The sequence below is a fragment of the Juglans microcarpa x Juglans regia genome, chromosome 4S, assembly GCF_004785595.1.
Source record: "Juglans microcarpa x Juglans regia isolate MS1-56 chromosome 4S, Jm3101_v1.0, whole genome shotgun sequence".
Lineage (NCBI taxonomy): Eukaryota > Viridiplantae > Streptophyta > Magnoliopsida > Fagales > Juglandaceae > Juglans > Juglans microcarpa x Juglans regia.
In genome coordinates this window covers 3,678,469-3,797,816 of record NC_054601.1, presented here as the reverse complement: position 1 = coordinate 3,797,816, position 119,348 = coordinate 3,678,469, and the positions used below count along the sequence as shown (strand labels likewise).

The 119,348-nt window shown below is 36.1% G+C and overlaps 11 protein-coding genes and 1 long non-coding RNA gene across 16 annotated transcripts; 9 read left to right on the top strand and 3 right to left on the bottom strand.

Moving 5' to 3' along the window:
• Positions 1-31,531: 31,531 nt before the first annotated feature.
• On the bottom strand, positions 31,532-37,801 carry LOC121263230. The gene is made up of 2 exons (XR_005940198.1): positions 37,047-37,801; positions 31,532-36,846 (listed from the first exon to the last, which is right to left on the bottom strand). It is a non-coding gene; the product is annotated as an uncharacterized LOC121263230 (long non-coding RNA).
• A 738-nt stretch (positions 37,802-38,539) lies between these two features.
• Positions 38,540-39,504, top strand: LOC121263142 (pathogenesis-related protein PR-1). Its single transcript, XM_041165950.1, has one exon. It carries the CDS (start codon positions 38,742-38,744, stop codon positions 39,327-39,329), a length of 588 nt encoding a protein of 195 aa, XP_041021884.1. The 5' UTR covers positions 38,540-38,741; the 3' UTR covers positions 39,330-39,504.
• A 1,669-nt stretch (positions 39,505-41,173) lies between these two features.
• LOC121263149 (pathogenesis-related protein PR-1-like) lies at positions 41,174-42,165 on the bottom strand. Its single transcript, XM_041165961.1, has one exon. The coding sequence runs from the start codon at positions 42,073-42,075 to the stop codon at positions 41,530-41,532; it is 546 nt and encodes a 181-aa protein (XP_041021895.1). The 5' UTR covers positions 42,076-42,165; the 3' UTR covers positions 41,174-41,529.
• Positions 42,166-45,494: 3,329 nt separating this feature from the next.
• On the top strand, positions 45,495-48,335 carry LOC121262939 (flavonol 3-O-glucosyltransferase F3GT2-like). The gene is made up of 2 exons (XM_041165647.1): positions 45,495-46,238; positions 47,201-48,335. The coding sequence occupies exons 1-2, from the start codon at positions 45,746-45,748 to the stop codon at positions 48,073-48,075; spliced, it is 1,368 nt and encodes a 455-aa protein (XP_041021581.1). The 5' UTR covers positions 45,495-45,745; the 3' UTR covers positions 48,076-48,335.
• A 2,309-nt stretch (positions 48,336-50,644) lies between these two features.
• Positions 50,645-52,293, bottom strand: LOC121262992 (transcription factor MYB36-like). Its single transcript, XM_041165746.1, has 3 exons — positions 52,086-52,293; positions 51,858-51,987; positions 50,645-51,646 (listed from the first exon to the last, which is right to left on the bottom strand). Exons 1-3 carry the CDS (start codon positions 52,219-52,221, stop codon positions 50,791-50,793), a joined length of 1,122 nt encoding a protein of 373 aa, XP_041021680.1. The 5' UTR covers positions 52,222-52,293; the 3' UTR covers positions 50,645-50,790.
• A 13,597-nt stretch (positions 52,294-65,890) lies between these two features.
• LOC121262873 (calmodulin-binding protein 60 B-like) lies at positions 65,891-73,318 on the top strand. 4 transcript variants are annotated; one of them, XM_041165539.1, is made up of 10 exons: positions 65,891-66,044; positions 66,379-66,524; positions 67,631-67,706; positions 68,749-68,807; positions 69,688-70,181; positions 70,268-70,428; positions 70,507-70,710; positions 71,366-71,597; positions 72,363-72,965; positions 73,048-73,318. In XM_041165539.1, exons 2-9 carry the CDS (start codon positions 66,412-66,414, stop codon positions 72,944-72,946), a joined length of 1,923 nt encoding a protein of 640 aa, XP_041021473.1. In that variant the 5' UTR covers positions 65,891-66,044; positions 66,379-66,411; the 3' UTR covers positions 72,947-72,965; positions 73,048-73,318. The 4 variants fall into 4 exon arrangements, with proteins under 4 accessions (XP_041021473.1, XP_041021470.1, XP_041021471.1 ...); XM_041165536.1 differs by having other exon boundaries at positions 72,363-73,318; XM_041165537.1 differs by having other exon boundaries at positions 65,908-66,044; positions 66,359-66,524; positions 72,363-73,318.
• Positions 73,319-77,121: 3,803 nt separating this feature from the next.
• LOC121263145 (CASP-like protein 2C1) lies at positions 77,122-79,072 on the top strand. The gene is made up of 3 exons (XM_041165953.1): positions 77,122-77,392; positions 77,507-77,645; positions 78,658-79,072. Exons 1-3 carry the CDS (start codon positions 77,226-77,228, stop codon positions 78,907-78,909), a joined length of 558 nt encoding a protein of 185 aa, XP_041021887.1. The 5' UTR covers positions 77,122-77,225; the 3' UTR covers positions 78,910-79,072.
• An 11,097-nt stretch (positions 79,073-90,169) lies between these two features.
• On the top strand, positions 90,170-90,952 carry LOC121263187. The gene has a single exon (XM_041166014.1). It carries the CDS (start codon positions 90,267-90,269, stop codon positions 90,654-90,656), a length of 390 nt encoding a protein of 129 aa, XP_041021948.1. The 5' UTR covers positions 90,170-90,266; the 3' UTR covers positions 90,657-90,952.
• Positions 90,953-93,265: 2,313 nt separating this feature from the next.
• LOC121262721 (hydroxyproline O-galactosyltransferase GALT3-like) lies at positions 93,266-94,249 on the top strand. The gene has a single exon (XM_041165310.1). The coding sequence runs from the start codon at positions 93,266-93,268 to the stop codon at positions 94,247-94,249; it is 984 nt and encodes a 327-aa protein (XP_041021244.1).
• A 4,224-nt stretch (positions 94,250-98,473) lies between these two features.
• Positions 98,474-103,877, top strand: LOC121263074 (mitochondrial outer membrane protein porin 4). Of its 2 annotated transcripts, none has more exons than XM_041165861.1 (7): positions 98,474-98,624; positions 99,055-99,133; positions 100,927-100,994; positions 101,472-101,582; positions 101,748-101,834; positions 102,230-102,438; positions 103,363-103,877. In XM_041165861.1, exons 2-7 carry the CDS (start codon positions 99,085-99,087, stop codon positions 103,667-103,669), a joined length of 831 nt encoding a protein of 276 aa, XP_041021795.1. In that variant the 5' UTR covers positions 98,474-98,624; positions 99,055-99,084; the 3' UTR covers positions 103,670-103,877. The 2 variants fall into 2 exon arrangements, with proteins under 2 accessions (XP_041021795.1, XP_041021796.1); XM_041165862.1 differs by having other exon boundaries at positions 98,559-98,926.
• Positions 103,878-104,405: 528 nt separating this feature from the next.
• On the top strand, positions 104,406-108,945 carry LOC121263077 (protein YIP4a-like). The gene is made up of 3 exons (XM_041165866.1): positions 104,406-105,039; positions 108,123-108,197; positions 108,487-108,945. The coding sequence occupies exons 1-3, from the start codon at positions 104,554-104,556 to the stop codon at positions 108,745-108,747; spliced, it is 822 nt and encodes a 273-aa protein (XP_041021800.1). The 5' UTR covers positions 104,406-104,553; the 3' UTR covers positions 108,748-108,945.
• A 5,717-nt stretch (positions 108,946-114,662) lies between these two features.
• LOC121262914 (AAA-ATPase At5g57480-like) lies at positions 114,663-116,356 on the top strand. The gene has a single exon (XM_041165610.1). It carries the CDS (start codon positions 114,758-114,760, stop codon positions 116,315-116,317), a length of 1,560 nt encoding a protein of 519 aa, XP_041021544.1. The 5' UTR covers positions 114,663-114,757; the 3' UTR covers positions 116,318-116,356.
• Positions 116,357-119,348: the final 2,992 nt, after the last annotated feature.

Sequence of the window (119,348 nt, the reverse complement as noted above, 5' to 3'; positions counted from 1 at the left end):
CAACCATAAAACTTCTTTAATTTTTTTATATTGCTTCTTGGCAGGGTAGACTTTAGTGACGTGGATGTTTGTTTTTTCCTAAACACGATGGGGCACTTTGAGATTTTAAAATTCTTAAATGAATTATATATATATATATATATATATTAATACTTTGAATAAGTTACTATTTACTCTCATATCTCATATTTATAATTTTTTATAATTTTTTTATGAAATATATGAGTATTTCTCATAGAATATAGAGTGTGAGATAGTAAATAATAACTGATGAGAAGAATTTTTTATTTTTAAAAAGTTATGTATCCACATTATTAGATCTGCTTATTACTCTACATACTATTTTGAAAATAAATTAATAGTCTTTGATGGCAACATGTGTTGAAGTTAGAAGAAGAAAAGTTTCCAAATGGACGTGTTATGAAGAAAATTGTTCCATTTGATGAGCTGTAAATATATTTTGTTTATTCATTTCTTTGTTTGATTCTTTGTAGCTATAAAAAGCACATGTACATGAAAGATCAATAAGATTTTTCGTTCACAAATTATTCTCACGTTCTCTGCATTTTGTTATTCCCCTTTCTCGTGTGCACCCAAGGAAGTTACGCCTTCTTCTTTCTTGCAATTCTGCTATCGTTAATATGGTACTAGAGCAATGACAGAAACTCCTGAAGCCAACATGCCACCCAAACACGAAAATAACCCTCACTATCCCGCTAGTGCATATTTCATCCCACCTAGAGAAGGTGCTTCCTCTCTCCTGGTTCCTGATCTCTGGACGATAGAGAATTATGTAACTTGGGCAAGGACGATGCGCTGTGTTCTTAACATAAAAAACAAGCTTGGATCCAACGATGAAACCATCACCGAGCCAGCCAACACCTTTGACCCTCTCTTTGCTCCATGGGAGCGCTGTAATGACATGATCATTGCATGGATACAAAATTTAGTTAGCTCAGAACATAGATCGAGCATCACACATGTCGAAACTGCTGACAACGTTTGGAACGACCTTCGGGAATGATTCTCCATCCAAAATGCACCTCGCATTTTCCAACTTGCTAAATCAATGTCATCTTCCACTCAAGACACAGACTCTGTCAATCAATACTACAATAAACTCAAAAGCCTATGGGATGAGCTTGAAATCTACGAACCAATGCCAACCTGCACCTGTGGCGCAGTCCAAACCTTGTTGGTTTACACCCGCCGCAACAACGTGATGCAGTTTCTCACGGGCCTTGATGATTCATACGACTCTGTTCGTGCTCAAATACTGCTTCATGATCCACTTCTGGCTCTCAATCGAGTTTTATCTCTTGTCCAACAAGAGGAAAGGCGTCGACAACTTCACTCCATACCAGCACCCCTTGCAATGGTTGCTAAAGGTTCAGATAATTGAAACCCAACCAACTCTTGCAGAGAACGACTTTTTTGCTTGCATTGCAACATGCCTAGCCATTCTCTGGAATGGTGCTTAATGGCGAATCCCAATCTCCTAATCTGTTCGCATTGTCGCATACTAGGCCACAAGAAGGACAAATGCTACAAGTTGAATGGGTACCCTTTTGGCCACAAAAACAGCTTCAAATTTAAATCCTCAGCTAATCCGTCTTCTCTTGCGCAGGAGGAAATCAATCATGGTCCACTTATTACTCATGAGCAGTACAACTAGCTCCTAGCCTTGCTTCACCCATCTCGCAATAATACATCCACCTCTGCGGCTAATAACGTCAATGCCAATTCCTCCCCTATATCTGGTATTTCATCCCGTTACCCTGCGCAAACACAAACTCATGATTCACATATCCAAACACTTTGGATTATAGACACGGGTACTACAGATCACATGATTTGTAGCCCCAAATTTTTCACACACAACGTTACTCCAGTTTCTCGCATCATCAACCTTCCGAATGGGTTTACCGCCACTACTTCGCACGTTGGTGATGTACATTTATCACCTTATTTAATCCTTCGTCATGTACTATGTGTTCCTACTTTCGCATTCAATTTAATTTCTACCAAAACCTTGTCACAATATTTCAATTGTTGTCTAATTTTCTTCTCAAATTCTTGCTACATCCAGGCCCTTTCATCTTGGATGACGATTGGAGTGGGGATGGTGCATGACAGCCTCTACCACCTGCAATTTTCTAGACCCAAACCATTTGCTCTACACTACCATTTTCATACCTTATTTCCCTCGTCTTTTGTTAATTACACTAATGTTGCCAAATTTGATCAATTTACTTTATGGCATTATAGACTTGGACACAGTTCCATGACTAAACACATTTTACATTAACTTAATGTTGATTTCAAACACATGGATCATCTCCCAAATCCTCGTGAGGTTTGCCCACTTGCAAAGCAATGAAAATTGCCCTTTCCTGAAACAGAATCCAAAGCCAACAAACCATTTGATGTTGTTTCGATCGATATTTGGGGTCCCAACCAAACCAAATCATATGATGGTGCCAAATATTTCCTCACCATTATTGATCAATTCACAAGATGCACTTGGATTTACATTCTTAAAACTAAATCTGAAGCTTGAACATCCCATCTCAATTTTTTTCACTTGTTGAAACCCAATTCAACACACAAATCAAAATTCTTAGATATAATAATGGTGCCGAATTTCAAATGCCACATTTCTATAATTCAAAAGGAACCTTACATCAATTAACTTGTGTTGCCACGCCCCAACAAAACGCCCTAGCTGAGCGCAAGCACCAACACATTCTTAATGTGGCACGTGCTCTCAAATTCCAATCTGGCTTTCCTTTACAATATTGGTCTGATTTTATTACCACCGACGTCTACTTGATCAACAGAACACCCACCCCAACACTCAACCATAAAACTCCTTTTGAAGTTCTCTTCCAAACCAAACCATCTTACTCCCATTTCAAAGTCTTTGAGTGCTTATGTTTCGCCTCTACACTATCCCATACCTGGACCAAATTCAAACGTAGAGCTAGAAAATGTCTCTTTCTTGGATACTTATATGGTGTCAAAGGATATAAACTCATTGACCTCACCACTAAACAAATCTTCCTCTCCCAAGATGTCATATTCCATGAAGAAATTTTTCCACTCAAACATCAAACACCTACAAAGATACCTATTACCTCTCTTTTGACAGCACTCAATGACACTCTTTCAGTCACCTACACTTCACCTCCAAACGACCAACACCCCTTCACTCACATTCCCCTCATCTCTAATAACAACACAGTAGACCAATTTACGTCACCTCCCAACTCTTCTTCTCTCAGACCACAGATTGATAACCTTCCTCCCATCTCTTTGACTGATCACCCTCTTCCCTCTCCTCCACATTCATCACCCCACACCATCGTCTCCTCACCCCTTTGCACATCAACTTGCATCAAAACAGCTTCTGATTATCTCAAAGAATATCATTGCCAACAGGTCACAACACTCGAAGCTCACCACTCGTTATTCAAGTTGATTTCTCCTGGCTCTCTTTCACATTCAAGTAACTATGTTTTATTTCCCTTTTTCCTCGTTTTTATCATATACATCCCTTTCACCTAAATTTCGAGCTTTTACCACTTCTGTTTCAATTATTATGAGCCAATATCATACGCACAAGCTATCAAACACCTAATCTGGTGTGAAGCAATGGAATAAGATCTCACTGCCCTTAAGCGCAATGAGTCCTGGACCATCATGGATCTTCCTCAAGGCAAGAGATTGATCGATTGCAAATGGGTTTACAAGTACAAGTTTAGAGCCGACGGTACAGTGGAATGAGCTAAAGCTTGACTAGTCGCAAAGGGTTTTACCCAACGTAAAGGAATTGATTTTCATGACCCTTTCTCACCTGTTGCTAAATTGGTTTCAATTCGATGTCTTCTAGCTGTTGCTGCCATCAAAGGGTGGGATCTACAAAAACTTGACATCAGCAACGCATTCTTATATGGCGATCTTGATGAAGAACTTTATATGAAGCCACCTCCAGGCCACTCTGCAGCCAAAACAGCTCAAGTTTGTCGCTTGCAAAAAAGTTCATATGGTCTACGTCAAACATCCCACTAGTGGAACACGAAACTAACTTCAACCTTATCTGTATTTGGTTTCATACATTCCAAGGCGGACTATAGCCTCTTCACCAAGCACACGCCTACCTCATTCGTTGCCTTACTTGTTTACGTCGATGATATCATACTCATGAGCTCAGATTCACATTCAGGCACTGCAATAAAGCAATTTTTGGAAACCAAGTTTCGAATAAAAAATCTGGGATCATTGCGATACTTCCTCAGAATGGAAGTAAGACGTTCTAAAGCTGGCATACAACTTTGCCAACGCAAATATGCTTTGGACATATTATTTGAGATTGGTCTCTTGGCAACTAAGCCTTCTCCCTTGCAAATGGAACCTAACCTCAAACTCAGCAAGGATGAAGGTGCACTCTTTCATGACTCTTCTCTTTATCGAAAAATAGTTGGCAAGCTACTTTATTTGACTAATACACGACTAGACTTGAGCTACAACGTCAATCTTCTCAGCTAGTTTTTGGACACTCCTCGTGTTCCACCTTATGATGCAGTAGTCAAGGTCCTTAAATATGTCAAAGGGACACTAGGGCAGGGTATTTTTCTCCCCGCCAGTTCAACTATGGACCTAGTAGCATACTTTGATGCCAACTGGACTAATTGCCCAGACACTCAACGATCAACCACTAGATTTTGTGTGTTCATTGAAAATTTTCATCTGATGAAAGTCAAAGAAACAACACACAATTTCCAGGTCATCTGTAGAATCGGAATACCGAGCAATGGCTGCTGTAGTCTGTGAACTCACTTGGATGCGTTACTTACTTAGCGACTTGCGGATAAATATTGAAGCATCTGCGACTTTATACTGTGATAACCTTGCTGCTCTACATATTTCCGCGAACCCTGTGTTTCATGAGCGCAAGAAACACATCGAACTAGACTGTCATCTAGTTCGAGATAAAATCTCATCCGGACAAGTGAAAACTGCACGCGTTCTCTTCATTTCAGTTAGCTGATTTGCTCACCAATCTTTTGCACTCTCTCATGTTTAATTGTCTACTGCTCAAGATAGGAGTCATCAATATTTACTCTCCATCTTGTGGGGGGATGTTGAAGTTAGAAGAAGAAAAGTTCCTAGATTGACGTGTTTTGAAGAAAATTATTTAATTTGATGAATTCCATTTCATGAGCTGTAAATATATTTCGTTTATTCATTATTTTGTTTGATTCTTTGTAGCTATAAATAGCACATGTACATGAAAGATCAATAAGATTTTTCATTCACAAATTATTCTCATGTTCTCTACATTATGTTATTCCCCTTTTTCGTGCGCACCCAAGGCAGTTATGCCTTCTTATTCCTTGCAATTCTACTATCTTTAACAACATGGGCTTTGGGTCATGTGGGCTCTTTGTGGAATATATATGAATGAGCATATAGAGATTTGATCCACCTAAGCATATTGGGCTGAGAATCAGATAACAGAAACTTGGGTTGAAAGTTCAAGAAAGACAAATTACAAATTTCGAATTTGGAAGTATGAAAAATTGTTAAACATTCTGAAAGAATATATTATATTATAGAAAAATTTTACTCGGCAGTCTTATACTACACATCAAGTGAAAAAAATAAAGACCTGTGCCAATAGATGTCTGATGTAAAATTGCTGAGTAGAATAACTCTATCATATACTTGTCCTATTATTAAATACTATGACACTAAAGTAAATCTGGCCTCATTTTTTTCACATATGAGATGAGATGAAAGTTGAAAGTTGAATAAAATATTGTTAGAATATATATTTTTTAATATTATTTTTATTTTAGGATTTGAAAAAGTTAAATTATTTATTTCATTTTGTGTGGAATTTTGAAAAAGTTGTAATGATTAGATGAGAAAAACGAGATGAGTTGAAATAAGTTGTGAAAACAAACGAGACTGAGTTGGAGACGAGAATATGTCACGTAGAGGAAGCATTTCACTTGTTTCAATTCTGTTTGTTACAGAGTCTCAATCTATGTATGTACATGCATGTGTGCCATGATTTGTATTTTTATAAGGCAATATATATAAATATCTACTCTATTATAATAAATGGCTATCTAACTGTTACAGTAATTTTTGTTATTTTTTCGTTAGTTTTCTTGTTTATATTGTAATTAAGTCCGTTACTTACCCTTCCATTGCACCCATTACTAAGATCAACCATGTAACGGAGACGTACATACTCAACGAGAGTGGAGGAACGACGCAAAGAATTAGGAGGTGGAGAAGATTACATCGGCGAGGTGGTGGCTAAATACCGAGAGAGAGACCAACTAATAAAAAAGAGAGATTATAGGAGGGAAGAGAGCACGGCGTGAGGGAGAGAGGGAACTCATCGTGAGAGGCGTGCAACGGAGATGAGTGATGGTGGTAAGCGGCTGAACAACAGAGAGAAAGAGAGTGATGAGTGAGAGAGAAAAATGCTTTAGGTGCCGAAACTTACCCAATGAAGGAAGAAGAAGCAGTGGCACCGCGCGATGGAGGTTGAGTTTATGGTACTTCCAAGCTCGGCTAAGAACCACGGCCAACAGGTTTGAAATCAACGGAGGCCGATCTCTAAAAAGTTTGAGTTTATGGTTTGCTCTATTTCGGGAGTGGGAAAATAGGGGATAATAGGCTGAGGAAAAGGCTGTGAAGTTACTGGGCTGTCCACCATCGTCTAGCCACCATTGGGCAGCCCAGCTCTGTCGTGTCACTTCCCCCATGGTGCCTTTATTTTTCTTGGGGTAAGCATATGCCGCATGCATCTTCTTCTTCTTTGTAGAGCAACCGCACCAGAATGCTTAGGGCTTCAACCTTCATCTTTTAGAATGACAAGAATGCCCTTAAAGCCCACGGGCTTAACTTGTTTTGGACTTAAATGTTTTATGATAAAGCTTTAACAAAGTGTGTTAAAATAATATTTTCTTGGGTTTTAATTACCACAAGTTAGTTTTTAAAATGAGCTTTGTTTTAAAACGGATTGGTGAATTTTTTTAGTGCAATTGGGTTTGAATTAACTGGTTTATCACTGAAAGTCATATGGTTTGAATTAACTTGGTTTGTTTTAATGGTTGCTTATTCGCTAAACTTACATTAATTTATGGCCTGTTTTAATTTTATACTGTTGTACTTTCTACTTTATGAATAGATTGTAATTACCTTGTATATTTATTTAATTACTTTACGCTTGGATGTTAAAATCTTGGTTATGCGTTCTTTTAGTGTGGTGGTAATATTCATTGTAGTGGCGGTGAATTTTTTTAGTGCAATTGGGTTTAAATTAACTGGTTTATCACTGAAAGTCATATGGTTTGAATTAACTTGGTTTGTTTTAATGGTTGCTTATTCGCTAAACTTACATTAATTTATGGCCTGTTTTAATTTTATACTGTTGTACTTTCTACTTTATGAATAGATTGTAATTACCTTGTATATTTATTTAATTACTTTACGCTTGGATGTTAAAATCTTGGTTATGCGTTCTTTTAGTGTGGTGGTAATATTCATTGTAGTGGCAATGATGCTATTTTTATTTGTCTATAGTATTCTAATGTATCTTAACTTTAATTTTGAACTAATCTTTTTGTTTTCTAATGTATCCAAATATGTAATTATTATACTTACCGACCTATTATTATCCAAAAATATTTGCTAAAGTTTGCTTTTTTGTCTCTATGCATTAAATTATTCATTAATCAAGTTTTTTTAACAAACCATATTATTTTTGTCAAAAACCCGCTCAACCTAACTAGACAAACATGCTTTGCACGTGCTCCTGACCTAGTATATATGATATATAAATATATATATATATCTAAAATATAAGTATTTCAGGAAACTACTTCAAGCCAATCTATTAGACCGACTTATTGAATTGTCATGTGTTTTTTCTTTTCTGATCATTGGTTCTCTTAGTGAGAAACACATGCAAGAAACGTGCTTTAATAATAGAATTAATAACGTTAATCTAACATTATCATATCACAACTCGTGTGCCCAAAAGATAAATATTACAATTAAATAAAAATTGGAAATCATAGTCCTTTGTTCAATAAACAATCCTTTTTCCTCAGCAAATTGGCATTTTATTATAAGAAATGCCATTTATCATCTTTATGTTGGCGTGAGTTGTCCTCCGCGAGATTCTAGGAGGAAGTTTTGGGATACACTATCAATTTAGTTAATTAAGCTATAATACATGTATAGCCAAATTTAGATGTTTTCGTTCTGTTATATACCCACTCTCTATTTTAAAGAAAGTATCTTTGAATATATGAGATTTCTTATACCTTTTGTCATGGTATTAGAGCCACCAATCCTCCTGTCAATTTCCTAACCTATCTCGTCTCCCTCCATGCCTGATACAAAACCCCATACTGATGAATCTCTATTTTCCTCCATCCTAGCAGAGTTGACCACGAAAATGACTAAAGTTTTCAACAAAGCTTTAGCCCTAACCCAGACCCCCGATATTGCTACTCCACCAATTGGCATCAAGTTGGATGGCACCAACTATGCTCTTTGGTCCCAGGTGGTCCAGATGTATATCTCAGGCAAAGACAAATTGGGAGACATAAATGGTGATCTACCTCAACCTCCCCAGACAGACCCTACCTTTCGACGATGGCGCACAAACAACGCTATTGTTAAAGGGTGGTTGATTAATTCCATGGACTCCTCTCTTATCGGTAACTTCATTCGCTTCCCAACAACCAAGTTGGTGTGGGATGCAATTGCTACTACATACTTTGATGGCAGGACACCTCCAAGGTGTATGACCTTCGGCGACGCTTGACCCGCCTTAAATAGGCTGGCGGCTCTCTTAAAAAATTCTACAATGATCTTCAAGGCCTCTAGAGTGAAATCGACTTTCGTCGTCCAAACCCGATGGAATGCCCAACCAATATTCAACATTACAATACCCTAGTTCAAGAAGATCGGGTATATGTATTCTTGGATGGTCTTAGACCATATCAGGAGTGATGTCTTGTAGATAAAGCCATTCCCAACAGTGGAGCAAGCCTATGCCCATGTCTGGAGGGAAACTCTTCGTCAAGTCGTGATGACAACGAGTAGCCCAAATGATATACCAGGAACGGGTTTAGCGTCCAAGAGTCTCAAGCATCCTCCGGGTCTCTTTCTTTGCATGGTGGCAAATCCAGTTCCAACTCCAAATCTCGAGCCACCTCTGATGGCACTAAATGCTCTCACTGTGGGAGTGCAAACCATACTCGTGAGACCTGCTTCAAGCTTCACGGTATCCCGATTGGTGGCACGAACTCCAAGCTCGGAAGCGCCGTGATGGAGGTGGGAATGATGATAGCACTGGCAAGGTTGCGGTGGCTGCAGCAGAACCACATATTTCCCTTATTCCAGTCGATAGTTCAAACTTTAACCCAGGTAATGCTATACTTGGTTCTAATCGAGAGGCTGACTACAATACTTGGATACTTGATTTCGGTGCAACGGACATTATGTCGTTTGATGCAAATGATTTTTCTTAGCACTCCCCTCCTTGGCGAACTAGCATTGCCAATGCTAATGGAGGCCTCAAACAGGGGCTGGGACTGTGATGTTGTCACTAGCCCTACCATTATCTAATACTTTACTTGTGCCTTCTCTTTCTCACGAGTTACTATTCGTGAGTCAAGTTACTAAAGACTTGAATTGTGTTGTGCTCATTTATCCTGCATTTTGTCTTATTCAGGATATTCTCACCAAGGAGATCATTAGGCGTGGTACTAAGAAGGTGGGCTCTATTATATGGAAGATTTCAGTGTTGGCCGAGCACACCACATGCACTGCCCAAGCGACCTCAGAGTGGAACAGATTTTGGTTTGGCACTGTCGGTTAGGCCATCCATCATTTGGCTATTTGCAACATGTGTTTCCTGATTTATTTTTGGGTTTGTCAATTTTGGATTTTAAATGTGAGACTTGCATTTTAGCTAAAAGCCATCAAGTCACTTACCCGTTGAGTATGAATAAGAGCGATGTTCCTTTTGCTTTGATTCACTCTGACGTTTGGGGTCCTTCCCCAAAATCTACTCTGTCTGGTTTCCGCTGGTTTGTGATATTTGTTGATGATTGTATTCAAATGACTTGGATTTATCTGTTGAAACATAAACATGAGGTTTTTCATGTCTTCCAATCATTTCATACACTGATTCAGACTCAGTTCTCTGCTAAGCTTCAAATGCTTTGATCCGATAATGGTTGGGAGTATGTGAATCAACAGTTTCATGATTATTTCCAACGCCATAGTCTAATTCATGAGACCTCATGCCCCAAAACTCTGCAGAAAAATGGTATTGCAGAGTGCAAGAATCGTCACATCCTCGAAACTACTCGAGCTCTGTTACTTGGAGCTCATGTACCTAGCCCCCACTGGGCTGATGCTGTTGCCACGGTTGTCCATCTCATTAACCGCATGCCTTTGAAAGTTCTTGGGTTCAAAACTCAGCTACAAGCCTTGTCAACCTATGTGTCATTACCCACAATCCTAATGCTTCCACCTCGCATCTTTGGTTGTGTTGCGTTTGTTCACCTCCACAAGAACTAATGCACAAAGCTTGATCCTTGTGCCATTCCGTTGTCTCTTTTTGGGATATGCTATACACCAAAAAAGGTATCACTACTACGACCCAACTACTCGGCACACCTATGTGACTATGGATGTCACGTTCCTTGAATCCGACACTTCCTACTCTTCTATCACATCCAATTCTTCTCTTCAGGGGGAGACACGAGTATAAGAGACGAATTGGTTGACATTTGACTAGTTTAAGGACACTGATACGACACCTAATGCTCCTCAGTCGATCATTGAGGAGCCTAATCCAGAGCTGACACCTCTAGAAGCTAAAGTAGTAGTACCCCCCCACTCTTCAGTATCCAATGACCCATCTCCTGAGAATATCATTGAGGTAAGCTCCCCTATCACACCTCACATTTCTAATGATGTGGATACTCTTGTTGGCTATGAGTTACCTTTCAGGCACAATCAGGGCAAACCACCAGACACGAGTAGAAAAGACGAATTGGTTGACATTTGACTAGTTCAAGGACACTAATACGACACCTAATGCTCCTCAGTCGATCATTGAGGAATCTAATCCAGAGCTGACACCTCCAAAAGCTGAAGTAGCAGTAACCCCCCACTCTTTAGTATCCAATGACCCATCTCCTGAGAATATCATTGAGGTAAGCTCCCCTATCACACCTCACATTTCTAATGATGTGGATACTCCTGTTGGCTATGAGTTACCTTTCAGGCACAATCGGGGCAAACCACGAAATAGATATTCTCCAGGATTGGAGGACCAAAGATCGAGATATCTAATTGCCAGTTACGTTTCTACAAAGGAGCTGTCCGAACCCCTCAAGAACTTTGTGAATGAACTCTCCTCACATCATATTTTGCTCTAGAAGACCCTAGATGGATCCAAGCTATGAAGGAAAAAATGGAGGCATTACTGAAGAATGAGATGTGGACTCTTGTTCCCCTACCAGAAGGTCAAAAAACAGTGGGGTGTAAGTGGGTATTCTCCATTAAGTACAAAGCCGACGGATCAGTTGAAATGTACAAAGCAAGACTGGTGGTAAAGGGCTATACGCAAACCTATAGCGTAGACTATCAAGGAACGTTCTCACCCGTGGCCAAGTTAAGTACTGTCAGGGTTCTACTATCTCTTTCAACAAATCTTGATTGGCCATTGCATCAGTTTGACATTAAAAATGCTTTTCTCCATAGAGATCTTGAACAAGAAATCTACATGGATGTTCCTCCAGGATATATGGCAAAATCTAAAGCTAAAATGATGTGCAAACTACAATGAACTTTGTACGGCTTGAAGCAATCTCCTAGAGCGTGGTTTGGGCGCTTGAACTCAACAATGAGGAAATATGGCTTTTAACAAAGCAACTCAGACCATACGCTATTCTTAAAGCATCACCGGGGTAAGATGACAACTTTAATAGTCTATGTAGACGATATGATCATTACAGGAGACGAACCAGAGGAAATAGCAAGACTTCAAGAGCAATTGGCCACAGAATTTGAGATGAAAAATCTAGGAGGACTCAAATATTTTCTTGGAATTGAAGTTGCTAGGTCGAAGCAAGGCATATTTCTTTCCAAACGGAAATATATCCTAGATTTACTATCAGAAGTTGGATTACTAGATTGTAAGCTTGCAGACACACCAATAATCCAAAATCACAAGCATGGAGAATACCCAGACCAAGTGCCAACAGACAAAGGAAGGTACCTGAGATTAGTTGGAAAACTTATTTATCTCTCTCATACACGGCCTGGCATTGCCTATACAGTGAGTGTAATAAGCCAATTCATGCACTGTCCAAGTGAAGATCATATGAATGTGGTGATTCAGATTCTCCGATACCTAAAGTCCTCCCCCAGAAAAGGACTTATGTTTACAAGAACAATCACCTACGGGTGGAAGGTTACACAGATGCTGATTGGGCAGGAAATATCTTTGATAGAAAATCCACCTTAGGTTATTTCACATTTGTTTGAGGGAACCTGGTTACATGGAGAAGTAAGAAGCAAAATGTAGCAGCATTATCAAGTGCTGAAGCAGAGTTTTATGGGATGGCTAAAGGCCTTTGTGAACGTCTCTGGCTTTGAAGACTATTAACTGAAATTGGCTTTGCTCCTGGTTACAAGATGGACCTATTCTGTGATAACAAGGTTGCAATTGACATTTCTCATAATCCAGTCCAGCATGATTGGACCAAACACGTGGAAGTAGACAGGCACTTCATCAAACAAAATCTTGAGGCCAAGATAACTCGATTCCCGTTTGTTAAATCCAAAGACCAGTTGGCAGACATACTTACAAAAGTTATATTTAGCAGAAGCTTCTACAACTCACTTGGCAACTTGGGCATCTGAGATCTATATGCACCAACTTGAGGGAGAGTGTTGGCGTGAGTTGTCCTCCGTGAGATTATAGGAGGAAGTTTTGGGATACACTATCAATTTAGTTAATTAAGCCATAATACATGTATAGCCAAATTTAGATGTTTTCGTTCTGTTATATACCCACTCATTCTTGTAAAGAAAATATCTTTGAATATACGAGATTTCTTATACTTTTTGTCACTTTATACTATGCATCAATATGTGATTTGTTATTTTTATCTTTATCTTTATATTTAAACATACATATTTATACATCAATATGTGTATGTTTAAATAGAATGATAAAAATGACAAACTATATATATTAGTATGTAGTGTAGAAGATGATAAGTATAATTTTTATTTTATTAATGACTCACGGACTTGAGCTAATAATGCCCTAAAATCATACCTTGTATAACCTTAAAATATCCTATAATCTTAAAGAAATGTATATATATTATGGCAAAAAAGGACAAAGACAACCCAGAAAATAGAAACAAGAAAATAAACTAAATATGACTATATAAACAAATATGAAATAACGACTAGAAGAAATCCATTTTAATTAACTATTTTTGTGGCAGGAAATTAATTACTGATTTAATTAATTATTTATATGAATTTCCATGATTTATGCATTTTTATCACCAACTATCAAAAAACTTTGCATGGTTCTTTTCTTTCTGTTTTTGAGCTTTCCTTGCAACATATTAGAAACTTAAGTACTAATTAAGCCAAACCACTTTAGTAAATAATAAATATAGCCAAACCAAAAGCTCAATCATGTATGCGTATGCAGTGGCAGAACCAGAAATTTGTTTCAAGGGGGCCAAGCAAAGTTAAAACTATAATAAAATATTTTTTATTTTATTTCTATACAATTTTTTTTTGCGGTAAGATCTAAAATAAAAATAAAATATGTTTAATAGAACTTATGTATTAAAAAAGTATATGATATGTCAAGAACAATATATCATTGAAATAACATAAAAACACTCATACAAATATATCAAACAAAAGAAATACAGAATGTCTAAAATTGTAACTTGCGTTCTTCTAAAGAAACAAAATCGTTAAGTATTGAATGTAAATCAAAATTCTTAGCTATTCCTCTTTTAATATAGACAACTAAATTATTGGCTAGAAACTCATCTTCAATTTTGTTGTGAAGTCTTGTTTTAACAATCTTCATAGCTAAAAATGCTTATTCACTGGTCGATGTATGAGAGATCCCTAGATTTTCATGTGTTTTTAATTCCTTATATATTATGTGTTATTTTATTTATTTATGTTATTTTAATTTATTTTGGTGTATTTTAGGTTTGGACTTTTGTTTTTGTAGTGTTTTTATTTTTGGTGGGCTCTGTGTGTGTGTATGTGTGTTTTGTTTGGGCCATGTGTGTGTTGTGTTTAGAGCCCAGCCCATGTGATGTGGTGAACCAAGCCCATGTAGCATCTAAAGCCCAACCTTGTGATTAGAGGGCCCAACCCGTGCAGAAGTTAGGAACCCAGCTCTTTTTTGTCAAACGAAGCCGTTTTGGAGGATGACTACTAGGACTTCATCACTTTTCTTCTTGCGCCGTGCAGCTCCCCTCTTCTTCCTACTTCTTCTCTTCTCCTTTCTTCTACCTTCTACTTCTTCCTTCGAATTTCTTTTTCGCAACTGCTACCGACACCATTCGAACCTTAGTCATGATTTTCACCCGCAAGCCACCACCTCCTTCTTGCATGAGCCACTCGGTGTCGTTCGACATAGGACTCTGAAATGCTCACTGTCAAGCTACACAACCACCATTTTTCCACCTCCTTCTTCTGTGAGCAGCTCTGTGTTAACTAGTGGTGGACTCTGTGGTGCGCTGTCAACCGTCACGCCACACATTCGCACCATAGCATCTCTCTCCTACACGGCTTGTGCTGCTGGTTTTGTTTTCTCTACCCGTGAGGCACGCAACCGCTTGCTACCGCCATGCTCAACCTATAAATAGGCCGAGTTTCTCCAGTTAATTGGATCTCAAATTCTGTTGTTTTCTCTCTCTCTGAAACTCGAAACCTTAGTTTTCAATTTTGGTAGTTGTTGTCCCAAAAGCTTTTGCCTTTTTGCCGTGTGCACCATCGCGAACCACCGCACACAGTCTTTTCCCCTAGGTTGTTTGACCACCCCCGAGAGCTACCCGTGTGTATCAACTTGTAAATTAGCCAACCTATGAGATAAAAGCTCTTTTTGGCACTGCTTCGCCTGAGCTCCGCCGTGTGCTGCCACTTAGCCGTCAACTTTTGGCAACACCTCCATTCGCGCGATCTTCTAAAAATTTTTCCATTTTTGTGTGAGTAATTTTTCATCGCGACTGTGAGATTTAAATCGATATTATAATTGGTGTTTTATTATAAACTGTTGTTTATTGGAATTGGGCCTTGGGCCGTTGAAGTGTTAGGTTTTAATTGTAGTTGGTATTGGTGTTGGGCCTTGAGCCGAATTTGGAGGAAGAGATTACGCGTGTAGTTGTGAAACTGTATATTTGTAATTATTGAGATTTTATGTAAATTAGTTATTTATGATGTCATCCAATAATTGTTGTTATCATACACATTTATCGTCTTTAATAAATTGTGCTATGAAGTTGCGTTGTCTGTTTGGACTTGAGAATGATTATGTGGGTGCGTGTGTATCACGATCCCAAGCCGAGATGAGGCATTATCTTGGTGGAGCTTCTCTAGTCACTCGGGAGTGTAACAGACTGACGTGATGTCCCTTGAGTTGTCACAGGGCGACAACGGGAAAGGACGAGACGGTAACGCTCTCGTACCGATTCTGTGACCTTTTGGCTGGTGAGGTTAGAGGATGCTTGACCATGTACGCGCTGGGCGCAGAACTGGGCATCGCTCGTTACGAAGTCTCATGTACGGACGTTACCCGTGGTGTGACAATGAGAGCCAGGGTGTGCGGACGGTCCATAAAGGAGACCGTGGTGGATGCATAATAAAATAATATTTATGATTGGGTCAGATGGGACTTTTGACATGAGTAATTAAAAGTGTAATTTTGGAAAAAATGAAATGTAGGTTTGTTTCCTTCATTTTATCCGTATGGGGACGTGTGATTGTATTAATGTGTTTTAAATCTCTTGGATGTTGTTTTAGTTAATTACTTGCTGAAATGTCATAATCTCATTGTGGTGTATTATCCTACGGGTTCCGTCTTATGGTACCGTAGATTCTGATGCAGAGCCCGAGTATGAACCTGAGGGGCTGACTCTGCCAGAGGTTTGAGTTGTTGAAATGTTGTTCAGCGTTTTGAGATTTGTTTCTCTTATGTTATTTGTTTTCTTTAAATTATCTGTCGGATGACTGTATAATTCTTGTAAAGATATTTTTCTGTTTTTGAACATTCTGGTACTTAATAAAGAAATACATTTTTATTACTCCACTGCAAATTTTATATTGTACATTTATTGCATGTTGTACACACTCTGAGCACTAGTCGTTAGGGTGCGTGATCCATGTAGTCATCATCCCGGTGTCACGAACTTCACAAAAATAACACGTGGGGGTTGAAGGTGCCACAGGTGGTATTAGAGCAGTCTGGCTCTAGGTAAAACCGTAAAAATATCTAGGTGCAGTACCAAAAAACAAATTTATCGTATTTTAACTTGTTTATTTAAATTAAATATCGGTTTTTAAAAGACGTATTTTTAGCAGAAAAATGGACTGACCAAGAATACCACATCATGAACCTGAGGACAACTTGTCTCGTATTGATGGGAATCTCGATATGGCTAGAGCCTTAACTCATATGACAAAATTTCTTCAACAAAGTTTTTCTCCGCAAAGGTAGCAGCAGAACGGATGTCCTTATGAGCTCTTTTTAGCTCATAGAACCCCTACTTTTTCCAGACAAGAGGATCCACTTCGTGCTGGGAGATGGATCAGTGATCTCGAGAAGACATTCGAGATCTGTGGGTGTACTGAAACCCAGAAAGTGTTATACACAAGTTACCTGCTGCAAGGTGATGCAACTGCTTGGTGGGGGACCAAGTGGGAGCTTCTTGAAATGGAGTTAGGATCAATTGCAGCGGTATCTTGGCCACATTTTTAAAAGGAATTCAATGACCGTTTCTTCTTGAACACTATGAGGAAACAAAAGGCCCGAGAATCAACAATCTAGTGCAGGAGGAGATGACGGTAGAGCAGTATGCCCGGAAGTTTATAGAACTCAGGAAATTTGCAACGCATTTATTGTTTGTTTTCAGAAAATATCTCATCTCATCTCACCTCATCATTACAACTTTTTCAAATCTCCATATGAAATAAAATAAACAATTCAATTTTTTCAAATTCTAAAATAAAAATAATATTAAAAAATATATTCTAACAATATTTTATTCAACTTTTTAACTTTAATCTGATCTCATCTTATCTCATCTCTAAAAACAAACCACCTAAACAGAAGAAGTGTGGATCGAGCGATTTCAAGAGGGTCTACTGCGAGAGATCCATAGACAGATCGCTTGTTTGCAAATTTTGACCTTCTAGCAGCTAGTGGAGGTCGCTACGATTGCAGAGCGGGAGTTTATTGACCCTATTGTCGTTCCGATTGGCCAAAAGAGAAAATGTTTCGGGGAATGAAGTAGTTCCGGGTCTGCACCTAAGTTTACTACAAGGACTGGGGCCTGACCGCAGATGGCCACTGGAGTACGTATGGGAGGACGAGTTCCAGTATGAGGCAAATGCAATAGATCTCATGAAAGCGAGTGCCGTCTGTCTGGGATTCAGTGTTTCAGATGCGGACAAATGGGACATCTTGCTCGCAATTGTCCTACTATGATCAAGGCTAATCGAGGCGGTTATCGTGGTGGTAGGACTACCCCAAGACCAACTGTTCAAGCTAGGGTGTACGTAGTGACCCCTAGCGAGGTTGATGATGAAGCTCCGGAAATCTAGAATGCTGGAGTCATCACAGGTATAGATTTTTATCCAATCATTTGAAATTACTATACCATGTGATTTGATTTACAGATTTCATCAGTAGTTTAATCTCTTTAGGGAGAGTTCGACTGTATGAATTTTATGCTTGCACCTTATTTGATTCTGGAGCATCTCAGTCGTTTATATATACCACTTTTGCACGGATGTGCAACCTGGTCTTTAAACATTTATCGCAGTCTTTGGTAGTGAAATTACCAAATGGAGAGACTGTGTGGTGTTCAAAGGTTACCCTAGGATGTCCTTTGAGTATTATTGGAATGACTTTTAAGGCAGATTTAATAGTATTTAAATTACTTGAATTTGACATTATTTTATGAATGGACTGGTTATATCAGCATTTTGCCACTATTAATTGTCATAGTCGGATAGTTAGTTTCCAACTATCTAGAGGAAATTATTTGGGGTTTGTAGGAAGTAAGATAAAGGCGAAACCTGCAGTTATATCTGTCATTCAAGCAAGTAGGGACTTAACAAATGGGGCGGATGCTTTTGGTTCAAGTGGTGTCTGCACTTTCGGAGAAGAAATCTTTAGCATATATTCCGATTGTGAATGAGTTCTCTGATGTGTTTGTGGATGATTTGTCCGGCTTGCCACCTATTTGTGATTTGGAGTTCGCCATCGATTTAGAATCTGGTGTGGCACCGGTTCATAAGGCTCTGTACCAAATGGCGCCAGTGGAGTTAAAAGAGCTGAAACGTCAATTGCAGGAACTGGTAGATCAGGGATTTATTCAGCCTAGTTATTCACCTTGGGGAGCACCAGTGCTATTTGTTAAAAAGAAGGATGATACCCTTAAAATGTGTATCGATTATCAAGAGCTCAATAAGGTAACCATCAAGACTAAGTATCCCCTACCTCGAATTGATGATTTATTCAATCAACTTCAAGGCGCAACTACTTTTTCAAAGATTGACTTGAAGTCGGAATACTATCAGTTAAGGATTAAGGATCAAGATATACCCAAGATTGCCTTTAGGTCTAGGTATGGGCATTATGAGTTTAAAGTGATGCATTTTGGACTAGCAAATGCCCCTGCAGCATTTATGAATATGATGAATAGAGTATTCCGACCTTCTTTAGATTCTTTTGTGATAGTTTTTATTGGTGACATATTGGTCTATTCTCGAGAACTGGAAGAGCACGCCTGTCACCTTCGATTGGTCTTGGGAAAGTTGAGAGAACATCAACTTTATGCAAATCTGAATAAGTGTGAATTTTGGTTGGGGGAAATTAAATTTCTTGGTCATGTTATGTCCCGAGATGGTGTAGCAGTTGATCCAAGTAAAATCAAAGCTGTCTTAGCATAGCCATGTCCTTCAACGGTGTACAAAATTTGGAGTTTCTTGGGACTTGCCAGGTACTATCGCAAGTTTGTGGAAGGTTTTGCTCGATTGTCTGAACCTCTCACTACTCTTACCAGGAAGAATGTTGAGTTTGTTTGGTCCGACAAATGCGAGAAGAGTTTTCAAGAGTTGAAAAAAAGGTTAACTACAGCACCTATTCTGGCGTTTCCTGAACCACACAAGTTGTTTGTGGTCTTTAGTGATGCTTCCAAATTTGGTCTGGGATGTGTTCTTATGTAGGAAGGAAGACTTGTGGCGTATGCATCCCGCTAATTGAAAGATCATGAGAAGGATTACCCCATGCATAATTTGGAGTTAGCAGCTGTGGTTTTCACTCTTAAGATTTGGTGGTACTATTTATATGGGGAGACTTGTGAAATCTACACTGATCACAAGAGTCTAAAGCATCTCTTCTCGCAAAAAAATCTCAATATGAGACAGAGGAGATGGTTAGAATTAATCAGTGATTATCAGTGTGATATTAGGTACCATCCAGGAAAAGCAAATCAGGTTGCGGATGCGCTAAGTCGGAAGTCTTATTCAATTGATGAGGTCGAGTATTAGGGTTAGACTCTCTCCTTTGTGGTATGAGGAGACTTCTTGTTGAGAGCTCGCAGTAGGAAGAGATGTTGACTTCAATACATGATATCCGAGTTTTTGATTTTGAGGAATTAAAGACTTTGTAGGAAAATGACTCAAAGTTGTTAGATATTAGAGAAAGAGTCAAGAAGTCACAAGGACCCACGCATTTCAGTCTAAGCAAAGATAACATTCTTTTATTCCAAAATCGTAGGGTGATTCCAACAGATTCAGAATTTAAAGAAAGAATCTTGGCTGAGGCCCATGCAGCCCCTTATTCAATTCATCCTGGAAGTACAAAGATGTACCGAAACTTGAAGAAAATTTTTTGAGGGAAGGAATGAAGAGAGACATTGCTTTGTTTATTGCAAAATGCACAACTTGTCAGCAAGTTAAAACTGAGCATCAGAGGCCTACTGGCTATCTTCAACCCCTCCCTATTCCCGAGTGGAAATAGGACGACATTACAATGGACTTTGTAATAGGACTACCAAGGAAACCTAGTGGGAAGAATTCAATCTGGGTAATTATTGAACGATTGACCAAGAGTGCCCATTTCTTACCTATTTCTAACACTGATACTTTGAAAATTTTGACTGAATTGTATGTCAAAGAAATTGTGCATCTTTATGGAATACACAAGAGTATAGTGTCAGATAGGGACCCACGATTCGCGTCTCATTTCTGGAAGAGCTTGCAGACAACTTTGGGCACCAAGTTGAAATTTAGCAGTGCTTATCATCTTCAAACCGACGGCCAATCAGAACGCACTTTTCAGACCCTTGAGGATATGTTGCGAGCTTGTGTTTTGGATTTTAAAGGAAGTTGGGAAAATCATTTGCCACTTATAGAGTTTGCTTATAATAACAGTTTTCAAGCGTCTATTCAAATGGCCCCTTATGAAGTTCTTTATGGGAGGAAGTGTAGATCTCCTTTGTTTTGGGACGAAGTTGGTGAAGGGAACCTACTTGTACCAGAAATTGTTTAGGAGATGAGGAATCATGTTCAAATTATAAAAGACAAGAAAGTAGCAATGCAGAGTCGTCATAAAAGCTATTCGGACATGAGGAGAAGAGATCTATTATTTGAGGAAGGTGATTGAGTATACCTCAAAGTCTCACCAATAAAAACGTTTTGGTAAGAAAGGGAAACTTAGCCTGATGTATGTTGACCCTTTTTAGGTTATGGAAAAAGTTAGATCAGTCGCTTACAAAATTGCCTTGCCAGAATATTTTGGAGAAATTCATGATGCTTTCCACGTGTCGTCACTAAAGAAAAGCTTTAGACAGCAAGAGCCACGTTTCATTGACCCAGAAAGCATTCAACTCCGGCCTGACCTCACATATGAAGTTGTGCCAACTCAGATCATGGACAGAAAGGAGCAACAATTGAGATCCAAGACAATACCTTTAGTTTTGGTATCATGGGGAGATCCATTGGCTCAGGATTTTTCGTGGGAAAGAGAAGCAGACATGAGGAAGTTTTAGTCTTACTTGTTCAGGTAGTTTTGAATGTTTGTTTTCTTTCTCAAACTTTTGTTGAGCTTTGTAATGTATCTTGTTTTGGAATCAATGAAGGAATCTACCAATTTCGAAGATGAAATTTCTTTTAAGGGGGAGGATGTGAGATCCCTAGATTTTCATGTGTTTTTAATTCCTTATATTTTATGTGTTATTTTATTTTCGGTTTGGACTTTTGTTTATGTTATTTTAATTTATTTTGGTGTATTTTCGGTTTGGACTTTTGTTTTTATAGTGTTTTTATTTTTGGTGGGCTCTGTGTGTGTGTGTGTTTTGTTTGGACCGCGTGTGTGTTGTGTTTAGAGCCCAAGCCGTGTGATGTGGTGAACCCAGCCCGTATAGCATCTGAAGCCCGTACAGAAGTTAGGAACCCAGCTTCTTTTTGTCAAACGGCGTTGTTTTAGAGGATGACCACTAGGGCTTCATCACTTTTCTTCTTGCGTCGTATAACTCCCATTTTCTTCATGCTTCTTTTCTTCTCCTTTCTTTTACCTTCTTCTTCTTCTTTCGAATTTCTTCTTCTTCACAGCTGCTGCCGACACCATTCGGACCTTAGTCATGCTTTTCACCCGCAAGCCACCACCTCCTTCTTACATGAGCTACTCGGTGTCGTTCGGCATGGGACTCTGAAATACTCGCAGTCAAGCTACTACTCTGCACGACCACCATTCTTCCACCTCCTTCTTCCGTGAGTAGCTCTGTGTTGACTAGTGGTGGACTCCGTGGTGTGCTGTCAATCGCTGTACCACAAGTTCATACCATAGCATCTCTCTCCTCCACGGCTTGCACTGTCAGTTTTGTTTTCTCTACCTATGAGGCACGCAACCACTTGCTACCGCCATGCTCAGCCTATAAAGGCTGAGTTTCTCCAATTAATTGGCATCTCAAATTTTGTTGTTTTCTCTCTCTCAAACTCAAAACCTTAGATTCCAATTTTGGTAGTTGTTGTCCCAAAGCTTTTGCCTTTTTGCCGTGTGTATCAACTTGTAAATTAGCCAACCTGTGAGATAAAAGCTCTTTTTGGCACTACTCTGCCGTGAGCTCCATCGTGTGCTGCCACTGAGCCGTCAACTTTTGGCAACACCTCTATTTGTGCGATATTCCAGAAATTTTCCCATCTTTGTGTGAGTAATTTTTCATCACAACTGTGAGATTTAAATTGACATTATAATTGGTGTTTTATTATAAATTGTTATTTGTTGGAATTGGGCCTTGGGCCGTTGAAGTGTTGGGTTTTAATTGCAGTTGGTGTTGGTGTTGGGCCTTGAGCCAAATTTGGAGGATGAGATTACACATGTAGTTGTGAAACTGTATATTTGTAATTACTGAGATTTTATGTAAATGAGTTATTTATAATGTCATCCAATAATTGTTGTTGTCATGCACATTTATCGTCTATAATAAATTTTACTATGAAGTCGCATTGTTTGTTTGGAATTGAGACTGATTATGCGGGTGCGTGTGTATCACGATCCCAGGCCGAGATGGGGCATTATCTCGGTGGAGCTCCTCTGGTGACTTGGGAGCGTAACAGACTGACATGACGTCCCCTGAATTGTAACAGGACGACGACGGGAAAGGACGAGACGATAACGTTCTCATACAGATTCCGTAACCTTTTGGCTGGCGAGGTTAGAGGATACTTGGTCATGTACGCGTTGGGCGCAGAACTGGGCATTGCTCGTTACGAAGTCTCATGCACAGACGTTGCCCGTGGTGTGATGATGAGAGTCAGGTTATGCGAACGATCCATAGGGGAGACCGTGGTACATTCATAATAAAATAATGTTTAGATTTGGCCAAATGAGATTTTTGGAGTGAGTGATTAAAAGTGTAATTTTGGAAAAAAGGGAAATGTGGGTTTGTTTCCTTCATTTTATTCGTATAGGGATGTGTGATTGTATTAATATGTTCTAAATATCTTGGATGTTGTTTTGGTTAATTACTTGCTGAGATGTCATAATGTCATTGTGGTGTATTACCCTACGGTTCCATCTTATGTTACCGTAAATTCTAATGCAGAGCCCGAGTATGAACCTAAGGAGCCGACTCCACCAAAGGTTTGAGTTGTTGATATGTTGTTCAGCGTTTTGAGATTTGTTTCCCTTATGTTATTTGTTTTCTTCAAATTATCTGTCGGATGACTATATAATTCTTATAAAGATATTTTACTGTTTTTGAACATTCTGATATTTAATAAAGAAATACATTTTTATTACTCCGCTACGAATTTTATATTGTACACTTATTGCATGTTATACACACTCTAAGCACTGGTTGTTGGGGTGCATAATCCGTGTAGTTATCATTTCGGTGTCACAAACTCCACAAAAATAACACGTGGGGGTCGAGGGTGCCACACTGTAGATACTGGAAGAGTCAAAACAAGACGAATCAATCTATCAATAAAATAGTATTTTTTTTATTTATGTCTCTACCAATCTTCGACATAAATTTGCAATGGATGACAAACTTTGAAATTTCAGATTAGTAAGCACATCAACTTCAAAATGCTTCAATTGAAACCTTAAATTAATTTTCTCGTTCACAGAAAAATCAAGAGGATAATACTTTTTCGCAAGACAACAGATATTATCAATATTAAGGGATCTATAAGCATCATTTGGATTCAAAGCTGTGCTAAGGGCTAAAAGCTTTGTTGCTCCTTCATCAAACCTACTGTCAAGCTTTTGCATTTGAAAATTTATAGTAGCATTTAATATTTCAAAATGATAATGATGTTCTATCGTAATGTGATCTCGTTGATAACGACCACAACCTTGTACATAACGAGAGCTCAATTCTAGAATGTCAATATCAAATTTTTTGGAGAAAGAGACAACATTCTCAAGCAGATTTTCCCAACCTTCATTTCTCAACTTTTGAATGAATCTTTTTGTAGTAGAAACCATATTCATAGCATTCAAGATGTCTTGAGATTTTTGCTACAAAACTTGATTAAGAACATCGGTAATACCCATGATTTCCTTCATTAAATGTAAAATAAATATAAATTTGAATGATGTAATCATTTTGTAAGCAGCATTTGCATCCCCGCGTTGAGAGTAAGTGGATCTTTCTTTTATTATGTTTTCAAGCACCGAGCAAGTAGCTCCAAATATTCGTAGTAGACTGCAAATAGAATAAAAATGAGAATCCCAACGAGAATCTCCGGCTCGTTTGACAGTACCAATTTGGTTAGCTCATTTTCCACTTTCAAGTTTATCAATAGCTATCATGTGTGCAATTTGTGTTGCCTGAGCAGCTTGTAGTTCATCATGACGTTTACATGAAGCGCCCACCACATTGATAATGAAATTCAAATTTAAAAAAAAAAAACTCATGAACATAAACTACCTCTCTAGATGAAGCAACAAATGCTAACTGTAATCGGTGAGCAAAACAATGAACATAGTATGCATATTGGCAATCTTTAAGAAATATACTTGCAATCCTTTCCATTCACCACTCATATTACTAGCACCATTATATCATTGCCCATGAATATTTTGAATATCAAGACAATGATAAGAAAGAACAGCAGATATTTCATTCTTTAGAGTCAATATCTATGTATCTTTAACATGTACAAGATCAAAAAATCGTTCTTGTATAAAACCATCATCATCAACAATTCTCAAGATTATAGCCATTTGCTCCCTCTTAGACTCATCTCGTGCCTCATCAACAATAATGCACAATTTAGAATTTCCAACATATTCACGAATTTTATTTCTCACTTTCTTTGCAAGAACTTCCAAAATCTCTTTTTGAATTTTGGGAGAAGTATACTTTGAAGATTTAGGAGCATTTTTCAAAACAAGTTTTTCTATCTTGTCATTATATGAAGCCAAGAGTTTAAGCATCTCAAGAAAATTGTCTCGATTTTTTGAATCAGTGGTCTCATCATGACTTCTAAAGGCACATCCTTGAAATGCAAGCCATCTAACAACATCAATAGATGTTTTTACTTGGAATCAATTGTTGAGAATTTGCTCGGAGCTTTGTGCATTCATTACTTTATCAATATACTGTAATTGTTTTAATAAATCCTCACAAGTTTTCACTACATTATTATGACAAGAGTAAGGATCCTCCCTAATATGATTCAAAAAGGCACAATGTTTTCCATCATTAATCTTCTTCCAATTTTTAAATCTTTTGACAATAAATACATCTCATCCAGAACGTTGAGATGCTTTCATTGTAAAAAGATAACAAGGTAAACAATATTCAACATCTTTTGATGGAAAATACTCTAGCCAAGATGCGAATTGTACAAACCAAGAAGCTTGAAAGCGGTGAGGATGCTTTTCAGAACCAGAAGATTGATATTTTGAGAGACGTATCTGATATGGACCCATTTTCAAGTAAGCTCTTCTTATTTCATCACGTTGATTGACTGGATAGTCCCATATAGGAGGACATAATCTTATATCTCGTTGTAGAGAAAATATATCCATCTCTTTAGAATCAAGAGTTGACGATATAAAATGAATCTCTTCAGACTCCACAATTGGAGAGTTAAGATCAGGATTTTTCTCAGGTTCAATCATTGAAATTTTAGAAGAATTTTCTAGAGTATCAACTTCTTTTCTTTTGAAGAATGAGTCGATAGTTCTCAATTTAGACATAATTCATAAACCTAAATTTAAAATCAAATTGAAACATATAAAATAAAGTTAGATATATACGAATTCAATTACTCATGAAACATGAATTTAAAGTTAATCTTTAAGTACAAAATAAATAATCATTCAATAGACATAATTATATAAGCCAAACCAAGTGGTAATCAATCTATTTTAAAAAGAAAAAAAAATTAAACAAAAATATAACTGCATGATGCAAAAACTTTAAAACACTAAATTAAATTTAATAGATTCAATACAATTATATATATGAATGAACATTAAAATCGAAAAAAGAGAACACAAAAAAAGGAAAAAATCTAACTGTGTATCAGATGACGCACTGGCAAAAAACTTTAAATTGCTTTAACTCATTCAAGGTATAAACACGTAATCGGTAACCCCGTAAGCCTCAAAAGCTAGCCTTCAAACAGTTGGCAGATATAGACAAGACAACTTTAAAGTTTTAGAACAGAAAAGAGAACTACAGTGTTGAGGCGACAGTGAAGGAGACCATCCGAATTCTTTTTTGTTTTTATTGAGAGTAAAAACGTGTGATTAGGTTATTAGATCATTTTATTTTATATGAGATATATTTTATTTATTTTATTTTTAAATTAGATTAATTTTTTTAAAAAAATAGACTTATAAATAATTAATCTATAAAATCAAAATAATTTTATAGAAAGAACTAAGATAATTTTTTAGAAGAGGCCAACACAAAATAGGATTAATATAATCCCATTAAATTATAAAAAACTAATATATATATATATATATTTATTATGCATATGTAAATAATAAATATAGGAAAATGATACCTTTTTTTTATAATTTTTATACAACTATATTATAAACAAAGGATCATATGCTGTAAAAAAATACACTTAGGGAAATCAATTGAAAATAATCGAATAAAATCATGAGAAATGTTTTAATCACAAGAAAATCTTATAAAAATAATATTACAAATTGACGTGAATTTGTGTGATATATTTAATTATAAAATTAATAAAATAGATTTAATTTTATCGTATGAAATTATATTAATTTAAAATTTTAATTTTATAAAACATTTTTATGTCATAATATTTTCTATAATATTAACTTTTACGAAGTTTTGAAAACAAAACAAACAAAAGTCATGTAAGGGGCTAGGTCGTGCTTGGACAAAAAGGCAAGAGCTGACATGAAAATGCCACATCAGCACAACATTAATTGTAAGAACAAAACATGTGTCAAAGACACCATCACGTATACTTGGTATTTTTATTTTATTTCAAATATGGTTCATGTATTTGGCGTTTCTATATATATATATATATATATTTCAAATCTTGTTAGAACAACTAAGTACTGCACTAAATTCGGCTATTAGTCCCTAAAAAGAAGATTATTCATATTTATAATTTTATTTACATAATTATACGTACTGACATCAATTATTCAAACTTGTGAAAGATTTTAAATTCAAATTTTAAAATCTAAATTGAAAAATAAAACACTGATTAAATAGAATTGTCATTTAAGACATATAATATTATACGTATGTATGGTACTATGTATAGTACTATTCATATACATACCACCTTAATTTTAGGATATACTTGTCCTCGTATAATTCTCTCATTGTCTTTATCAATATAACGAACAAAATATGAGTAGTTGGTGCTTTAATATACAGTCAGTATACGCATCCTCATCCAATATCAGATCAGTCTGTCAGCACATGACCTTTCGCATCTCACTAATTAAGCAGAAGCAAGGGGGCCCTGGCGCCGGCCCAATTAAGGGTATATGCTGTATATAGTTTTTAAGTGATCAGGTCTTACGTTATTTTATTTTATTTAGGTAGGAATTTTTATTAAAAATAATAGTTTTTATGTAAATCTCAGTTTCGAATTTATCTTTTAAAAAAAAAAAGAAAAATTTATAAAGACTTCGTATTCAAAGACTGTAAATATTATTTTTTCAAAAATTAATAATAATACGCTTAGGTGCATGTGTATATGAAACCTCATAATTAAAAATAAATACGAAATAAGGTTCCTTTATCATTAGGCGGATTATTAGATGGCGAGAACAAAACATAATTTGCATCTTCAACAGCATTGAATTGGTCCCTTTAAATTCCTCGAAGAACAAGTATAAGTTGGTATGCTTTTTGCACGTGTTTGACTCCAATTGGAGGTAGCATCGAGTCGACTGCATGCCCTCCACGATCAAAGATAACAAAAACAAAAAACAAAACAAATTGGAAAATTTTAATTTTCTGCCTGAGTTTGTCATCTTATTTTGATCGTTTGTGTATTAATTTTTTTCACTTAATAAATAAAAAAATAACTTTTAATATATTGATATATTTTTTTATTTTTTTAAAATATTTAAATATATTAAAACATATTTTTAAAAAAATGACGGCCCGCCTAGTGGTCATTATGACAACCTAAACAAATTGAATAATGCTAGAGCCACCGGATTCTAACGTGTATTTTTTTATATGTTTTATTTATATAGATTTTTGTAATAATTTTAAATATTTTAAAAAAATAAAAAAATTCACAACATCATTTTTATTATTTTATTTCGTGATTAAAGAATTATTTTTTTGATAATTTTTTTAAGTTTTTGATTAAAGAAATATTTTTTAATGATATTCTAAATTTACTTTATTTTTTTTAAATATTTAAAAATATTAAAAAAATTTATGTAATAAATAATTTTAAAAAATACATTAAAAAATACATAGCCAGCAGAGCCCAAGAGGTAGCTCTACATTGTACAAACAAATTATTCGCAACTATTCATGAACTCATCGTCCTATCTATCAAGTCATTCAATTGATGATACTGAATTATTTTCTTTTTATATTTGTTTCAGCTTCTTCATTATTTCTTATTCATTTTTTAATCATTTAAACTGTTCTCCTTTATTATTTTTTGAATTCAATGTATTTATTATAGTGTTTTGATTTCATACCTATAATAGATTAATAGGAATATATTTATATATATATATATATTTATATATTGGCCAAGCGGCCATCTGGCACTAATCAACTTGGAATCAAGTAGATTCTACACGCGGATAATTACTAAGTTGGTGGCATGACATGACATGACTAATTTTCAGGAACGCGTTCATATTTAATTATATCGATTCGTGGACATTAATGAACTGTCCCCTGCACATTTTTTCATCATTATCGGGTTATATAAAAGGACAATACTACTCTCCGTTCAGTATTTATAGTTGGGTGTGCCTTTCAGTCTAATTTTTTTTTAATATTTTTAAAAAATAAAAAAAAAATATACTAATATATTTTAAAATACTTCCTCCATCATTAAATAAAAAAAAAATTTGGTAAGCAGTCAAAAAGAGTGGTCAAGTTAGAGCGACATACTAATATTTTTCTATATAAAATGAAAAATTATATTCATCGTTTAGATATTATATTTTTATTTTTATTTTTTTAATAAATATGTGATATAAAAATAATAAGTAGAAGAACTTAAGATTATACAAAAAATCGACAGAATTGGCCATCGCTAATGCGGATTGATAGTTGGAGTTCGGAACCGGCCAAAATCGACATAGAATCGGTCTATTGGTAATATAAAATTAAGTAAACCGATGCAAGTCGATTCAATTTCAATCTAAACAAAATCTAAACCATCCAATCAGTTGATTATATATATTTTTATATATAATATACGTGTATAAAATATGTCATTTTACTTAAGTAAAACAATACCGTTTTAATTATACATTTTTACAAAAAATTAGGTGCATCGTCAATTTTTATCCCTAAAAGAACTCAGTTATTTGTTTTCTTAACAAGTACGCGGTGTGCCGCGGAAGCAGCTGGGTAGCAAAGTCCATATAAAATTAATAAAAGAATACTATTTTTTACCTGCATACTTTATTTTTACAAAATAATAAATATGATTATTATCGTAACAGCTAAGCGCCATGTGTTTGCTTTTCTGGCCAATATTTGTGTTTTTTTGCCTAAACCATTAAGATGAGGGGAAAAAACAATTTGAAATAATAAAAAATAACAATATTGAAGAATTGGAAAGCAGAGAACTATATAATTCTATAAACATATTTTTCTAAATAAAAAAAGCTTTATCTTATTATATCATTCAAATAAAAAAATTTTCTCATCAGTCACTATTTATTATCCCACATCTGTGAAAAACACTCTTATACTCGATAAAAAAAAATTATAAGTATAGGATGTGAAAGTGAATAGTAATTAATACATAACATTTATTATGGAAGACATGTATTAATACATTACACGATTGTTCTTTGATTTGTGCATTGAACTCATGTTAGAAAAATTAGATATGCGTGTTTCGCTTGTAATTCTTGTTTTGAATTTTCTTGCAACATGATATTATATACATGTATGTATTTCCTAAACTAAGCCAACCAACCCCGACTTTCTATTTTGTTTGAAAAATCTGTTCAAATCAGAAGCCAAAATAATTAGTTCAATCATGCATGGATACATGTATATATTAAATATTCATTGTTACTAATTCTGGGGTGGTTTTCTACAGATTGCAGGACAATAACTCAAGTATTTACCACCAAAATCTGGTCATTTTTTCTACACTTGTGCAAGCTAGCTTTCTGATTCTTTCTGATTGTTCTTCACTTTTTTTGAGAAAGAGATGCATCATAAGGGACTCATGTACAATTTTTTTGGTTGTTCGCGCGCTGGATTGGACATATCACCGAAGTTCGTTCGTTGTGCATAATCAGTTAACATCTCACGATCACTCTTGCGCATGGAGCAACATCGATCTCTGGCATATATATATATATATATATATATGGCCAGATGGGTGTACGTACATACCCCTGCAGCTCCCATGGTAAAGCTTCATTAATTAAAGGCCATAATCTCCATGCAGTTTCCACGGGGCTAATTATTGGGAGCTGCATGCATGTTATATTTTTACAGTCCATTTTTCTCACGTGTATTTAATTTAACGACAAAAAAGATAGTCATGCATGAATGGGCATGAAATCGACAACATTCTTTATAGTGATTGAATGATGAGTAATGTTATTCATTATCCTAACTTCTATCATCTTTTCATTATTCTATGATATGACATTAAGTGATTGAAAATTATTTATTATATTTCACTTGTGAACCTATCATTTAACGACACATTATGGGATGATGTGAGTATGATACGAGTTAGGATGATGAATAGATTTTTTTTTTCTTTATAATTTCTGTCTCTCTCTCTCTCTCTATATATATATATATATATAATTTCATTCAATTATTGATATAATCAACGGCCACCTTCTGCTGGGCCATGATTTGCATTTTGCAGAAAATAATGTCGAGTTAAATAGCTTTAATTGATTCGGAGAGTCATGGACTATTATCCCCCAAAAAAAAAAAGACTTGAATTTACAGGTATGCTAAAGGTACTGTTGATATCAACGGCTATCTTCCATTCAAAACATGCATATTATTCAAACCAACAAACCAACCAGTCATCGTCCTCCCAATACATTGCAATTGCAAAAGCCTCACAATATAAAAGGAACGCTTCCTAGCCTCTTAAAACAATATACATACGCATATTTTCTGATATTGACATAGCAAAATCGTCCATGTAAGGAAATGAGAACCACGACTATGGCGGTTGTAGCAAAGGAGCACAAGCTAACAGCAGCGAAGGAGCACGAGCTCTCCCCCAAAAGAGACAGGACATCATCCAATTTTGACAAGGATATACTTGTCGAGCAGAGCGGATACAAGAAGCATTTGCAAGGGGCGTAGAAGACGGTGGTTGCTGGAGGAGGAGGAGGAGGAGACGATATTGGATCTTTCCCTGCTCTTTTATTTTCATTTCTTTTCTTCGATTTCTAATCAGAAAATGGCATTTCCTGCCAATAGCATAGGGAAGTACAAGATTGGCCGGACAATTGGAGAAGGTAGTTTCGCCAAGGTTAAGCTAGCCGTTGACAGCACCAATGGCCAATATGTTGCAATCAAGACCATCGACAAGCACAAGGTCATGGAAAGCGATCTCAAGTACCAGGCATATTTCCATTTCTTTCTTCCTTTCTTCCACCCACCTTCATTGGAAGAACTCGTAGTTTTTCTTCTTTCCCATATTTTGGTTGATATTCCTTCTGTTTCAGGTAAAAAGAGAAATAAGAACAATGAAGCTTCTTCATCACCCTAACATCGTACGGATACATGAGGTGTGTTTGACAGTTTCTGAATTTTGTAGTTTAATTTTACCAAGTCATTGACGACCAAGGACAGTTCAGCCTTCTCATTCCTGTTTCTGCGCCCAAATCCTGTGCACAGGTTCTTGGCACGAAGACGAAGATTTACATTGTCATGGAATATGTACCGGGAGGACAACTCACAGACAAAATGGTGCAAAAACTTTGAATTATCTATATCATTTATCTGGTATTCAAACGTGATTTTTAGGGTAGCTTTGTTTTAGAGAGAATTCTAATATTCCATAATCTCTTCACCCAGTCTTATTCCAAGAAGCTAGAGGAACGGGAAGCAAGAAGGCTTTTCCAGCAGTTGATTGATGCGGTCGACTATTGCCATAGCAAAGGGGTATATCACCGAGATCTGAAGGTCAGTCAATACAATCTACCAATGCCCTGTTAATCAATTTTCTACTATCAAACGGAGTTCTCTCAAAACTCTCACTGGGATTTTGGCATACTATACAGCCAGAGAACTTGCTTCTGGATCAGAAGGGAAATCTCAAAGTATCTGATTTTGGACTAAGTGCACTGCAGAAGGTAGCAACCTTAAGCCTCCTATGTACATCATCTTTTCTTTTTATTTTACACACGGTTGAGTTCCTGGGACTTGACAAGTCCAATGGATGAGTGACTGAAGTTCTGATAAATTAACAGCCCGGTGGCACCCTAACCACCGCTTGTGGCTCCCCAAGCTATGTGGCACCTGAGGTGAGTACTGGTTGCAAGTTTCCTCACAAATACTGATGACAATTGCACAATTAAGCTTATGCCTGCTTTTCTCCTACGGCTAATGCTTCAATTATTCATGCACACAGCTGCTTGCGAATAAGGGTTATGATGGAGCAGCTGCCGATGTTTGGTCTTGTGGGGTAATCCTATTTGAGTTACTTGCCGGTCATCTACCTTTCGATGACAGCAACCTGATAAACTTGTACAAGAAGGTAGCTTCAAATGTAAATGTATAAATTCAGCATCCAATACAAACAGTTGCACTTACCTGATGTGAATGTTTGTGCAAAGATATGCAGGGCAGAATACACATGTCCAGAATGGTTTACTGAAGACCAAAAGAAACTACTCTCCAGAATACTTGATACAAATCCTGAAAGTGTAAATAACCTTCGAACTTTCTAATATAATAACCATTTTCTGATTATATTGAACAAAATTATGTATATTTCTTCTTTTATTTCACCAACACAGCGAATGACCATACCAGATATTGTTGAAGATAAATGGTTTCGAAAAGATTATGTGCCAGCTTGTGGATATGAATGCAATGAGAAAATTCACTTGGAGGATGTCAATGCTGCTTTTGATTCGATTGAGGTAAAAGCTAGCTCCATTAGTAAGATAAGAGAGTTTCATAAATGGACCTAACTACCTGAAATCTTCAGCAGGAGATTGTCTCAGAGACAAACAATCCCAACTCCTCAAGTTTCATAAATGCCTTCAAGTTAATTGCCATGTCACATGATCTTGATTTATCGGGTCTGTTTGAAGAGAAGGCAAGTCTATAATTCAAAACATGAGTCAGTATAATAAAAGCTTCTTTAGTTCATTTTTTTACCTAACGTCTTTCTTTCCAATTTAGAGTGAATATATGCAGACAACAATGTTTGGATCCAAGAATACAATAAATGAAACCATGAAGAAAATTGAAGCTGCAGCGACAGACGTGAGTTTGTCAGTAGAAAGAACAAAACATCATAAGGTACAGTCTGCTTATACTTCGATTCTTCAACATAAACACTCCTCCCCCCCCCCCCCCCCCCCCCCCCCCCCCCCCCCCCCCCCCCCCCCCAAGAAAACTCTTTTCTGGCACATTTAATGACTACTCTACTCCAAATCAGATGAAGATGCATCCAAAACAAAAGATGACTAGATATTCTAGATCATATCTCGACATATCGGCAGAGGTAAGCAATTTTCATTTACTGTCGACGCAAAATAAGACATCAAGGTCTCTAACCACCCTGGCAAATTACAGGTGATTGAGGTTGCTCCGACTGATTGTGTAATAAAAGTATCAAAATCTTCAGGGGACCTGCAAGTGTACGAAGAGGTATGATGAATATATGCCTAACTTATTTATATTTGTGAATTAGAGTCTTCCCACTGAGCTAATCCTGAGTTAATGATCAGTTCTGCAAAACTTTATCAAGTCTGCTGACACAAAAATCAGGGGTTCCATCACAAATGAAGGATCCAGAGGAAGTTGTAGTTGATAGCAAATATATCCAAGAGAGGGAATGGTAAGGTGAAACCTAATTTGCAATTACCAATAGAGCAAAGTCTGATTATGCTGTCTCACTAGTAATTCTCAATTGTATGTAGCTCTGAGGACAAAAATTATAAAGAAAATAAAGATACACGCGGCTCTTCGTCCACTTGATGATTAGGTTCTGTGTCTCCAAAATTCATCAACCCAGGTTCCTGATAGATTCCAAAAGAAGATGTACAGTGCTTCACATAATCCCAATGCCTACAACCAAGGGTCCCAAGGAAGATACTACACATGGTTAAGGCTTGGTTATCTAAAGTCAAAAATATGATTTCCACAGAGCTATTTGTTTGTTCCAAATTGTTTGTTGTCTGTTCCCTTCCTATCTCCATCTATCATGATGGTATCTTGTTCAAAGATGTGTATCACAGGTTGGAATTCGTCATTTCATTTTCTTTGTATGTGACAAATGACAGAGAGAAGGAATTTTCAGGTGCATCGAGTTTCCCACCCTGAGCCTATTGATTCTTTTGTGTGATGCATAGATTTGCATTCAATTGTAAGAGTTTGAAGGAGTAACTTGTCTTAAGAAATCCAAATAAGTATCTTAAGCTATTTCTTGAATACCTTTCTACAGAAGATGTCTTCATTGATACCCACACAGGAACATTTTCTTCTTAACACGTCCAATTTTTAAGTTTTGAACATTCAATGGAGTCGGGTAAATGGCAGAAGAACCAAACTCGCCCTAATAAAATTTCACAGTAAATACAAGTCAAGGCCTCGATCCTCAATATGCGACTCTCCGACTTGATACTCATAGAAGTTATGTCAACTTTAGGCTGTCCATATTGACCTCCCATGGTTGGACATTTCATTGGGGAACTACAAATGAAACAAACAACACAAGTGAGATATCTTTACCATGGCCCATGGTGAAGATCAGGTTTCATGTCTATCAGACTGTGTCATAAATCCTAATTGAGTTTGGAAGACAAAAACTTAAACAACACAAGTGAGAGAAAAAACAAATATAAAATTACATCTTTCAACCCCAAAGTTACCACCATTTTTTCAATTTGTCCAAATTGGCAGTTGGTGCCCTAGACTTCTAAATTTTGGTAATTTGTACTCCCAGTTAATATAATATCGTTAAGATTGTACAACGTGCCTTATTTTTCCTTGGTCATAACAGCGAGGTCTTAACTCCTAACTGAGGGTGCAAATTTCCAAAATTTGTTAGTTTAAGGTGTCAACTGCTATTTTGGCTGTTTATGGTATAAATATAAAAAAAATAGGTAATTCGGTGAGTACAACAATAGCAACAAAAGACAGGAAAGTTCAGGTAAGTGAAGCAAAATACATCAATTATGCCTAGAACATGTCATGATGTTATTACCAAGTACCTCTTCAGCTAGCCTTCTCACCCATCAATTCATCACCATCGAATGTCAGTCTTGAAGAATTGCATTTACTTCCTGTTTAAAAGATATCATTCTAAAAGCAATTATGTTTTTAGTCACCACAAGCACAGAGAGCCATTGGAAGGCAAAAGGGGAGGTGAGAATTTGTAGACCTCAGAAGGCTTAGTAATGAACATATTATACACCAATTCCAAAGCGAAACCAAAAGTAACAGAAGAGCATAAGTATTAGAATTCATATTAACATTCATGAGGGAAAAAAAAAAAAAAAAAAAAAAAAAAAAAAAAGATGAGCAAGTTTTCATTCACGAAGCAGCTAGCCACAAAAATTCCATCCTAGATCCAACTCAACTCAGCCTATTCAAGATTTTGGACAGCCTAGATTATTCATTTCTTTTAATAATATTTACCTATTTAAAGTTTTTTTCCTACAGAGTTTTCCCCATTTTTTTTTCAAACAAACAAGTTTCTGAACCCATCACCAAATGCGAAACCTCTCTTATAAATATTATCGCAATATATGTATTTCTCTACTGAACTCCCCCAAAAATTTAGGTACTCAAAGTAACCTCTCCATGTCGCACACACGCACAGGTTCACAAACACATTCATATTTCATATGCTTCGTTATTCGTTAGCCCAATCAAGCACAAACTTCCATCCAGAAAACCCATTAATGGTTCACACTCAAATCTTCAATGCTTTAAATTTAACTGTACAACAAATCAACAACGATTCATATACACATATACCTTCCCATGTGAGGCCATCAATCATGATGACGAGGTGGTCCGGGACCGCCCTCTGCGCTGCATCGAAAATATCCACGCCGCCACTCTCGGCCTCAACCTTAGTTGTTACCAGCTAATATACAAGCTGTCAGGTTGCTCAACACTCAGCCAAATGAATCAGGAAAATAACAAATAGCAAGCAGGAGTATATACGGTTATTTAAGGGCATTTATGTATTATCATTCTTGTATAGAATATTCCATTCCTTCTATAAGTAGGACACTGTACAGCATAGCATTTTACACACTTTTACAGAATTAATCAATTGAAGGAATTCTTTCCAACCTCTGTGATGCTCTGTTTTCTTCTTCTTTTCCGTTTAGCGCTAACTCTCTGCCCCATTTGAACCAACTCTGACATTAGTCACGCCATTGCGCTGGTTGCTCCTGAAGCAGCTGCCGGCCATCTTCCTCAAACACTCCATCCTGCTCGAGCTCAAGGACAGCGAGTGCAGCTCCGCAAGGGGCCTCAGTTTCGAAAATCGGAACCCTAACAACAAGAAGGCGGCGAATTCACTCGGATCGGATTATAAATGAGGATGGCGGCGAGAATAAAAATAAGAATGTGGTTCGGATGGTAGGACCGGCGGAGATCTTGGAACGGAGAAGGAAAGGTGTTGTGAGGAAAAAGGATGAGTAGAAAGGAAAGGAAGACATGTCGGCTATCCCCTCATCCCCAGAAGTAGAGTTTCTTTAGGAATCGCAAAAGCTACAGCGATGGAAGAAAAGGAAGCACCGAGAAGAGAACATCCTTCATTTTTCTTTCGGGTTCGACATTGACGGTTAATTTATCGACTGACCGGGTCCTTTTTGGGAATTTGATGGTCTGCCAACATTGCGTGGCAGAACTCATCATGTTACACGTGTCCCTCCACATAGTAAAGTCACGTGATGCTTCTATCATCAACTTAACTGACATCATCAGACCTCTTGATCGGAGGATTTAGATCCAGTGTGTCCGTGTATACATTAGAAGAAGTATTAAATATTTATCCTTGCATTCATAAAAATGAAAACACTAGAATATAGACGGAAGCTGCTCCAAATTTGAGTTAATTGGATGAATAATTTTACTTATAATTTTCATACACCATATATTATATATATATATATATATATTTTTTTTTTTCTATAACAAATATGTGTTGTATAGATGATAAGTAGAATAATTTAATTAATTTAATAAGAATAAAAAATAAAAAAATATTAATATTAATATTAAAATATGTAGTGCGAGATAATAAGTAGCATCCATCTAATTCGTTTCCATAATTCATTTAAAATCAGAGTGAATTAATATTTTTTTTTCTTTTAGGTTTCTTAAATACCCTTTTAACATGTCAAAACTCATTGATTTTTTCCTTTTTTCACATTTTAATTTTGTTACAAAATTCTGAATCTACTCTATCCATCTACGATATAAAAATTTAAATAATTTATATAGTCTTAAGATGTATAAATTTTGTATATTTTTTATTTTATAAAAAGTAGATAAATTTAAAATACACAAGAAAAATTTATTTTTCAATAGTACGTTATATTTTTTCTGAAATGAAGTATGTGAGACTTCCCTTCACTGATACTGTATCAAACATGATGCACAGAATAAATCGTAACCTTTAACGGCCAATGGCCATGCTAGCTAAACTTCCACGGCTTTGATTTTTTTTTTTCCTAAGCGGAAAAAAAAAAAAAAAAAATAGGTGTATTATGTGTATCCGAACCGTCGTGCAGTGTATAGTACTTATCCCAGAAAATGCCCTTCTGCTAAAATGTGTATGGAATTCTTAGGCCACATATTGAGTTCTAGAATGCACCATGGTGGGCTCTAATGTCCCATAATACGAACAACAAAGAGCTCACGGGCGCAACATAGCTACTTCACGAGAACACCTTCACCAACAGAGTATATATTCCAGGCACTAATGCCTTCGTCTTTCACCTTCTTCGCCAGAATATCTTCTCGAAAATTGTATAAGAAATGAGACCCTCTTTGCTTCTCTTTGTCTTCCTCTTGGTTACAGTCACAAGCCACAACCACCAGGTCACTTGCCAATCTTCGCCAGCATCCAAAACTCCCGTAAAAAGACCAGAAAACGAGACCATATACAAAGTTTCTAAGCAGCTATGCTGGGGTTGCGTTGCTGAGTCTCTGCAATTCCTGTTTGCGCACAACTTGGTCAGGGCATACAAGTGGGAGGCACCGCTGATGTGGGATTTCCAGCTTGAGAAGTATGCAAGATGGTGGGGTGGACAAAGAAAAGCCGACTGCAAGTTACAACATTCTTTCCCTGAGGGTGAGTTTAAGCTTGGAGAGAACATATATTGGGGTCAAGGCTCGACGTGGACTCCATATGACGCAGTGAATACATGGGCTGGTGAAGAGAAGTACTATACCTATGTGACGAATACCTGCGTGGCTGGTCAAATGTGTGGGCACTACACCCAAATTGTGTGGAGGGATACAAGAAGAATTGGTTGTGCTCGTGTTGTTTGCGACAGTGGAGATGTGTTTATGACATGTAATTATGATCCACCCGGTAACTATATCGGCGAGAGACCATATTGAAGTTAGATTAATACTAGAATAGGATCCTCTCCATTTCCCAGTTATTATAATGATATCATCAATATATATATTAGAAAAGCTTTGTTATGTCTGTACATGTGTCATTATTTGCGTGTGCTCACCTAGCTAGAGGCTAGAGGAGCTAATTAATTAGTTGATGAATAAGTTAGGGGGGGGGGGGGGAAATGGTTTCATCATCATGTAACAACATGCTAGCTTGTCTATACATGTGTGTTAAAAATCAAAATATGTAAAGTTCGTTCTTGGATTTTCTACCCGTGCGAGCACTATTTAATTACAAGAACAAAGCTTACAATACAATTGGAAACTAAGCCAGCAGCTGGCAACACATAGAGAACTTCTTTGTCTAAGATCAGCAAGCACTTAAAAGAGACAAAAAGCAGAAGTAAAAACAAAAAAACCGATGATAAACAGAGCAAAGCATATGTCAGTTACCTTCTCCAATCGATCTAAACACCACAAGACATAACAACGTATTATATATAAAGGAAAACAGCTTGTACTTTCTGAAAAAATAAACCATCGATTGGTGAAAGGGATTTTACCCGGCACATGGTATATCCTGGGCTAGCCATTGGGGAGGAGACTCAATAAGAGACAAGAGATGAGAGGATAAGAGGGGACTAAAAAGTGAGGGTGGGACAAGAGGGGATTTGACATAAAGTAAGGTGTAAGGTATAAGGTGTCCGGAGAGAAAAATGAGGAAAGTGACCTAAAGAAAGTGGGGGGTAAGCGATAAAAGTTAATGGAAACCTATATATTTGAGACTCTTAATCTGATCTCTTGGACTCTTGGGTTTTAGATCAGCTTGGACACACTCTTTTGGGGGGACGACTTCGACTTCTTCGAACATGAAGACTTCTTCTTCAGCCAGAGAGTTTCAAAGAGAACTTATTCTCCAGTAAATAGCTATACAGCTTCTATTGTACAGTGAGAAATGAGAAACTACGAGAGACTATAAACAAGCTTATTATAGTGAAATCTCCCCTCCCCAAACTTCTATGGATGTAGGCATAGTGCCGAACCACGTAAAATTTGTATGTTTATCGTTTTATTTTCTGCATTTAAATACTGTTCATTGTCAAGGATGTACAAACTGACACTGTACAACTCCCGGATCACTGACGGGGGCTCACACGCAGCATCGATTGAGGCCTAGCTCTAAAGACCTGAGTCGTCGGAATCTGACCCAAGGGTGCACGAAACACGACATCAACAATCGTTATTCTCATTTTGAAGCAGAGTATGCATTTCATTTATCTCTTCCAAAAATATAACAACAATAAGCCAATCATCAAAAGAGGCCAAGCTACCTTTCATCTTGTCGCCATCAGAATATTTTACCTTTGAATGCCTTGAATCCCAATCCACGGCCGTCATGCATGTGCGTCTATTAATTAAATTGTCTGGCTGATTAATTATCTTCATTAGGCATGCATAAACCACTACTTTTGACTTATTATACCTAACTGACTTGTGATTTCACACCAATGATGATGAGAAATGTGAGGATTGGGAATGTGAGGTGCTAGCTGGCCGTCTAGCGATTACTCACTCAATCATGCAGTACTGTGTGTACCACATTGATATGATCATGGGAAGCTTTAATATTAGTGACTAGTCTTTTTCAGACTCCACTCATGCATGGATATGGTCAAACATATCACCCTCTTATTTATCATTATAAAGGATAACATACCAATGGGCCTTCTATTCTACTCGCAACCGCTCCAAAATAAATGGGCATTCAATAAATAAACTGATCCAGTAAATGTTTGAGATATCGGTCTGAAAACTCAAAGCGTTGATCATCACAGATCAGATTTGCTGATAATTAAAGAAGACCTTTTATTTAGAGCCACATATTAATGGGCCGTCAAGACAGATGTTCGTGGATCATGAGATGCTACAAGTTTTCAAGAACGAACCGAAAAGGTACTAGATAACTCATGAAGGAACTGAAACCTCCAATGACATGTTGGATAGCACACATGCAGGATATTCACAGGCAGGCCAGCGTTGTCAGGACCCAACGCTCAGTACTGTCCATGAATATTGCCTGCATCTGGCTGCTGCTATGCACAAACAATATTATTAAAACAAAGCCTTATGAGCACCCACTCACAGTAGCCGGCCCGCAATGTTTTATGCATGCTCGCGCAACCGAAAACATCGATGATCAATATGGCCTTTCGCCAATATAATTTCCAGGAGGGTCGTAGTTGCAAGTCATGAACACACCTCTACCAACAGAACAAATCACCCTGGCGCACCCAACTCTCCTTGTTGTCCTCCACACTATCTGAGTAAAATGCCCACACTGCTGTCCACCGGCACACGAGTTTGACCGGTAATTGTACCACTTTCGCTCCGAAACCCATGCCGTCACTGCCTGAGATGCTGTCCAGCCGTTGCCACTTCCCCAGAAGATGTTCTCGCCATAGGGCCCGTTAGAGTGCCTCAAGGCACAGTCAAAGCGCCTTTGATTGGCGTAACATTGTGCGTAGCGTGCCAGTTTTGGATCCCACATCAATGGCCGCAGTCTGAGGGTAGAGCGAGCAGCATTGTGTGGTGCCAAGAATTGGTTTGCGAGGCTTAGGTACTGGCCTTGCTTTGTGACGGCGTGCGTGCTTGAGATTATCAGGAGAAAAATAGTGACGGTACTGCACAAATACATGCGCATTTGGAGAAATTCCGAAGGTTTCATTACGGACTTCATTTGCATGTACAGATGCACATAGCATTTGCAAATTAAGAACTCGGGAGCAGTTGTGGATTGGGACCGGGGTAAATATAAAGTGTGAACTCATGTTGGGGTGGCACCCACGTTCGATATATAAAGGAAGATTGCATAAGCACAAGTAAACTGAGAAGCTGATTTTTAGCCTAGAATCACGGCTGTCATGACTCATAATCTTGTAAGAAAAATGATAGTTATAGTAGTGAGTATATAAGTATCGTGAAATTATTTTGAAAAAGTAAATAAATATAGAATTTACTCTTTTTCAAAACGATTGCATGACGTTTTACACTTTTCGAATTTATTATTCTAAGATGCCCTTCTTTGCCTCTTTTTATGCATTTTTTGAAATTTTGGGCTTGGAAATTATTATACCCCACATTTGATTGTGCTTTTGTAAGTCTTACATTTCCCATATATTATATTAAAAGTACTTTGAAAGCATATATGTGGAGCGAATACTCAATGCTTTTGGGTGGGGGCCGGCATGATCGCTAATCCTGAATTGGGAGCATATTGAATGGATGGTCATCATCTTGATAGGCCAAAGATTTACTTTGGTATATAAATTTTGAGAAATGCTACTCTTTATTTTATATATTATCATTTTTAATTATACAACTTTATTCTTATGTGATATTATTTAAAGAGGAATACTTTAAGTACTATAAAGTGATTATATAAAAGTAAATCTATAAAATGATATATTGTGATGTGATATGTTAGATTATAAAATTACATTTATTGTAAAATAGATCTAACAGATCGTATGAAGTCACGTTAATTTCTAAATTTACTTATATATATATATATTTTTTATCTATAATTTACACTTTCTTTTATTTAAATGGTTGTTATTGAAGTGGTTAACACATAAATTCTTTTAAAATGTTTTACAATATTATAAGTGGAAATGAGAATTGCATACTCCATTATTATTGGCGCAATTCGTGGGAGATTAAATATTGCTACCTAAATCAACGGAGAAACGCCTCTATTTTATCCTTTATCAGTGGAGGCTAGAGCGGTGGGATCAATTACGTACGTACCCCCCCTCTTTTTAGCTACGTTACTTTATTGAAAAATAATATTTATAATTATAAAATAGGTAAGTATAATATATTTTAAATAAATATGAGATTTATATAAAAAAATTAATTTTTTAATAGTAAATTTCTCTCATTTAAAAAAAAAAACTATATAGCACTTACATAATTTATGACTGAATGTAATATTATTCTAATTTATTTCCTATATGCATTATGCAATGGCTTAAATGCTCTTCTTAAGAGAGAGTGAACAGAAAAATTTGTCGTATACTAATTGTGTGCTTATATAACAAATCGGCGCATGCGTAAGTATACTATTTAGTATTTACTGTGAGACTTATTTATTAAAGTCATAGATTAATGGTAAAAACTAGCAGCTTATATATATATATATATATATATAGCTGATCTAGTACCATGTACATGACTAATTAGTAATAGATCAGCTAGCCTTCACAATAATTAATAACATATATAGTGATCTATACGTACTTCACATTATTAATATCTAACATAAATACTTAGAGAGGGCTATATGGTGATCATGCATGTGTGATGTATCATTATGTCAGCTTCGTGGACGTACACCATGCATGGACAAACTTCACTATTTCACCATACCTTGTACCAACTTTAACAACGGAATAAATTTTACTTCCACTCGGTAATTAATATTTCAATTTATAAAATTCTATGGTAAATAGAATAGACAGCTTACGTGTCTACTATCTATTAGAGGGTGTATATACAGGCTTTTCACACGTCCGGTTTGTGGGGTCTCCCTTTCTTTTAACACGAGCGCATCGCACATTAGTATTGGGTAGTGAGCTGTGTTGGGAGTTGTGAATAGTAATAAAAAAAAAATAATAAGAGGAAATGAATAATAATAATAAATAATAATAAAATATTTTAAAAATATTTGAAGTATTTAATACTAAATGTAATTTGCTGGATTAGAGTAGCCAAATTGCTAGCTTTAGATTTGAGTGTAAACTTATCTCTATCTTTGAAGTAATACTATTCATAACCGAAAAAAATATTTTATTCCAATAATTTAGGTTGAAGAAAAATAATAATTGAGAAATAATAATTTAAATAAAAATTAAATTATTAATTAACATATAATCAGTATAGTTACAAAATATGAAAAAATAAATAAATAAATTGTTATTAAAAAATATTATTATATTATTATTTTGATTAATTCAATATTAAATTATGACTTGAATGATTTTGAATTTATAAAAAATATATAATTTTAACTAAAATTTAGAGATGATTTTAATGAAACTATGACTAATATTCTAAATGAGAAAAGAAGATGAGGAAGGGGAATCCATCAGTTGTATTCAACCAATTAAGAACAAAGAGAAAATTTTCAAGTTGGTACATTTGTTCTTAGGCTGAAAACAACCTCCAATAAGAGCCGGCCACATAGCCCACCTATTTCACTAATAATGGGACGCAAAACATCAAATCAAAAAAAAAATTTTACCCGTCTGACTCTCACCCTCACCCTGCTCTCCCTCTCGCACCAAAGCCCCCCTCTATGTTCTCTCACCCCCGTCGAACTGCGTGGTGGTCTCCCTCTCTCTCTCTCTCTCTCTCTCTCTCTCTCTCCTCACCCTCGTCTCTCTTTCTCTTGCCCTCGTCAAATTCACAACCATTGTAATGCTGTGAAGGAAGTCGACATCGATTTACTTGTTTGTTGAATCAAGTCACCCTCGTTTCTCTGTCGTCCTCATCAAAACTGCAGGTAGGAAATGCTTTATATTTTATAATATTTGGAGTTTTTTTGAATGTAGATGGATTATGGATTTGGAGTTTTTCAATGGTGGTGTCGCGTCGGACTGTGGGTGGCTGTCGGACTTCGTGGCGGTTGTGGGTGCCAACGGAATGCGTGGTGGCTGATTAGTTGGCATCAGGCTGCCTGCCTTTGGCGTCAAAATGGTTGTGGGTAGCTGCGGCTACGTCGGGCTGCTGCCGTTGGAGTTGGAATGGCTATGGGTGGCTACTGCTGGCGTCAAAATGGCTGTAGGTGGTTGTGGAGTGGGTTGCTGGCTTGAACACACAAGGAGGACGGTGATGGTGCAACGGGTATAGCAAAAAACAAGTAAAAGACGTAGGGTATGTACCGATGTTTTGATGTAGTGATCCTCATTAAGTTATAGTGTATAAAGCTTTTATTGATTACTGATCTAAAGGTTAAAACGGTCCATATCGCTCCAAAGCGGAACTCAAGAACAAAATCTCATTAATTGAGGGTAGAAAAAGGAAATCATGGAGAAAAAAGTGGTGACGTGGCAGTGCCTTGACCTTAAAAAGCTGCTAGTGACTCTTGCCAACCTTGTGGTCGGAAACTAAAAAGGCGTACGTGAATGACGAACTTGCACTCTTTCATCCTCCCCACTCCAGCCCGTCCATTTCTCTCTCAACAACCTCACACACCAAACAAAAACCTCTCTCTTCTGTCTATTATTGCATGACTGTCACCACACATTAATCTGTGCAGAAACTCAAACGAAATCATTGACCCAAAGTAGCCCTTTGCGCGCACCTCTCCATTAAACATTACTACCTACGGAAGACAACCACTGCAACAATCCATGGAAGACAACAACAACGAAGCGGAAAAACACGTAGCCGTGTTAGCGTTCCCATTCGGCAGCCATGCCGCCCCACTCCTCAGCCTCGTCAATGCAATCGCGGCCACGGCCCCGTTTGTGAAGTTCTCGTTCTTCAGCACGGCTGTATCCAACCGCTCCACCTTCTCCGGTTCTGCTAATCAGGTGAATAACATAAAGCCCTACGACGTGCCCGACGGCTTGCCGGAGGGTTACGTGGTTACCGAGAATCCGATTGAACCAATGGAGCTGTTTCTGAAGGCAACGCCGGGGAACTTTAGGAGCGTTACGGAAGCCGCGGCGACGGAGGCGGGGACTAAGATCAGCTGCGTTATGAGCGATGCGTTTTTTGCGTTTGCTGGAAAGATGGCTAAGGAAATGGATGTGCCTTGGGTCCCGTTTTGGACCGCCGGACCTCACTCCCTTCTCGTACACGTTGACACTGACGTTATCCGGCATACACTAGGATATACAGGTAAGCTGTTCTTGAACGAATGAATCGTGACATAGATATATAGAACTCTGTATTTTTTGTAAAGAGGATTAGAGACTCGAAAGTGTGTGTGTGTGTGTGTATATATATATATATATATATAGAGTATTAGTATGCGTGCTTTAATATCTGATCTATCATGTTTTTAAGACTTCATATTCCTTATTGGATTATGAGGCCTGCAATAATATTGTATTGACATCAATCCAACAGTTTTTTGAAAAATGATTAATCCGCTTTTCTCTTATAATTATTTTACAACTGATCTATACTTAATTAATTAAAATGATAATTTTATAAAATTGATACATGATGAAAATGGATTTCTTGTTGACACATTTGATTGAATGGTTTAATTTTGAAGAGTTAGAGATCATGAAGATATTATAGCATGATCAGTAATTAATAAGATCACCTAAATACTAACATTATGAATTCTTAATTGTATCTAAGGATTTAATGGCACCATTAATATTGCAAGTGACCTCAAGTACTGGTGGCAACGACCATGACGTTTTGCAATTAATTAAAGAGGTAACGAGATTAAAGCCATTAAATGAGAAGAAAAAAGTACTCGTTGAACAAACAAATTAATGAAAAGCTAGGTAGCTGGACTACTTTTATTTTCACAATTTATCTTATCTCATCTTATTGAATTAGTATAATTTTTTTAAATTTTCACATAAAATAAAATAAATAATTTAACTTTTTCAAATCTCAAAATAACAATATATAATATTAAAAAAATATATTTAAATAATATTTTATTTAACTTTTAATTTTAATTTTAATTCTTCTCATCTCATGTAAAAACAATCGAAGCTTTAATTCACCAAAGTCATGCATCCTACTTTTTTGGTAAATTATGATGCGCGCTATCTTTTTCCTGTAGTACATGATCCGACTCATCCGAGTATAAAGTCAAAATTGTTTTTCCTTTGCAGGACGTGATTCACGCGAAGACAAAATCCTTGATTTCATTCCTGGATTTTCCGCAGTAGGTGTAGCCGATTTGCCTGAAGGAATAGTGTTTGGAAACTTAGAGTCACCCTTTTCGAAAATGTTATACGACATGGGATTAGCACTGCCGCAGGCAACTGCTGTTGCCATAAACTCGTTCGAAGAGTTAGACCCAGTAATAGTGAATGAGCTCAAGTCGAGATTCCAAAAGTTCCTCAATATTGGTCCCTTTCCCCTAACATTGTCTCCACCATTCCCTTCTGATGAGCATGGCTGCCTGCATTGGTTGGACATGCACAAAACCGAATCTGTTGCATACATTAGCTTTGGAAGGGTGATAACACTGCCGCCCCATGAGCTCACGGCAATGGCAGAAGCACTGGAGGCAACTGGGATTCCATTCCTTTGGTCATTTAGGGGCAATATAGATGAAAAACTACCAGAGGGATTCATGAAAAGGACGAGTAGTTCAAGAGGAAAACTTGTTCTTTGGGCTCCTCAGATGCATGTCTTAAAACATCGTTCGGTAGGAGTGTTTGTGACACATTGTGGGTGGAACTCGGTTTTGGAGAGTATTGCGGCTAGGGTGCCCATGATATGTAGGCCAGTTTTTGGAGACCAGAAGCTGAACAGACAGATTGTGGAGTCGGTTTGGGGCATTGGCGTGGGGATTGAGGGTGGGGTTTTCACCAAAGATGGAGCTATAAAAGCCCTGAAATTAACTTTGTTGAGTGAACAAGGGAAGAAAATGAGAGAAAAAATTGAAGCCTGCTTCAAAAGGCCAGCATTGAAAGCTGCTGGACCGGATGGTAGCTCTAGAGAAAATTTCAAGACTCTGGTTGAGTTAATCACCAAGTAAAATAGAAATTAGTGATACGAGTCTTGTGCTATATATTAGATCATCGCACTACCATCTTGGAGAGAGAGAGAGAGAGAGAGAGAGAGAGAGAGAGAGAGCTGCGATATATCATGCATATGGCACCTATATCTCGTTTTAGTAGGTGTTGATCAACATTGGATTGGACTTCAACGGGAAATTTAGTAAAATATATCTTTTTATGCACTTTCAATCCATTAATTATAAGCTTTCAAAATAAATAAATATATTTTTGGCTTTTATAAAATTTCTAGGCTTTTAAAAAATTCGATTGCTTAAATAATATTTGGGGCTAAAATTTGAACTTTAGAAGAAATCTAAATATATAGATTTTTTATTTTTAATTTGAAATGTTTAATATAGAATATTTGGGAGTTAAAATGATTATTTATAAAATTTTGGAGACTGGAAAGAATGTATTATAATAGAGTAATGTTAGAGAGAAGTCACTGTAGCAGTGCACACTTTACACTCACTATATGGTTACTTCTAGTTCTTTATTTTTTTTAAACTTAAAAAATATGTGATTTAGATGATACCATATCATATATACAAAATGATTACTCTCAAGCTATCTATATTTTTCCATTATAATATGATCAACTCTCATTCGCTTCTTCAGTCGAGTGCTAACAAAAAGCAAAATAGTAACTTCACCCCAAGTACCAACGACTTTGCGGTCTATTAATTGCTTGATTTATCTGATACCCCTCGGGCTCAATGGTGCGAAAGCCCATATGTTTGGGCCCTCTGTTGCAGCAACGAAGAGATAGTTGCAAGATATTGACAAGAACTGATGATATTGATTCGAAGTGTCCATAAACTTATAATTTGATATAGTTTGATATTGACGCTGGATAGAATTTAAATTAATTTTGATGGTTAATTTTAACAAATAATTGAGACAAAAAAGACAAAAGAGTCGTCCAAAATACAAAGAAAACAACTCTATTTTCAATTGAAAAATTATCAAAACTCAGAATCCTCCAACCAAACCAACAAGTTGGACTGAAATAGCTATAAATTTGAAAATATCAAAATTTTATCAAAAATAAAAAAATATCAATAAACACACCAAAAATAAATACGTAAATAAATAAGCAATCTGTCAAAACTTTGGCCAAAATCAGATTCAAAGTCACTTCATAACCGATAAACGAAATATTACCATAAAAAACAAAAAATATCTAAAATTGGAGATTTGAAAGGAAAAACAGCTGATTTTGGGCTCGAAAACAATGCACACCAAGCATAGCTAAGTGGCCACGGCGTGCACGTCAAAAAGAGTTTTTCGAATTGGAGTCATATGTGCGAATCTGATACTCGTAGTCAAAGTTATGACCAAAATACCGACACGTGCTCAAGACTGTCCCAAATCAAGGAAAAATCAGTGTTTCTTTCTCTACTTGCACTAATCTACCGTCTCAAGGTAGTTCATTGCTATCAACATGCAATCTGACTTGGATCCCCCTGCATTAGATAAAGTATGTTAGATTGTAGAGTTATTTTTATTAGAAAGTAGATATAATATATTATATGAAATCATATCAATTTGTGAGTTTAATTTTGTGAGATTTCTTTATTGCTGTAGCACTTTTGATTCGGAATTTTCATGTCTGTGGCAACCATTTTGTTCCTCCATTTTATTTTATTTTTTTAAGGTTATCAGGAAACATAATCTGAACTAATTTTAGGAGTGTACAATCTTTCGGTTAACCTTTTACAAATCCAGATGATCAAGAGTTTTAAATCTAGAACTTATCAACTCCACCCAATGATCTAGTTTCCTCTCTTCCCATTCAACATTTACAATATTTTTTCCGAATTTTCTGTACACTTCATTCCATGAAGCTAGGCCATCGATTTTTAATGATAATTTATACATTGCATATCAATTCTCATAGTAAAATAAAGAACACTCCTCCACGTCCTCTTCTTTCTTTCTTTCTAATTTCTTTCTTTTTTTCCTTCTCCTCCTCTCAACATCGTCCCACCCCTACCCCCACCTAAATGACAACAACACTACATAAAACAAATAAAAAAACCCGAATGTCATGAGAGTTGCTGTGGGTTAGGAATTGCCAGTTTTATAAAACCACATGATTCTAACTGACACGTCTCATGAGAGAGAATTAAGCATCATGATCATGATCCTCGTTATCTCAGTCATGTTCTGACTTGATAATCCGAGGACACTACTGAGTCCTGAGATCCATCCGGGTCATCATATTCTCTCTCTTTCTCTATCTCTTGTTTTCAAAAGATATGTCAGCATCAATATTCTTCAGATATTCGTGGATTTAGTTCGACCAAATCAACCGATCGAGGTTTTAATTTTTAGTCTACAGACACTTCAATCGAAGTTTCCAAAATCATATTGATATTTATATATCCAAAACTAGATATTTATACGATAATCTTAATTATAATTATCAGTGCTATCTGATCATTGGGATCGATCTCTGCAGAGCTAATGGAGCTATAAGTTGAAGCCTCAGAAGAATGAATATATATATATATATATATATAGCAAGAGTTCATTAATTATCAAGGCAAACTGTAGAAATAGCAAGCACTTAGGTCATTCACATAATTATTCACAAAAATTTACAGAACGTGTCATCAGATTCTCTCCTTCTTCCCCGTTTTATGCTAATCACAAAATGCCATAACGCCACTCCGGTCCTATGTTTTAAACTAGAGATTGTAACATAGTTCGTAATCTTGAAACATAGGCTGATCAGTCTGCAGAAGAGAAGTGGAGTCCCAAGAGTTTGAGGTTGAGGATTTTCTGTCGAAGTCGTTAGACCACCAAATCACGCTGTCCTTTGAACTATTGATTTCTCTGAGACAATCATATCCAGCCACCTGATCTTCCTGTGGTACGAAAACCATAGTTTTGTTATTAAGAAAGTCGTCGAGTTCAGATTGGAAGGCTGAAACTTCTACTCCCAGTACATTAGGTTGTTCTATAACATCTGCTTTAGGATCATAAGTACTGGAGTCCATTAGATTATTCCCTGTGACGAAGGCCATTGAATTATCCGAGGATGGAGTAAAATGCAAAGAATTGTCCAATTCATTTGCATTTGTATTGCTGATTTTTGCAAAACCCTCTGGCATTATAGCACCAGTGGCGCCTGGTTCACAGAAGTCGACCTTTTGTCCTTGCCCAGGCTGAGGACTAGGAAAGTCGTGTTGCCACAGAGGGCTAGGATTTTCATTTAAAGAATATTGCAGGCTTCGGATCATCTTTTCTTGCAGGGGATGCAACTTTGGCCACAGCGCAGGATTGTTGTAGAAATTAGATAAAGGTTTTTGGAGGGTTTGAAGTTGCATATGGAGTTGAAGTCTTTCAAGGGCCGAGCTGCTTAAGGCTTGTGAATGCGAGTTATGTTCTATGCCATTTGCATCTTTTGCACCTATTGTTGAAAATCGATTCATGTTAGACTCTTTGCGCCTTCCGAGCAACTTCTTCTTCAATCTTGTGTTCCAGTAATTCTTGATGTCATTATCTGTTCTTCCAGGCAGTTGGGCCGCAATAACGGACCACCTAGAGGTAGATGGAAGACAAATTAAAGAGTTAAATCATACCAAAAAACGAGGAAAAAACTGGAAAAGAAATGACTTAAAAAAAAAACCTATCGAAGGAGATCTGAATCCAAAACATGGAGTTATTCCATGGCCAAAGCATCATGGACAAAGAAAAGGGACAAGCACTTCGTGTTAAAACTTATGGAGCTGAGAGAGAGAGAGAGAGAGACCTGCTGCCAATACTTATATAGAGGCTGCAGATGATGTTGTCTTCTTCTTCAGAGAACCCACCATGCTTGATGTTGGGCCTTAAGTAATTTAACCATCGGAGTCTGCAACTCTTTCCACATCTCTTAAGCCCTGCATGAATTTAAACCAACCAAAAGGCCAAACTGATCATTCTTTAGAACTTGCTTCTTTCCAAAGACAAACGAAATTCAGACTATGCGAGAATGTACCACTTTTCTGAGGAAGAGCAATCCAGTTGCTTCCAGTTCCATACTGTTCAATATAGGCTTTGAGCTTGGCATCCTCTTCAGGAGACCATGGTCCCTTCTTCACGTTTGCCTTATCACAGCATGGAGCTCGACCCATCTCTCTCTGTCTCTGTCTCTCCCTCTCTCTTAAAGCGAATATCTGAGAAGGCTGTTTGAGATTGTTAAGAAAAAAATGGAGAAGGAAGACCAAGATTTATAGGTCGGAAGAGTGGGTCATGTGATGGTTAGGGGGACAAAAAGTCTTACACCTCACCTTCTCTCCTTCCTCACTATTCAACCTACCTCTCTTTTAGGGTTCTTGCAAATAAGGTTGGTCTCTCTCTCTTCCTTTTTGGATTAGTTCTCTCATCCATATATACTATATTAAGCAGCATGCAACAGGACAAAGTTTAACAAAGTTCTTTTCATATTCAATTATACCGCTTTTTTTGGTCCACTTTGTTTATAATTATTTGAACCCAATCATGCAGGTAATTGATCAGAAGAAGCGTCCATCCTTCAGTTTTTCATTATTATCCTTTAAATGTTCCAATCCAAGCTAGCCACCCTCTCTCTCTCTCTCTCTCTCTCTCTCTCTCTCTATATATATATATATATATATGTGTGAAAAATATAATTGGTTAATTGCCACGTCATTGAAAAATGTATGCTTCCTTCCTTTAACGCCCGCGTCATTGGCTGCTGTTTTTGTTTTTACAATTTATTTCAATTCATCTCATTTAATCTAATTATTACAATTTTTTTAAATTTTCACAAAAGTGAAATAAACAATTCAATTTTTTTAAATCTCAAAACAAAAATAATATTAAAAAAATATATTCTAATAATATTTTATTCAACTTTCAACTTTCATGATCTCAGTTCATCTTATATCGTCTTATTTCATCTGCAAAAACAAATGAGGTTAATGAAACAATATTTAGCTTCCTTCTCTTAACAAGGTACATGAAATTTGCAGGAAAAAAAAATTGTAAAAGAAGCAAGGTGCATATCATCTTTGAGATCATAGTCCAATAATATGCGTTTGGGATGTGATCAATTTCCAACCAATGTTTAATTACCATAATTTTAGTAAAATGAAATGCACATTACTCAGAATTAATAAAAGAGAGCTACTCCCAGCCAGTCGGGTGAAAACCTAGTTTTAACACTGGCCAATAAAATTTTGCCACGTAGGACATGCAACAAATATTCATCTACATTCACATGGGCTAGATTCCTTCCTTATTTTCCATCTCTTTCCCTCTTCTCCCTCTCTCCCCCACCCCACTACAACTTCCCCCTCCCTCTCTTAAACTCTCCCCTCTCTCTCTCTCTAAAATACTCTCTCTCAAATATACTCTCCTCGCTCTCCTTTATAGGCTGCCCAGCTCTCTATGAAAGCAATAAAATTAAGTTTGCTATTTTGTCTTTTATATATACATATATATATATATATATATATATATAATTAGTAACAGCTTTGTTTTTTTTTCTAAGATCTAGATTTTCATTATCATTTTGTTGTTGTGGATATCTTTTGGGCTGGTTTAACATGTGCAAAAAGAAATTGAACAATTTAATAAGATTATTAATTCATAAGCAATGACCTACATAGAAGAGTGTATTTTAGAGAGAGAGGGAAGTTGCAACGTAGTAGGAAAGAGATGGAAAATAAAGAAAATGAATCTAGTACATGTGAGTATATGTAGATGGAGATTTTTTGCATGTCCTATGTGGCAAAATGCTATTGGCCGGTGTTAAAAATGGATTTGCACCCAACTAGTTGTAAGGTTTTTCCTTAATAAAATTCAATTATGAAAATCTTTGCAATCATCATAATCATGATACATATTAACGTACGGTACGTTAATAATCCCTACGTTTAGCAGGTTTCCTTTTCTTCCTTTTTATTAACTGTTAACATATATATATATATATATATATATATATATAAAACTTGATGGGATAGCTTAGGAAATCAAGGTGATGATCATTGTAGAATTGTAATTAGAAAAACGAGCAAATACGCATGTAGTACTGCCCGATCAGGAGTTATAGTGTCTGTAACTGAGCGGAGGTCGCCACAGATGGGGCTCCTTAACAAGATCACATTCAGTAAGAGCAAGGGGCACTTGTGGAAGACTGCACCAAAACAGCCTAGTGCCACGCCGACAGATCCAGCTTCTAGTAGTACTGCCGTTGTTGAGAGATAAGCTTCTAAGTCTACTTTGGATCAGGTACGAGCTCTGTTTGTGGAGTTCATTAAGCCCATCATGGAGAATCTTAGGGATCTGGAAGGACGCATTAAAATGTTACAAGATGATGTTGATCTACTTAGCAAATATTGATCGTTTTAGTTATTATTTTACTTTTTTATATTGTATTGAACATTATATATTTGTGATGTAATTAATGTATGATTCTTATTTTTCGTGTTTGCTACCTTGTTTATTTATTTTTTTTTCATTTTACTTGTCGTTCATGATAATATAAAAAATGATACTATCTTTAAAGTTATATTTATATAAATTTAACATAAAAGAAATCATTGTAAAGTTTTGAAATTAATTGCATAAAATTAATTTATGAATTTATAAATATTTTAACTCATCACAAATCATAATATATAATATATACACATTTTTATATTTTGAAAATAATAACAAATTAATGAAAAAATATTTATTATTTTAATGGAAAAAATATATGCACAAATTAATGGAAAAAATGTCCGTTCGAACAAAGAAATTTAAGTTCGAACTATTATTAACTTTTCCTAGAAAAAAAAAAATTAATTTCTAACCAATATTGTTATTCGAATAGATTATATACTGTTCAAACAGATATTAGTTTCATGTTTAAATCTATTTTGTTCCGTTCGAACAGTTTTTCTTTTTAGAGGCAATTTTATTCATTACAAAGTATCTTATTCAAATGGATATTTATTCGTTCAAACGAATTTAGTAATTCAGATATTTTTGGAGATGAAATATAAATTTAGTCTCCAAAAATAACTTTTAGAGACAAAATTTAATTCATCTCTAGCAAATTTCATTACTAAAAATCAAATCACGAGTATATCTTGGTCCATTCTTTTCAGATATGCAATTGCGTTGACAATGTCAAAATATACTTATAAACCGACAGGGAATGCAATTTTTATGCAAGGGATGATATTCATGGTACTTTAGTACGCACATTGACTTGTTCCACACCTTTAGACGAAACTTTTTAATTTGGGGGGTGGCGCCTCTTGCAAGCAATCGATGTCGTTTTGCAGGAATTGTAGGCCTCATTATATTATACTATAATTAAGCATTTCAGTACTCCTCCATTTGAACAAGCTGCAAGCGACAAGAATTTTCTCCACTGGTGCAGAGAAGTCCACGCTCGTCACAAAGAATTTCCAAGTTTCCTAGCTAACATGAGATCTGAAGTATCATTTCAAATCATGCCTTCATGTCATCCACTCGTCATATCAGATATATAAATTAGACAGTTAATCTTGTTTACACATATTAATTAGCACAATCAATTCAACTCAACTGGGACTAAAACAAAATCTCAACCGATCGAGACTTTAATATTAGAAAAAAAAATCGATTGATATTCCTAATTTACTCCCATGGTACTAGTACTGCCACACTGTATCTTTGATTATATCGAGATAAAATCTTCTGCAACTTCGTAGATATAGATATGTCGGTGAACCATGTAAACCTTGTATCGTATCTAATTAGTTGCACTTTTTCTTTTATTCTTTTTCATATCATTCCTAACAGATCAGCTAGGGCTAAATATTATTTAAACAGTAGCGGGAGGCAATATTTAAACAAAAGCTAGCTAGATCAGGAAGAAAGAATCGAAACGGAAAAGGCAGTCATGCATGCAAGTCCAAACTGGCCTGGCATTTCGTAGAAGAAGCACACCACTGTATTGACCTCGGCTCCCTAGCCAGCTAATTTAATATTTTCCTAGATGTTTTTCTCGATCCAATATGAGGGCCAATGAGGTTTGCATGGAACCGCAGCTACAGAGAAATAACAAGAGGAAAACCATCAAAATTCAAAAGCACTCACAATACGCTTATTAATTAATTAATGTTCTAATCACCAAGTGGACTCATATCTTTGGGAGGAAGAAAACATGCTTCTGCTTGTCTTATTTGAACCCTAGAATCAATGCATTGACAATGCCTTTCATATCCAAGAAAAGGAGGAAAAAGAAATCAAATAAATAAAGTAAAAGGTATCTGCATTATATCATCCTGGAAGACCAACATTAATTATTTATAAATTAGAGTACTATTGTAATAGAGCTGGTATAAAGGTGATGATCTTGATAAGGGTGGATAAGCATGCATGGATTATCATCACTGCACTTTACTAGAATTATTATGGAATGATTGGTGATAACTCCCAGCTTGCTGGCATAGAGATTTCTCGTCCATAAGACCTGCAGGTTGATGATCTATTACGCACTTAAATTTGGACAATGCTAGAAAATTATAACTTAATTAAGAGATCAGAGTCCTATATATCTTTCTTATCTTGATGGTTCTTATTGAGAAAGAGTACTATATATGTCTTTCTTATCTTGATGGTTCTTATTGAGAAAGAGTACTATGTTCCGCTCAATAGACTACTCTTAAAATATATATGTCGTATATATCAACATATGTGATTGAGAATAAAAAAAATTTAATGATGATCGAAGAATAATATTTCTTATCGACAAATTTCAATAATCACTTACGTACCCTATTCTTTCAAGAATTAATAATGTAAATTAATATCTATCGAGCTCGCGATTTTTTTGCCATCAATCTCAGCCCTGGCCGGCATCAATCTCGATTCAGACTTTAACAAAATTAGTTAAGATTGACTATATATATATATATATATATATATTGTATGTATATATTTACTAAGAAATGAACCAGAAAATTTGCAGGAAGGCCAATTAATTAATTGTACATGAAGAATCGTCAATATATATGGTTGTTGACAAAGAATCAAAGATGCATGCATGCTAACAGCACCGGCGGGACTAGTTAGCCCTGAATTTCTTTGAATGAGACTGTGTGACTAAAAACAGACAAAGACTCTACAAATGGACGCATGCAGTAGCTGAGCTCAAAGTGGGTCCCTAGTTACCCCCTTCCACAAGTCATAGACAATTCATGTATGTATGTCAAACCTTTATTATTATTATCATAATTGCCATGATATCTTAAAAATGATTATAATTAAATTAATTTTCCAAAACGAATATTCTCATAGTAATTAATTTGATCTATTTGGTAACAAACCCAACTTCGAGAACCGAAGGAATAGAGCTGTCCAACATTCATACAATCGATTATCTTATCTCCTAGAACTGTACGTGAGCGTTTGTTTTCCCAAATTTACCTAATAATTGACCAGATCACAACAAGAGGAAGATGTAGCAGAAGTTGTTGCAAAAGATAATGCACCAGTAGTACTTAGTCCATCTAGTTTAGAACCCACACAGTTGTTTTCCCCTTATAAGATTCCAAATTAGATGTCCAAACGAGCCAATTATAAGCTAAACTGGTTGATTAAGGAACAGTTCAGCATTCATATTAATATATATAGAATGTTATAATTCTTTACAAATACAAAGGTTGCCTGCCCTAGCTAGCTAGCGCTCCTCCAGCAAGTACTGCATGCAAAAGGTCAATGGGTACGTACCAACTTAGACTTCTGAAACAAAAAAGTCTTTCCGGTACTGTGTGTTAGGTATGATCACAAATTATAAGAAACAGACTAGATCAGGACCTGGTGGCCGGTGAAGATCATGCATTATATATATGGCGTCACAGAATTTGACCCAGATAATGGATTATAATTTTCCATACCTGCAGAGAGATCAGAGATAGAGGAGTTAATTGAGTTGGTGATGCATGCATGCCAAGCTAGCCATGGCACTAGCTCTATGATTCAGAAATGAAAGTTTAATCATTACCAAACCATGCATGCAGTACCTTTTTTCTTTTTGTAATCAATCGCAGTACTTAATATATACATATATGGAGGAAATTTTTTTTGATTAGGATTCAAACGAATAAAGTCAACCATGGATGCATTCGATATTCGAATATCTGATGTACTAACTAAATCGTTTAATCAATTAATTAATTAATGAGATAGTAGTTAGTGGGTCCTAAAATGAAAGACTTTTAATATTGTTCTTAAATCTCAAAATTAATTTTTTATTTTACCACTATAAACGGCCCATGTAAGGGTACTAGGCATAATGTGTAGAGGTGTGCAAAATTTTGAGAATTCCGACTCCGTCCGACCTCCCCTCCGACGCCGACTCTGACGGAGTCGGAGTTGTCGGAATTCGGAACTACTCCGAATAGTGATTCGGAGTCGGAGTCGGAGTCGGAGCTCCATGTAGCTCTGACTCCGACTCCGAATTTTTTTTTAAACCTAGCTGTAAAACGACATCGTTTTACAGCTGGGTTTAAAAAAAAATTATTGAACGACACCGTTCCACTTAATATGGAATGGCGTCGTTTCATATGTCTTCCTAAGGAAGCCTTCTCCTCATACGTTCCCCCCTTCTTCTTCCTTCTCCAGTTCTTCTTCTTCTTCCTTCTCCCTTCTCTCTCGCGTCTCCCGTCCCAGTGACTGAACCATCCCTTCTCTCTCGCGTCTTCTGTCCCAGTGCCAGTGTGCCGCCGTTAGTCGTTGCTCCTCCGTGCCGCCGTTCCTCGTTGCTCCTCTATTCAGCTTCCACCTACGGTGAGCCCTAAATTTATGAGCCCTAAATTTAATTCAAGCACGTCTCTTATGAATTGGAGCCAGCAGTTGTGATTCTTGTGAATTGGTTGTATTGAATATTTAATATAGTCCCAACACGGTGCTCAAAACCCTGAATTTTACATTGTATTGCAGACTTGCGCTCGACACCCGGTGCTCAAAACCCTGAATTTTACATTGTATTGCAGACTTGCGCTCGAGCGAGGTGTCGAGTGCAAGTCGAGCGCACGTTGTATTGAACATTGGCTTGAGCGCCACGTTGAGCGCAAGTCGAGCGAACCTCTCTGGATAGATTTTGCTCGAGCGCCACGTCGAGCGCACGTCGAGCGAACCTCTCTGGATGGGTTCTGCTCGAGCGAACCTCTCTGGATGGGTTCCACTGAGTCGAGCGCAAGTCAACCGAACCTCGATGTAATAATACATCGATACAATAATATATTATGATACAATAATACATGTCCTATTGTATAATACAATAGCCTAGTTTATTTTTAAACTAATTTTTTGCTTCTAATTTAATTTGTTCAGCTTCATTGATTGTGATATGGATCCTAGACATAGTGAAGATGATCGTCCACAAAGTGATGTGGCGGATGCCAATGCTACAACTCCTACACCGGTGGGTACTTCCACCCCTAGAGCCACATCTAGGGCAGCTACATCTAGAGCAGCTACATCTAGAGCAGCTACATCTTGTACGAGTAGTCGACTCCCACTCCCAGTTGATATAGAGGATGAGGATATGTTCAACGAAGAGGAGGAGATGCCCATTGAGCAAGATCAACCACCACGACCTTCTAAAAAGAGGTCGTGGACATGGGAGCATTTCACCAAAATTCCTGGTGAAATTGCGAACCCAGTAGCAAGATGACATTACTGTAGATCACTTTATGGATGCCATTCGAAGAAGCAAGGTACCAGTGTGTTAATAGCACATCTAAATGGTTGTCAACGATATAAGATAGCGAAGGGATTGCAAGCCACTGATCAGACCAACCTCAGTTACCAAACTTCTACAGCCACTGATGGTACACAGACTAAGAAATTGGTCATCCCTCAATACAGTGAGAAGATGTTGAGGGACATGCTTGCAGAGATGATAATTACTGATGAGATGCCATTTACCACAGTCGAGAAAAGAGGTTTTCGAAAGTTTCTAAATTTTGTTGAGCCACGATTTCCCATTCCATCACAGTATACAGTGATGCGAGATTGTATGAAGAGGCATGCGAAGGACAAGGAGGAGATGAGAAAGATGTTTATTACCACTGGCCAGAGAGTGTCTTTTACGACTGATACATGGACTTCCATACAGAACGTCTGCTACATGTGTATCACAGCACACTACATTGACAGTGAGTAGATTTTGTATAAAAAAAATATTGGTTTTAAAGAAATTGTGGATCATAAAGGTGCATCCATTGGGGCGAAGATGGATGATTGTTTAAAGGACTGGGGAATTCGAAAAGTACTGTGTATTACAGTTGACAATGCCAGTGCGAATGAAATAACAATTGATTGGTTTAAGCGGAACACGACGGTGAGAGATGATGTCATTCGGGCCCACGAGTTTATTCACGTTCGATGTTGTGCTCATATCATTAACCTCATAGTTGTTGAGGGATTAAAAGAGGTTCATGATTCCATAACCCGAGTCCGCAACATTGTACGATATGTGAGGGGTTCCCCTCAAAGGCTTGCCAAGTTTAAGGCAATAGCAGAAGATCTGAAGATTGAATGTTCTAGTATGCTGTGCTTGGACGTTCCGACTAGATGGAATTCTACATACATGATGTTGGATGTGGCACAGAAGTACCAAAAAGCATTCGAGCGGATGGAGGTCGAGGATGGGGGCCTGAGGTATGCTTTGTTGGAGCCAGCAGGACAGGGGCTCGGTGCGCCGGACGCACATGATTGGACCAGTGTGAGTTATTTTGTTGAATTTTTAAGAACTTTTTATGAGATAACCATGCGGCTATCTGGATCCAAATATACGACTGCGAACTCATTTTTCAACGAGCTCTCGGAGCTTCACTTCCAGTTGGAAAATAGTTGTACTGACTCTGCTGGATTGTTATCTGCTATGGCTACGAGGATGAAGATCAAATATGATAAATATTGGGAAAATATTGAGAAGATAAATAGATTGTTATTTGTGGCTGTGATCCTTGAACCCCGAGTTAAGTTGGCCGTTCTAGAATTTTGGATAAATTCCGTCCTTGGGGCAGTGAAGGCTGCAGAGTTTATTAAATTGCTAAAAAGTGATGTTGATGACTTATATCATCACTACAGTACTAGTGCTCAGCCTTCATCCACAGTTGGTAGCTCCTCACATTCGAGGCCGACAGGATTGACAGTTTCCTCAGGTGATACTGACCCATCTGTAGGGGTTAGAGGCAATCGTATTATACAGCAGTATCATCAACTCATGTCAACAAGGAATATTATGCATTGTATATCTGAGGTTGAACGAAATTTTATGGAAGCTGTCGAGGCACCTAGTGATGTATTTCAGTTATTAACTTGGTGGAAAGTTAATTCCACCAAGTATCCAGTCCTTTTCCGTGTGGCCCGAGATGTGCTAGCCATTCTTGTCACTACGGTTGCCTCAGAGTCAGCATTTAGCACTGGAGGTCGCGTGTTGGATGCTTATCGGAGTTCATTGTCACCGTCAACCGTGGAGGCCCTCGTTTGCACACAGAATTGGATAAGTGAAACGCTTATTGGACTAGATACCGTTGGCGTTGATGCCGAGAGCTATAGGCTTGAATCGGGTAAGTTTATATGCTTTTAAATGATGATTTAATTATTTTTAATGTTTCTAACTTCTAATTTTTATGATTTTATAGATCTAATTGTGAACCCTAACATAATTACCGATGATTGAGAGTCTGGAACGGACGCTACTTGAGAGTTGGGATGGAGTTGAGAGAACCTCCTTTCTTGGTAAGAATCAAATTATTCTTTTACCGTATTCAATTTTTTATTATCAATTTTTTTTCATCTATTGATTGTTACTTTCTATCTTCATTTCAGGCATGACCAATGGAACAAAAAGTATTTGAGTAAAATCCGTGTTTAATCGAATTGTAGTTATATTTCAAATTATAGTCATATTGTTATTACGTTATAAATTAGACTGTTATAACTTATGGCTACATCATACATGTTATTTACTTTTTAAACTATTTATATAGTTATATTTATGTAGTTATATCCCGAGCAAAGACGTGAGATAAGTACTATTTATTCTATAATTTCTATTAGTACTTATCCATCATCTCTCAAACGTTTGGAATTTATTATCCAACTGAAATTAATCGAATTATAGAAATTCGTACCATCATTCTTTTTTATAAAATTTTAAATTTATGTAATTTTCAACTCATGAGTCATGAGCACTTTTAATGCTAAATTTCAGGCGGACATAAAACAAATTAAAGATATAATCAAAATTCAGTAACAAAATCAGAACGAATATTTAAATTATTGAAAACTCTTGAATAAACCAAATATTTGTAGATCGTTTCACTTTTAAAAAAAATATATATATTGCTCACTATCTGAAACGAAATTGAACAATAAAATTTAAATAATAATAAAAAAAAGAACAAAATTTCCGAAAATTGAGTTCGAAAATTTTGTTCGGAGTGGGAGCTCCGACCTCCGTTCGGAACTCCCTCCGAACTCCGATCGGAGTTCCGATCGGAGGTTGGGGCTCCGACCTTCGTTCGGAGTTCCGATCGGAGTTCGGAGCTCCGACCTCCGATCGGAATCGGACTCCGACTACGTTTGGAGTCGGAGTCGGAGGGGAAATTCGGCTCTGACTTTTGTCGGAGTCGGAGGTCAGAAATGACAACTCTGACTCCGTCGGAGTCGGAGCCCACCCCTAATAATGTGGAAAGTCCGTACATATTGACTTAATTGATGCATGCCTATACTCTGATAAAGAATGCCATTGCCAACTTCCCCGCACACCCAATAAAAAAAAAAAACAAAAGAAAATTAAAGGAAGAGGCAGGAAATCCATATATATATATATATATATATATATATATATATACATATATTACAATTGACGTATAATCATATATAGATACTCCGATAAAATAAATTGGAGGTGGAGAAATGAATTTTGACAATTTAATCTTAATGTGAATATATAAGATGAAGTTAGTTAACAATGCAGGACAATTTTGTCTGCTTTGGGAATTTAAGGAAAACCAAGACTGGGCATGAAATGCTTGATCATTAATGCCTTGATCTGATCTTCTCCTTAATGATAATAAAAATGAGTATTTGTGACAAGTAGTTATTTACGACGAGAATATATTCATTTAAAAAAAATTATCATTTTCGTTGAAAATAATTGATCACAAATTTTTGATCTTTGAAGGTTAGAAATGTAGAAGTAATATTTGATTTCGAATCTTTTAATATGATTTTTATTTAAAATATCTGAAAATTCAGTTGCTTCACTTCACACCATGTATGTTGGAATTTGTGGACATAATGTATTGAATACGATTCCATGCACTTGCAAATCAAAATGAAGAAGTTGAGATTTTGGTAGTTTAATTCAAAGCCATTACTCGTACTACCAAAAGCCATATTATTAACCCTGTCAGTTAAAATTGATATATAGATCATACTTCTCACGTGACCTAATTATATAACTATAAGATCCTGTTTAGATTTTAAATTTAGTTGAGATAAGTTAAGTTCTTTATGAATAACAGTGAGTTAAGATGGCGGAGTGAGTTTTGTGAGGATCATCTAAGATGAGTTTTGATATGTTTGGATGGTAAGATAAGTTTATATGTATTTATGGAAAGTTGAAAAAAGTTATGGAACCCGTGTATAAAGAGATGGTAAATTGAAAAAGATTGTGAGTCTCACATGTAAAGAGATTTAAGTTGAGTGATATTTAATAATTTAAAAATTGAGTATTTAGATATTAAATAAATTTTAAAATTAGTTCAAGTTTTAAATGGAGTCTAAATTAACATTTTGATGGCCACAATTGGTCAAAGTTTTTTATTAACCAAAAGTGGAAAAGAAGCATTTCCCCGAAGCCCACTCATAAAAAACAAGCCCAGTCCACAAGCTCCTCTCTCAAGCGACCCAATCCTCTCTGTTATCTAAATAAAATGGATAAGCCGTGAGGCCCCCTCTGACGGGCTGAACCGTCCTGGGTGGCGACAGTAAACACAACGACAATTACACAAGTAAAATGAAATCCGAGGGCCACTATGCCTAACTTCCACGTTGGGATCCTGTCGTTTGTGGACTAGGATCGTATAGAGCCCTGTCGTTTTTTTTTTTTTTTTTTTTTTTTTTTTTTTTTTTTTTTTTTTTTTTTTTTTTTTTAAAGGAAAGTAAGGTTTGGTTTTGGTTAATGCTTTTGTCACCAACAACAAAAGAGAGAACAAGGAATAAACAAAAAAGTGTATAACATTTGCTTTTTTCTTATGTTCTTTCGCGTATATGTGGCAGTGGACAGGTTATGAGATCCCGTGGCTGTTTGACTTCACCATATATCATCATGAAAATGTATTCATCATAAAAGGGCATTTATTATTATTATTATTATTATTAGAAAATCTTTTTTATGGTGCATTCATGACCCAATTTCAATTTTCTTCCATGAAGGCCTTTCCTTGAGCCCTAAAACCTTGAACGAGGATTGGATGTGTTGAATGTAATCTATAATATTTTTAATATGTGCATGAATTTTATGAAAAATATTTAATTTGTAGTAAAAACTAAAACATTTATTTTAATGTCAACCTAAATAAAATTTAGTAGCCGAAAAGCATTTTAGAATTTGGATAATACTATTTAGTAGCCCCATGATTTTGACAACTTGTATATTTTATGTTATTTTATTTTTTTTCCTTAATGGTTAAAGAAATGACTATTAGTAAATTTGTATATTTTTTTAAAAAAATGTTTAAAAAATATTTGAAAGAAAAAGGAAAAAAGGGTACAATCACACTAATAGTAATTTTGAGGAGGCAAAATCGTGAGACTGAATAGCACCACTCTTGAAATTTTGAATTTAGATGATTTTTTTTCCTAAAAAAATATTTTTTTCCCCAAAGATCCTATGATATTTAAAAAAAAAATGTTAAGTGTACTTAATAAAAACTTATAAAAAAACTTAATTGTCCAAGTGTTGATATGTTAAAAGGATAATGATAGATCTACTACTTCTTACTACTCTATAATATATTTGAAATTTTTATTTATTTTTTATTATTTTCTTTAAGTATTTTTTTAACATCCTTAATCATTAAGAAAAAAATTTAAAAAAATATACAAGTTCACTAATAATCACTTCCTTAATTATTAAGTAAAAGAAAATAATAATAATTAATTAAAAAATAAAGAGAATAGTAAATAAGTAGTATGAAGTAGTAAGTATATCAATGTTAAAATTTATGAAATTTGAAACTTAAAATTTAAATTTTAAAAAAAAATCTTATAAGAAAAATTAGAAAAAAAAAAAAAAAAAACTATACCCACCTAATCTCATAGATTCATTAATTATTACCATTATAATAAATATCCCATGATTGATAGGAATTATGATGCCACAATAAAAAGGGGCGAGAAATTGGGTTTGTTAAACGAGACAATAAAGTGGCGTAGGCTAAAGCAAGCAGGGCGACGTCAGTGAAAACAATACATAAATATCTGGGTGACGTGGCAAGTGCAAACCAGGCTAACAACCAATACTGGGGAATTTAGTAATCGTACGGCCAGAATTTCATGCTATCGTGTCTTTCGGACGGTCCTAAGGGAACGAGCGATGCGGGTAATAGATTTAACACTCATTTACGAGAAATCATCCAATGCTACTCAATACATGGTCCCCCTTTTCCATTTTTTTTTTTTTTTTTTTAATAAAGCGCAAGAAAAACAAAACGATCTCAAAGTCAACAAAAGTTAGTTCGTATTAGTGGAAGTCGTTGAGTCAGAATGTTGAATACTGTGGTCCTGCGTTGCAGATAATTAAATCACAGTGCATCTAGGAGTCGCAGCCAGCAATGGGTAGACTGGGATATAAAAACTGAGACTTCAGATAACGTTTACTTTTGCTTTCGATTTTCTCGCTCTCCAAGCAGTCCAAATTTTCTAACAGGTTTCCGCTCTCTATCTCGCTATTTAAGAAAGTTACACAAAAAAAAGGAAGGAATCTGTCGGTTAGCTTTTGGTTTTATTTTTCTTTCTTTGGGGAATCAATATCTCTTGATGTGATTTTTCAAATTTATTTTCTGGAAATGAATGAAAAATTGGGGGGGGGGGGGGGGTTGCAAGTTCAGGATCTTAGGGAACTTGCGAAATCTGAACCCCATTTGAAGGGATTTTTAGATCTGTGGTGGAAAGTTGCGTTTGCGTTTGTGTGTGGAGTGATTTCATGGTTGTGATCTTGGAATTTCTTTGTATTTTTTACAGCGAGTTTGGTGTGGTTCTAGTGTTTTGCAGATCTGGAAAGCTTGTGGGTGTAAATGCAGACTAGGTATATGGAGAGGACCAAATCTATGAGCAGAGGCAAGAGGAGTTTGGAGGGGGGAGGAGGAGAAGACGAGCAGCAGGAGCGCAAGCGGCCCGCTCTCGCTAGGTAAAATTCTTGTGCTTATTTTATTTTGTGATTTTAATTGCTTTCTTTGATTGAGGATTTCGTTTATTATTAACTTTTTTTCAATTTATTATTTAAATTCGCGACTTGTTAAAAATCTAAAATGCGACTTCAGTTAAAGAGTTAAATGTGAGCTCAATTTTGAATAGTCTGTTATGCTCAAAGTCATTAGTTATTACATAGGAGCAGCAGAATTTGGTGAAGGGCTACCTTTTCGAAACCATACCATTACCAATCAAGGTTGCGTTGCCTTAGAAGAGACCGTTTGGATGTTGAAGTGAGTTGAGTTGATAAAATATTATTAGAATATTATTTATTATTATTATTATTATTATTATTGTTTTGGGATTTGAAAAAATTGAATTGTTTATTATATTTTGTGTTGGGATTTGAAAAAATTATAATGATGAGTTGAGATGAGTTGTGTTTCCAAACGAAACCTAACATCTGACCTGTAGAAGTGCCGCTTGCCGCGTGTCATCACCACATGCGTTGTCTAAGGTGTTATGAGTTGCTTTTAGATACCCATAAAAAAATGAGTTGCTTTTAGATGCTCAAAAGAAAATTCTCGAGAATTATACTTGTGCCCAAGCATGTCCAAAATTTGCAGTTTCTAAATATTTTTAATACCATATAAAGAATCTTGAAATTTTATTTGTGCTGTCTGAGCAACTTTATTTGGAACTATAGTCCTGTGGGTCATTTTTTTTTCTGGGTCTTATCCCTTGTATTCATCTTGTGTACTTGGGCTATGCCTATTCCTTATTAATAATAGCGTTTACTTATAAAAAAAAAAAAAAATTCCTGGATAAGTAATTTGAACATTTTATAGGTGAAAGGAAAGACCCAAGTATATCTTCTGTATACATACTATGGAGTCCCCTAGAATTAGTTACAATCGGATTGAGCCGATAAAATGTACAAAAGAAGGAGAAGAAGCGTTGCCAAATGCTTCATCATACAATTCAACTTCATTAAAAGTGCAGTTATTGCCAGTTGGTTCTTCGATTTTTACAGTGCTATTCTCTTTATAGAATGTTATTTGGTATGCGTATTCCTTTTTGTTTGAAATCATATCTGCAATGCAGTGTAATTGTTGAGGCTCTGAAAGTGGACAGTCTACAAAAGCTATGCTCGTCTTTGGAACCTATTCTTCGTAGAGTTGTAAGTTTTATGGCTTTTACCACTGCTTTTATATAACTAATTGTCTTCCAATGTGTATGGTTTGGCCATTATTTATGCTTCATCTCTTTGATTTGTCTAGTACAAAATATATACTTTACATACCCATCAGTGGCCAGTGCGCATATGTAATTTTTTTGATGTTTCCTGTCTAAATTACTATTCTTCTTACTAATGCAGTTTCATGTCTGTAAAATATAGTCTTCTATGCTTTGCGCGCATGCTTCGATTTAGTTGTACTGGTCTGTCTATTTATTCATATTCATTTTCTTAATTTTTTAATTTCGAACGCTTTGATCCATTATTTCTCTTCAATTATGTACTACTTTTCGTTCATGTTCTTTCATTAGTTTTGTAGATTGTTCTGTTTGTTTGTTGATCAGTAATCTTAATTTGCTTAAGATCCTCAGTGTCCTCCGCACTGTCACGGTACAACCTCATCATGCAGATCTTCTCATAGACCATATGGAGGCATTTCTTGGTCTCTCTTTAGGTGTTTTCTGATATATATTCCCTTTGAAGTTACAGTGGATTGTCATACCAGGTTATCACTTTCTCACCTGCACTTTTCAAATGGTGACAGTGGTAATAAGATGACAAAAACTAGAGAAGAGCTACTCCATTATATAATGCAGAGCCTTTGGAAGGAGGAAAAAGCAGAGCAAATGGAGGCTCTGGTCCATATTTATCTTAAATGTGGTTTTTTTGTTGCCTTTCAAATGCTTTTGCTCTTCTCCCTTCTCTTTTGGAGCAGTTTGGATGTGCTAACTTGATACTTTAGTGCTTAGGTTCTTCATTATATTTTGGTGAAGTTGATAACTTAGAAATCCCTTTCTATTGTTTATGTATTTTCTTAATTAGATCATTTGTGTAATGGGCATGGAAGGTAATGTTTTTCTTCCGAAGAAACAATTATATAACACGTTAAAGACAGAATTATAGTCTGTGATTCCTATATTGCTTTTCCATTGTGTATGGTCTCTCCTTTTGTTTCTCACTGGTCTAGTATTTTTATGCTCAACAGGTCAGTGAAGAAGTGGAGCGTGCCTTGGCTAAGTTAGGCCCTGCTAGACTTACTGGAAGGTCTAAGACATTCTTGATCATCTTTTTGGCAGTTAAACTTCTTTCTTGTCAATATACTTAAAAAAAATTCTTTCATTTCACTGTGTCTCCTCCCCACATGTATATTGTGATTTTCGATGTGGTTATGTCATTGTTTTACATTTTTCCGAATTGTACAGGTTCCGAGGGTGTAAGAAATTAAGAATGAATGTTTAGCTACAGGGAAAATGATTTTTTGAATTGCTATATGATTTTGTTGTTATAAAAAATAGTATGCTTTTGTAGGAAAGGTATCAGCTTTTAATTGTTGACTTATGTTGAGAAACATTTTTATATTATGAGAAAAGCATAAACCAGTTCCAATGTGCATAAACAAGCTCATGATTATAACCGTCTTGGACAGTTATCAAGCAAGATATTTCTCTGAAAATCGGGGTGACATGGGTGTTTTTGAGTTCATTCAATTTGAAAAATGGTTTACTAATTTTCACTTGTGGAACAGCTTAAAATGAGGATCAGGGATAATGTCTTCTAGAAGGTCTTGAAAAGCTGAACTAAAATGCCAGGATAGTTTTAGGATGATTTTCTGTTGGCAAATATAAATGGTTACATTCTTGAGATAGTGCTTTTTCTCTATCTGTTCATTTGATGCAAAAGCTCTATCCACTTTTGCGTTTTAGTTTCACACTCGCTTCTATGTCCAACCAAAGGAATTCAGAGGATGAGGTCTACTTGGGATCGTCTTCAAAATATGGGTTATTTTGGTGAAAACAACCTTTGGTTGAGTCTTAATTTTTTATGACTCACTCAGTGCTTCCTCATCTTGTCATCACTTGGCTTGCATAAACTTTTTGTTTTACATCTGTGTTAGTGTATATTATTCTCACACTCAAGGTTTCAGGTCTTCCCCAAAACGAATTGAAGGTCCAGATGGACGAAACTTGCAGCTGCTCTTTAAGTCCAGATTGTCTCTTCCTCTCTTCACTGGAGGGAAAGTAGAAGGCGAGCAGGGTGCTGCGATCCATGTTATTTTGATTGATGCGAACACCGGTTGTGTTGTTACATCTGGACCTGAATCCTCAGTCAAACTAGACATTCATGTGCTGGAAGGTGATTTTAACAATGAAGATGATGAAGGCTGGTCCCAAGAAGAATTTGAAAGCCATGTAGTGAAAGAGCGTGAAGGCAAGAGACCCTTGTTAACTGGGGACCTGCAAGTGACACTCAAGGAAGGGGTAGGGACATTAGGGGAGCTTACATTTACGGATAACTCAAGTTGGATAAGGAGCAGGAAGTTCAGGCTTGGCTTGAAGGTTGCCTCTGGATTTTGTGAGGGCATGCGCATACGAGAAGCAAAGACAGAAGCTTTTACTGTTAAAGATCACAGAGGGGAATGTATGCTCATACTTTGTCATTTCAATTCCTCCTTTGCCTCTTTGTCTCGGAATACTGTTGTCGATTCCTCATTTTTCTCTTGTCAGTGTACAAGAAACACTATCCACCTGCATTAGATGATGAAGTATGGAGATTGGAGAAAATTGGCAAGGAAGGGTCATTCCACAAGAGGCTGAACAGCAAAGAAATATTCACAGTTCGAGATTTTCTTCGGCTTGTGGTCAGAGATCAGCAAAAACTTCGAACTGTATGTGTAGTGTTTGTTCTTAAATTAAAGTTGCATGCTTTCTTGCTGTATTCTGATTGTTTATATGTATTTCTGTAGATCCTTGGAAGTGGTATGTCAAATAAGATGTGGGATGCTCTCTTAGAGCATGCAAAGACTTGTGTCACGAGTGGGAAGTTCTATGTTTACTTTTCTGATGATGCAAGAAATATGGGTGCTGTTTTTAACAACATATATGAACTGAGTGGCCTTATTAATGGGGAGCAATACCTTTCTGCTAATTCTCTTTCTGATAGCCAAAAGGTGAGTATCATATATGCAATATGCTTTCATCGACCATTGCATCCTGCCACTACTTGTCACAAGTTTGATAGGATATGGTCCAAAAAATATTCCTGTTCTGGCGTCCTTATATCTACGCTAAGATATCAATAGCATTTAATTTGATGGGGCGAAAATAGGGGTTCCATTTGTGGAGTCAAAATTAGCAGAAATGCTAGCCAGGTGTGTCACTTGTTATTTTTGTTTCATAAGGTAAAGTGTCTATATTAATGTTAGAATCAAATATAAAAAGTACTTATAAAACAGTCTATATGAATGTTAGAATTAAATATCGAAAGTACTTATAAAAGAGTTTATATTAATGTTGGAATCAAATATCAAAAGTAATAAAAAGAAAAGAATCCAAGATCAAAGGTAACTACAAGGATGCATTTTAAACATAACCCCTAGGGGTTGGCTCAAGTGGTAAGGGCGTTGGTCTTGGGATAAGCCATATAAAAACCATAAAAATTTTGTATTTTTTGAAATTTTGCTGGTTCCGCCCTTGTCTGTGTAATGTGGGCATGTTACAAGGGTTGGTGTTTAACCAGGTAAAATACATGTTGAGTTTGCACAGTCTCGGGGTTCCTCAAATAAAAAAGACTAATCATCAGAGCTCCTGGTTTTGCGTTTGCAGGTCTATGTGGATATGCTGGTGAAGAAAGCATATGACCATTGGGAACAAGTTATAGAATATGATGGCAAGGCACCCTTGAGCTTCAAGCAGAATGACAGGCCAAGTGCATCCCGGAATGAACTTAATATGGGCCTAATTGATTACTCTACTGCTTTGGATCATCAGCTGCAAATACCACACCTGCCTGTTCCTTCAGAGCAGCCTCCTATGGATTCTGGCTTACGTGTTGGAGGTAAGCATGCTGGCTACGCTAAACCGTGAAGTTTTATTTTTTGGAAATATATGTGTGGTTCTTCCTTTGCTTTTGCATAATTTTTTTTTTCTATAGGTAAGCAAGAAGTTTTATTCATAGAAGTAGGCAAAGCCCAAGTACACGGCTGCTTTTGCATAATTGAATTTTCTTTGCCTTGGTGAGTGGGCATTGGGAGGATGTGAGGTTCGGATTGTTAACCTGATTATAATGAATAAATGCTACTCAAAAGTCAATCAGCCTGGCAGAGTTTTAATTCCATCTCTGAGGATTACCTCATGCAAGCGTTGCTTTGGAGGAGGATATATCTTAGTAATATAGATGTGCTGTATAGGTAGTAGCCTACTATTTATGGTTAGTTAATTTGTTTCTTATGCTGGGGAAGTTTTCCATGGAGGAGCTACGCACCTCTCTTTTTAATTTCGCGGCACATTATCTCCCTTTCTATTAGACACGTAATTACAAGAGATGTGTCTGTGAATGATTGATGCCCACCTTACAAATAAGCAGCTGCTTGTGCCATTTGTATGTAGGTCCCGGCAGGTGCTTAGATGATCTCTCTCTCTCTCTCTCTCTCTCTCTCTCTCGCACACACTCATGCTCACACTCAGACCCTGCCTTACAATCTACACCCTGGAATGTGTGCAGTGTTTAACATCCACCACAATTTACATGGTGTTTGACCATTGATCCTTGATTTAGACGCTGGATTGCTAACTTGTGATTTTCCTTTTTCTTGAACTTCAGGGTATAATGATAATCTCGCAACGAGGTATTCAGCCCAGTCACATATTGGAAATTCAATTTCTCGCGTCCAGTTTGACAGCACTTCTCTTGCACAACATGACCATTTGTTAAGCAACTCTCACCAAGACCAAAGTGAAAGAAATGATAACACCACTGTTGGACTGGCCCTTGGTCTTCCACAATCATCCACGTCAGGATTTGAAACTAGTAACCCTACAGCTCAATCATCTAGTCTTCCTCCTTTTGATGACTGGTCCCAAAACCAGGAGAAGGGAGTTGATGAGTTCTTTTCGGAGGAAGAGATTCACATTAGAAGTCGCGAGATGCTTGAGAATGAAGATATGCAGCATTTGCTCCGACTCTTCAGTATGGGAGGTCATTCCTCAATTAATATGCCAGAGGATGGGTACTCATTCTCATCGTACATGCCATCACCAATGCCAACCTTTGAGGAAGATCGTGGCCGATCTGGAAAAGCTGTTGTTGGGTGGCTGAAGATTAAGGCAGCAATGAGGTGGGGTTTCTTTATTAGGAAGAAAGCTGCTGAGAAGCGAGCACAGATTGTTGAGTTAGAGGATGAGTAGATGTTGCTATGAGGATGCAGTTAGGTTTTCTCCTCTAACCTTCATACTGCCTCACTATTCTGCAAATCATACTTCATTCTTGGAACTTTTTTTGTGTCTAGATATGTTGGCAGCAGAAGCTCTCCTTGTACAGTTTGCCGGTATAGTCGTTTCTGTTAATCACCCTTGATTCCATAAATATGCATTCTCACCACAATACCGCTGCTTTTGTGAACGGTATATCTATGCGTTTTTTGGGTTGTGTTTCTAGGGGTAAATGTTCTTTTCACTTGATGGTCCCTTCTGTGTTGACTGATTAGATGATCGGTTCTTATATCTCTGTGACTTAAATTTGTTGTTTCAATTAATGTAAGAGAATTGTGCCTTCTAGTATATTTTTGCCTTACCGAATCCTATTCGTTCTTCTGTTTCTATCGGCAAGATATCAGTTATAAATGAAGGTCTGGAGTTCGAAACCCCCTCTCCAAATGTATCAAAAAATAAAAAAGGTAGGACATGTGGCATAATCTTGACTGTTAGAGTATAATCAAAGGTGCAAATTGTCCAAAAATGTAAGATTTTGGTAGTCTCAGATGTAAACTTTGCATACCCTTTCCTTGTATACAACAATCTCTAATGACAGAAAATAAAACCAAGTCAAATAAAATATCCTAAACGACTCACCCTGTAAACAATGAAGTACTAAAGGCGTTGGTAATTTGCACATGATTGAAAATATAATTATGAAAAAATGTAGCAGTTGATAAGGTAGTTGGAGTATAGGGACTAGGAACCAAACTTGGGGACAGTGCATTGAAGACGTTTTAATGGAGCATTAATCCAGTTGGATCTGGAGAGTGGGGGGGACACCAAGAAGTGAATATATTGATATTCTACCTGCATGCCTGAGGTTGAGTCCCCATATATATTGTACGTACAGATTTTCAAATCTTTTTTACTATGAAGATCATATACTGTTTCACAAATTGATGTGATATTAGTAGTGTAATTACACGCACAGACATTTCTAAATTGATTTTATATATTTAAAGCTTTAGAAGAAAATTTGGGAAATTTCCTGATCTTGCTTTTGCATGCAATGAAAATTTTTAGAGGTCGATTATGGGGATCCTTTATAAAAAAAATTGCACCCATGAAAAGTTGTAGGGACGTCAGACTCATTTTTAAATTAGAGTGGACTTCCCAAAAGAGGTCGGCCCTATACCATTAAGGTTGTGGACCATGAGAAATTGTTTTTAGCCCTCCCGTATTTAATGGTAGGTCATGCTATCATTTAAAGAGAGAAATATTAATTCATTATCGGTTTCATATTTTACAATCCTGAATTATGTAACTATTATGTAATGGTTTAAAAAAAAAAATATGAGACCTATATAAAAAAAATTAATTTTTTAATAGTGAATCCTACTCTTTTTTAAAGCGATTACGCGGCGTTTATGCACTTCACGATTCTATGTAGAATTATTCATAATCAAATGACATTTGGGGGATGAGTGATTTTTTATTCAAAATAATACTAAAACTACATTTTTTTTTTACAATTATTTACACAATCATGTTAAAAAATACAATGGCGCTTGATATCATTAATGATTATGAAGTAATTATGCAATGGTTTAAGAATATAAACACTTGTAAATGATTATTGGAATGAGTTTTTTTTTCACTTAAAGTAAGAAATTTTGTACGAAAAAAAATATATTATAAAATTATTTTAGTTAATTAGTCTTTTCACCCTCTAAAACAAAATATTGACCATGCATACTATATGTTTTAGTTAATTTAATATAGTTTGTGAATTCTTTTATAATTATTTTTTGAAACCTCTTATATATTCCTCAAATTCTATAGAGGCGATAGATAACTCGTGAAAAAAAAAAAAAAAAAGATTGAAAGATTCTGCATGTCAAAATAATCCACATATAAGAATCAACTTTAATGAACAGCCAAATAAGCCGATGATGATGAGGGGTAGCCAGCAAAGAGATCTTTTTATCGTGTTTAACAAATTAAAGGCACGTACGGCAGTAGCCATGTGGCGCTCTCGACCCCTACGTGTTATTTTTGTAGAGTTCGTGATAACAGGATGATGACAACACGGATCACGCATCCCAACGACCAATGCTCAAAGTGTGTACAATATACAACAAATGTACAGTATAATATTCGCAGCAGAGAAAAAATAAAAGGATCTTTCTTTATTAAGTACCAAAATTGTTCAAAAAGCAGTAAAATAACTTTACAAATATTTTACAGTCTTCCGTCAGATAATTTAAAGAAAGCAAATAACATAAGGGAAACAAGTCCAAAAACGCTGAACAACATAACAGCGACTTAAGCTTCTGGCAGAGTCGGTCCTTCAGGTTCATACTCGGGCTCTGCGTCAAACTCTACGGCACCATAAATCGAAACCGTAAGGTAAACACCACTATGAGATTATGACATCTCAGCAAGTAATTAACCAAACAACATCCAAGAGATTTAAAACACATTTATACAAACACGTGTTCCCATATGGACAGAATAACAACCCACATTTCATTTTTCCCAAAAAATACCATTTTTATACTTACACCAAAAATCTCATTTTTGTCCCAATCATATTTATTATGAAATTTACGCATGCACCACGGTCTCCCCTATGGACCGTCCGCACACCCTGGCTCTCTTCGTCACATCACAGGTAACGTCTGTGCATGAGACTTCGTAATGAGCGATGTCCAGTTCCGCGTCCAGCGCGTACATGGCCAAGCATCCTCTAACCTCGCCAGCCAAAGGTCATGGAATTTGTACGAGAGCGTTACCATCTCGTCCGTTCCCGTCGTCGCCCTGCGACAACTCAGAGGACGTCAGGTCAGTCTGTTACGCTCCCGAGTGACCAGAGGAGCTCCACCGAGATAATGCCCCATCTCGGCTTGGGGTCGTGATACACACGCACCCACGCCATTAATAACAATAGTCTCAATTTCAACAGACAACATGACATCACAGCACAATTTATTATAAACGATACATATGCATTGCAACAGTTTATTGGAATAAATATTAAATATTTCATTTACAAAAATAAACCTCCATTTACAATTATACAGTTTCACAAATGCACGCGTATTCCTGTTCATCAATCCGGCCTAAGGCCCAAATCCAATCTCCAATTTAAACATACCCAACACTTCAATGGCTCAAGGCCCAATTTCCAACAAACCAACAGTTCAATAATTTACAATGAACAACAGTTATAAAGTCAATTTAAATCACTTGAATTTTCGATGGAAAATTACATACACACAATGAATGGTATTTCTGAAAGATCACTCAAGGACGAAGCTCAAAGTGGCGGCTCAACGGAACAGTGCCCAAAAATTGGGTTTTATTACACGGCAATAATAACCCAACAGATAATTTTTTTCCCTCAATTAAACAAAACCAAGTACAACAAAAATTCAAACTCTCAGATTCAATTACCCAAACTCACGAATTCCTGATTTGCATCTCTCGGATTCAATCCAAACAACACTCGGGTTCATCCCCAAAATTCACAAATCAACACACAATTAGAAAGAGGTGAAATGGCTTGAAGAGGATGAAGATCTCCAAAATAAATCTGAGGAAATCCGTGGACTATAAATAGACCAACAATGGCGGTTTTGAAAAGTTATGTGTCGCACAGGTAGAGAAAAATGAAAACGGCATCAAGCCGTGGAGGACTGAGATGCATTCGCGCGGACGTGTGGAGCGGCGGCAACGACAGCCTCTCCACACGTCTAATAACCTGTCTAATGATTTTGGATCATATGCCAATGACCTGTCTAATAATATTAATTAGAGCAATACTATACTTCATACTCTCATCTTATTTTTATTCTACTATGTAAGATGTGACATATTTATCATCATTAGATAATGAAAAATAATCCAATAAAAGATCATCCAGTGTATCATTGATCTAATGGTGATAAATGTGTCATATCTTACAAATATATATAGTGAAATGAGATTGAGATGGTAATGTGGTATATAGAATTTTCCTAATATTAAAACCTCAAAACTGTACGTAATTAATGTTGATGGAGATCGAGTTAGCGATGGATGAGACAAGAATGTAATTAAGTACTCAGCAAGTTGGCAGTCCGTGGAAATTTCTTATATACATATATACCAGCAAATGCATATATATGCATCCCCTACAATAAACGCGCGTCCTGCTAGCGATCGAGGAAGGACGACAGATCAATATATAATGATCAGATTGGATTCGGTTTATTTTCAGTACTGATATATGCGCGCGGGCATGGAGTTGGGGTTATCGGAAATCAGTGTTTTTCTACGGCTTTCTGCAATCTTATTCTTGGTTTTGACGGCTTGTTTAGTAGGTTTAGATGCTCAATCCAAGCATATCTTCTACACTGAGAGAAAAGCTACTTTCAAAGATTTGGATGCTCTTATGTAATGATCTCTGATCTCCTTCTCTTTATTCTCCATCTCTGGGTTCTGCATGCCTGCCTGCTCAAAAATGGTAATTAATTCCTCACTTTTTATGTTCTTTAATTTGATCAAAAGGGTTTTAGTGTATGTGGAATCTGCGGCTGCTTGCTATAATCTGCTTCACCTTATATGCAAACGTTCAATCTCAACGTGGTTTGAAGGATACTCGAAATGGTCCCTATGCCTATCTTGGGTTATTTTGCTGGTGGATCAGGTATATTTATTTCTCGAGAAATGTTCTAACTATAAAGAGATATCTCATATAAAAATAAATTCACAAACTGACGTGACTTTGTGTAGTATGTTAAATTGTAAATCTACTTTTATTGTAAAGTAGATGTAACGACTCGTATAAAATCATGTTAGTTTGTAGATTTATCTTTTTTTTTTTTTTGTATTGATTTAACGTGTCAATTACGACATGCACTATATTAAAACATATAATATGAATTAATCTATTCATCAGCCATTATTTATTATTATACACCCACATCCTATGTGGCAAACCGGGTTCACTAACAAGTGAACCGGTTCTTGTCCCAACCCCTCCATCTCAGTCTCACCCGATGAGAGAGAGAGAGCTTGAGGAGAGAGAGAGGCCGAAGAGAAATTGATTGTGGAGCCCTTTCTGTCATAGTCCTAATTTCGATTAGGTGACATCCCTGGCCTTGTAAAGGGTTCAAAACATGAAAACAAAACAAAAATAAAAACTTGACATGAAGTGAATCTGGACGGATTATTAATCCAGAAAGCAGGCCAGCCATATTGTTACCATGCATGCACGTTTGTAAGCTAGGTCGGATCATGCTCGTGATGCATGATATCATGCAATTTGTCAATTCGCTGTCAAGGTACGTAGGCAGATCAATCATATCATGAAAAGTCAATCGAATTCACTAAGATTTTGTAGCCCTTTTACTGCATGCATGCAGTACTTGAACTAATTATATATATTTGAAGGTTAGAATTAATATTCATTAAACCGATATTAATGATCTTGGTGATTAGAAAACCCCAGTACTTACAAATTATCTGAAGATATATATATATATATATATATATATATATGTATGCATATATGTATGAGATCGATCGAAGCAGTTTAAATGATCATATTTAATTATATATGGAACTTAAATATTTATTAATTAATGTGCGTTGCTAATTAATTATATTGCATCATGATCATGTGTTGATAAATATTAATTAATTATATATATATATAGGTGGCAGCTTACATTACATTTGGGGCAAACTCAGCTGCACTTCAGAGCGCAGTTTTTGCAGTGACTGGTGAAAAAGATTTTCAATGGATGAAGCTTTGCAACAGATACAGCAGATTCTGCATCCAAATTGGTGGGGGTTTGCTCGGTGGCTTTGTGGCATCTCTGCTAATGGCACTCCTATCGTCCATCTCCGCCTTTGATCTGTTTAGGCACTATTCACCAAAACGATTGCTGTTCTTAAAGTCTGCATGATAATATATATATATATATATATATATATATTATATCATATACGCATGGCATCTTCTTGGGCATACTGAATTTCAATGATCTACCCCTATATATGTAATATGATTCAACTTTCTTTGTATTTTATTGTACAATATCGAATGTGAATGCACCCTTAATTATGATAGCTACTTAGCTAGGTACTTATGATTAGGGGTGAATTCGGTCCGGTCCAGTCCGGTCGGTCCAACCCTATTCCAGATGGGCCAATAGCCCAATCTTATTCTTCTGTTTTTTCGGCCCAATAGTAAAATCCACTAACATTTTATCCAATTTAAAGCAAAAAAAATACAACTTATAAAGCCACCCACAAAATGCTTATAAAAAAAATGCAAATTACAAAGCTATTAATCGATAGTCTAAAAATGAATAAATTATAAAGCAATATGCTAACTAAATTACAGTGAATAAATTTAAATAAAAGGTTTTACTACAAAAAATAAATTTTATCTATATCCATCAAAAACTGCAAAAAAAAAATAACTACTTGATTTTCTTACTACTAATCCATCCAAACAATTTAAACAAGGTTAAAACTAAAAATTATACTAGATAATGAAAGAAAATTGAAAAAACATCCCAAGCAAATTTGGCTTCTAAAAGGAAGAAAGAAAAAAAAAACCATTCCCAAGCATAGATAATAAAAACTAAAAATTATACAGGTCTCAAATAACTGAAAAATTAAAAGCTTTAAATACAAATTACAATTTACATCAATGCAAATTATACAATTATTCTCCTGGCAGCTCTTAAGTCCTAGCTTCCTACATCTTTTGGCTTGGCATACTTTTCACTTTTCAGTTTTCACAATACGCTGTAAAGTGTAAACAAAAGAATTATTAGCAAATAGCAAAAGTGAAAATTGAAAACTAACGAGCTAAAATACATTTAACCTCATTAACTTGCATTGGTTGTAGACATTGTATTTGAAGCCTCCATAGAATTGTCACCATTCCGAACAAGTTCTATACAATAAAGAAACAAAACATATTATATAAATGTTCATAACAAATAGTATTATAGATCATAAAAGTTATAAAATGAAGTACTTATAAAAAAAATTATAAAATGAAATACTTATAAAAAAAAAGTTATAAAATGAAATAAGTAAGAAACATACCCAACTGCCTCTCAAAATCCTCCACCTCATTCATTAAAGTCCTAAGGTTGATTGGAGTAGAAGAAGAACGAAACCAATTCTGTGTACAAATTAGAGCCTCAACCATCATCGGAGATAAACTACTTCGAAAAGGATCAAGGACACGACCCGTTGTGCTAAATGTAGATTCAGAGGCCACTGTAGATACCGGTATTGCGAATACATCTCGTGCAACTTTTGAAAGTACACGATATCTAATTGAATTAACCCTCCACCAAATAAGAATGTCAAAACTTGGGATTGCCTCCTCACAACTTTCAGCTAGGTATCTATCAACATCATCCTTGCTGCCTTTCTGCCGTCCTATCAACTCTACTACTACCACTACCATCTGTAGAATTTACTTCTTCACGTGGGGAACTTGTGCGCTGCTGTTGTAGATCAGAATTGTTGCCTCCCTCATTATCAGCGTATGCCTCATACATGCGGATTAAAGCATTTTTAACCTTCCAACTCAAATCAATAGCTTTTGTGAGATCATTGACATACATGCATTCCAATGCAAAATCAAAATATCGCATCTTATACCGAGGATCAAGAATAATCCCAACAAACAACAACATATTCATATTATCTAAGTCGCCCCAATATTTGTCAAATTTTTTCTTCATATTTGTGGCCATTAATCCCACCACGGGGCTTCTTATTTCACACTCCACATCAATTGCATCGGATATTTTAACTAACTTCAGAAAAAAAGAGTTGCAAGTTACATATTCATTCTCTGAAAAAGATAAAGTTGTATCATGAAATAGTTCAAGAAACCTTACAAATAACTTTACCTTCTCCCAATCGTTATTATTGGGAGGCCCTAACTTCTTTGATGTTCTCCTATCCACCATATCACCAATTTGATCATTATCGTCATCATCGTCTCCAACACTACTAAGGAACCCCGAATCTTCTTCTTCCAACCGTTCAAAAGTTTTTCAAAATTTTAAATCCCCTTCCAACATAAGATAGGTGGAGTTACACATAGTCAGTACATCTAAACAAATGCCACTTTTGCTTGCAATTTCTTCTAACCCAATATATTTTTTAAATGTACTCCACCTTTAAGGTGAGGACTTAACATATTTCATAACACATCTCACATTCACAATTGACTCATCAAATTCCCTCAACCCCTCACGGACAATTAAGTTTAGGATGTGGGCACAACACCGAACATGCAAGAATTCATGTTCCACAACAGTGTCCTTCCTATACTTGGTTTTTTTCTTCAAATAAGAAACTGCTCCATTATTAGAACTTGCATTATCAAGTGTGATTGCAAGTACTTTCGGTTTCCCCCAATCATGCAAGCACATCTCTATGGCCCTACCAAGTGTATCACTCTTGTGATTCTCAACCAAACAAAAAGAAAGAATTCTTTTGTGTAGTTTCTAATTATCATCAATAAAGTGTGCCGTGAGACACATATAATTGAGATTTTGCACGGATGTCCATGTATCCGTGGTGAGGGAAACTCGTTGCCCTTAAAGAGCACTTCTTAACTTAGTTTTTTCCCTTATATATGCACTAAAGCAATCCTTCGTAACCGTAACACGGGATGGAATCCCTACCCACTTAGGGCAAACAATGAGCATAAACTTCTTGAAACCCTCTCCTTCAACAAACCTAAAGGGTAACTCATCAAGAATAATCATTTCTGTTAAGACTTGTCTGCAAGCCTCAACACAAAATGATATGGGCACAAATCCCCCACTATCACTTCTATACCCGCCTTCCAACCGAGAGTAGTTTGGGACTTATCCGTCTGTCTCAATGGATATTTCTTACATTATTTTTCAATGTGATACTTCATGGACTTTATACCATTGGTCTTCGTATCACATGCATACGAAACACCACAGTAATTACATGCAGCCTTAGGTTTAGTTGGATCACCTTTTGGTATTATTGTAAAATGATCCCAAACCATTGACTTATGTCTACCACTACCACTCGGTTTAGTATTAGCACTTACATTGGGTGGGAGTGGAGGAATGCCTTGCCCATGTGTAGCCTGTGTTGACTCTACATCATCTGTAGTAGAATCTTGTGGAATTAATTCTAGAATATAGTCCATCTAAAAAAGAAAGAAAGGGAATTAAATACAAATTAAGGGTTTAGTTCTTACATGATCTCATCAAGAATAATTAAGAGTTTAGTTCTTACAAAAAATATTTCACCTAAAAATACACAATATGAAAAAACAATATTTGAAAAATATTGTTTAGTCATTGATCAACATTAACAATATTTGAAAAAACAGTACTCTTAAAAGGGGGAAAACCTAGAACTGGACAACATATATATCACTAGTGAATCAGTGATCTGTGTAACATTGTAAATGTGCCCTATATTTTAACATGAAGGCTAAAGCTATGTAAAGTTATAAATGTGCACTACAATACTCATTACTCCCACATTACACTTCAACCATCATTTTCTTAAAGTTATAAATCTCATAAAATCCTAATTATCAATAACAAAACCCTAATTGGCAATCACAATTCACAAAACCCTAATAAGTTAATAACACAAACTCAATCACAATTCACAAACATAATCACTAAATGAATAAATTTCGGATTAAAAAACCCCAATAAAATCATCTACTAGATTTCGGATTCATTATCGTGATTGTGAATTTGTGAGGCCAATTCCCGGAGAGTCAGTGCGTCACAGTACGTGGGTCTATGCGTGGCTGCGTGGGTGACTGGGTCTGGGTCTGGGTCTGCGTGGGTCTGGGTCTGGGTCTGCGTGGGTGATAGGGTCTACGTGGCCGTGGGTGACTGGGTCGGTGATTAAGAGACTAGGGACGAGGGACTGAGAGAGGCGAGACAAGGGACTGACTCGACTGAGAGAGAGGCGAGATGAGGGACTGACTCAACTGAGAGAGAAGCGAGACAAGGGACGAGAGAGACAGAGAGTCAGAGACGAGGGAGGAGAGAGAGGTGAGACGAGGGAGTCGAGGGACTGAGAGAGGCGAGATGTTGGTCTGTGATTCGTGAAGACTCGAGACAGAGACGAGAGAGAGGCAGAGACGAGGGACTGAGAGAGAGGTCAAGCGGCTTGTGCGTAAACTTTAGGGTTTGAAAAGAGAGGAAACGACACCGTTTATTCAGGACTTGGAGTTGGGACTCCCTCAAATGACAAATCATCAAATGTGATTTTTTTTAAATGATAATTAAAAAATTTCTTTTATGGTTTGAAAAATTGATAATTATAATTTATATATATTGTAATACATTTAAATTTTTAATAGATAATAGTGATTAGTATTAGTATTAGTATTAGTTATAAATTTATATATTGGTATAACTATATTTAATATTAGACTATAGTTATATATTCGTATTAGTTGTAAACTTAGTGATTTAATATAGCTATATAATATATTAGACTATATAATAGTATTAATATTATACTATTAGTATAGTTATATATTAGTATTAGTGATTTAGTGTGATTTCACTGATTTAGTATAGTTATATAATATATTAGACTATATAATAGTATTAATATTATAAACTTATAGTCATTAGTCATTAGTCATTAGTCATTAGTCATTAGTCATAGTGATATTAATAATTTAATACTATATATAGTTATAACTTATAACTTATAGTCTTATAGACTTATAGTGATTTCTTTATAATTATAGACTATAGACTATAGTTATAGTATTATAGACATAGTGATTTAGTTTAGTTATCAATTTATAATTATATAATTATATTGATGATGTTAATTGTTATTTGTTACTAACTTAGAGTATATTAATGTATTATAATTTATGATATTTCTAAGTTAATGCATAAATTATAATGAGCTATTTACAATTTTTTATATTTTGTATATGAAGCAATAACTAATAAGCATAAATAATTTAATTATCCATGATTCCATACATCCATAGGACTATACATGCTTTATATTTACTCGCAAGTTGCAACTTAGGCCATAGTCTCAGACTCTCATAGATGTCAGTGATCACTGGTCACACATTAGTTAATTATGAATTGATAGGTTAATTTATAATATATGATTAATATAATATTAATTTGTAATTACATATTTAAAATTTTATATTCTAAATAATGATAGGTTAGATAAAAATTACATAATTTATTATATAAAATAATATATTTAGGGATAGATTAGACAAAAACTACATAATTTATTTTACAATTATTATATAAAATAATATATTTATTAAAAAAAAAATTCGGTCGGTTCGGTTCGGTCTGGTCTGAGAAATCTCCACTCCGGGACCAGACCGAACCCCGATATCCCACTACCTTCTGGATCGAGACCGACCCTCTATTTCTTTGGTCCAGTTCAGTCTGATTTAGATCAAACCGATCGATCCTATCAATTTTTCCGATCTGGACCGGCCACCTTACACCCTTACTTATGAGGGTAGTTATACTTAATTCATAACCATAACTGATTGATAGAGATCAGACTCAATGATCTTCACAATATTAATTAATATGTTTATATATAAGATAAATCATAAAACATTGCTTTTAATTATTAATTACCAAACGACTGGTAGCTAGCTAGCTAGCTAGGAATTAATTAAGCTGCCGACAAATTTTGCCATCCTGAAGAGTTGAACGCTTATTTTGGCCGATTAATTAACCTAGCTAGCGGCCACTTCAGTCTGCTAGCTTTAGTCTGTTCCAAACATTAATTGACATCTCGCCCTCATGATACAATATCAATGCATGTATTATTAATTACCATGTATTATATAGCCTGTGTTCATGCACCTGATTGATCATGAGTTGCATGTGCATGCAATAGTAGCTCGTAATATTGAGGGTCGGAATTAATTATCATGTATGCCGCCTGAGTTTGTTTCTTCACTTTAACTGTTTATATATTTATTTATTTTTTATTTTTTTTACTTAGTAATTAAAGAAATAATTTTTAATATATTCATGTATTTTTTTATTTTTTAAAAATATTTAAATATATTCAAAAAATATGAAAAGGAAAAGAAGAAAAAAATACAAATACAAATTTGTGCTAGGCAGCACACCTAGCGGTCATTGCTTGGCAGCAACCTAGCATGACTCTTTATAAAAAATAAAAAATAAAATAAAATAAAAAAAGTAGATTTCACTATAAAAAAGTATAAAAAATTCACTTTTTCTTAATGAGATCTACCTTTTTATAAAAAAATTTGCACGAGACTTATTTATTTAGCATTCGTGTCTAACATTTTTTCGGGGTGAGGACATAAAAGCTTCTCATCTCATCGGCCATTAATGGCTCGGTGCGTACGTATATAGGACCCACATTCCTATGCATGCATGCTAGGACTGTTCATCTAAGTTCTAGCCTAGGAACTCGGGTATATCCAGACCGGAACTTGGATTTCAAACCCGGATTAAAACTCGGACCGAATTAGCCCAAGTCAAATCCGAGCTGGAACCCGATTTTTTTTTTTAAAGCTTGCATCTCCTTCATCATCAGCAGACGTTGCTCAATGCGATTTGTTTTGGTCTCATGTTTGTTCTCTCTCTCTGTGTGCAGGTGCACATACACTTGGTGTTGGACAGTGCCAAAACATAGGTAGCAGATTGTACGATCCCCAACCTGGCGGCCTAATGGATCAAAGATTTGAAGCTTTCCTAAGGCATACATGCCCAAGAAGAATTCCTGTAACAAACTTAAGCTTGTACCAAACGATGTAACCCCCGCCACATTCAATAACCAGTACTACATAGATGTTCTAGAGGGCAGGGGCTTGTTTGGCATTGACTCAAACATCTTAAGGGATCCACAAACTGCACCCCATTGTTAGACAATTTGCTGTTGATCAGAACCACTTATTCGGAGTCTTCTCTTCTGCTTTTGTTAAGCTTTCTTCAACCAATGTTCTAACCAACAGGGAGGGTCAGGTGAGAAGGCATTGCAACCGTATCAATGTCGATGAGAGATGATAGTTTCGAAACGTACATTAATTAAGATGACCTTTGTATGAATGATGTGAACTCATGCTGAAACATCAAAACATTCAAAAAAATAAAAAAACCCGAGTTCCGGATATAAAACCTAGTATCCGGACTGGGGGTACCCAAGTTCTGACCCGAATTTGTTTCGAGTCAGGACTTGGAATTGAAATTCAGTTTCTCGGGTTTGGGAAAATACCTGGCCCAAATGAACAGTCCTAATGCATGCCACCAATCTCTTGATCAAGTCCTTCCTTTTCCTTAACATCACATTCCAAATCATGTCTGTCTCCCTATGTTCATTATTCAACATTGTCTCACTCATGATCAGTACGTACTAAAATGCATATATGTTCACCATTACTAAGTGCCTTGATCAGAACTAGCTAGTTTATTTAGGTTTTTAGAAGAAGAATATACGGAATTGTTGGAATTCCTACTGTTTCAAAAACCATATCAAAACCAATGTACTCAACCCTAGAGCATAAATATAGTTAATTATTAAGCAACCTGTGAGGGGGGCCCCTCCGGAGGGTGGCCCAAGCCCAAAGAGATCAAGCTGCAAAGGCTCCAAACCCCTCAGGCGGGAACCAAAGCAGGCCAAGGGCCCAAGCCAGAAAGTCGTGTGCAGGGCCCACGACTCACCTGCCCATCCACAAGGCAACGATCACCTGGGATCTTGGTGGGCGGCCAAACCGTGCAATAAGGTACATAGCAGACAACTGCAGCAGAGCACATGCGGTTGGGCGTGTCTGATCATAGACACGCTAGGCCAGAGACACGCCGCATTCAATGTGTGTCAAGGAGCCCAAACACGCAACAACGTGCTGTCAAAGGTGTTGTATGAAGGCACTACCTGACATACTGCCACGACAGAAGGGTGGTGGCAGGTCTGACCCGAGCACGACCTGACACCCCACGACCTCCCTCTGCAATCAAGTCCAAGTTAAGTATTAATACAGTCATCCTTCTCTTAGGGGAAGGCTCTCTGAGCTCTTCTACTACTTGACTCACTTACCTTTCTTCATCACTCAAATATTCTTTATTGACTTTGGCATCGGAGTGACCCCGAACGTTACCGGAACCCATTCTTCTTCCTAGCTGCAGGTTATGAGAGGTTGGTTGTTGTGGTACTATAAGGACTGCGAAATACGACATCAACACACCCCTACTATATATATATATATGCATGGTACGTACGTTATAGATTTTTAGTTATAGTCATTATATTATTTTAGTATGTTTTGCGGACTGCGTGAAAATCTTTTTAATTACTATGAACCAACGGAGAGAGTAGAGATAAAAATAAATAAAGATAAAAAGAGTAAGATATGTTGAAACGTCCCAGCTTGTGTTTCGAGAGTCCATGTTTGGTGGCAAACAAAAGGCCCGGCAACACCAATTGATCACTTATAAAATGACATGTATGTCGGCTAGTGGAAACTGAAGTGTTGGCCCCTCTCTGATCCGTAAAGCGGGGAATGGAGATAAACTCATCCACGTTATCTCTAAAAGAAGAGTTTTGTTATTAATTATTTTTATATAATAATATATATCATATTTATTTTTTATTTTTTTTAAAAATTGGTTTTATTATTTCTAAATTACTAATTGATTTATTTTACTCATTATCAATACATGGACCACAAATTTGATAAGATAAAAAAATAATAAAATAATGTGAATTTTTCTCAAAAGAAAGCATATATGCTGTAGGCCGGGGACGAGAGCTCTTTGGCCAAGTAAAACAAGAAGAGAGATTAGTAGTACTATATTTCACATGCACATGATCAGTCCGTACTAATAATTAAAATTGTACAAAAAACTTATTTACAGGTCTATTTATTGACATAACAATATTATATTATTAATATAAAAGTTTGTAATATTGTTAACATGAAAGGTATGATATTTAATTTTTTTAAAATTATAATGGGTTGCACAATAAATGGTATGATTACATACCAACTTAATGTAATAGTGTTTAGCGTTTTATATATATATACTAAAGATAATATGAATTTGAGTATCAAGACATGACTCCTAATTAGGAATCTAAAAGCATGATCTTAACCATGCCCCTCCCCGAGAGGAAGAGATATAAATTCTAATTAAATATGCTCTCTATGATTCGGCCTTAAAAATCGTATATACTGTTGAGCTTGACAACGAGTAGCTTTTTTATTATTTTGTTTTTATGATTTTGTTCTGGTCGATATAGAAATATTTATTCTTTCATTAATATTACATAAAATCATGAAATGTACAAGTATCATGCAATCGCTTTAAAAAGAGTATGGTTCATTATTAAAAAATTATTTTTTTTATATAGGTAATGTATTTATTCATTTTTTTAATTAAGTGATTGCGTGACACTTGCGCACTCATGACTGTAAATATTATTTCTCTTATTATTTTTATAATCCGAACTCAATTAACCCAACACATATTGACACCCCTATAATAAATCTACAACACATGTACAACTCATCTCGAAGGTCTGTTTACAATCCACTTCTGTCAATGCAAGCATGCAAGTTTTCTTTGGTTTTTTTTTTCATAATCCATAGTAGCATGCAAGCCCGCCTAAGACGATCCATTTGATTTTCAGTCTAACCAGACCAGGATTATAACCTATAAGCTAATTAACTTAAGCTCAAAAACTCTAAATACAAAGTATAGGTCGCATTGAATTTTGAGAAATGTTTAATTACACAGAAATCTTAGAGAAGAAAATGTACACACTGACACGTTTAATTGGATCCATTAAATTGTAAAACTCTTTTTAGTATAAAGTAGTAGATTTGACTTATTACATTAAGCCATGCACGTTAGTGTATAAACTTTCTTGTATAAGATCATTTATGTGTAGATCTAACACTTCTTGATTGAGTTGTGGTTAAAGAAAAAAATTACTATAGACAAAAAGAGATTTCATAAAAATAAATTGATAAATTGATCTGGTTTTATGTTAGATTTACTCTACGATAAAAGTAATTTTATAATATGATAAATCATATGAAGTCATATCAATTTATAAAATTATTTTTATATAATTTTTTTATGACTAAAATATTCCTTCTAAATAATAAGTTTACTTAGGTAAGGAATCGAACCAAACCTCATCACCTCATGCAACAATTCATCAATGAACCCAAGTCCACACAGAGGTAACATGGTTGATGGCTAAGTAGGCCAGTCTTGATTGGGCTAGCCAATAAAGATGAGCCCGGCCACCCGCACTTAAGTTCCGTTTCGTTTCGTAGTATTCTCATACACGTACGTGCTTAATTATTTGCACCGAATAGTCATAAAAGGCTGCGGCATCTTCCATTGTTTGTACTTATTTTCTAACCGCCACGGCCCACAGTATGATCATCTCGGCTTGCACGGCCTTCTTTCTGCCGTATCCGAAAACTTGGATGCCAAGTTTCAGCATCACCGAATTTGATCACGAGCTAATTTGAGCAGGAGGCTAGGCCCGTGTTTGCCTAGTCAAATCTACAAACTAATAACAAGCAATTGATATGCGATTTTGTCAAATCATGCCTGCACGCACCTTGGCCACCAAGCTTTGTTACGCCTAAAGACATCCTCCAATGGCAATGACAGTTGGTTTTGATCATCAGGTAATTACCTACGTACGGAGGGCAGGCTGCATGGCTGTTGGCTAAAGTTGGAGATCACCCAGATATTCAAACTCTCTAAACGGTCAAATCTCAAATGGAACATATAGATCAAGCTTTGTACATCAAGCTTTGTAAAAGTCCATGTCATCTGCGGAGTAGTACTATAACCTTGACAAAACAGGTGGTAATATCAAGAGAACCTGTCAAATTACTTTTTTTTACCTTTCCCAAAATAAAATTCGAAACTTCTAGTTAATCAGCATTAATACGCGGAACATAATACACTTTCATACGCGTCATTCTCCTAGCTAATTGACCACTGACCACTTCCCCCGGCCAGCAACTTCCCTCTTCACGTAACCTTGTATTCGTATCTATTAACCTCTTAAATCATATATATATATATATATATATATATATGTATGTACGTGTGTGTGCGCGCGCGCTTGTGTAAACTCCTCTATAAACCCTACCTAAAAAAGTTCACTAATTTTAAACTTCGCTATAGAAATCTACCTGTATTATTATAGCTTTGTAAACTCATACTTGTCACTCTTACAATATTTCTGATCAGACATCATGGGCGTGAACAAGTGCTCTGTGCTGACTCGCGTTAGGAGGGCAGTGAGGAAGGTGAGGTTTTTGTTGGATTTTAGTATCCGGTGGCAGCTAGCTTCTATGGTAGGCAGTGCTTCTTCAAACACTAACCACCGACTAAGTTTCAATGATCGGCCAGGCTTGAAAGCGTACACCGACGATAGCTTTGATTTAGATTCTGAGGATTCAGGGTCTTCAAGTAGGCCGGGGCTAGCGCTACAGAAGATGATGAGTTATCCTTCCGAAGATGATGTTGATAAGAGAGCTGAGATGTTTATTGCTAATTTCTATCACCAACTTCGGATAGAGAGGCAAATTTCGCTAGAACTTCAATATTGTCGAGGAAATAGCTTCAAGGCAATCTCTCCATAACAGCTTTTTTTTCACCCTTGGTTCTGATGGTATTTTAGTTTTTGTCCGAAGGAGGCATTGATTTTTATTAAAAGGTCTCAAAACTGTTATGGGGATTTTGATTTTGAAGAATCCTGCAAGCGTTTGGTGGTCAGCATGAAATAGGGAAAGGTACGAGGATTAGAACTTCGCAACGTACGTCATCGACATGTCCGAGTTTGAATTCAAGTGCGGCCTGCAGGCTGCATGCATGGTTGTGGGATTAATCCCACACTCTGTTCTTTTTTCCTGATGTAAATTATGCTGTCGCACCGTTAAGGAGCTTTCTTTGATATTTATGTAAATTGATTCCAATTTAATCTGTGATTTGGATAAATTGGTTTCGTTTTTCTTTTTGTTTTTTGCTCTTTCCTAATTAGGAAACCTTCAGTAAATTATGTTCGATGCATGCGTTTTTGCCTACAGCTTGGATTTGTTTTCTCCAATAAGGCATTTATAATTATTCAAGTCTTTGTTAACAGCATTATATATTTAAAAAAAACATTATACCATCCACTTTGACTTTTAGAATATTCTCCCTCTTTTTTTTATTTTTTTTAAGGGAAACTGTTATTGTTCATTCATTAGAGAAACTTACATCCATGACTGGATACATGATTCTGTTATGTCTCCATATCAAACATGACATCAAAAATCAAAATAATAAATTTAGAACTCCATCAATACACTATTTTCTTTTATGACCGATCTAGTCTTCATTATTGCTGATATTCTCTACAGAAAAATGTCCAAGAGACAACACTCTCTGCCTAAACAGAGACTCAACATCACCTTTCATAAAAAAAGATGACTCAAGTACCTCTACAGACAAACGTTTGAGAAATGAATTCTTTTTTAGTTTAATTAACAAAAATGAAACCAAAAAGGAAAGTAATAAGATAGATGTGAAAAAATACGGACTAAAGTTTGGACCAACTCTGATAGACTTTAGAATCTATGACGGCTCGTAAAGGCAATACACTTGTTTCTTTTCAGGCACAAATGTCAGATTTGAAAGGTCTGGTGGTGGCGAATTTGGTGATCTGACTCGTGTGTCGAGAAGAGCTGCCGGAAGGAGTGACGCGTGAGGACCATGCACGTGCAGATATGGGCAACGTGTGAGAATCACGCACGGTGATTTTCGCAAAACATGATCACTTTCCTCCGAGCAAAACATGAGAATCACGCACGAGAGTTGTTGAAAAGTTGTAGATATGTCTTTTTCGACTTTAAAGAAAGTAAAAAAAATTAAGTAAAAAAAATCTTAATAGATAAGGTAGGTGAATGGAAGAATGAGAGAATGAGAGGGAGGAGGAGGAAGCCTAGGCCTCCTCCCCTTCTGGCAAAAATTTGATTTAGAACTCTTGATTTTTTACAAGAGAGAGAGGGAGAAGGAGGCGCCTAAGGTTTTTAATATTGTTAATCTCTTTTAGAATATTCTCTTGCATGCATGCTAAGTTATAAAATTATTGGCCATCAAATAAAAAAAATCACGCTATCCTTTCAATTAGGCCTCAAACTCCATATCTGCCATAATTAGATCATCAACTTGTGATTATATCCAATATATATTCAGTAACATGGCACGTGATGTGCATGATCAGCTCCAATGGGGAGGAGATTGATTTCAATTTCAAACATAAGATAAGATGACGAGCTTCGTACTTTGTGATTGACCTGTTGATTTCTTATATATATCATTATTCAAAACCAATAAATTTCCGTGCCGAATCAGGAAGATTTTCATTCAACACGTGTTTCCAGTGCCCCTATTCTGGGCGGGGTCGAAGTACCAGCATGGCAGCATGCATCAGCTTCTTGGATAGATATATAGCCCGTTTTCAGGGTAAATGGCATTGCTTTCTCTTCAAGTACTGTGAGCAGTAAGCAAGCAAGCTGAAGATATTGAAGCCACCGGCCATGTTCATGCAAAGATGCCTAATTAAGCAAAGTAGACCGAATCAGTACTTTGGCAATGTGCTAGCAAGACCAAATTAGCTAATTAAATAATTCACGACTGTCCTTTTTTAACGCATTTTAAGATCAAGCATGAGGCTGATCATCAATTAGATACATAAAATAAGTCTCATAATATTTATCAATCTTTGTATAAATATTTGTATATGTAAAAAAGTAAAAACTTCTTAAGCAAATCAATATAAGTACAACTATATATATATATATATATATATATATAAATATGACAACTCAAAGGTTAGCTAGCTAGCTCAGTGATCGATGCTGCCGTTTACCTTAATATATATAGGACACATGATGGCATATGCCGAGTACGTATCATATTATAAGTAAATTCATTGATCAGTCCATGCCTTTTCCCCTCCATGATCACCTCGATCCCTTACATTAATGAAAGTCAAAATGCATCGTAGCTAGTCTTATTAGCACGAAATTGACAACTAATGCATGCGTTTCATCAAAGAAATTTACGAACGGCCTGATCAATAAGGCCCTGCATTCAAAACCTATTCACACAAACACACACGACACGTATATATAATATACACGCAGAGTACCTCTCACTGCTTAAATCATATCAGTTCTGAGTTCAATTGTCAAATAGAGTCATAGAAATGATGAAGAGAGCAAGGTTTGACCTGAGACGTTTTGTAGTTTCTGCTTTCTTCTTGATCATCTTGTTCCTTTGCATCTTAGGGTCTATCAATGAAGTCCGATTTATTAGCCTGTTGAAGTTTTGTGCTCTAGCCAAGTACATGCCCTCACAATCCTATTATAAGTACTCATTATCATCGGAAGACTTGTTAGCCTCAAATGCTAATTCCTCGGATGATATTCGAATACTCATTGGCATTCTAACACTTGCAGACAAATACCACCGCCGTCACCTCCTCCGTCTCGTCTACAGCACACAGCAAGCTCCGGTGGGTGCCAAAGTTGACATCAAGTTCGTGTTCTGCAACCTAACAAAGGAGGACCAAAAGGTGCTTGTTGCACTAGAGATAATGCGTTACGACGATATCATAATCCTCAATTGCAAAGAGAACATGAAGCAGGGTAAGACTTATACCTACTTTTCAAGCTTGCCAGAAATGCTAACCGACAGTACTACTACAAATGTTGGTCCTTACCCACCATATCATTATGTCATGAAAGCCGATGACGATTCCTATTTCAGGGTGAACAATTTGGTGGATTCTTTGAGACCATTGCCTAGAGAAGACTTGTACTATGGTTATGTTATTCCATGTCCGAGCATGGATCCCTTTGTGCATTACATGTCGGGGATGGGCTATTTGGTTTCCTGGGATATAGTTGAGTGGATTAAGGAATCCGATATTCCTAAGAACCATACGATAGGATCTGAGGACAAGACTTTTGGGGACTGGATGCGAGAAGGGAATCGTGCTAAGAACAGGCACAATGCTAAGTGGTCTATGTACAATTTTCCAGATCCGCCCACGAGATGCACGCACGAGCTTTGGCCAGACACGATCGCGGTTCATTTGTTAAAGGACCAGGAGAAGTGGATCCGGACATTGAAGTATTTCAATGTCACTGCTAGTTTGAAACCATCTAAGTTGTATCATATCCCTTAGAGCATCAATTCCAGATCACCAGCTATTTTTGTTTTATTATTTTCATTGGAGGTTTCTATTCATTGAATCAGGTTGTAGTTATGGGCGTTTGTTGTCGGAACTTAGTGGTTGGTTCAAGGGGTCCAAATCTAAAATTTCTTAGGCACGTTTCTGGGTCTCATAAAAACCATATGAGTGCACGGTGTATAGTATGATTTATGGGACGACATGAAATTATGATAAAAGTTTATTTTATCCTTATTTTCATTAAGTTACGTAGTTTGTAATGTGATATGTCATATTGTAAAATTATTTTATTATAAAATGTTATAATTTCAGCATCTCACAAACAAATACTCAAAGAACCAAATTAACGTAACTGGTTGTAATGTACAATTTAATATTGAATATCAGACAACTAAATCCTAAGAAAATATATGATTAATGTGATCGGTTTAGTTTTCTATTTAAATTCGTTAAAAAACTCAAAATCACAGTATATACTCATACAAGATCAAAAATAAAAACAAGAATAATAAAATAAATGAGAAATCAACACAAGAAATTACATGGTTCGACCCTAATTGTCTACATCCACAGCAGGAACAGTCTAGGAATCTTTATTATTAAAGAATGCATCAAAATTAAATTTACAATCACTTACAACCATTGATCATCGCATAAAATATGAATTGACTTCCTTGTATTATCCTCTAAAGAAACCACACCATAAAAACACACTTAATCATCTCCTCAAACTTTAATTTGATCTTGGTAACACTAGGGTTTGAAAAAATCTCTTTCGTTTCTCTCTAGTATCGCACATGGCTTCAAAGGAAAAGGTAAAGTGTTTTTCTCTTCTGTATCTCACGATTCCCGTAGGCACAATTGCCTTTTATATACAAATATATATAATTACAACTTTGCCATCAATTAAATATTACAAGTTTGCCATTAATCTATTTACAAAAGTGTCATTAATGAAATACAAATATAAAAACTTGACACATCGTCAATATAAAATAAATCTAACGAATCACATGAAATCACATTACTTTATAATTTTATTTTTGTATAATCTCTTTGTATGTATACGTAGCATGCACACTTTTCTTTTATATATAATTATGATTTTATAATTTTTTAAGGGATGTTTGGGCCTGAGGAATGAGATGAAATGAGAAATCTGTGAATAATAGTAAAATTATTTGAGTTATGATGTTTTATGAAATTTTGGTAAAAGAGAGAGAAAAAGTTGAATAAAAATATTATAAAATTAAAATGTTGTTAGAATATAATTTTTAATATTATTTTTGTTTTGAGATTTGGAAAAGTTGAATTATTTTTTGTATTTTGTTTTAAAATTTGTGAAAGTTGTAATGATTAGTTTGAAAGTGTTTATATTTGAATGATGCTTAGAAAGTAAATGAGATGAGATTGGATAAAATGAAAAACATTATCAAACATCTCCTAATCTCATTTTATTTTATATAAATGTGTGACACAATAGAAAAAATTGATAAAAAAAAAAATTGCAGGTTCCGCAATTATTTTGACGAGCCTATACTCGCGCAATGCGTGAATTGTCATAAAATAGAGAAGTGATTGTAAAATATATTCAAATCTGTATATATCCAAATATGTAGGTTATAAAATGAGATTTAGTATATATCTGAATACAAAATTCTTTCTAACCAAAACATTGCAGAGGTGTCGATCCACTCTCCACAGCTTCTGTCCTCCATCATCTCCTTCGTGGCTTGAGTTTACTGAAACATACGCATACGTCTAATACTGAAACCTTGTACAACCCATAAAAGATGGACATTAAAGCCAGCAAGCCTGCCAACCAAATCAAGAAGTAAAACAAAACCATCAATCAAATGCTTGTGTATTCACTCATTTTAGTTATCCAAATTTAACCATTTTTTTCATTTGGGTGTGCGAGGGTTGCACCATTCAAGCTGCCTATCAATTTATTCAACTACGATAGAGATCGTAAAATCTTAATTAAAATAATAAATTCATTAATAGTGGGGTACTTAAAAAAAAGTGTGTAACAATTATTTTAGGTGTCGTCTTTTCAATGGTAGGCTTCTCCAATAAGCCGCCACCTTTCCCAAGCCCAGCAACCGATACTGTCATCAAAATGTTCCGATTCTTGCATTACTTGCAACAGTGTACTTATCCCATGCAATAATCCGATTTAAACTTCAATTTTAAAATATGAAAACGAATGTAAAATAGAAAATAATATTTAGAGGATTTTTTTATCAGTTTAAACCTGAAACAAATTAAAAGTGTTTCGTTAAAAAAAACAAAAACAGAGAGAGAGAAGAAAAAGAAATGGCAATATTTGTTTTAATTTTACCCTGAAATCTTGCTGGTCCATAGAGAGCGTGGGACGAACATGGAAGGTAGAGAATATTGGCGTTGTTTCACATTGGCTACCGACCATGGATGAAGAAGAACTGAATGCCCCTGTTTTAACCCCACAAAAAGGAGCACCGCAACAACTAAGCACGGCGGACCGTAGCTCCTCATGGTGGCGCTCTCACGGCCTTCCTTCAGCCATAGATGATACCAAACCCAAGTTGCGCCCAACCACCCTCACCCAACACAAAACCAGTGCACGTGAAATTTCCGAGCATGGCAACGTCATGAAAAACTCACTCTCTCCCTAAGTCTTGGTTTCTTGCTCTCTCTTGCTCTCTCTCTCATTTTCATGTCATGTCGCTCCGGACATCCGCCTTCACTCACCCAAGCCAGAGAAACGGCATAAGAATTCGTCGATGAAGTCACTTGAGAAATGGACGGAGAAGGAGACTTCGTTGGTGGTGTCGACGTTGTTGGCTTCGATGAAGGAGTATGCGCATTTTCTACTTGTACCAAGCCAGAGCTTAAGACACTGAACAAACATATAAAGTATAAGAAGCACATGCATCTTCAGAAAATTGAAGCATGAAGATAATCATGTGCTTGCGTGTTGTGTTTACGTATGATTGTCTTGTGATGAATATGCGAAGGTTTCTGAAAGCAAGTTACTTCATTCCCTACTCCATTCATGGAGATTCCCATAAAAGCGAACGCAACATGTTTTGTTTGGATTGCATGAAAAATGCTCTATCTTATTGTTTGATCGTTCAGGTTTTTTAATTCTTATTTTTGTTTCTCTGATTCTTGTTTCTCTGCATGGGAGTGCTTGGCCATTTGTCTTTAACTATCTCAACGTACTTTGCAAATAAACTATAGAGCATGTTGACAATTGCATCGCTTGACCTTTTGTAAATATGCTGAATCATTGCACCTATTGACTCTTTGCAAATAAACAAAAGTATGCCGAATTGTACGTAGTCCTCAAAATTAGATTCATCTAAGCAGTGCTCTTATTTTTTTTACACCGATTGACATCTAAGCAGTGCTCTAAATATTTTCCACTGATTGAAGTTTGGTTCTTCAAAGTCTGGTGCCGTGGGGTGGCTTGGTTGTGGCTCACGGTGGGGGAAATGTTACTATGTTTCAGTGGTGCAAAACAGAGTGCTTGGCCATTTATTTTTAAGTATCTCGACGAACTTAGCAAATAAACTATAGAGCACGTTGACAATCGCACCACTTGAACCTTTGTAAATATGCTAAATCATTGCACCTCTTGAGTCTTTGAAATAAACAGTTTGCAACTTTGCTAGTTCATTGTACCGCTTGAACCTTTACAAATAAACGATATGCTGGTTTATAAGGTGTGCTAATAATTTATGAATGGTTAAGTCGAGTTGTGCAGACTAACGCTTCGTTTGGTTTCTAAACTCATCATTATAACTTTTTCAAATTTCAATATAAAATATAATAAATAATTTAATTTTTTCAAATTTCAAAATAATAATAATATTAAAAAATAATATTCTAACAATATTTTATCATCTCAACTCAATTCAACGTAGTTCAATATCTAAATATAATCTCAATACTAAGTCAACAAGTTAAAACTTGACTTTTATATTATTAAAATATTATTATTATTTAAAAATTTAAAAATTTAAAATTATTAAATTATTTATTATATTTTATATTAAAATTTAAAAAAATTATAATAATAAGTTGAGATAATATAAGATCCTAAACCAAGCGAAGAAAACAAAAACTTCGGTTAAAAGAGTTGTGAAAATCTGAAGTAGTAAGCGATGGTGACTTAGCAGTCTCACCGACCAATCAACGCTTACTGTAACTACCGTTATCCAATCAAAGCTCACGTACTCGCTAGCTCTGGGGCGATTCAACTAAATAGATAAATAAATAGACGGCTGTCGCCTGAAGCGGGGTCGCCTAAGCCGCATCAGGGTTTCTTTGTCGGCGTTCACCTCCAACTCTGTTCTTACAGAAACTACGCCGACTTCTCCCTGTATGTATTCATCTCTCTCTCTGGGGCGTGTGATCCTAATGTGTGAAGCTGCTTTCGAAGTGAATAGATTTGAAATTTTGAGACTAATAGTTTGGAGCTTGCTCTGTTGCTACTTCTTCTACGATTATATGTGGTTTTGCTGATTGATTAAAATCGGGGTTCCTTGTATGGCTTTAGAATTCTCCAAATCAAATGTCAGTCACCATTTTCACGTCCAAAAAACTGATTTATTGATTATCTGATTTGCTTTCCTTGCGATGCACCTGCCGTTTTAATACGTCCTTTGCAAAACATTTTTATGAGTATGTTACATCGCGCCCAGTCGTCCGTCTTAGTTCATTACTTTACCCTCCGCTACATTCTTATGGAAGGAAGTGCCATTTGCGCTAATGCTACAACTTACGGGATATTGTCACATTTTTTGGCACAGGGTGTGGAACTATTCTCGTTCTAATTGAACATGGCCAGTTGTCCAGCATCATTTTCAGATATAGGCAAAAAGGCAAAAGGTATCCCCTATATGAAACCGCCCTACAGGTTGTGTTCCTGTATGTGTTTTTGGGCTTTAGATTTGGTTGATATGGGCTGTAGAACCCTTTATCATTGAATTATTACAAGATCTCTTTTGTTTCATTTCCTTGCAATTTTGCCCACAGTTTAGAAGATCTATAGTGCAAGGCACATGCAAACATTTTTTTTTTTTAAAGTTGCATTGTTTATCATGTTCTATAATTGTTGAGCTTGTGGCATGAGTAGCATTCTTGAATTTTGTTTAAAAAAATTGACACTAAGTTGCAACAATGCAAAAGTCACATGTCGTAACAGTGATAGATTTGGCTGCATATTTTGTATATTCTATCAGGAGGATGGAACCTGTATGTAATTTTGGAGGTTTTAATTTTAGGTTTACCATGGACAGAATCTCTTTCCTTTTTCTCTTTTCTGGAAGGCGGGGTGGGGGAATTATTGTAAATGTTAAGGTAATTTAGTTGAATAAACCTCCCAGAATGTGTCGATGAGACTGCATTTGCCATGTTTCTCATGATTGTAAGGCTGAGGCGGACATTGGGATGGAGTAGAAGGTAAAGTAAACGGGCGTTAATACCCCTGATCTAACAACCCTGTAAATGGTAACAGTAATTACAAATGACTGATGTTTCTAGGAAAGAGAAAGAAGTTTCCAGTAGCCTGCCAAGTGTTTGAGTAAATTCAACAGCTCGCTCCTGTCTGAATTCACAGATCGTTCTACTGATATAATATTTCCCAAATCAGGCCTAATCCAATTTGTCGAATTTTCTGTTTGTTGCATCTGATGAGCCGTCTCTGAAAAATATATTTATGAGTTCTGACTGGCAAGAGTTGACCTGTTAAAACTAAGTAAATCTGCAAGGGTTTGAACTTTTGACAAATGTGAGTACACATCCTTTTTTTTTTATAGGTAGTACACATCCTTGAAATGGAGCATATACAATATTTGAGCCTATGCAAAGTAATGTACTAGATGATTGGCATGTAAGTCGTGGTTGAGAATATTATATATTTGATTAATTTGCTGTGGGCAGGAACCTTTGATGGATAGAAGGTACTTGAAATAATTTTTAAAAAAGGAGAGTCAATAATAAATGTATATATATATAAACTAAATTTATATGGCAAGGTTTGAGCCCAAGCAAATGTGCAATTCTGATTTTGAAAATAAATGGCACAAAGATGGTAAATTACATATTTGAAAAGCCTAGCATTATCACTGCAAATGAAGTAATGAGAGTCATTGTTCTATGTTATGAACCATTATCAAATAGACTCTTATATATTCTATTATGCGTCAACTTGGAGACCCAAACCCCTAGGGGTTGGCTCAAGTGGTAAAGGCCTTGGTCTTGGACGTATACTCCCTCCAGGTTTAAGGTTTGAATCCCACTGGGTGCAAACAAGCTTTAAGGGACATCGGACTAAGGAAAAATCCCCTTAAATTACACCAGATGCACTTGTGGGAAAATCCTTGCTGAGGGCTTGTGCATTCTCGGGATTAGTCGAGACATTGTTCTTGGACACCGGGTGCCAAAAAAAAAAAAAAAAAACTTGGGGACTATACGAAGGAACCGATCCCATGCATAATTTTAATCCTCTTTGATATCGCATACACTATGAAGAGCCTTACATCTACATCCTTGGCTCTATGCTCCGATGAAATTGATTCCTTTGTTGCTTTGTGCCATCATGGATTATTTTAGAGTATTCAAACTTTGCGGTATCTTGCTTTGACAATTTTAATTGTGTTTAAATTTGCACCTCTATGCAGACCTATTGACCAAGGATTACAACTTCGACCACAAGTTTACCCTGTCATTGCTGAGCTCTACTGGGCTGGTATTGTGTGATCCTATTTTCTGGTTTTAGGTTCCTTATTTTCCAAAACTTATGTTTTTGGTTAGAGTGGTTGACTTGTTTGCTAGAATGATCCGGATTATTTGTTTTTCAACTTGAAAGTTCTCGCATGTCTTGAGGATCCAAGTCAATATTCTGGATGTGTATTATTGTACACATTATATCCAAATATGTTTTTCAAAAAATATTTGGGATTTGTATGTAGATATTTTATATTCTGAGTTTTGGTCACCAAAGCCAATTATTTTGGACAATGACGTTTGTTTTTCAATTTTTCTTTTCCTGAGTATGAAGAATGACATTTCAATTGGTCATTCCTCATGTTGTGGGGCCTCAATGCGAAAAATACTGCTCTCTCATTTATGTTATCTTTTGCAAGAACAGTTTTTTAGTCTTCCTCCCTCTTGCATATGATGTTGTCTGCCTTACCTGTTTTCATACTTGACTTTTGTATGGCAGGGACTTACAGCTACAGGTTTGAAGAGGGATCAGTTTTTTTTGGGTGACATAAGTACCCTGTACAAGAGTGGAAACACTATTGTGGACGTGAAAGTTGATACTTATTCTAATGTAAGAGGCGAAAAACCTGCCTTACAACAACTTTTTTTTTTTTTTCTTTTTTACTATCGTTGTGAGGGTATTAGGTGTGCCCCTTATTGGCCCTTTTGTTGTATTACCAACATCTGTTGTCTACTACCAACCGCTTTAATGTATTTCTAATTTACCTATTCGCAGGTGTCTACAAAAGTGACTGTGAGTGATATCTTGCCAAGCACCAAAGCAGCAATTAGCTTCAAAATTCCTGATCACAAGTCTGGCAAGGTCAGTAACATACAATTTAAAATGATTTGATCGTATTGGAACCAGAGGGTTAGTTTATTCATAGATTTATTACTAGCAGGTGGTTGGATAATGTATGAATGTATAGGTAGTTTTTTCCATATTTTTCCTTCCCTTACCTGTCCCATGGTCTTCAATATGTCATTTTATGTTATAAAAGGTTATGTTTTAGAAACCTGTAGGAGCTTTTAGAAGCCCATTTATTTTGGCTCATATTAGCTATTGTTTTGGAAAGTCTTAAACTGGGGATATGGATTTCTATATAGATGATTTTAATGGTTAAGTATAAAATTAATTATAAAAAAAATGGCTAAGTATAAAATTCGGTTCCAAGCTACTCTGGAAATATTTGACATTTTCTCTGCATTGTACCTCAGCTGGATGTTCAGTATCTTCATCCTCATGCAGCAATTGATTCCAGTATTGGACTGAACCCAACTCCTCTTTTGGAGCTTTCAGCTGCAATTGGCAGCAAGGATCTCAGTTTGGGTGGTGAAGTTGGATTTGATACAGCTTCTGCTTCCTTCACCAAGTTCAATGCCGGGATTGGCTTGAATAAACTAGATTACTCTGCAGCACTTTTACTGTAAGTGTAGAAGAGTTCTTATTTTCTTTGCTTTAAGTTTTTTTTTCCCCACATTTTTATGTTGTCTGCGTGTGTACTGTTGTGTTTCAACAAAGATATTCTCTGGTTTCGGGCTTACATTTGAGAGAACTTAAAATTTGGTTAGTTTTAGTCAGATTCAGAAACCTGCCAAGAAACTGTCTCGGGGTTACCTGGAACTCTTCTGATTTGTTTTGGAAAGTTCTGAACTGGTTGAAATCTGGTTGTTGAATGTTAATATGTGCCAATTGAGCACTTCAAATTAATTATTCATGTGTACATGTGGCTTATGACGATTGACAAGCACCCAGTCAACGAGATATGAATTGCACCTAACCAGTGAGCTGAAAGTGGGAAGAAATTCCACTCCGTTGACAGGATTTTGCATGTCCATAGTACTTATAAACCAATTGATCAGTACGGCTCTTTGGAAGTCCAAGCTGGTTAATTTGGTCCACTTAGGTGTCCATAGAGAGTTACAGAAAATGAATTTTATGTTGTATTGTCAGAAAGGTCCCATTGATGGGTGGGGCAAAATTCAATATAAAAACAAAGGAAATAAAATGTTTTATTGGTCTAGTAATGCTTTCTTGGGGCCATATAGCCTAGGTAACCAGAGAGAGTGAAAATGAAGTGTTGCGTAAGATCTATGACTAGAGGATTATGTGGATAATTTCTTTGTCGCAAACTGCTTACTTTGTCGCATCCTTTTGCTCAGGCGAAGCGGGAAAAACGCCTTACCTAATTAGGATTCTGTGCATTTGTTGAATGATCACCAAAAACTGACGGTCATGTAACTTTGATTTCTATTATTTTCCCAAACAACAGTCCTTGGGAGCATATCATTTTATTTGAAAAGGCTTGCTTAGTATTGTTTATGAACCAGAACCTCTCATGTTTATGCAGGACGGACAAAGGACAGGCATTGAAAGCATCTTATATTCATTTGGTGAATCCTGTCAATGGAACAGCAGTTGCCGCCGAAATGACTCACAGGTTTTCCACCAAAGAAAACAGTTTTACCATTGGAAGCTCGCATGCACTTGATCCGCTAACTGTTGTAAAAACACGCTTCTCCGACAATGGGAAAGGCGCAATGCTCTGCCAGCGTGAATGGAGGCCGAAATCACTCTTTACTTTCTCAGCCGAATACGACTCAAAGGCCAATAACGCGGCTCCTAAGTTGGGTCTTGCCCTTGCCCTGAAGCCTTGAGATGGGCAACTGTTTTGGATCTTTGTAATTCCTATCTATTTCTTTCCCAAATTCCATGAGGGTATTATGTGTTACCCTGATTATATTTTGAAACCAGAGAATTAGTTGGTGTAACGTTGAAATGATTTGAAGCAGTGACGGGGAAAGTGGACCCATTTTTGGAGGAGAAAAAAAGGAAATTATAATTATAATGATTTTTTTTCGGCCCTATTTTTCACAGTGCATAATTTGTGATGGAGTTGGGAATAGTTGTTTTTTCCTAGAGTTGAGCTTTGAAGATGTGTAGTATTTTTACTCTTTTTTTTCTTTCTTTTACTTTCTTGATAGAGTGATATTTGGAGCTGTCTTAGTTGCAATTTAAAATGTATTTAATTTTAATCCCGAGGAATTATAATCTCTTAAGGCTTTGTTTGTTTTTGCAAATGAGATGAATTAAAATAAAAGTTAAAAATTAAATAAAATATTATTAGAATATATTTTATTTTGAAATTTTAAAATGTTAAATTGTTTTTTTTATTTTATGTAAAAATTTAAGAAAATTGTAATAATTAGATATGATGAGATGAGAATGATTGTGAAAATAAACGAGAATTAATAAGCATTATTATTTCATCAAATTTAATAATTTTTTATTATATATTTTATTTTTAAAATTATGATAGTTTAAATATATAAATATTATAACTCGAGTTTAGTCTTCATTTTATAAAATGAGGGTAATTCTAACACTTAATAATTCGGTAAGAAAACGACCAGTCCTCTCCCTCCCGGTTCTCTCTCGCTAGATCCGCAACAATCCTTCACCCCCACCCCAAAACCCAAAAAACTCCTCAGATCCGGCCGCGTTCCTTCACTTTCCCGAGAAAATTACAGCAGAAAAAAAGATGTCCCATAGCGACACCGTACCCCTTCACCCTTCCTCCCAATCCGACATCGACGAGATCGAGAACCTCATCCACGCCAGCGTCCAATCCGCCCCCGCCACAGTGCTTCCTGCCCGACCGCCCAGCCCGCCGCGCGCCTCTATCCCCGTTGTCTCTTCCTCACCATTCTTACAGTCCAATCTCCCTCCACCACTGCCACCCTCTTCCAACCAGAAGGTGCCATCTGTCCCTGAACCTCCTCCTCCGCCATCCTCTAGTATCGGTGCGAGTGGGTTCGGTTCGGCCCCGAACACGCTTACGGAGCCGGTATGGGACACGGTAAAGCGCGATCTGTCGAGAATCGTCAGCAATCTCAAGCTCGTAGTGTTCCCGAACCCTTATAGGGAGGATCCCGGCAAGGCGTTGCGTGATTGGGATCTCTGGGGCCCCTTTTTCTTCATTGTCTTCTTGGGTCTAGCTCTCTCCTGGTCTGCTTCCGTAAAGAAGGTCTGCCTGTTTTTTCTTGTTTCTTTTTCGGTTTAATCAGTCTTCCAGCATAATTTAGCTTCCACCGATTCAATAATGATATATGACTGACATGGTTTAGTTTTTTAAATTAGTTCATTGGTCAAGGAAACCGAGGTGACACAATTAATTTTAAAGATGGATTTGGTTTTTAATGAGGTTCTGAGCTTAGCGATCAATTATGGTGAGGTAAATGAATGATACCTGGGAATGAGGATTGTCATTCATTTGTAATGGCAGTTTAGGTTTGCGTAGGCTGTAAACTTACTGAGCGAACAGCTCGAGCTCAAATGCTATAAACTTTAACTCTAGATCCATTCGTTTATGAAAACTCATATTAACTTAATTGAATAAATTTTATGATTTTTTTAAATTTTATAATAAAAACATGCTAAGTATTTAAAACTTTGAGAAGAAAGCATCTTCCTTATGCGGTATGCATCGTCCTAATATAATTTTTTTACATATTATATACATACGCATATCTATATACTATAAACATTTTACGTAGAACAAAATGGGATTGTCAAAATTAAGAACAATCTCATGAACACTTAAAACCGAGGGGAGGGGATTGCAAGTTACATCCTCTATCATGTAGATGCTCAAGAACAATAGAGTTAACATGCAAGGTTGATTAGCATCATCTGGTAAATTACCTATAGCTGCTATGTAATGATCTCCATCGTAAAATTTTTGTGTGAGTGGAGGTAGCTGCTATAGTAGTAGGTTGAAGTCCATACTGGAGTCAGTTTTTTTTTTTAAGTTAATTTATTCACAATAATTAGTATACTTTTGTCATTCGACTTTATGAAGATCCTTCTCTTTTGTGATTGACGTTGTGTAGGCATAAATGGACATTTTCATGAGCTTTTTAATGCATTCAATTCGTTTTCAAAAGAAATACACTGGGGCAACTCTGTTCTTTGGTTTAAAGCCTAAATAATGACCAAGTATTTTTCAAGTGTTACTTATAAAAAAAATGTATTTTTCAAGTGTCTTTCTTAGTAGCTTATATATTAAGGCCCTGTTTGGTTTCACAAATGGTCTCAACCCATCTCATCCCCTCTCATCTCATCTTATCTCAACTCAACATCTAAACCCCATTCAAAAACAAACATTTTTCAATTTCAAATTCTCGAACTTTTCAACTTTTTCTTTTTTTTTTGATCGGTAAACAAATTCTTATTGATCAAACGAGAGACATAGAGTGTCCAAGTATACGGGACATATACATGGGCACGGTCGGAATGTCTAGCTTAGAGATACAAGGAAATCATGAAAAGACCTGCCATGAAAATCAGTTACAATCGACCAATGGAGTAAAGTATTAAAAAACAACATTCTAAGCTCTTCCATTGATCTCTCTTGATCTTCAAAGCATCTTGCGTTCCGCTCCCTCCAAATGCACCACCATAGACAAATAGGTAACATCTTCCATATGGATGCAATTTGAGAGTTGCCCCTAATACCTCTCCAAGAGGCTAAAAAATCACAAACCCTTTCCGGCATCACCCACGCTAACCCCACTCGTGCTAAAACATCTGTCCATAAGGCCATGGCAACCTCACAATGTAGTAATAAATGGTCGACGGACTCACCGCTCTTCTTACACATGTAACACCAATTTATAGCTATGATGCCACGTTTCCTTAGGTTATCTATAGTAAGAATCTTCCCCAAAGATGCTGTCCATACAAAAAAAGCTGCCTTTAAAGGTGCCTTTGCCTTTGTTTTCAACTTTTTCATCTAATTATTACAACTTTCTCAAACTTCCAAACAAAACGCAAAAAATAATTCAACTTTTTCAAATTCCAAAACAAAAATAATATTAAAAAATTATATTTTAACAATATTTTAACTTTATACTATTTGTATTCAACTTTTTTTCTCTCATTTTTCAAAATCCCATAAAACATCTTAATTCAAACTATTTCACTACTATTCACAAACTACTATTCACAAACTATCTCATTATTATTCATAGATTTCTTATCTCATCTCATCTGTATAACCAAACGAGGCCTAAGTGATGGTTGCTTTACTGATTTTGTTTATTCATCACGTTTTTTTCTTTTATTACAAATGCCATGTGCTAAGAAAATAAATTAGTAAGCATTTATAAGTATACTAATCTTGCTTATACGTGCTATTTGTAAAGCTTTACATCAGATATTTGAGTCAGGTTGACCCAAGAGAATGTATTTTACACAATATTTTCGAAATTAGAGGCTTTCTTCCAAGAACTAATACCATTACTTATTGGGTTGATGTCTTGCCATCTTGCTCTTTGGTATTGCAAGATACCTATGTAGAACCAGAAATGATTGCATGAGATGATGTAGATGATGGTCAGGATAGTACTTTCTTTTTCCTTTTATTTTTGAATATTCGAGGAGATAAACAATGATACTAATAAGTATTTATGGGGTTTTAGGTTCGGTGTACTGCAGTGACAAAATGTAGAAAAGAAATTTTCATGGTTTTTCTTTTTTTTTCATGGTGTATGCAGAATGTTCATCTCCTCTAGGTTTACATTTGGAGTTGCAATGCTATGATAATTGATGGTAATAAGCTTTGAATATGTAGAAAGTGTTTTTTTCTTTGAATATTCATTTTTGAATATGTGAGAAGATAAACAATGATGCTAATAAGTATTTATGGGATTTTAGATTCGGTGTGCTGCAGTGACAAAATGTAGAAATGAAATTTCATTGTTTATTTCTTTTTATGGTGTATGCAGAATGGTTATAGGTAATTAAGAGGGGTTGTTTAGTCTTTTATAGGTAAAAAGATGTAGAAAATGACACTCAGATTTTGTATATATGCCAATTAAGAGTCTTTTTTTTTTTCTTTTATAGGTATAAAGAGGTAGAAAATGACTCAGATTATGTATCTATGCCAAATAAGAGGCATGTCTTCTTTTTTCTTTTTAGGCTCTGTGCTCCTTTACTTATTGTATATCCTTTCATTTATTTAAAGTTAAATCCAATTCATAGTAGTTAGTTAACCGACTCATTAAAAAAATTGTTAGCTCACTACCAACACTCTTCTATATTCTCCAGTCTGAGGTTTTTGCGGTTGCATTTGCGCTACTTGCTGCTGGTGCTGTAATTCTGACATTGAATGTACTGCTACTGGTAACTCTCTCTCTCTCTCTCTTTCTCTCTCTCTCATATGCTGGCGTTAACTTTTGGTTTAGTACACCTCTCCTTCTTGCTAGACATAAAAAATCTTGAAATTTGGTGATCTGGTCTCTGATTCTGTATACAAGAAGATTATGAAAAATACCCATATATCTTTAGATTGAATTTTAGAGGGTATGTCTTCAGATTGAATTTTAGAGGGTCACGTGCTTACCTACTTTCCTTCAGTAAATAAAAAAAAAAATGGACACTTTGGCTGATGTTTTTACATTCTTTTATTCAGGGTGGACATATAATCTTCTTCCAAAGTCTGAGTTTGCTGGGTTATTGCCTGTTCCCTCTTGACGTTGGAGCCCTAGTCTGTCTGTTGAAGGACAATGTGATACTGAAAGTGATTGTGGTAAGTGTGTCGTTGGCGTGGAGCTCCTGGGCTGCTTATCCTTTCATGAGTTCAGCAGTCAACCCCAGGAGAAAGGCCCTTGCCCTCTATCCTGTTTTTCTCATGTATGTATCTGTCGGTTTTCTCATCATTGCCATTGATTAGTACATCAGCTTTGCCTACTATACAGATTCGAATGAGCATCATAAATGCAATTTGGGTTATAGAAAAATTCATGTAATGAACTGTTTTCTTTTCTTTTCATATTACTGTATTTTTTTTTACTTCTGAGTCGACATGTTTGGAGGCAATTCTGTGAATATTCCGAACTAGCTATATGAAACAGTATACAAGTTGCTTTAACCTACTCTGTCACGCTTCTCAAAGGGGAGATCTGAAAGGGGTCTATCTCAATATTTTAACGTTGGTGTGGAGTTTCGGTCTGGGTACCTAAGAGTGCTCAAGATTTTGGGTGTGCTTTTGGGGGGGGGGGGGGGGGGGGGGGGGGGGGGGGGTGGGGATTGGGGAGCAAATGCTGGAGAGTTGGTTTATCCTCTGAAGTTTCGGCCCAATAATGTAGTGTAGTTCATGGAGTTTCTGGCCTCATTAAGATACATGCCCAAAAACATGACCTTGCAAGTCATTCGTCAATGCTAACAAAGCCATATAAATTAATGAATATACGTCCCGAAAAGATGTAGGCAAGACTGAAAATAAGAAACTAACTCGAGAGTATGTGCTTATGGTAGCTACATATGCGAACAAGTGCAATTTTGGCATGTTAGATAAATCTTTTGCTAATTAGACCAAAGAAATTATAGTTCCCATTTTCTTCTTTAGACCAAAGGAGGGGACAAAAACAGAGAAGAGTCGAAGAGGGAAGAGCCAAGAGGGGTGAGCCAGATTAACGAAAGGAGGACTGAACTTTTGTGGTTTTCTTTGGAGAAGATGGACGCAGCCTGATCATGCTTTGACTGCTGTAGAATGAAATAATTTTCCGAGAAGATAAAGATTATAGAATAGGAAAATGCTATTATGACTAACAATTAACAAAAGTGACCTAATGGATTTTTTTTTCAATTTTATATGAGTAAAAGATTAATTTTATAACTGGTTTTTCAAAAAACAAAATTTCAAAAAGTGAATCAAAATTGAGGAAAAAATAAAAGATCTCGGTCACATCTTCGATCAATATTTTGAGTCCCTGTAGCAGTGTACCATGGAATATAGCAATTGCATGTTATATCCCAATGTAGGTAAGGTTTGGATATAAGTAGTGTTTATTTCATTTTATCTAATCATTACACCTTTTTTAAATTTTCATACAAAATATAAAAAATAATTCAACTTTTTCAAATCTTAAAACATAACAATATTAAAAAATAATATTCAAATGATATTTTATTCAATTTTTAACTTTCATCTCAACTCATCTCATCTCAACTTATTATTCAAGCCGCACTATAATCTGTGTTTCCCCTTCTATTTTCTGTTAACATTGAACAGATGGTCTTTCGAGGAGAATAGAGCGGCTAAAAACACGTTTATGATGATAAATTTGGCTTTCGTCTAGACATTAGGTTTTTTATAAAAATACATATTTTAAGAATAAATCTTTTCATCATCGTATTTCACATCACTCAGAAAATCGACCTACAAATAGTTTGATTTTCATATTTGTGATCGAGGGTTGATTTACATATTTAGCTATAAAAATATTTTATAAAAGTAAATTCATAAACTAACCTGACTTGATGTGATATGTTAAATTGTTAAATTACTTTTATTATAAAATAGATCTAACGTATCATATAAAGTCATGTTAATTTGTGAATTTATTTTTATAAGATCACTCTGTAGTTAATGTAGCACCTCTTAGTAAGGCTCGGGTAGGGACCAAGAAGTTGGTCTCAAAACCCGTTCTTTTTCTTTTTTTTCACCACATTTGCATTGTGTTTGTTGTTTTGAGGTATTTTGTTGGGAAACTCCACCTCCTCTAACATGTATCATCTTTTATTTTAATGGAGTTTGCTTGTTTAGAAAATAAAATAAAATAAAATGTAGCACCTCTCTTTCAGACTTACTTTGACATATTCAAAGATATGATAATCCAGCCTTCCATAGATTTATCTGGTAACCCCAAACATCCATTAGATAATTGCTTGGAGTTGGAAACTTTGACCTGCTGACTTTTACATGCATCATTGGTAGATATATGTTTAAATTTCCCTTATAAATGCTGTCATAATACAAACTGATGGTGAGATGGTTGATAATGAAACGTAAGGAAAATGATATATATATTTAAGTCTATGTTCATGGAGGCGAAGGCATTTGCATTGGGACGTATAAGAAAACTAGATCCATAATCTATATGGTCATCTTTGCATAATTTTCAAGCTATATATACCTACAATTATTTCTCCTACTTTGACTCTTTTGCCGTCTTTTTATAATCCACACAACATCTAAGAATTGTTTTAATTCTTTGGTAAACATGGAAAATTAGAATGCTGAAAACTTTGAATGTTGAAAATGTATTTTGAACTTCTTTTTTTTACGAAGGCAAACAATAATTTATGCAAGACTTGCACATAAAAATATATATCTATGGGAAATGCTGGATGCAATCGGCCTTAGGACAACCGGCGTGTAATCACTGATGTGGTGGCCATCTCATTAATGAAACGATTGTGTTTCAGTTGATTTTTTTGAGAAAAAATGGTGCGTTTTCAATGATATCCCTCCCTCTCCTTTGTATAGTTTTTCATCTTCATCTCCTCTCCCTCTCTGGCTCTCCATCTCCATTCTCCCTCTTCATCTCCATCTCCATTAATGAATCCGCCGACTCCCTCTCCAATTTCATGAACAATACTTGCCCTCGTCCTCTCCATTTGTCTAGTTTATAATCTCGGAGAACTTTTGGAAACCCTAAGAAGATTCTGATGGCAGAAACAAAAGAAATGAGGTTCTTAGCTTTGGACGTATGAATCTCTTTAGATTTAGACCAACAACCCCTTTATTTCCTTATTCCTCAATACTTGTCTTTCTCATATTTTCTTTCGTGTTCTTGACCCACCAGAAAAGTTCTTGTCAATGGACATAAAGAAAATACAACGTAGGATGGAGCCATTTCATCAACAAAACCCATTTGGGAAAAATCGTGAAAATAGATTTAGGAGAAACCTGTCAACATGAAATCTAAAAAATGAGTTTGTTTTTGTAGGAGAAATTCTATTAGGATGCATTTGATCGGTTGTGCCCGCCGATAAGTTTTTTGTATTTTTAGTCTGCTTCTCACCTCTTTTTTATTTTTGTTTTTTTTTTTCCTTACATAATCTGCCTATTTTTGTTTTCTTTTGTTTTTTTCTTTTGTATTTTTCTACATAAGTCATGTCACGTCCACCCCGGTTACGTCCCGTTTGCAAATGGCAGTTGTCTGTAGAAAAACTCGAAAGGAAAATCGTTCGACGATGAAAGTAGCAAAACGTTGAGATTGAAAGGAAAAAGATTCTCTTGGGTTGATGTCCGAATTCGATGATCAAAACTTAGATATATGATCTGTAAATACAGATTTCATACGCTACACAGTGACTGCAGTAGTAGACGAGACGCATGCAGGACAAAAGGAGCAAGTGGTCAGGTCTGATCTGCTCTGGTCTGGTGCAACTGCAAATTGCAATGCATGATCGATCAATGACACAGTTTTAACGTAACCAATGTTTGGTTTACATGGACAGAATGATGTACGGTCAATCGTCTGTGATTTTTTTTTTTAAATTCTTTTACTGGCTGGCTTACGTGTGGGTGAACGCTGTAACTTGTACGGCCATACTGAAAGAAAACAGAGGCAAGGTTGCCAGGGAACTGAAAGGCTTGCTTTCGCGTATTGGTTGAGTGTCTCACCAGCCGCTCGGCTGTACATGGACATGCGGTTTACCAAAAGAGAAATGCTTTTGCCTTTGGGTCCCGAGTTCGGGATAAAAAAAGTGTACCGAATGGATTTTTTTTGTTTTTTAATAATTAAGAAATTATGTTTTAATGATATTGTAAATTTTTTATTTTTTAAAAAATATTTATGATGATTAAAAAAATACATAAAAAAAAATAAAAAGTAAAATAAAAAGTAAAATGTACTTTTCAAAACAATTATTCAGGATATTTTTTCAAGATGTGTAGTGCTACTCTTACCAAAAGGGCAATGCCAGCGGATTAACATATTTAAATATTTTTAAAAAATAAAAAAATATACCAATGCATTAAAAATTATTTTCTTAATTATTAAATAAAAAATAAAAAAATTAAATATATGAACGGTCAAAATGAGTGGACAAAGTTAGGCGACATTTTAACATTTTTCTTACCAAAATTCAAAATTATGCAAAAACAATTCAAGATAATACACACTTTTTATCAATTAAGGTCATTGTCTCGCTTTATTAAAACTAATAAATTTTTTGTTTAAAAGATGTTGTACATAGGAAAAATATAATTAATTTTTAAATTTATTATAAGTATGTAAATAATGAAAATAAAGGTCATGAAGAACACGATTGATCCTAAAGAAAAAACCTTAAAAATGGGATTGACATCTGTTTGCAACTTATTTACCTGTTGCCAAAAGAAATCGGATTGGGGCAAGCTGTTTTGTTGAAGGAGCCACCATTAATAAAATGATATAAATCATTTATAAAATAATTTGGAGATGGACACCCTTCCTCCTCTTCCTCTAAATTCATCCTCAAGTGGAAGACAATCAATCATATGAAAAAATAAATCTTAAAATCATACTTTTTAGATTGATCCTAAATGAAAACCTTCCGATCTTAAATAAAACCCGAGGCTCTGTCTCCGACCATTTATTTACAACACGTGGGTCTACCATCTTCATTATCTGCTCTTTTTATTTTTTGTACTTATGGCAATGCTGTCGTTGTTGCAACTCTGTATTCATTATCATAAAGATAATTAATAGTGAAAAAAATAAGATAAGAACAGAACATCTGAAAAAATCTTTTGGCAAAGCTATTGGATCCAAAGCTTTAGGCCTCGAAGAAAGGGCATTTCACGTTGATTGGTATAACAGCAATCTCATTTTCTCGAAATTGTCAAGCAATCCGGCTATATATATATATATATTGTTGCAGTTCAAATTCTGACTGAAGAAAGCTTTGAAATTGTAGAAACCGTGTTTTGCAGGTAAGCCAAAACATTAAAATGGGGCTCGCTCGAGATATAAAAGTCCATTTGTGCTTTAATGATATTCCTATCTGGGGCTCGCTCGAGATATAAAAGTCCATTTGTGCTTTAATGATATTCCTATCTGTTTTTGCTATCTCATATGTTATTTGTCTAAGTTGGCATAAGATTTTACTGGTGCAAGTTTCACATGACAAACAATTATCATTAAAAAGAGGACGGAGGTTCTTAGATTGTGGACACTGTTTTTATGCATATATCCAGTACTCAAGTGGTTTTTGTTGGGTGTATATTGTTTTGCAGGTCTGCAGCTCAGCAGTAATCCTCTTTTCTATCCCACATTCATTGTCCCTTTCCAAGATCTTGAAATATATAAAGTCTCTCATTTCACAGCCCTCGTCCTTCATATCAGCAAGATACTTATTCAAACCCTCCATTATAGTGTACAGGAAAAACTCGATAAAGGACCAACAAAAACCTCTGTACGTCACTTAACTCCAACCCCAAGCCAATAGGACCCCCCATCTCTGATCTCTCCCCAACTCAAAAAACTACTCCAGAAATCCTTTTTGTTTTTTTTCACTCTTCCTTCCTTTGCTGTCCTCCTTGTACTTGATATCACTCCAATATTGGCCAGCTAATCCTCCAAAAGCCCTTGGCTCTTTTTAAAGGTTTTAACCTTTGCTTTATTCCCTCCCTCCTTCTCTCTGTCCACGAATTTCCCAGTTCCTGCAGGCCCCTCGGAAGAATTCCAAAACCCACTCACATAGTTTCTCAACTTTTCTCTATAAATTGAGCAAAACCCATTATCTTCCTCAAACCTAAAAAGAATCTCAGGCTTTCTCCTCAACATACCACCCTTACCCTGTTTCCTCAACATACCACACTTACCCTGTTTACCCATCTCTTTAAGCATATTTTTTACAAAAACCTTTTTTCCTTTACACCAACCCAAACTATACCGTAAAAGTTAAGAATGAAAGAGTATTGGACCCCTTTTGCATCTCTTCTGGGCGTTTTGGCCTTCTGCCAAAGCCTAATCCAAGTAGTCTTTCCACCTGAACTCCGCTTCGCCATTGTCAAGCTCTTTAACCGGATCTTCCACGGGTTCTCCTCCTACTGCTACTTCGACATCACCGAGATTGACGGCGTCAACACCAACGAGCTCTACAACGCCGTCCAGCTCTACCTCAGCTCCTCCGTCTCCATCACCGGCAGCCGCCTCAGCCTCACCCGCGCCCTTAACTCCAGCGCCACCACCTTCGGCCTCTCCAACAATGATTGCATGGTCGACACCTACAACGGCGTCACCGTCCTCTGGGAACATGTCGTCACGCAAAGGCAAGCTCAAACTTTCTCGTGGCGTCCTTTACCAGAAGAGAAACGAGGTTTCACTCTCCGAATCAAGAAACGCGACAAAACGCTGATTCTTGATTCGTACTTGGATTACATAATGGAAAAGGCAAACGACATACGTAGAAAGAACCAGGACCGTCTTTTGTACACAAACTCGAAAGGTGGATCCTTGGACTCGAGGGGACACCCGTGGGAGTCTGTCCCGTTTAAGCATCCAAGCACATTCGAAACCTTAGGCATGGACCCGGTAAAGAAGCAGGAGATCTTGGAGGATCTTATGGGCTTCGCCAACGGTCAAGGATTCTACCAAAAGACTGGGCGGGCCTGGAAAAGAGGGTACCTGCTTTATGGACCGCCGGGGACAGGGAAATCAAGCATGATCGCAGCCATGGCAAACTATCTGGGTTACGATATTTACGACTTGGAGCTGACCGAGGTGCATACCAACTCGGACCTGAGGAAGCTGCTGATGAAGACGAGCTCTAAGTCCATAATTGTCATCGAAGACATCGATTGCTCTCTAAATTTGACGAACAGGAAGAAGGCTAATGGTACTAGTTCGCACGCGAGAAGCGCTTACTATGATATGGGTGAAATGCGAGGTGGGGGTGGCTCGGGTGAAGATGGTGGTAACAATACGATGACGCTGTCGGGATTGTTGAATTTCACGGACGGATTATGGTCTTGCTGTGGGAGCGAGAGGATTTTCGTGTTCACCACAAACCACATCGAGAAGCTTGACCCGGCATTGTTGAGGAGTGGGAGGATGGATATGCACATATTTATGAGCTACTGTTCATTCCCTGCGTTGAAGATACTGTTGAAGAATTACTTGGGGCTGAATGAGGTTGATTTGGAGGTTGCGGTCTTGGAAGAATTGGAAGGTGTCATTGACCGGGCGGAGATGACTCCGGCGGATGTTAGCGAGGTCTTGATCAAGAACCGGAGTAATAAGGAGAAAGCGGTGAGGGAATTGTTGGAGGCGTTAAAGGTGAGGGCGGAGACGAATGCGAAGACAGGTGGGCCAAGGGAGAGGGACGCGGAGAATGTGGAAGAGGACGAGGAGCAGGAGAAGAGGGCCTTGGAAACTCCCAAACAAGGGTGTGACGAGTTTGAAGAGGAGAGTTGCAAGCAAAGAAAAGGAAATGATGAGAAACATGATGATATAATAAAGAAATGAAGCTTTCATTTTTCTACTTTATTTTTTCCCCGTTTTGTTTTCTTGTGGTGCGGAAAGTTAAGGGATAAATGGCATACTGCTCCATATTAATAGCTTGAATTTTTTTTTTTTTTTTGGGTGTGGGAACCAAGAGAAAGAAGGAAGAGGCGGGTGGAAATGAAGGGAAATCTTTTCTCGAGTTTAAAACATGTCATGTATATCCTTATTGTCTTGTTTAAATAATGAATAGATTTGATATGTTCTACTTTTCTCTTATGTTGCTTTGGGATCTAAAACCACATGCATAGATCCCTCCATATATATTGATGTAAGTGTTACAAGAAGACAGCTTGACATACATTGTAAACTTGCTAGCTATCTGAGTTTTTTGTGACCAGCTGGAAGCACATGAGCATTATCAGTGATGTGTCTTGATGGGAGGGGACATATTTGCTAGCTTGATTGTTTATGATCAAGGAATGAAGTTTTGAAACTGGGTAAAATTCCTTCATGGATTTACATTGCCTTTTGAGAACAGTAAAGTCATCTTGAAATGAAGAGGGATGGATCTTATCTCAGCATGTATTTGAAATGAGCCACTTGTGGAAGTTTTCTCAAAGTTATGAGTGGTTGTTCTTTCCACGAACTTTCTACTCTTAGAAAAAAAAAAAAAAATATATATATATATATATATTAATGCTAATCTTGGAGGAGACTTTGTGAATGGATAGGATTAAAGAGGTGAACAGAAATAAGACGAAAAGGGAGGAACAACAGGACAAACAAAGATTTTGTGTTCGGAAAAAGGAGGATTGAGTTGCAAAAGCAGCTGGAAAGTCCTCACTTCTAATGAGAAAAAGTTGGCATTTTGGCGTTGATCAAAGGAAGTGAGTTGTCAAAAGCCCGATCTCCACAGACATGGTGGGGGCATATGACTAACGAGTAGAGCACCCCCAATGAATTCTTGATTCTATCTTTTAAAATTATAGACATATGAAAAACATTATGGACACAAAGAGATCTCACATACTGATGTGGCACACTACCACGTTTCTTCTTTTTTTTTTTTTTTTTCCTTCCTTTTTTTCCTCCTCCCGTGCGAGTCCCCCCCTCCTCCCCCCTCCTTTCCCTCTCTATCTCCACCCTTGCCGTCGCTGCCATGGTGATCGGGGACCACCTTAGGGCTGGTAGAATCTGCCTGCTGTCCAAGCGGCACCATTCAGAAGGGGGATGGAAGCTCCCGTGCATGGCATTGTGTGGCTTGGACGGCCAGTAGATTCTACCGGCCCTGAGGTGGTCCCCGACCACCATGGTGGCGACGGGAAGGATGGAGACGAGCGAAGACAAAGATGGAAAGGGGGAGGAGGGGAGGGGACTCGCACGGGAAAGGCATTGCTGTGAATTGGACGGTGCCGCTTGGACAGCCGACGGCTTCTGCCGGCCCTAAGGTGGTCCTCGACCACCATGGCGGCGACGGGAATGGTGGAGACAGGCTGAGACAGAGGGAAAGGGGGAGGAGAGGAGGGGAGACGCAAGGAAAAAAAAAAAGTGGGGAGATGTGCTATATTGTGAATGTGTCACGTCAGTGTGTGAGATCCCTTTGTGTCTGTAGCAACCCTCAAAATATATTATTAAGACTCACTTTTTCTATTTTACATATTAGCTTTTATAATATACCATACATTAACTTATTTATTTTCTCTTTATATCATTTAAATATTATATTTTTTAATATATTTTATTCATTTTGAATAAAATAAAAGGTAGAAAGTAGGTAAAGAAATGAATAAAGAGTAAAAAGTAGAGATAAATAAATTAAATATTTATGCAAGTGTGAAAAGTGTTCCATAGATTTAGAGATGATACTGTAGCAAACTGGATATTAGTTATAAAATACATGATAATCCATTGGAAGGGCTATATTAAATTATTTCCTTCAAATTTTATAAAAACATAGATTTTACGCAACACATTGGGAATGCTCAACACAACCTTTTATAACTCTTTAATTTGCAGAGAAAACATGCAATTTTTCAAAAGGAATGCTAACCAACCCTTCATTTGTAATATAGCTCAAGTGTTTATATTTTTATTTGTTTTATTAATTTTATTTTTCCTTTTTTCTTATTGGTTTTGGATAAAAATAAATAAATACATAGAATTTGCCTAGTCTTTTTGTTTTGGGTTGAAGTAACCTTTCAGTTTATTCAGATTTTCTTGTCCCTCAGAAAAGAAAACTAAAGACATGGGTGGGTAAGAGTTTTTTGATTCCATAAGATTTTTATTTTCGCTCAATCCCTATCGATTTGCAATTTCCAAGATGCTTTTTTTTTTTTTTTTTTTAATGGTACAAACAGTTCGCGTGTCAAAACTTGATTCCATGATTGAACTCTTAAAAATGCCTTGTTCGTTTGAATGGGGAAGTTGAAGAGATTGATTTTTTTAAAGAAAGCAACCATGCTGAGAACTTGAATAAATAATTGACTATCTCCATTGAAGTAATCTGCAAGCCATTTTAATATATTCTACACGTAGGCTTTGGCCCATTTCAAAATCATTTTATCTCGTCCCATTCTATTTTATCTTATTATTATAATTTTTTCATATTTTCAAATAAAATATAATAAATAATTTAATTTTTTCAAATTTTAAAATAAAAATTATATTAAAAAAATTATATTATAACAATATTTCATTTAATTTTCAACTCTCATCTCATTTATCTCAACTCAACTCACTACTCAAACATCACCTTAATGATATCTCAACTCAACTCACTACCCAAATTCTCTATAATCTTTATACGGTTACTCTGTCTTTCTATATGTTTAGTCATCAATACGACTTTATGTGATTAGACCTCATTTGTTTTTATAATTTCTCTCGATTCATCTCATTAACAAAATAAAATAAATAATTTAATTTTTTTAAATTTTAAAATAAAAATAATATTAAAAATATATATTCTAATAATATTTTATTCAAATTTTTAACTTTAATCTTAATTCATCTCTTCTATCAAAACAAATGAGACAAAATATAAGAGTTTCGA

What these genes read in the sequence shown, in the direction of transcription:
- LOC121263142 (XM_041165950.1), top strand. Translation starts at nt 38,742, where the DNA reads ATGAGACCCTCTTTGCTTCTCTTTGTCTTCCTCTTGGTTACAGTCACA.
- LOC121263149 (XM_041165961.1), bottom strand. Translation starts at nt 42,075, where the DNA reads ATGCAAATGAAGTCCGTAATGAAACCTTCGGAATTTCTCCAAATGCGC.
- LOC121262939 (XM_041165647.1), top strand. Translation starts at nt 45,746, where the DNA reads ATGGAAGACAACAACAACGAAGCGGAAAAACACGTAGCCGTGTTAGCG. An exon ending in GCATACACTAGGATATACAG is followed by an intron (nt 46,239 to 47,200) that starts GTAAGCTGTTCT and finishes TTTCCTTTGCAG; the next exon opens with GACGTGATTCACGCGAAGAC.
- LOC121262992 (XM_041165746.1), bottom strand. Translation starts at nt 52,221, where the DNA reads ATGGGTCGAGCTCCATGCTGTGATAAGGCAAACGTGAAGAAGGGACCA. An exon ending in TGCTCTTCCTCAGAAAAGTG is followed by an intron (nt 51,988 to 52,085) that starts GTACATTCTCGC and finishes AAATTCATGCAG; the next exon opens with GGCTTAAGAGATGTGGAAAG. An exon ending in TATATAAGTATTGGCAGCAG is followed by an intron (nt 51,647 to 51,857) that starts GTCTCTCTCTCT and finishes ATCTACCTCTAG; the next exon opens with GTGGTCCGTTATTGCGGCCC.
- LOC121262873 (XM_041165539.1), top strand. Translation starts at nt 66,412, where the DNA reads ATGCAGACTAGGTATATGGAGAGGACCAAATCTATGAGCAGAGGCAAG. An exon ending in TAAAGATCACAGAGGGGAAT is followed by an intron (nt 70,182 to 70,267) that starts GTATGCTCATAC and finishes TTCTCTTGTCAG; the next exon opens with TGTACAAGAAACACTATCCA. An exon ending in ATCAGCAAAAACTTCGAACT is followed by an intron (nt 70,429 to 70,506) that starts GTATGTGTAGTG and finishes GTATTTCTGTAG; the next exon opens with ATCCTTGGAAGTGGTATGTC.
- LOC121263145 (XM_041165953.1), top strand. Translation starts at nt 77,226, where the DNA reads ATGCGCGCGGGCATGGAGTTGGGGTTATCGGAAATCAGTGTTTTTCTA. An exon ending in AAAGATTTGGATGCTCTTAT is followed by an intron (nt 77,393 to 77,506) that starts GTAATGATCTCT and finishes TTTGATCAAAAG; the next exon opens with GGTTTTAGTGTATGTGGAAT. An exon ending in TTATTTTGCTGGTGGATCAG is followed by an intron (nt 77,646 to 78,657) that starts GTATATTTATTT and finishes ATATATATATAG; the next exon opens with GTGGCAGCTTACATTACATT.
- LOC121263187 (XM_041166014.1), top strand. Translation starts at nt 90,267, where the DNA reads ATGGGCGTGAACAAGTGCTCTGTGCTGACTCGCGTTAGGAGGGCAGTG.
- LOC121262721 (XM_041165310.1), top strand. Translation starts at nt 93,266, where the DNA reads ATGATGAAGAGAGCAAGGTTTGACCTGAGACGTTTTGTAGTTTCTGCT.
- LOC121263074 (XM_041165861.1), top strand. Translation starts at nt 99,085, where the DNA reads ATGGCCAGTTGTCCAGCATCATTTTCAGATATAGGCAAAAAGGCAAAA. An exon ending in TATAGGCAAAAAGGCAAAAG is followed by an intron (nt 99,134 to 100,926) that starts GTATCCCCTATA and finishes ACCTCTATGCAG; the next exon opens with ACCTATTGACCAAGGATTAC. An exon ending in TGCTGAGCTCTACTGGGCTG is followed by an intron (nt 100,995 to 101,471) that starts GTATTGTGTGAT and finishes TTTGTATGGCAG; the next exon opens with GGACTTACAGCTACAGGTTT.
- LOC121263077 (XM_041165866.1), top strand. Translation starts at nt 104,554, where the DNA reads ATGTCCCATAGCGACACCGTACCCCTTCACCCTTCCTCCCAATCCGAC. An exon ending in GGTCTGCTTCCGTAAAGAAG is followed by an intron (nt 105,040 to 108,122) that starts GTCTGCCTGTTT and finishes TATATTCTCCAG; the next exon opens with TCTGAGGTTTTTGCGGTTGC. An exon ending in CATTGAATGTACTGCTACTG is followed by an intron (nt 108,198 to 108,486) that starts GTAACTCTCTCT and finishes TCTTTTATTCAG; the next exon opens with GGTGGACATATAATCTTCTT.
- LOC121262914 (XM_041165610.1), top strand. Translation starts at nt 114,758, where the DNA reads ATGAAAGAGTATTGGACCCCTTTTGCATCTCTTCTGGGCGTTTTGGCC.